This window comes from Dysidea avara, chromosome 4 (assembly GCF_963678975.1).
Source record: "Dysidea avara chromosome 4, odDysAvar1.4, whole genome shotgun sequence".
Taxonomy (NCBI): domain Eukaryota; kingdom Metazoa; phylum Porifera; class Demospongiae; order Dictyoceratida; family Dysideidae; genus Dysidea; species Dysidea avara.
The window spans coordinates 49,193,955-49,338,133 of record NC_089275.1 but is presented as its reverse complement, the minus strand read 5'-3'; the positions used below and the strand labels follow the sequence as shown (position 1 = coordinate 49,338,133).

Here is a 144,179-nt window from a genome sequence, read left to right as displayed (position 1 = left end):
AAAAATTGTTCCCTATCTCAGGATCATGTTGGTCAGCCATTGTACATGTTATTCAGAGCCATCAAGGGTCAACTGGAGAAGGGACCAGTTGATGTGGTTACTGGAGATGCTTGATATTCAGCTGTCTGAAAAATCATCCGACATTAAAGAGTTGAAGTACCTGAAAGTTGAACAGTCTGAATTCTTGTACCCTAGCAGCGTCTGTGTACTCTATTCAAATGGTATGTATATTTTGTGACAACTATATTAGAGGTTTTGTGACCAAATAAGTCACTGAACATGTCAGTGTGCGTTAATTAGACACTTGTGACAGTTTGTCTTTAATCTGGCTGTTTTTGTGAGAGGGTTTTAAAATTCTTGTGATGTCTTTCTCTCTGACCACTGTATTAGAGATTTTTATTATAAATTAGGGAGATATGTTATGCTATGTACTTTCCATGTAAGTGCCGTGATCTCTTTTTTTTCATTGTAAAACAATTTTTGTAGCTATGCGAAACTTGTACAAAAATTTCTTACAAGAAAATTATTTTTACATAAGATCGAACTACTTTAATAGAGCAGTCATTCACGTAAATTGTATGAAAATATTTTGTGATAATAGCAGACAATATGTGTAGGTTGCAGTGAGATAAAGGAAACAGGAGGGAGTGTAGTATTGTTAACATACAAAACTCAGCCTACACCGTAGGCAGGTACTTCATCCTACATTATGCAGTACAAATTCATTTCTTTTTGTTGTCAGTAAGTTAAATGTCAGAATTTGATATGTACTATTGAATGTATGGCCTACATGACAGGTACTATACTAACACCACATAGTATAGTTTGCACCTGTGTGGTAGACATGTAATAGTTATACCATGGGTACGAGTGCTTTGCCTGATATATACGCAGAAGCACAAGGGCCGCAGGCCCGATTGCGAGTGCATATATACAGGCAAAGCACGAGTGCCCGTGGTATAACTAATATGTTCTACTTTAGCATGTAGACCCACCTAATTGGCAAAACCTTTAGTTGCTATACCGTTCTCTTATATAGGGAAACAAGTAAGCTGTGATTGTGGGATTGAATTTTGCCAAACAAATTGTGATTGTGGGATTCAATTTTAATGCATCAAACAGTAGTTTGATTTTATTATTGCTAATATAGCAATTTTAAAAGACTAGTGTTAATTATGTTACTTTAATTGCTACATTTACAAAAGTAAAAACAAACTACTGTTGATGTATTAAAATTGAATCCCACAATCACAGGTTATTTGGCAGAATTCAATCCCACAATCACAGCTTGCTTGATTCCCTATATAAGAGAAGAGGATAACAGTATAACATCAAAGAAATTTAATGATTTCTGGATATAGTGTGCACTCCTATTAGGTGTGCAATGTCTCAAGTTAACGAGATATACGTATACGCACTGGTGCACTGGTGGCAGTACGTATATCTCATTAAGGCAGTGTGTAACGAGATATACGCACTGCCTTAACGAGATATATGCACTGGTAGCAGTGTGTATATCTCGTTAACATTTTGAGTCAGTGCGATATGTGATATATACGCACTGGCTTTCCTTTGATCTGAGGTGTGAAAGTGGTACAATATTACAGTTGTCTTTGCTTATGTAGCTACACACAGCTCTACTATTTAAAATTATCTGTCATTTCAGTGTACTTGCAGGATGAGCTTCATGTTCTTTAAAAGTGACAACCATATACATGCAACATAGCTACATGAATTTTAATGCTTGGTTTCCATTACATTATGTGGAGATGGTCCTGCACCATAGCGCTTAGTGCACTTATAATACACAATATTGGAACAGCCTGCCCACCTCATTAACTGGAATGAAGTCATTAAATAGCTTTAAAGTAGCTTATTTAATATTGTTATTGTTGTAATAATTGATGCATGCTTGTCCAGGGAACAGCTGAAAAACAGCTTCAGCTGATGCTGTCTCCCTGTTTAAATAACAAGATAAAATGGCAAATTTCTATGCATGCATTGTAGGGTAAGTACCAATGCTACTGTTATAAAACATAGGCGTAACAACCCAGGGGTGGGGGCAAGCCCCCTTGCGATTTTCTGATTGTAAATTCAAAAAGATTGAGATACTCTAATAGAGCAGTCAATTACTCTAATAAAGCAGTCACAGTATTCAGAGAAGCAGTGTAGCAAACTATGAAGTTGTAAAAAAGGATTTTTATGTGCTTACAATCTATGTTATCTATATTATTTTGCCATTCTTAGCAGGTGTCAACCTTTTTTTTTTTTTTTTTTTTTTTTTTGCTCTTTGTCACTGTGCTCTACCAAACTGAGAGTCTAGAGCCCCCATCTATCGCTATGCCTATGTTAAAGTGCAAAACTTTGTTGTCAATGTAATATGCATAAGTTAAAATATTATCAAATAAAGCTGCAGTACATGTATAGCCTACATAAAAGAGATATCACCATGTATGCTGCAAGGCATGACTGGAGTGGTATGCCAGCATAATACTAGCATTTTAGGTGAATATTTCAAACTATGGAGCTTAATTCCTTGAAAATAAATCGATACTCCCTAATAGAGCAGTCAGTGGAACTGCAAATTTTGTATATAGCTCCTTAGATCGATACTCTCTAATAGAACAGTCACTTTGTAGGGAAATACTCTAATAGAGCATTCACTAATTAAAATGTTCCAAAATAATCAAATGTTGAAATGATAATCAAATGTTACTAACCTAGGAGCACAATGCAAGCATAATGGGAACACTGAAGAGCATAATAGGTGAGAATTTTGCCTGAAAGCATTTTGGCCAAATTTTTGAGCCTATTTAATTCCAGGCCTATCCCTGCACTTACCAATGTATAATGGCAAGCACAGCTCAAAGGAGGTCAGTCACACATCATATCTTGTGACATATTGATATGATATGGTGCCTGGTGACTAGTGTTGATAGTGATATTGGAAATACTTTTCTGTCACATTCACCAGAAGTATAAAAAATTTTTTTTTTAAATCACGTGATTGGAGTTGTATACTTTTGGCGAAGTCGTTTCATCAATCCTTTTATTAATATCACATGAAAACGCTGTGGTACCGTGGCATCTCTTGGAAAACGGTACCTTCTAAGGCCAGTTACATCGTTATATGAGCTATTTTTCTGTGGTGCTCTCTATTTAGAATCGGCGACGAAACGCGAATGTCGACTAAACGTTCTGAGAGACCGGGTGGAGACACTCCCCCAACTAAAAAGCCTAAGGGTAAGTCTATTGAGTCACCACCATCTCCAGCCGAGCCCAACGACAGCAGGCTTCATAGTCTACCTGGTGGGGAATGCCCTCACTGCAACGAGGATTGTACTGCTGAAAGTAAAGCATTACAGTGCGATTTGTGTCACTGCTGGGTACACAGTGAGTGTGAAGGTATCTCAAGTGAGTTATATGAAAAGTTGAATGCTGTATTCTTGAGGGTTACCAATGTATCATATTACTGTGAATTTAACTGCTGTAACAGTAGAATAAAACAACTAGTTTCAGATTGGAAGTTATCATGAAGTGAATCTCCTCCGGTTGAAGAAATTAATAAATCGGTTCAGTCACTTTCATCTAAATATGTCTCTCTAACACAGCTGGTCAATGATTTGTCCTTAAAGATTGAAAGTCTCCTCTCCAAGAATAACAATTTACAGATGGAGATCGACTCTGTTACAGAGTCATCAATTACTCACACTGAAACAAACGACCACTCCTCTACAACAACCTCTGCTACAACCACACTGAATATATTGGATGAGTTGGCTGACAGAGAACGGAGAAGCAAAAACTTGATTGTTTACAATCTAATTGAACCGTCTGACTCCAAGGCTGACACACCAAAGATTAAAGAACTACTTAACACTGTCTTTGGTCATGATGTCAATTTATCTAGAATCAGTCGCCTTGGTCGCAGGAATGAGTCCAAACCAAGACCCTTACTGATTAGTTTCGATGATGTGGTTGTCAAAGGCACACTCTTGTCTCAATCTGGAAAGCTCCGTAATTTTGACCAATATAAGAATGTGTACCTGGCTCCAGATAGAACAAAAATGGAACAAGAGAAACATCAGAAGCTAGTAAATGAATTGAAGCACAGAAGATCAAATGGTGAACAGAATCTGGCAATCCGTAATGGTGTTATTGTTACTGTGACTCGTCGTGTTCAACCCTCTGCCTCCAACAATTCCAGTACATCGACTCAGCGTTCCTGATAGTTCTCACACTCATAATATAAATGACTCTCTATTGCCTGATTCTTGCCAAATCCCCCCACTATGAATTCCAAATGTATTCATATACTTAAATTGATTTCTTTAAATAGTAAATCAAAACGTGCCTTCTTTGCTTTACCACTAGACGAACATGACCCTGACATTGTAGCAGTATCTGAAATGTGGTTATCACCTAATGTTTACAACAATGAGTTCTTTCCTAATGGCTACCATGTTTTCAGAAAGGATAGAGGTGACGGTTATGGTGGGGTACTTTTAGCATGCTGGGACTCAATAAACTGTCAAGAACTAACATTTGATACTAATTCTGAAACTGTAGTCTGTCACGTTACCCTAAACCGCCATCAATCTGTGATAATTTGTTCATTCTACAGACCCCCAAACAATATTCAGAGCATAAATGATTTATGTAATGTATTTACAAATATTAGCACAACTGTTAAAGAAAACCAGTGATCTTCTTGCCCCATCACTTACTCTCATTTACCAAGCATCATTACATCAGTGCTCGTTACCTACAGATTGGAAAAGAGCATATATTGTACCCATCTTTACAAGGGCAATCGTGCTGCTCTTAATAACTACAGACCTGTATCCTTAACTTGTATATGCTCTAAAATTCTGGAACATATAGTGTACTCACATATATTCTCCCATCTATCTCACCATAGAATTTTATGCGACCAACAACATGGATTTCGTCAATCAAGATCGTGTGAGTCCCAGTTCATACTGACAGTTAACGACTTCGCTGAAACACTTAATAGAGGAGAACAGTCTGATGTGGTATTTTTGGATTTCTCCAAAGCGTTTGATAGAGTGTCCCATCACCACCTATTCCACAAGCTTCATCACTATGGTATTCGTGGAGATGTACTAGACTGGATAAAGAACTTTACTTTGAATAGATCTCAACAATTGATGGTCAAAAAAGTGATGTCTGTAGTGTCTCATCTGGTGTTCCTGAGGGACAGTGCTTGCTCCACTACTGTTTCTTTGTTTTATTACAGGTTTTTGCAATTGAATTCGTCGCCTTTGCGATTGAATTCGTCCCGTTTGCAATTGAATTCGTCCCGTTTGCAATTGAATTCGTTGGTTTTGCAATAGAATTCGTCACGTTTGCATTACAATTCGTCATAAACAAAATGGCTCCTAGAAACCAACCATTCATTAAGAGATGAATTATTTATGCCTTGGAGAGTTACACTTGAGACACTAGAAGGTAATTGGAGCTGGTAGTATGCGAAGTTGATAGCTGTCTGACAAGTTAATTAGCTTGCTCGTGAGTGACCACACCCATCGCGAATGGCGTAGTAGAGTTTGGAATGTTGCTGGATAGGCTGTAGAGGAAGAATTATTGCCTTATAAAGAGTTGTTTACTACTGTTGTACTTGAACAAGTTCTTGTAGCAGCTGCTACATCATGTTTTCGTGTTTTCTCCAGCTGCCATTCTTGTTACAGATGAATTTAACTGCAAAAGCGAAGAATTCTATTGCAAAAGTGATGAATTCAATTGCAAACGGGACGAATTCAGTTGCAAAACCGACGAATTCAATTGCAAACGGGACGAATTCAATTGCAAAAGCGACGAACTCAATTGCAAACGGGACGAATTCAATTGCAAAGTCGCCAAATTCAATTGCAAAAGTTATCGGGGTCTGAGGTTAATTGTGGGGTGTGTACTAAGAAAATTATTGAGCAATGTGCTCAAAATCCTGGTGATCGAGGAAGCGGTGTATTGTGAGGGTCAGTGTAAAACCTGGCTACATTGGCAATGTGCTGGTCTAACGGTGTCTATGTTTGTAAATATCACAAACATGGATGTTTCAACACCATTTCTGTGTATATATTGTGCCTTTTCGAAGCAATCAAGTGAAGTGGCTCAGCTTAAAAACTCTGTCAACATACTAACACAAGAGTTGGCCAATATAAAAAGTTCATCTTTTAATGACAGCATGCAAGGAGAACCAGCATTCTGATATACCCGCTCCTAGTCAGCCAATGCTCCAGAACTCAGCCAGGCATCCCAATTCATCATTATCTGGTCAAAACGATCAACAGTGTAGGAAAAACAATGTTATAGTATATGGGCTACCTGAATACACTACAAATCTTCCTAGATTACAGCGTATTAAAAAAGATCTGGATGAAACTACTGCACTTTTCAACAAAAATTGACCCTGACATTAGCAGGGCATCTATCAGAGATTGCTTCAGTACAAAGGCAACCCAACGAAACCAAGACCTATCCTAGCCAAGTTAAATACAACCGATGTTATAAGTCTGTTGGCCTACAGAGGAGAGTTTCCAGAGGGAGTGAAAATCAAACCAGACTTATCTCCACAAGAACGGCTCTGTGAGTCTCTGTTACTTAAGGAGCATTGGAAGCTAATCCAGGCAGGTACCGACCGACGGCATATCAAATTACAAAAGTCTAGATTAATTGTTTCAGGCAAGGTACATGCAGAAGTTATTAACAATGTCCTAAGGTTTGCTAGTACTCCCAATGAAGCAACCCCGGTTGTAATGGATGTTGAAAATCAAGGTGATAAAAGAGCAAAGGGGTCCACTCCACAACCCAGTAAGACTAATGCATGACTAGATTGTAATTCCAAACTCAAAATTTTATATTTTAATGCACGTGGTATTTGTAATAAGCTTAAGGAACTACAAACAATAGTTTATGGTTCATCTACTGACATTATAGGCATCACAGAGACTTGGCTATCATCTGACTACTGGGTTAATGAAATTTTACCAGTGGGCTATACCATTTATCGAAGGGATAGAAATTCTCGTGGAGGTGGTGTTCTGTTAACTGTAAAGAATGACATCTAGTAAAATGCTTGATACATTATCTGACATTGAAGGAATAACTGTAGAAATAAACCACATGAATCCCATTATTATTAGTGTTATATACGCCACTCCTCAATCTTCTATAAGCTATGTCAACAACTGCTGCAAACAGTTATCCAACTTATCTGACACCTGTCTTCCCATTATTGTTGTGGGTGACTTCAATCTCCGTGACATTAACTGGGAAACATTATCAGGAGGTACCACTATTTCCAACCAATTTTGTGAGCAAGTTTTTGATTTAAACATGAACCAGTTAGTTGATAAACCGACACATACAGGGAAATATACTCAACCTGGTATTAACCAATGCAGAACATTTGGTACATTCTCTTTCAGTTGACACTTCTAAACCATTAATACATAGTGACCATTATGCAATCACATTTGAGGTGTGTACCTCTTTGAAGCCTAGAGAGGAGAGAGCAGGCTTGCAATACACATATAACTTTGCCAAGGGAAACTATATCGAGATGTGTGCTAACTTTTTAGACACTGACTTTTCTATACTCTCTAGATGTAGAACTGTCATGGCTCGCAATTAAAAACACTGCCATTGATTTATTTGTTCCCAAAACCAAAACAGCTATGCATAACACCCAACCAGTCTGGTTTAATAATACTATAAGACACCAAATAAAATGCCTAAGAACTTTGAGAAGAAAGACTAAGCAGCGGTTCAACATGGATAAATTGAAGCGCTTACAAGAGCAAACTCCAGAGTTCCATTATCACGGCTCAAGTTAACTTTGAAAATTTAACGATTTTTCAAAACGGAAAAACTACATGATATATCGATACATTCGTAACACCACAAAAACAAGATCCATACCTGAATTGCTGTATTTCAATACCCAATGTGGGAGTTGTGATGAGGAGAATGCCAACTTGTTTAATGAGTTCTTTTACTCAGTCTTTACTCAAAGCTCCATCGACCCAAATAATATTGACGACCTTACTTCTGATGTGCTTACACCGCTTACAGAACTGGATTTTACCCAGTACGAAGTTTACAACATCCTTGCCAGTTTAGATGTCACAAAGGCCACAGGGATACTCAAGAATTGTGCTTTGTTGCTATGTTTTCCCCTCCACCTGTTGTTTAAAAAGTGTCTAAAGCAATGTGTAATACCAACTGAATGGGCAACTCACATAATTATTCCAGTATTCAAATCCGGAGAAAAGAACTTAGTCAACAACTATAGGCCTATTTCACTTTTATGCAATGTATCTAAAGTACTTGAAGAACTTGTATATGATAAAATTATCAATTTTTTATCTGAATCTATTCCTTTGGTCCAATTTGGTGCCCTCAGGGGCATGTCAACTCTTCAGCAATTACTAATATTTTTAAACTTTGTGCACAACAACCATAACCAGCAAATTGATGTCATCTAGCTACTTGGATATAAAGAAAGCTTTTGACAGTATTCCCCATGACAAGTTACTTTGCAAGCTATATAGTATTGGCATTCGGGGCAAATTGTGGAAGTGTTTCAGGAGCTACTTATTAGGTAGAATTCAACATGTTCGCATTAATCAGTCATTATCTGCCCCCTTGCCGGTTCTATCTGGGGTTCCCCAAGGGAGTACTTTGGGACCCCTACTCTTCATTATTTACATGAATGATTTACCATCTTGTGTTACCATCAGTAAAACTTTACTATTCATTGACGACACCAAGATGTATAACACCGTTTGTAGTCCTGGAGATATTTCAGCATTTCAAAACAATTTAGACTCAGCAACTTAGTGGAGTACGAGATATAACATGTTCTTTAATCCAAAAAAGAGTGTCCACCTTAGTATTAATGCAAAAGTCATCACTAATTACAAAATAGCTGACACACAGGTTTTAACAAATAGTTCACATAAAGATCTTGGTATTATAATTTAGGGCTGCACCGATTCTAGTATCGGTTTCGGTATCGGGCCGATACTGCTGTTTTCATGAAGTATCGGAATCGGCCATAATATTGTTGCAGATACCGATTCTTATCACGTGCATGGAGAATAAAATAACGTTCGTTTACTTGCTTATTTTACTAGCACAGTGGATGCCTAAAAAGCATCAAGTATAACACTAACAGCTAACTACCAGCAAAATTACTGATCTATGCTGAAACCTACGTGTGAAAACGCTTTACTGAGAAAAAGATCGATATACTCTAATAGAACAGTCAATAACTCTAATAGAGCAATCAGGTAGAAGTGACTGTTTCAGTATTAGAATAAGATATTATCTACACTTCTCCAGAATACTGGAATATCCACTGGTTTGCATTTCAGTGACTTCTTTCTTTGTGAATCTTGATTGGCTACTTCATTATAAACATGAACCATACTGAAAACATGTACAAGAATGCCATGAAATGCACTATATAATAAATGTGTGCACTATGAAGTAGCTACTTTAAGGTACTTGGTATCGGTACTTGTACTTGCAGATACTTCCCAGCTGAGTACTTGGTATTTGAAGTATTGGTAAAAAGTGGAATCGGTGCAGCCCTAAATATCATCAGACCTATCTTGGGATCAACACTACAAAAACATAATTCCTAAGACCTACAGAATGCTAGGACTGCTCCGTCGCAGCTTCAGCAGGCATCAAACAGTGACAGCCAAGAGAACTTTGTGTATTTCTTTAGTGAGATCGCAAGTTACATACTGTTCAGTGATTTGGAGGCCTAACCTTATCAAGGACATCACTTATTGAACAGATCCAGAGGAGAGCAACAAAGTTTATTTTAAATGTCTACAGTTCTGATTACTTTGATAGACTCAAACAACTTAACCTACTACCTTTAATGTACACCTTTGAGCTTAACGAACTAGTGTTTACGCTAAAATCACTCAAGTATCCCTCTCCCTCTTTTAATATCACAGACTACATAACTTTTGCTGATGGAAATACCAGGTCCTCCTCAAGTGGTAAAATGATCCATGTTAGAAACAATAATAATGCGGGTAGACATTTTTTCTTCAATAGAATCCCTCGATTGTGGAATGCCCTACCACCTATTGACTTATCTTTATCTATTAAAATGAATAAGACAAGGATATATAAGTTTCTATGGTCACATTTTTAATTAAACTTTAGACATGACAACCCTTGTACATTTCATTTTTTATGCCCATGTAGTAGATGTTCCAACACACCCCGTTCCCCTTTAATGTAACTCTTTAAGTATAAGTAATGTAATTTTTATAAGTAATGTAATTTTTATAAGTAATGTAATACGGTAAGTATAAATTATTTTTAATGGCTGGTAGCCTTGAGCTAGCAGACCATCAGTACTGTACCCTGAAGATTTTATTAATTGTACATCTCTTATTCTATACTTGTATGCAGTACTGTAAAGTTATAATCAGTCAATCAATCAATCAATAATGTGCAAACAAAAATTTTGATCCCAGTTGCAGATGGTTCTACCAGCCCATGTATGGACTCCCCATACCAGATGTGCAATAAATAAGCTAGAGAGTGTACAGAGATGTGCTGCACGATTTGTAATGCCAAATTATTCTCGGACAAGTAGTGTCACTGATATAGAGCTTTTCCATCTCCTTGACAACCGTTTTCATCGGCCATATTGTTGAACAATTTTGTACGCCATGGGCCTATGGACAAGTTGAAATTAGCCAATCCGTGTAAACCGCTAACAACTAACAGTCCAAACTGTGGTGGATGGGCTTGGTATCAGGTACATATACAAAATGCACACTAATCTGTAAAGCGGTTGAGAATATCCCCATAAAACGCTCGATACTGCAAGGGGGACCAGTAGGTACGCGCTGTAGGTAGATCTGCGACCGCGGTCAAAGTCTTGACCGGCCGAAATTTTGCTTTGACCTGTGACTAAGAACCTTTTTCGCCCTTTGACCGGTGACTTAGCGATGATATTATTTATTTATTTATTGTTAATCAGCAGGACCCTCCAGGGGTATAATGCTGATGTGCAATTACATGTGTACAATTTCAATTAGTTACTTAACTATATAAGTATGTACAATTATGATAAGTTACTTAACTATATACATAGAAGGGGCTAATTTTTGCTTAAATTCTTCAACACAGTCAGTCTCAATAATCTCATCATCTAATCTATTCCATTCTGGTACAGTTCTTGGGAGGAAGGAATATTTATATACATCAATTCTTGGTTGGTAAGGTACTAGTTTAAAGTTGTGTGAGTGTCGGGTCCGTAATACAGTAGATTTAAATGGGAGGTAACAGTTTGGTATAATTAATAAATCATGTAGTACTTTATATAGTAAAACTAGTCTAGCTGATTTGCGACGTTCTTGTAGTGTAGGCCATTGCAAGTTTTCAAGGATGTTAGTGATGCTGTCTCTATTATTTCGTCTCCATGGTTGACCTGTGACAAAACGAGCAGCTCTATGTTGGACCATCTCTACTTGATTTATGTTGGTTTGGTGATATGGATCCCATATTGGGGAACAATACTCTAAAATAGGCAAGACAAATTGTTTATATGCTAGCTCACGTAGATGGCTAGGACAATGCTGAAGATTTCGTCGCAAAAAACCAACAGCTCTGTTTGCCTTATTGCAGATGTAATCTATATGTGGTTTCCATGAAAGTCTGTGATGTAACTTTACTCCAAGATACAAATGTTGTTCTGTAACTGCCAGTGAGGTGCCATTCATTACATACGAAAATAAACTTTTACTATGGTGATTAGAAATTTGCATTATCTTACATTTGCTGATGTTAAAAGCCATTTGCCATTTATCTACCCACTTTGACAGTATTGTCAAGTCTTGTTGGAGTGTTTGATGGTCTGTTGACCTGTGAATAACTTTGTATATTAAGCAATCATCTGCAAAGAGTTTCATTTGGCTACTAATACCCTCAGTTATATCATTTATGTACAGTAAGAACAAGGTAGGACCCAAAACTGAACCTTGTGGTACTCCCGATGTGACTTTACAATGATTAGAAAAGGAACTATCTACGACAACTTGTTGGTAGCGATTGCTCAAGAAAGACTCTAGTCATTGTAAAATCTTGCCTCTAATGCCATAGAATTCAATTTTGCTTAGCAGTCTTTTATGTGGAACTTTATGAAATGCTTTGGACAAGTATAGTATACCAACATCTACTTGGAGTTTATTATTCAATGCTTTTGCAAAGTAATCAGTAACAGTAAGCAGCTGCGATTCACAGGAATGCCTTGATCTAAAGCCGAATTGACAGGGGACTAAGATATCATGAGCTTCCAAGTGTTTTATAATTTGACTTGTGAGTATATGTTCCATTGCTTTGCAAATGATTGATGTCAGAGATACTGGTTGGTAGTTTTGTGGGACAGATCTTTTGCCAGATTTGAAAATGAGAGTGACATGTACTAGTTTCCATTGTCTTGGGACCACACCAGTGGACAAAGATTGTTGAAAGAGATGGGTCAGCATCAGAGTAATTTCAGCAGCAGTTTGTTTTACTAAATGTCCAGAGATAGCATCAGGGCCAGGGGATTTATAGGGATCCAACTCAGACAGTATTTTGAAAACCCCATTTGGTGATATATCAATGTTGTTTATAGATGGATATGAGGACGCTGGCATTTCAGGGATGCTTTCCAAGTCCTCTTCTGTAAAGACAGATTTAAACTGGTTATTTAAAGTTTCTACAATTTCTTTGGGTGTAGTTACTTGATCAGTAGGTGTCTGTAATGTGCTAATGCCAGTTGTATCCTGCTTTTGAGACTTTATAAACCTCCAAAATGTTTTTCTTCTGTTATTGTCACAATCTGAGTTTAGACTACTAATAAGATATTTGTTGTTTTAAAGCAGATCGTACTTGGCATTGCATGTCTTTATATGCTTTCCAATCAGAAGGACGTTTAAATCTTTTAGCTCGCTTATACAAACGTTGTTTTCTTTTAATCAGCCTTTTGAGTTGAGAGGTCATCCATGGTAAGCGACTTGATGTAGATATTTGCTTAGCTGGAATATGGTCTTTAATGATTTGTAGAATACTTTCATGAATAAAGTTCCAATTTTGTTCCACAGTTCTAGAGCTATTTTCATTCAAAGTTAAATACATGTCTGAAACTGTAGAGACCTTTTCCCTAATTATATCCCAGTTTGCTCTATTATAAAGGTATATTTTCTTCTGAACATTCTTGTGGCCAACCTGAAGATTGGCCAGTTCTACAATAACTGCCTCATGGTCACTGAAGCCTGATACTGTTATACACTGATGGGTACAGTCAGGGTGGGTGGTAAAGCACAAATCTAAAATGTTATTATCTCTGGTTGGCAAATTAACAGTTTGTTCCAACATAAAATCATGAGCTAGTGTTATCAAGGATTCTCGGAAAGTTGATGTTACATAAGAGTCCATAAGTGAACCAGACAACCAATCCACCCCAGGGCAATTAAAGTCACCTCCCAATACGATCATTGTGGTTGGAAATTTTGCCTTACTTGTGTTAAGCTTTCAGAGAGCTCATCCCATATATACAGATGATGGAGAATTTGGAGGAGCATAGAAAGCTCCCAGGATGATGTCATGAGAATGTTGGAGATGTAAAAGGACCCAGATAACTTCACAAGTTGAGTCTATCTCTAGAATTGATGATGGTATGGATTTTTCAACTAGGATAAATGCTCCTCCTCCATGAATATTTCTATCCTTCCTGAATACAGAATAATTTCTGGGGAAAACTTTTGAATCAAAAATTGTATCGTTTAAGTGCGATTCAGTTCCTATTATTAAGTGAATATCTTGATTATCTAGAAACAATTCCAATTCAGCTTGTTTGTTTCTAACACTACAAAAATTAGCAATGGCAAGCCATGATAGTTTAAAACTAATTTCAGGGGAATCAGAGTTATCAAAAGTACAGGGGCCAGGAGAAGAATCAAATTGGCTGCTATAGCTTAAATCAGATGTATGAGACATGGATTTTATTTCAGCACTTTTTGATTGTGGGTTTGAAGCTTTTACCCTTGACCGTTGAATGGCACGATTTTGGTGGCCTTGACCTTTGACTTAGACCGCAGTCGCAGATCTACCTACAGTGAGTGCCTGTGTGTCATCCCCTTGTACTGGTGTTCATAAATATGGCCGAAATACGGTGTAATAAACAAAAAATTACGGCACCAATTTTGGCGTCAAGGAGATGGAAAAGCTCTATGCTCAACTCACTGAACTGGAACGGTGTCGAAACTCGAATTAAAGAACTACGTTTGCATACCCTCTATAAAATCATCTGCGAAGCGAGCGAGATACAGCAAGCGAGATACAGTAACAGCTCAATGGTACAGTAAGTTTGTGTTATTATTGTCTAACAACCGGGATCAAAGTGTTTGCACATTAGCGCGAGCCCGGCTGGGCACAAGACTACGCAAAGAGTATGGGGTGCCATTTGTGCCAAAATAGTACAAAAACACCTTATTTATAAACTATAATTATACTTTATAAATCAATACACTACTTTATAAAGTATAGACATATACTTTATAAATCATAGACATATACTTTATAAATCATACACATACTTTATAAATCATACATATACTTTATAAACCATACACGTAATTTGTAAATTATTAACATACTTTATAAACATGATTTATTAGGCATTTAATATTTCATACTTTGTCAATAGGATATTATTGTTTGGTAATGATTGTCAATAATTGATACCTTTGTGCACGTGTAGAATAAATCCTCGCACGTGCAACCGAAAGCAGGATGGCGGAAGTCGTACCGGGTTATCACAAGCTTTGGAACAAGTGTTTTTAACATTTGCTGGGGTAATAGCACAGAACCGAGTACAAAACGTACACATCTAGAGTAGCTACAACAGTGTGGCTTCCTCCGCAAGCATCCATGTGATGCCACCAGTTGTCTTGGCTCCAGCTCCTACTCCTCAAAGCAAGATTCGGACATCTCAACAAGGTATCTAGCTACGTTATTGCCTGTGGTGTAGTATTGATGTTGACTAGTTTTAATTTCAACTCAAATAAACAAAGCATTGGCTGACTTTCATCAAGGTGGCTGGAACTCTGCGGTCAACTGAGGGCGACATGACTCCCATGCAATTGTACCTAGATGGTTTACAGGCCACTGAGTGCAGTATCATGCCTCAAGAGCAATCTGGATTAACAAGCAGACTACAAGATTTAATTCCAGAGGAGATGGACCTTGTAGATATAAATTCATACTTGTTGGCATGGTTTTTTGTATGTCCTTTTAGCCACTGATACAACTGTACTGTTAAAAAAAAAAGAAAAATGCAAACAGGTTGTTAATGAGCTTATTACCCTGGAACAGGTTGTACAGATTTTGAAAAACAATTTTATGAGCAATGTATATACTAGGACGACATTAATTTTACAAATCAACAGTAACACATGTCACCTATAATTGATATTGTATTATATGTCGTAACAATGTATACAATTTTATATACTTAACACCTAATTTAAGAAATGTAACTTGTCTTAGAGTATTTCTGTTAAACTTCTCCATACCCCCGTGAGTTGAAAATGTTGAAAGCATTTTCCAACAGTATAGTAAGTGTTGTTAGCAACAGCCATGACATCATGAAATAGGATTCTCAGATCAACTGCTTCTTGTCTTATGAAGCATGCTTTCAATAATTTCTCTTCATCAAACGCCTTCTTTGAAAATGTCACAGGGCATCAGAATACACTTGTGATCTTCTGATATTGATCCTTTGAACATCCTCATCATTTGAAGATTTTATTGCGCGTAAATGATGTTGCTGAATCACATGCTTTATAACAGCACTATCAATAGGCCCTTCTATGGTTCCCTGTTGAGTATATCATTGTATCAGTAGAGGTGGCAGCAGTGGTACTGGTGAAAAAGGTACAAATGGTGACATAGAGGTTGGTGTTGGAGATTGTGGTATTTGTGATGGGGATTGTGGCGTTGATGCAGAGTAAGTTTCCACAGGACTGTTCACTTCAATATCCCCTTGATCACCCTACATGAAGATAACAAAAAAATTAATTATGTAATCAGTCTGCAAATTAAAATATATGTGTACATCTCTACCCCTCTTCAGTGGTGTAGTGAAGGTCAGCTTGTGCCCATATATAAATTGTGCCCAACTGGCTAGGGAGGCGAGCCACCTGCTGTGGAGTCCATTAAAAGATGAGCTTTGTGATGGTATGGTTAATGATTTTGCACCAGCACCTGTCACTTGCAGGTACAGAAATGAAAAATTGGGATCATTTTGCATTGTTCCTTGAAAAATTGACCAAATTTCACATTCAACATCATTGTCCATCATCTCTGATGTGAGGTGTAGCTTATACCAATTAGACCATTGTTTGCCAAAATAAAAGCATAAAGAGGTAAAATGAGGCAAAAGCATATAATGTATTCAAGTTTGGCTCTGGATAGTTGTAGAAAGAACATGCATACTCCAAACTACTAATAATGTATGTTACTACTTAGGGCCATTGCAGAGAGACTTGAAAAGTAGTCAAATGTTTGTGTACAAGAACTCCATAATCAGGCCATGCCAAAATGGTCCATATCTTCTATTGCGAACTGCGATGGCCCTTGCCCAAAGCTCATTGAAAATTATCTATTTGGACTCTCTACTACACCTTTCATAAGAGAACAGCCATGAACCTAGTGCTATTAACTATCAACTCATTTTGGCCACGCATTCCTTTTTTGTGACTGCACCAATGTTATGGAACTGTATACCATTGACATTTTTGTCTCAGCTGACTGCAGGAAGTTTTACGTATAGGCTTAAGCATTTAGTTTGTAATTATGTGGTCTTTTGTGTGATTGTTAAATATAGCTAGTTAGCGTAAGTAGTTTATTTTGTTTTGTATTTGTTTGTGTCTAATAATAATTATATAATTGTACCTAACACTGTAATTTCCTTTTTTCTTGGGCACACCAGCTGTGCTGATTGCCCAGTAACAGGGATGTACCGAGGGGGTTTCAGGAAACCCCTTTGGATTTTACACAGTACTTGAAACATAAAGAAATTGAAACTTCAGGTTTCCAGAATCTGAAATCTATCATGGAACAGGACATTTACTTAGTTAAATAATAGTTTCTAACATGATAGCAACACCTGCGACATTGCTCTGAATTATGATTTTGGTGAAAAGATTGAGATAATCTAATAAAGCAGTCAGGTAATATAGTGTAACAGTCACTTAACTGTAGTGGAAATCCTTTTCAAAATTACTGCGTATGCCCCTGCAGTAATCATAAACAGATATAAACTGTATGTGTGTATGCATGTTCTGTGTTGGGGACTATCTTGTACAGGCTATCTAGCCTTTTGTGTTAGCTACCCTTCTTCAGAGCAATAGAGCGGGCTTCTTTTATCCCCACTGCTGGAGAATGGGAAAGGAAGCCATAGTTTTCTATAGACGTTTGGCTGACCTACTGTCTCATTGAGATTCAACTGCATACAGCCATACTCTGGCCTGCACACTGTCCTTTTCTCTGTTGCGCTCGACAACAGTGTGTATCCGTGGTAGCAGGTCCATCTTGCTACGATCTGCTGACATCTCTCCAGAGATGGGCCACTGTGATGAAAACAGGGACTACTGAGTCCAACCTTCTGTCTCTTAGTTGTTCAGCACATGCCAACTAGTGCACTGTAAAAATAATTTTGTCATTTTAACAAATTGTTCGTTATCACCGTTTCATAATTAGCTGTTAGGATGCAAAAAAATTGTATAAACAAGAAGTTACGAAACAGTGGTAACCAACAATTTGTTAAAATGACAAAATCGTTTTTACAGTGTGCTGGGGGTGGTGGCAAGGGCAGTCCATCTAGCCCGGAAATAGCTAATAATAAAAAACAATAATACTATAAGTAACACTTTACATTCCATTCAACCCAATTTGGGTTAGTTAATTGACTTGCCTCAAGCAGGCAACTCCGAAAGTAACACATCCAGCTAACAACTTGGTTAAATACCTTGGTGACAAAGTAAGAGCCGGAGAGAAAGTGGTTGTGGAAGCATCGGAAGCAACTCAATATGGCCGAGTGAGGTGGACCTCAGAGTCGAGGTTGACTGTTGGACCATGGATCCAATCTGTGGTACACATTGCTGTGACGTAGTTGGTTCTGCGCTGTAGCCCCAGCGAATGTTAAAAACGCTTGTTCCAAAGCTTGTGCATGTGACCCGCTTTAAAAGCTGCACATGTGAAGATTTATTCTACACGTGCACAAAATTACTTTATCGATTACTGACAATCGTTACCAAGCGATAATAGCTAGCTATCATGTGTTCGTGATTACTTATTGAAATACTAAATGCCTAATAAATCATGTTTATAAAGTATGTTAATAATTTACAAATTATGTGTATGGTTAGTATATGTATGATTTATAAAATATATGTCTATGATTTATAAAATATGTGTATGATTTGATTATAATTATTATGATTAAATACAGGTAAAGGCATAGCCTGTGTACCCGATCAATGCAAAGTATTATACAAAAATAAATCTTGAATCTAGTAAATAACTGTCTAACAACGATTTAAAAGTATTAATTGAAGTACTATTTACAACATAAGAAGGTAAGCTATTCCAATCATTGGTGATCCTATTAATAAATTAATTTGATCTACACAACAATCTTGACCGTTCCTTAAACAACTTGAACTGATGCCCCCTGGTGCAGGTGGTATTTGAGAAAGTATATCAATTAGTAAAATCTGTGTTGAAGTAGTTATTAAGAATTTTATAAAGGAAAATTAGGTCACCTCTCAGACGTCTGTATTGGAGTGATGGTAATGATAATAGTGTCAACCTCTCAGAATAGGATTTATCCTGTAGTGGGAGAAGACAGGTAGCTCTTCATTGTACCTTCTCTATCTTTCTCTGATCAAGGGCGTAATGAGGTCCCCAGATAACATTGTTATATTCTAACATTGGTCAAACTAATGTACTGAACAATTGTGTTAGCATGATAGGGTCAAGATAATCAAAAGATTTTTTAATCAATCCAAGTACTCGGTTAGCTTTGGTGGTGACTTGAGCAGTGTGGTCATGAAATTTTAGTTGGCTGTCAAAAAGAATACCAAGGCCGCTGTGTGATGTATCGAGTTCAATTAGTGTTCCATTGAGATAGTAAGGGCCATGGTGGTGAGCTGGGCCAAAGTGAAGATGCTTTGCATTTGGAAACAATTGCCACTGTTGTGACCATCTGTGGAGTAGATCCAAGTCATTCTGTAACATTTTTCGTGTCATTTCTAATGACATGAAAAATTTTCGTGTCATCAGCAAACATTAGAACAGGGCTTGACACAATTGATGGTATCTCATTCACAGACATTGTAAATAGTAGAGGCCCAAGCACGAAGCCTTGGGGCACACCACCAGTAACTGGTATGGAACAAGACTGATGACCATTTAGTACAACTCGTTGTTTTCTGTTAGACAAAAAGCTTTCAATCCATTTCAAGATATTACCATGAATACCAAATGATGTTAATTTTTGTAATAAATGTTGGTGCGGTACAGTGTCAAAGGCTTTTTGAAAGTCCAAATAGATTACATCAATAGAATATCCACTATCTAAATGACAAGTTAAATAATCCAATAACAGAAGTAATTGTGTGGAGCATGATCTCCCTGGTATAAAGCCAAATTGGTAAGGGGACAGTAGGTTGTTTGTAGATAAGTGATTTAGGATATTATCCTTGTCCATTAACTTGCTGAAAATAGAAGTAAGACTATAACCGGTCAATAATTACAGGCTAGATTCCGTGCACCCTTTTTGTGAATGGGTGTTACATTGGCACACTTCCAATCTGGTGGTAAAATACCACTGTTTAGTGACTTATTGAACAAGATAGATAGTGGCACAGAAATAAATCCACTCACAGATTTAATAACAGATATAGGCCACCCATCAGGTTCAGGAGATTTGTTACTTTGCAGAGCCACAAGCTTATTGAATACAACTGTAGGAGTAATCTCAATGGAATCATTAAGAAGAGGGGAACTGGTTGGATCAACTGTAGGAATAGTTGTGGTGTTTTCACAGGTAAACATGTTGGAGAAATATTCATTAAAAAGGGTAGCCATTTCGGTATCGGAGTGTATTGCAGAACCATCGGCAGAAAGCAGTTCAGTAATACATGGCGTATTTTTGTCCTTGAATTAACATATTGCCAAAACGCTTTAGGTCTAGATTTCACACCTTGGGATAGTCGCTTTTCATAGTCTTTTCTGAGGTTACGAGTTAAGCTCCTAAGCTGGTTATTAACTGATTTAAAATTTGAAAGATCTGCAGCAGAACGAATTGAGAGATACCTTTTCCAAAGATGATTCTTCCTCCTTTTCAAATTAAATACTTCAGAGTTACTATACAAACTTTTCTTTTCCTTGGGTTTATAAGTAGGAACACACTGGTCAATAGTATTTTGAAAAATAGACTTAAATTGCAACCAAGCATCATTCATATCAAGGGGGTCCAGTATGGATATTCAGTCAACATCACCAAGAGTTTGCTTCATTAGATCAATATTTGCGGCTCTTGTGTTATATTTGAAATTGTCTGTCTTCTTGGGCTCTGAGTAACATGTTAAATCAAATTGTATGCAGATATGGTCACTATTTCCCAAGGGTGGAAGATATGACAAATTACTGACCAAGTCCTATTCATTTGTAAATACTAAATCTATTAGGCTAGGAGATTCACCCTGTCTGATTCTTGTGGGCTCATTAACATGCTGGAACAAAAATAGATCATCCACTGAGTCAAGAAAAGGTTCTACATGAGAATGAGTGGTTGAACCTGAAAGTTCGGACCAAGTTACTTCTTTAAAATTGAAATCCCCACAAATTAATAAGTGAGATATACAGCCAACTAATAACGAGTCAGATCCACGGAGTTGGATCCTAGCCCACACTTGATCCTTGAAATCCGATGAGTTAAGAACACTTGACAGGCTTGTAGCGTCTTAGAGACAAATATTCCTACTCCACGTATATGAGAAGTGGCGGGGTTGTAATTGTCAGGATCAAAATTTAAATAAAGAAATATCCTGGAAGTGCAAACAGGGCCGAGCTAATGATAGAATTTGGTGATTTGGGAAGCATTTCAGAAATAATAATTATATCAGGGGGGTGATCGCCTGTAATTTGAGCTGAAAGAAAATCGTGTTTATTTAAAAACTGATCGGCATTTGTATACAAAACTCTTAACATTTTGCTACCTATTGTACCAACCAAACTTTCATCAGGAAGACTGACTAGCTTGTTGAGTGTCAGTTTGAGCATTTTTATTAAGACGGGGTTGTCTCTCAGTAATAACACCATAACGGATTATCAAGTTAGTTTCACCATTAGCTTTTCTTCGCTTCAATTCCTCTACAACTCTTTTGTGCTTAGTGCGCTCAAGTTGTGTTCTGTCGGGAACAAGGTACACCTTATTATACTGTTCATGACGTTTCAGAAAGTGAGAGTGAGAGAGCAAATAAATCTTTTCGCTAACATCTTCAAAAGTTAAAAGCATTGGCCTATGCTTATTAGCAATTTTTGGCCCTAAGCGAATTGCCTTAGATAGATCCACATCCAATTTAAAAACAGTGTTACATAGGCCTTAAAAGACTTGATATCAGTATTTCGGTCAGCAAACTCTGGAAAATTATACACCACAATATTGTTTTTCTTCGATCTTTATCTGCCATCTCATCTATAACATCAAAGGCACCACTAGAGGTCACGGGAGTTGATAATGGCAAATCTGTCTCCATATGAGATGCAGACTCTTCTATTTTTGATGTTACAGTTTGAACGCACTGCTGTAATGATTGCTGCTTGGCAGATAAATCGGCAATTTTTAGTGAGAGGTTATCAATCTGTTTGGATATACATTCCTGTTGTATAACAGGTTGTGGCTGAGGAAGTTTATCACCAGTAAACAATGCAGACAGTCGATTTTCCATACTCTCTAACCTTGAGTCAACAAAACCATGATAATCATAGCTTTGTAAAGCATGGGGCAAACTTTGTAGACAGGTTGAACAAAAAAATACGATGTTTTTCACAAGGCCACTCAACACATTACACTGATCAACACTTATCTTGGTACACTGGCTGTGTTGATGACCTTCGCACCACGCACACTCGTAAACGTCGTCAGTGGCCGGCTCTAGGCAAACTAAACATTGATCTGTCATTTTCTTGTCTTCCTTATTCGCTGGTGAGCTGGCTGGACGCTTCATGCCTGGGTCAGTAACCATTCCAATCGTGTAATGTCTATTAAGGCCATAATCTTTTGTTTCTCGGGCCCGACCGACCCTATTTTTCAGCGACCCTATATTTTTCAGCATATAATAATTATGTTAATCACGTGATCACCTTGCAAAGAGTGATAATGCCACGAAGGAGTTGCAAATTTATCTTTAAGCTCTCAAAAAGTAAGTATCACTAAACATCTCAACATATAGCTGCCTACTCACAAGTGATACAGCAACCGTAACGTAGCTTAGCCACCGTTTGACTCGCAATATCACTCTTCAGCTAGCAAAATAGCCTATTTTTATTTTACCGACCTACCGACCTTTATTTGGCTGAATTTCGCCCGAGAAACATAAGATTTAGTTGAAGTGACCTAAAGCAAATCTCACGAGCTAGCTAGTCCAAACTGGGCTAGTAAAACAACAACAATTCTATGATAAATCTCACAAACTAGTCCAAAATACAACAATTTGAGTCAACAACGAATCGAACACAAGGGGAGGAGAGAAAAAGTTGCAAACCACTCGCATCAGCAATTTTTAGTTTTTTTATATTTTTTTTATAAAGTATATGTCTATACTTTATAAAGTAGTGTATTGATTTATAAAGTATAGTTATAGTTTATAAATAAGGTGTTTTTGTACTATTTTGGCACAAATGGCACCCCATAGAAGAGTGGGTCTGGCCAGACTATTTACTGACATAATATTACATGAGGCTAGGGCCCGATATTACAGACGCTGCATGTCCTGGGATCCGAGGGGAATATCTCCCTTCACTAGGTTAGCAGCACTAGCTGTCAGATCATGAGAATGCGGCTAACCCCACTCTTGGGTGGTTCAAGAAATCAGCAGTAACATAAAATTTTAATACATACTTGATAGCAGCTAGAGAAGGACTGAAATAATGACGTCAAGTAGTAAATGCAGGCTCCATCCTTACACTCTGCCTTCGTAAACTGAGTGAATTTATTTGAATCGCGCTTGTCCCAGCCGCCCACGCGCTTGCTTCGCGTGTCGCGTGATTAAGCGCGTGGGCGGCTGGGGACGAGACTACGCTGTATGTTCTTAGCGAGGGGTCCGTCACTAGCGAAATCATCGACGATATTCGGAATATGGGCATTGTATTCCATGATATTCCATATTCCTGCATATTTCAGATTATATTTCAAATATTCGCGATATTCTTGCATATTCCATAATTCAATTGGATTCCTCAATATTCCTGAATATTCCTCTACATTCCATCCATGTATTATTTATTTAGGCTACTGGTTCATATCAAATGAAGTGCTTTTCACACAGTTGGGACGATTACGCCGAGGATTACGCAGTACGAGCAATGATGGTTAGCCGGCATGTTGCAATGGAGCCATGCAGCGAGGAGCGGGCCATTTTATATAGACTCAATCAGTAACTGAGCTGGCCAAGACGAATGTAAGTATAACCCCTCCAGCCAAAACAACTGCTTACCAACAGAGCTACAGCTACTTTCCGCGAACCATCAAGCAGTGGAATAACCTTGAGGAGAACAAGAAGTTTGATATAATTGACGCCCACCGCAGATAATTAAATGATGTAATTTTATATCACGTGATAAGAACAATATACGAAAATACACGTACATATACGGAAATATGATTTGAATATATTCCATATTCCATATTTCAGTTCTGATGTTCGACGATATTCCTGCCAGTGACGGACCCCTCGGTTCTTAGTCTCGAAAAGTGGTATGGCCACGCGAGACTAGTATGTTCTTGAGTGAAGCGAGCGAGATACAGTAACATACAGTAACAGCTCAATGGTACAGTAAGATGGTGTTATTATTGTCTAATAATCTTTCCGTTATTATTGTTTTGATAGCTATGTTTTCCCAAGTTTTGCATGTGTTTTGTGAATGTACTATACCGTATACGGTGTCTTGTATGTGGGTATGTAATATTTTGGATAAGTTTACTAGGGGTAGCCATGCACTACCAATTATTATTGTGAACCTCATATGCATGAGTATAATACAATATGTCATAATTAATTAATATAATTTGTGAGTAACACTTTGAAAAAGTCAAGAGATTGTGCTGATACTATATAATCAGGTAAAATTATTCCATAACTGTATGACATTAGGATAGAAACCTTGTATGCGTCAATCCTGGTAGATGGTTGAATGAACTTTAAGTGATTGCCCCTTGTGGCTTGTGTAGGATAACTTGGAAGTAATAAATTTACACATTCATAGATGATTTTATAGAGGGTATGCAAACGTAGTTCTTTAATTCGAGTTTCCACACTGTTCCAGTTCAGTGAGTTGAGCATATCGGTGACACTACTTGTCCGAGAATAATTCGACATTACAAATCGCGCAGCACGTCTCTGTACACTCTCTAGCTTATTTATTGCACATCTGGTATGGGGAGTCCATACATGGGCTGGTAGAACCATCTGCAACCGGGATCAAAATTTTTGATCTACCTTGATTGCTTGATTTCGCCTGAAAATGGATTAAGGAACTTGATTGCTTGATAATTTTAACACAGCTTTGTAAATTCTTATTTTGTTTTCTACCTAGCTTTCTAGCATGTCTTGATCACTTGATTCGATTTTGATTGCTTGATTCGATTTTTACTTTTTAAAGTCTTCAACTTGCAGCTAGGCCATGCTATCACCAATCTAGACCCCAGCCCCCTTTAAATAAAGGTGTCTCCTCTGCCCTTGACTTACACAGTTGTACATAAATTATTATAACCACATACAAATGCTACATGAATATACAGACACACAACATACGTAATTTTAAGGAAGAGTTTTAAAAATAATATTAGGCTGTAGCAAAAAAGATGAAGTAGCTACTCCTTCTGGAAGTTCATTCCACAACTTTCCAGCAGCATCTCTGAGTTTTTGTCAGTCTACAGCGATCCACTCTAGCACATTGATTCTCACATCTTAGTACTGGTACTAAATTCAATTGGAGGGTCAAGAAGCTGTTTATAGATTGCACATAAAGAACGATATTGAATCTGAGACTGTACTGGCAACCAATGGAGTCTCTAGCTCAATGAAAAGATACATGATCATAACTAATCAAGTTGAATGGCCTCTATTGGAGAAGCTAATTAATTATCTGGTTGGGAAAACCCCATGGGTTGTCCTCAACTGTAGTGTCATCATATGTGTTGAAGTGTACTGATTAATGATCTGCCAAAACTAATTGTAAAATGTGCTCACTAATAAGGACACCTTGATAATCAGGACACTTGTCCATAGTCCAATTTGTATTAGTGTACACACATTTAGACCCCTGAAATCAGGACACCTTACTAATAAGGACACCTTAATAATCAGGACACTTGTCCATGGTCCCATTTGTATTAGTATACACACATTTAGACCTCTGAAATCAGGACACCTTACTAATAAGGACACCTTGATAATCAGGACACTTGTCCATGGTCCCATTTGTATTAGTATGCACACATTTAGACCTCTGAAATCAGGACACCTCACTAATAAGGACACCTTGATAATCAGGACACTTGTCCATGGTCCCATTTGTATTAGTATACACACATTTAGACCTCTGAAATCAGGACACCTTACTAATAAGGACACCTTGATAATCAGGACACTTGTCCATGGTCCCATTTGTATTAGTATGCACACATTTAGACCTCTGAAATCAGGACACCTCACTAATAAGGACACCTTGATAATCAGGACACTTGTCCATGGTCCCATTTGTATTAGTATACACACATTTAGACCTCTGAAATCAGGACACCTTACTAATAAGGACACCTTGATAATCAGGACACTTGTCCATGGTCCCATTTGTATTAGTATGCACACATTTAGACCTCTGAAATCAGGACACCTCACTAATAAGGACACCTTGATAATCAGGACACTTGTCCATGGTCCCATTTGTATTAGTATACACACATTTAGACCTCTGAAATCAGGACACCTTACTAATAAGGACACCTTAATAATCAGGACACTTGTCCATGGTCCCATTTGTATTAGTATACACACATTTAGACCTCTGAAATCAGGACACCTTACTAATAAGGACACCTTGATAATCAGGACACTTGTCCATGGTCCCATTTGTATTAGTATGCACACATTTAGACCTCTGAAATCAGGACACCTTACTAATAAGGACACCTTGATAATCAGGACACTTGTCCATGGTCCCATTTGTATTAGTATACACACATTTAGACCTCTGAAATCAGGACACCTCACTAATAAGGACACCTTGATAATCAGGACACTTGTCCATGGTCCCATTATTAGTGTACACACATTTAGACCTCTGAAATCAGGACACCCCACTAATAAGGACACCTTGATAATCAGGACACTTGTCCATGGTCCCATTATTAGTGTACACACATTTAGACCTCTGAAATCAGGACACCCCACTAATAAGGACACCTTGATAATCAGGACACTTGTCCATGGTCCCATTATTAGTGTACACACATTTAGACCTCTGAAATCAGGACACCTCACTAATAAGGACACCTTGATAATCAGGATACTTGTCCATAACTACAGTTTACTTGTCACTGATATTATTATTTTGTTTTTTCTCTGTTAGTTACTGAATTCCCTGCCACGTTGGTGACAACACCAGATACTCCGATCAAACCTCATAGTAATGAAGAAGGACAAAAGTACTGGCATCTCTTTAAACATGTTGATGTGGATGATCCTGTCATGTCACCACTACTGAGCAAGAAACTAGTCACAGAAGTGTTCTTCCCCAGAATATTGTATGCTATGGTGAACTTGTGTGAAGTGTGTGCTGTGTTGTTACTGTTTTGTTCACTTGTAGTAGAAAGTGCTACAGAAGTTTGTGGATGACTTGTTCAAGGCATTATTCAATATTGACCATGTACCATCCACACCTTGTATTCATTCCAGACAGTTCATCTTCCCTAATGGAAACATCCCTCCACCACAGAGTGAGTTGTCACCCACCATGAGAGTCCGGTAACTACAGTGAAACCTTAAAAATACGTATATTTACAAATTATTAAAATTTAAATTTGTGAGACAAGTTGTGACCTATACGCTTGCTTCTTTTCAGCCTGTTACACAACATTACAAATGAAATGAAGGACACCACGAGAAGGACATACATCTGCAATCAATGTGTATAGGGAAGCCATCATGCAGCGCTACTGTGAATTGACACCTAGTGCTGTCAGCAAAGATAAATGGGACACAAAGAAAGGAAGACACAGGTAAGTCCATGCATTGTACGTACTACAGTATGCCAAAAGGCACCTGTCAGGCTAAAGTAATGTCTTACTCAAGTCTGTAGCCTTAGCCATTATCAGAGTCTCATGTACCGTATAGCCTTAATATTTCGAGGGGGAAATTTTTGCTGATTTCACGGTTTTGAGGGTTATCAGCAAAAATTTTAGCCTTGAAATATTTAGAAAAAAAAAAGTTACTTGATACATGGTTACTACAACATGTACTGTATGGTTTGTATGTACTGTATGGTTTGTATGTACTTCATGACAGGGGCATATCCAGACTTATGGAAAGGGGAGGTCAAAATGAGCTGAGGCACTACATTGTCTGGTTGGTAAGATGAGACCCCCCCCCCCCCCCCCAAAAAAAAAAGGTCACAGCCAGCTGACAATACCTGACCATCTCACCAACTATGCATTTATAGCTGATTAAGTATACATAAAAATCCTTACATAGCTCACTACACACTGCTCTAATACTGTGACTGCTTTATTAGAGTGGCTGCTCTATTAGAGTATCTCGATCTTGGTATACTAAAAATTTTTGGAGGGGAGGTCAAGAGCCCCCTTTGACCCCCCCCGTATCGATATGATGAGTACTAGTGGTAGTCATATAATAGAGATTATGTCAAGAGAGAATTACACACAATCCTAAGATGAATGGATAGTACCAAGTAGACAGGTTCACCTCAATGGCGGATCCAGGATGGAGCATTTGGGGCAAATGCCCCCCCCCCCCCCCCCCTCCCCTCACCTTGTGAGGAGCCAGGCATATAGTTTTGATTAAAATAGCTAGCTATAAACTTTATGTCAGGCCAAGATCAGTTTATAAACTCATGAAAGTGAGCACATTTAGAATTTATTACAAATTCACTTGAAACTAAAGCGAACCAGTAAAAATAACTCTGAAATTGTTACACAGCAAATTCGTGTGTACTAAGCGCCTCTAAAAACAATTATCGTGTTGTTGTTTTAAAAGACATTCAGAGCTTTTAAACGGTATTTAAGACTTCACTAACCATCTGAAAAGACCAAAAGTGGCAAAAACAACAGTGGGACACTACTAAGAGGTGATCATTTGCTGCTTCAAGTTCAAATGCAGCACTGAACTAGAGAAACTGGCTCTCCCCAACCGTCTACAACTTGGCCTGTTTGTGCCCCTCCCCTTGACAGCTCCTGGATCTGCCCCTGCACCTGTATATTGTACTTCAATGTAGCAATAGCTACGTATAACCTGTTGCCCAAATATGTGCTAAAAATGACAAAAAATAATTGAGTCCACTAGTCTAGTCCAGTGATTGTAAACCATCCAAAACATACCCAGTGTGCTAGTCTGTTAATGTAGCAACTTGTGTATTCATGTAGTGTGTTTATATTTTGGTGACACATACAGGCTTATATAACAAGTAATCCATATCACTCCTTTACTACCCTAGCTGCTTCTATTCTCCTGTTACTTGTACAATCAACAGTACATGGTAGGGATAATGAACAATCACTATATCTTATTAGCTGTGTGCATTGAGACTTAACACAAGATGTGTAGTGATATACTTGTGTGCTCATGATCACTAGGAGTTCACAAGACGTAATAGCAGGACAAATTTAAAATGTTATACAAAGCACAATTGGTACACATGTGGAGCATGCTCTATCTGAAGCATGCCTCCACATTGCAAGTAGTAATTTTGACAGCAACTCAATGCACTTGGTGAAGACAGTTGTCATCATCAGCCTTTATCTATGATATGGTTTTAACTTTGAAGTTGAATTTCAAGAGGTCTATTGTTACAAGTCAGACCTAAGATCTGAAACATGTTATTCTAAAATTCTGCCAAAATGCAACTATGGCCAGCAATATAATAATTTATATGTGCTCAAGAATCCAGAAGGCTCTGCTAAGGAATTGTTTTCAGAATGATCTGTCAAAAGCATTATCATGGTACAGTAAACATGAAAGGAATAAATTTCAAATTTGTAGACATGCACAATAGTTAGTTAGTTAGAGCACAAAAAAAAAGATGTGATGGAGAATTGAATGACTGTATGTTTTGACGAATACATTTTAGTGACCTGCAATGTAAATTTGAATGTCAAAATTTTCACTGGTACCTAGAAAATCACAGGAGTAGGCCTTTACTCCTAATAGTTGAAATGAGTTATGACCCCTATAGACCCATGGTATGCCTTGTATGTATTATACTGTATACATTGATCGGTTTGAATGGAATGTAAATTGCGTGTATGGACCAGGTGAATTGCATTGGCTATGGTGGAATGAGATATATCTATAGTTCCTTAACCTATAATATACAGCGCGGCTTCTTGGATCCCACAAGCCAATGGTAACACTGGAAAACATGTTTAAGTACATACATTTTGCACTTTCCCATCATAGTAGCTGACAAGTACAAGCGGGCTGGTGCCTCTGGGCCAAGTTTGTTTGTGTGGTCAATCAATGAGTGCTAATCCCTTTGCAAGGCTGCTACCACAGTTGAACAATGACTAGACCAATTTGGCAAAAATATGTAGTGGAATTAGCAACAACCTTACCACACATTCAGCACATCATCCACTGCACAACACCGTATATCATTTATATTTTCATTGCAGACAAACAAAACTACAAATATACAGAAAGTTCAAAACTACAAAATTACTTAGTGCCTCATGCTATGGTACTTGGCAATACAATAATGTCAATTTGGATGTTCTTTAGAGAGAGTTCTGTTATAGCATTTTAATTGTAGCAGCGTTTAAGCTTTACTAAAGTATTTTATGGGGAAAATCAACAAGCTGCTACAATTTAGTGACTGCATGCATGTGACATTGCAGAACTCTGATCCTAAAAGACTCTACTACTGTAGTACTATTTATAACCTAGTCTGGCTGGTCCAGAAGGTTGGCCAGTGCTAGCAGAGAAGGTAGCAGACTTGTGCAGTTTGCCTTAAACAATACCTGGAGACAGATAGCTAGGTAATCCATGAGCAGCTGATTATAAATTAAGAACAAAAATATAGCTGGCTTACGCTACCCATGAATGCTTGAGTGGCAACAAATGAATTTCATCACCAAATGAATGAATTTCATCACCAAATGAAATACCTTGTCCTAGTGGAAGGAGAGACTGCACTAGCTGCACTGATAATCTTGACAGAGCTCACACTTTAGCATGGTTATAAGCTGCCACAGTGCCACTCAGTGATTTTCGAATTCCTCTAGCTACTAAGGTACTGAACACTGTGCTTAAACACATGAAACTGGTACATATAGGGGCGGATCTAGGATTTATAAAAGGGGGGGGGGGAGGGCTAACTCAAGGTACTAATGTCTTGGGTGGAGGTGTGCAAAGCATGCTGGAACTGGGGGGGGGGGTCTGGGGGCATCCAACCCCCCCCCCCCCCCCCCCCCCCCCCCAAGGAAAAATTTTGAAAAATAGATGCTAAAATACTGCAATTTGGAGACATTTCCACATAAAATTCATAGCCTGTAGATATTTTATATACTGCCTTTAGATTATAGGTATGGCTCTCTGAAGCATTTTGCTAATGGAAAAGTTTGGGTAGGTACAGACAACCAAGTACATGATGCACCCCTCTCACAATTGCACAACACTGAATAGGTGTATGCTAGAATAATAATGTTGAAAGTGGAAAAATTTGAAATTTGAACAATACAAGATTGAATCTGAAAGCATTTTCAATGGAAATTGTGTACCTGAATTAAGTATTGCTATACATATTAACTACACATGTAGATGAATGAAGCCTTTTAAACAGACCAATGCAGTATGTATAGGTGCAGGCAGATTTGGAAAAATTCCATAACAGAACCAACTACATGTTTCCAGTGAATGTTCTATTAGAGTAGTTAGCTGACTGCTCTATTAGAGTATCTCGATCTTGTACACCTCCAATGCTGATCCGGGTCCTTGTTGCATAAACTTTAGTTAGCTCCAATCTAAATCTTTTTAAAAATTCATAGTGCACACCAGGTGTCAACTTTTTTTGGTGCAGCTTTAATTGTGACAGTATTTAATTTTACATGCTTTCTTGATCTGATAAAAACCTGATAGCAGTGTTATTATGTACGTATGTAGCTAGGCAGCCATGCTCAGCCTACTAACACCCGGTTTTGATTCTACTGGGCTCTCAGTATGTAGGTATTCAGTTAGCTAGCAGCTACCAGTAAGCAATTGAGTCATTTCATTGTACATTGGTTTACCCACTTCAGATCAGGTGTCAGTGACATACAACTGTCAGCTAACTGATAATAGCTGACCCGAGCTATACTGAACTCATTTTTGTAGCCTAAAAACCGGCTAGTCAAACTAGGCACTGCATTTACATGTGTGTAACGATCATGCTGATGACGCCATTCCATTTAATGCACATTTTAAGAAAACACGCATGCTCAGTGCGTAAATTCAAGATGGCGGACGACCTGGCGCAGGAATCAACCCCGACGAACAGTTTGCTGAACATCAAATGGAAGAAAATTGTATCGACAAATGTTCCCGCCCCTCGGGCTCGGCACGGTCACAAGGCGGTAGCCATTAAAGAACTGATAATTATATTCGGAGGTGGTAACGATGGAATTGTGGATGAATTACACCATAGATATTATTGCACGTCTTGAACACAGGTACGGCGCTTAGTATTTGCACGTGATGTTGCTTTTAACAAGAAGGTTTATTAGAACACAGCCTAGCAAGTAGTTCAGCAGTGTGTGGTGTGTGCTAGGCGTGACTGAGGAGCAGCTGGTTTGTGGTGGTTGGAAAGGAAAGGGAAGCCATTCAACATGTTAACCAAACAGGCTCGTAAACATTTGTTACAACAACTTTCAGTTTCTTTATGGACGAACAATGCCCGTATGATTTTACGGTACTGGGCTTTGCAGTGTGAGGACAAGGGGTGGCACTCCAATATATCCTGTACTCTAATCTTCGTCCTCAGTCAAAACGAAAGTCAAGCAAGAAATTTGCAGCAGGTCAAAGGACAAGTTCGATTGTAAAGTGAATGCCACAATTGATACTTTTTGAATTAGAACATAACCATAATTTTCTGAAAATTTACAAAAATTTGGTCAAGAGTCAAGCACAGATTTTAGTGTAAGTCAAGGGTCAAAGCTTATTTTTCGAGTTTGACCACTTTGACTGAGGACGAAGATCGGAGTACAGGGTATATTGGAGTGCCACCCCCTTGTTGTAGAGTATAATCTTGGTGTGTTTTACCTTTATAATGTGGCCATAGAAATTCCCTTCAATGTATACTTGATGGTTGACACATTGCTTTGTTCAAATATTGTACTAAGTATAGGCGGCAGAGAGGGGGGAGCTAGGGGGCTGAAGCCCCCCCTCAGAATGATATCACGCTGAAATTATCCTTCTTGGAGTGGGGCTGAAAACCATGATAATGATCAAGATACTCTAATAGAGCAGTCACTCTAATAAAGCAGTCACATTATTAGAGCAGTGTGTAGCGAGCTATGTAAGGATTTTTATATAGTTTATCAGCTATAAATGGGTAGCTGGTGAGGTGGGCAGCTATTGTCAGCTGGCTGTGATCTTTTTTTTTCTGGGTCAGCCCAGCCCCCCCTCATACCAACTAATTCCTTCCCCCCTGGTACCAAGTGGAACTATATCTGCATAATGAACATTGTACAGTTAACCTCTTAAAGGACACTACATTTTAATCTTCCTGTATAGGACATCATACTTTTTAATGGATGATATTTGTGCTTATCACTAAGTTTAGATGTCCACACCTCTGTGTAACTTTGATATATTCATGTATTGTATTATTACTCATAGCCACTGGACAGTGGTTTGCCCCTCAAGTTAGAGGGGAGAAGCCAAGTGGTTGTGCAGCATTTGGTTTTATCTGTGATGGAGTGAGGTTATTGATATTTGGAGGAATGGTGAAATATGGGAGATACTCTAGTGAGGTGAGACTGTGTATGTTTGTGTTTGTTTGTTTGTGTAGTGTGTGTTCGTTTGTGTGTGTGTGTGTGTGTCCTATGGTATGTCTGAAAAACAGCTAAAAATTAAAAGTGGATTTTTTCTCAACGGAGTTAACATTTTGGCCAACCAGATGATTATTGGTAACAGCAAAGGTGTCAACAACAGACACGTACGGTTCGGCTCTATTAAAAGTTCGGGAAAGGGCTGTAATGGCCACTGTGCTTGTATGGCTTCCCCATAGGAAATGTATTGTGAAAATTTTGATTGGTCGTAAATATTATGTCAAACATTTGAACAAAACAATTTAGAATTATTTTTAGCGGGTCAAGCAGTACTACAAATGAGCCAAATTTCAAGATCGTGTGTAATTGCATCCATGAGTTATTAAATGTTTTCGAGGATTCAGCTCAACGTGAACATACTATAGTATTGAAATAGAATGAATTTTTATATAGTAGGGGTTGGTAGGGAATCATGGTTTCGTGGATTTTCGCACCTTAAAAAATGGTCTTGCAATAAGTTTTACCCGAAAAAAACACCTGGAATGCATTAGTATTGTTATAACGATGCTGTACCTTGGGTTAGCACACTTCTGCCGAATCATGGGAGTGCTGTGTATGAAGTATGATCTCAGTAGTACGTTGCCTGCGCACCTTTATACCTCTCTATCTATTTGGCAAGTGGTCAGATTGTTGTCCATTAACGGCTGCGTTTTGTGTGGATCGTAGCCACGTGATTTGTCACCGTGCAGAACGGGCTCAAAGCTTCCATTGCATGTATTTTGAGCCTTGATGTCTTTTGTATGGCTCGATAGGCATTGTTGGCCCCTTGTGCAGCTGACTCGAGCTTCTGTGGCTGTGAGTTCCATAGCCCAAAGAATGCCCAAGGTGGGGTTGTAGCTATATACTAGGAACCCTTTAGTGTGTAAAAAGGAATTAAAAAAAAAACAACTTAGATGATATAGCATGTATTATATTATCTATGGTATAGGCTTATTTGTGATTCTTTTGATTGAGCTCCAGCTGGCATAACTAAATATAAATGGACTATGAGCGCCTTGATCAGGCTCTTCGATGTGTCGGCCGTGCATAATCATAATCATGTATTGGACAGGACCTGACCACCCGTCTGTCGTGGATTATATATCTGGGACAGTGACCTGGGTATAGGTCGTTGTATATATACGCATGTATAGCTATGACTACTTATTGATTGCATGATTACAGACTAGATTAGCTTAATGCAGTTGTGCTTCATGATCAGTGCGTTTGGGTTAGCTGTGAAGGAGTCTCAAGGTTTCAGCTGTCACTGTCGTCTGGGTGGTGGCGATAAGACGCTTAGCTGACACGCCTGGTGAGGTGTCACAGTAGAGATTGAGCTTGCCAGAGTGCCCAAAGTTGTAGGTGACGGTTTGATGTATCTTTGGTACGCAGAGCTTTTCCACCGCCCCAGCTGCTTTATTGCGGAGTCGGATAAGCCTTTTTGTGCTGCTGTGGTTGCGGCACCAATTCGAAAGCTATGACCCGCAAACCTTGCTGGATTAATTCCTGCTGCTGAGAGTGCCTCCTTAAAATGAATCACGAAGGTGCTGCGAACCAGAGGTGAACCTGATTGGAAGTAGAATAGAGGACCTCTTCGGTCAGCTTCGCGATGAGTTAGCCGGGCTAAGAGGGCTGACACTGGGCAAAGCTCATCGTGCATTCTCAATACAAATATGTCTGAGCCTTCAGTGTAAGGGTCTGTTTTGGAGTGTTTTAGGTGAAGTCTCAGGAGTTGGGGGTTCTCTATGCTGTCAATTTCAATATCCTGTGGCGTCAAGTCTCTTGTTAGATCAAAGGGGCCATCCGTGCCCAGGAATATCTCTCCTGGCTGCATAAAACCAAAGAAACACATGGTGAATGCCGCCCAGAGCATTATCTTGTCCTTGTCAAGGCCTTCTTGCTCCCAAGCAACCTTTATTCTCAGTAGAGCTTCCGGGGAGGCGGGGCTGCCGGTTAGTCACACCAACTTTTGACTGGCATATCTTTATCTCTCTCAGGACTTGCTTCAACTGTGGCATGTCATCTGTAGACGGCATCCGCTCACCCCTTCGGATGTGCAGCTGTCGCACCCCCGCCAAGTAAACCTTAATGGTGTTATGTGATATATTGATGTTGGCTAAATAGGTTACAAATCTGCAGAGGAGTGGCTCTGTTTGTCGGCGTGAGTTGTGTGAATAAGTGTTCACAAAGTGCTGAATAGTGTTTTATCCCTACTTCGTATGTTCTTATCGTGGACGAAGCTAGACCAGAGTCAAGGTAGCTGTCCACAGCTCTGTCCAACGCTGTGACATCCAGTCCGGTTGCTCCGTGATTAGGAGCCTGATGAGCTGCTCCGGGAGGATTACTGGCCTGGGTTGTGCCTGTGGGTGTAGCATGCGAAATAATTCTACGTTGTTCCTAGATAGTGCGTCCGCCAGTACATTGTGTTGACCCGGTATGTGACGAGCTACTAGTTCACATTGATGGTGGGCTGTAAGGAATGCCAGACAGCGTAGCAGGTGTGCTGATTCCTCAAGTGCCGATGTACGGTTATAAATTGCTGCCACTGCTGCTGTATTGTCTGAGAGTACATGTATTGTGTGTCCTTGCCAGGCCCTGCCCCATATGGCTGCAGCTAGTACGATTGGAGCCAGTTCCTTGGTGGAGATATGTGTATCTTGAAGTGCGTTGTTCCATGGGAGATGAAACCAGTCGCGACCCCAGAAAGCTCCACAGCCCCAGCTTCCTGAAGCGTTGGACACTAGTGTGAACGTTTGCATTAGTGGAGGTGGCAGCATGGCATGGCTGTTCCACCGTCGAATGAGCTGAAACCACCACTCAATGTCTGATTTCGCCTCGGCGTTGAGGCGAATAAAGTGACTGGGGTCTTCTACTGTCGTGGAGAGATTGATTAGTCTCCGAAGGAAGATTCTGCTACTTCGAACAACTTTGCTGGCGTGAGAGAGCACTCCAATGAGTGAAAGGAGGTCTCGTTTCCTGCAGGCACGCTTTCGGACTTGCCACTGAGCTAGAGTTTCGAGGGCGTGAACCAATTTGTCTTCCGGTAGACGAATCTCCATAGCTGTTGAGTCCAGCTCTATTCCCAGGAAGGTGAGCTTGTCCGATGGACCTTGCGTCTTTGATGGCTCTAGTGGGAGGCCTGCTTGTTCGCATGTTTCGTGCATGAGAGCCATGTTTTGCTGACATTCCTCTGAGTTAGGTGCCCCGATGGTTAGGAAGTCGTTGACGTAATGGATGGCCCAGGAGACGCCCCTCCATATCATTATCCATAGGAGAGCATCTGCCACTGCAGAGAATATAAGTGGTGCGGAGGCCGAATGGTAGGACCTTGTCCACGTACGCTTGGGACTGCCACTCTAGACCCAGCAGCCTTCGATCGCTTGGGGCGACAGGAATGTTTCTGTATGCTTGTTCAATGTCCAGTTTTGCCATTAAGGCTGCAGGTCCCAAGTGTCTGATCTGTTCGACGGCAAGGTCTACTGATGTGTAGTGAAGGCTGCAGTCCTCCTTGGGGATGCCGTCGTTGACACTAGATCCTTCTGGCGAGGAAAGATCCATAATAAGTCGCCATTTGTCTGGCTTGTTTTTCTTAGGGATAGCACCAAGTGGATTCAGTTGTATGTTCAGTTGCTTTGCCATTTCTGTAGGACCTACATGTCCCATGTGTCCACGTGACACCTCATCCTGAATGTATACGGATACCACCTCCGGGTGTTCCCGTGCGGAGATCAGGTTGGTTGTTGCTGATCTAAGCTGTGATTTGGGCTTGAAGCCAATGGAGAATCCATTTTTTAAGCCTGAAAGTATTAATTGGGAAAAATAGTGATCTGGGTGATGCCTTAGGTGTTCATGCCAGAATGAGATCACCACTGGTGATACAATGTCAGTTGTGTAGTGTGGTAGAGGTGGACCGGGGGGCAATTTCCTGGATGCTAGTCTTTTGAGCTGCTGTGTGTATTGGTACTTCTTTCCAGGTGGTGCTGCTGCAGGACCTGTGGAAGTAGGTACGTGTGTATATATGATGATGCTGATATAATAGGGCATGTTGCCCCAGGTTGGTGAGGTGTTACATCATGATGATTGATTATGTTGATAAAACAAAGACGGATATAGACAAGCATGTATAATGGGATATCTAGTAGTGATTAGCCGTTAACAAAAGCAGTGGTTTCAGTTATGGGTTCTGTGTCTGCCATGGGATGACTTTTCTTCCGTTAGGGCTTACGATTTGCCTCGCGATGTGGACACTTCGATCGGGGGTGATTTTCCTGACAATGAAGACAGATATGACGGCGGTGACATTTGTTGTATACACAACCCTTTGTGTTGTAGTTTTAGCATATCAGTGGTTGTCCACTGGAGCGAACTGACTCTCCTTCTCTTCGAGGGATCTTTTGCCGAGGTGTCATTGGACATCCAGATGTCGAGTGGTCAAGCGACTGGCAGGTTCTGCACCAGGCTTCGTTAGGGTCTTTGGCCATCCCAGTGAAGCATTGTGAGAAAAATTTTGCTTCACGGTGCCCAGCTGCTTCTGCCCATGAGAGGGTGGGCCTGCCCGCTGCCTCCTGACGATAGTTCATATCGTACACGACCCAGGAGGGCCATCTATACTTCCTGGCATATTTGGCTATTTTATATTGATAGGCCATGAGCTCTGGTAGCCTCTAGGGCTGGTCTGTCCCCAGTACTGCAGTGTAAACTGCAAAACATTGAGACCAGGTGAGGAAATCTGGTATGAGTTTCCTTTGACTCTCAACCTCTTGGAGTTGGAGAAGTGCCTGGATTGGCATCTGGTTCATGTCAAAGGTGGCTGGAGGTCGTGGAAGTAGGTCACAGAAGTTTATGAATTCTCCTGCTTTGATTTGTCGGATGAGTTTCTTTGGAAGCAGTGGTAGGCCTGCCCCAATGGAGACCAGGGTGTTTGTTGGCTCAGTGAGCTGTACGTTGCTGTTTGATGCTGATGGTGTGTCACCGTAGAGCCACGAGGTTGAGATTGCATGGGAGTTATTTGCTGTTACTAGAGTTGTCCAATTAATTGTTGACGTTGCCACTGATTGTGTCACTTGGACCAAGATTGACGTGACATGTGCTGCTGTTGCCGTGTCGGCAGCTTGAGCTGATACTCCTTGGTACTCAGTTGTAAATTGATTGATTGTAGCTGACTGTAGCTGCAGTGAGGTTGGGAGAACACCTAGTTTCTGGAAACCTGTAGAGGGGAAATGGATTAGGATGGAGAATTACTGAGTTAAGGTAGGAAGTTGCCACCTCTACCTACCCCAGTCTTGTGGTTTTAATGTTGCTTGCACTTGAAGTGGTGTCTGAAGGAGTGCCTGATTGGGGTACATGGGTTGGGTTAGATTGATGCGGTGGGGGACCATGTAGTTAGTGTGCCTTGTGTTCAGGGATGCTAGTGACATGGCTCACCTCTTGGTGTGTCACTTGTGCCTTGGTGTGCTGATGGCGTAGCTCTTGGAGGTGTTACTGATATAACACGCATTGGTGTGCTCCAACATGGTTCGTGTGGTGTACATGTGCTACTGTTGTAGCACATTTTGGTGTTGTTAGTAGCTGATGTCTGTGGGGTGCTACCAATGTAGCTGATGTCTGCGAGGTGCTCCTGACATAGCTGATGTCTGTGAGGTGTTACCAACGTAGCTGATGTCTGTGAGGTGCTACCAACGTAGCTGACATCTGTGAGGTGCTATTGACATAGCTGATGTCTGTGAGTTGCTACCGGCGTAGCTGAAGTCTGCAGGGGGCTACCGACATAGCTGATGTCTGTGAGGTGCTACCAATGTAGTTGATGTCTTTGAGATGCTATCGACATAGCTCGTGTGTGTGAGGCGCTACTGACTTAACTCATGTCTGTGAGGTGCTGCTGACATAGCTGATGTCTGTGAGGTGCCATAGGCACCAACGTAGCTGATGTCTGTGAGGTGCTACCAACGTAGCTGATGTCTGTGAGGCACTACCAACGTAGCTGATGTCTGTGAGGTGCTACCGACGTAGCTCATGTCTGTGCGGTGCTACCAACGTAGCTCATGTCTGTGAGGTGCTACCAACGTAGCTCATGTCTGTGAGGTGCTACTGATGTAGCTGAAGTCTGTGAGGTGCTACCAACGTAGCTGATGTCTGTGAGGTGCTACTGATGTAGCTGAAGTCTGTGAGGTGCTACCAATGTAGCTCATGTCTGTGAGGTGCTACCGACGTAGCTCATGTCTGTGAGGTGCTACCGACGTAGCTCATGTCTGTGAGGTGCTACCGACGTAGCTCATGTCTGTGAGGTACTACCGATGTAGCTCATGTCTGTGAGGTGCTACCGACGTAGCTCATGTCTGTGAGGTGCTACCGACGTAGCTCATGTCTGTGAGGTGCTACCGACGTAGCTCCTGTCTGTGAGGTGCTACCGACATAGCTCATGTCTGTGAGGTGCTACCGACGTAGCTCCTGTCTGTGAGGTGCTACTGACGTAGCTGAAGTCTGTGAGGTGCTACCGACGTAGCTCATGTCTGTGTGCTACTCAGGTAGCTCTGTGTTTGTGCTGCTGATGTAGGTGTGATAGTGGTTGCCTGGGACTCCTGTGGTTGGTTGAGTTTCCCCGAGGGGGAGGGTTTGGAAGTAGATGACTGAGTTCCAGACCGTGCCAGGGAGGTATTGCCTGTCTTTCCTGAACTGTATGAGCATCGTTGCCAAGTTTTGGGGCATGTGACTGAGCCCTGGACTGACTAGACTGCCCATCCACCTGTCCCCGCTGATTCAGTCCTAGCTACTACCCGACTACGGGTTATATACCTAAAAAAAATATATATATATTTTTTTTGGAGCCCACCATTTTATTTAATTATTACCAATCCTGCCTAAGCCTCAAAATAAAATTATGTAAGTTGAGGGGGCCAAAGATACCTATATTCTAAGCCATTGGGAATCTAAATTATATTTCACTCCCTGTGTGAAGGGAGGAGAGGTGGTAGTCGGTAACTGGGTTGTGGGGACTTCCGGTGGTAGGCAAGGTGGTGTGATAACTTACTAGTCTGACTCCTGTTGGGCGACGACGCTGACGAACCTGTCGGTAGAGCCGGCTGTTGATCTGTTTGAATCATTAGGGCCACCGCGGCTAGGGCGCTCGGGTTAGAGGCCAGACCGGTAACAATCGCTTGAACGTCCTAAGGTCTTAAGCTCACTGTAGTCAGCGTCGTTGGAGTAGTCGAATTGGATGTTGATACAGTACTAGTCACCGGGATGCTCCCACTTGATTTCGGAATCTCGCTGTTGTCCATCTCAAACTTTACCACTCGTTGTCACTTTCAGTCACGAGACCACGAATTGGCGCCTTTTCTTATCACGCGACTATTAATTATTAGAGGCTTGCGTGATTCTTCTGGTGCTAACCGCGGTTAAGCTATTAACCTTCATTAAACGAAGTAAAAAGTTGAATGTTTTGATGTACAGTGAGTTTTTAAAATTTTGAAATTCACCTACTTTTTGCCTCCTGCCTGCCTGCCTGCCTGCCTGCCTGCCTGCCTGCCTGCCTGCCTGCCTGCCTGCCTGCCTGCCTGCCTGCCTGCCTGCCTGCCTGCCTGCCTGCCTGCCTGCCTGCCTGCCTGCCTGCCTGCCTGCCTGCCTGCCTGCCTGCCTGCCTGCCTGCCTGCCTGCCTGCCTGCCTGCCTGCCTGCCTGCCTGCCTGCCTGCCTGCCTGCCTGCCTGCCTGCCTGCCTGCCTGCCTGCCTGCCTGCCTGCCTGCCTGCCTGCCTGCCTGCCTGCCTGATGCCTGATGCCTTCAGGGAAGCATAACTCGATAACAGCTAAGGCTACGGGCTTGATTTTTTCACTGTTTGACGTCGCTTTGTCCCATAGACGTGCCTTTTGGCATACCGCAGTACGTACAATGCACGCATCATGGACTTACCTTTGTCCTTCTTTGTGTCCCATTTGTTTTTGCTTACAGCCAAAGGTGTTGATTCGCGGTAGCGCGATGCATGGCTTCTCTACAGTACATTTGTAAACGGGAATCGTCCGTATTTTCTGTGGTGACTGGACTGATTGCAGAGATGATTCTAACACTGTTCTTTGTTTGTAATGCTGTGTAACGGGCTGAACATAGCTGAAAGCGAAGCGTAATATAGCCGCTGTACTTACGAGGCAGTAATTGATAGTTTTGGGGCGAGTGAATCGTATTTTCGTGGTGACAGGATTGTTGCAGAGGGACTTCTTTTACTGTTTTTCGTCTGTGGTGCTGTGTAACGGGCTGAACATAGCTGAAATTGAAGCGTAATGGCCACTGTACTTTTGAAGCAGTTTGTGATAGCTGGGGCGTGCGTTCAGACAAAAACATTAATTCTGGTGCCATCCTTTCTTTTGATGCGGTATGCGTGGTTCACCAGTCATAATAATGTTACAAAAAAAGTAAACAAACAAGTCAAAGGAAAAATTAGAAATTTTAAGTTCGATTAGGGATCATAGAAAAAAAAAGTAGGGAAACAAGGGAGGTTGCCTACACCTGCAGATATACTAGTGAACATTTAATCCCTAATTTAGTTTTGCTCTTGGGTATAGGGATTAAATGTTCACTAGTATATCTGGAGGTATAGGCAACCTCCCTTGTCTCCCTACTTTGTTTTTCTATGATCCCTAATCAAACTTAAAATTTCTAATTTTTCCTTTAATTTGTCTTATATATTCATAGTCACCCTTAACTGTATCCATTGTGAATGCTATTAGCAAAGCTCCCTTCATCTTGGAACTTTGACCTGACAAATGATCTAATAGAACAGTCATATTCAGTTTTAAATAGTAGGTCTACAGGTAGTTGATGTATCACAGTAACATGGTTGACTGACTTCTTGTTGTCATAGATACCTGCATGTGGGAGGTGTGTCCAGCATTTCCTGAGAAACATTACAATGAAGATGTGTCATGCCCGAGGGCAGCTAGGTCATACAGGTGCTGCTGTGGATACCAGGATGTATGTTAATTTGGAGTGGCAGGGATGGGTACAAGAAACAGGAATAACCAGGTGTGGCTTATATTTGGATTTAAAATGTATTGATTTAACCTTACAGTTGGGTGTTTGGTATTAGCCATTTGCCATTTGTGGGGTAACGTGTGTGTTGTGTATGTAGTAGTATTTAGGGCTGAGCGATACTACCGTTTTAGCGATATATCGCGATATTTTGAAAGTATCGATATCGCGATATTTTGTTATTAACTATCGTGATACCATGCCTGTACATTACAGTCATTAAAAATCCATTTGTGATGCAGTAGTTGGCTAAGAATCCTTGTAAATGATAAAGTCCACCCATCTGGTTTCCCCTGCAGAGAGGTGTGAACACCATAACAACCTCAAAGCATGTGTTACAATAACTGTTACTGTAAACAAGGATGATAGTGGCTAGTTTGCTATCACATATAAGGACTTCCTGCAGGGAAGCAATAAAACCCGGAATACGGAATAACGGAATAAGCGAAAATTACATTCTTAATATTTTACTACTATATATACAGTCTATAGCATTTATACAATACTCACCTCGTAGCAATTCCACAGAGAATCACTAAGGCGATCCTCAGGGCGATCTTTAAATAGAACTAGCACAAAACTAACCACTCTAGAATAATCTAACTAAGCTAAAATACTTTCTAATACACTTTACTACAAAATCGCTACAACACTATAAGTTCTTTCTGCTATAGCTACTTATACCAGCCATCACACACGAGTAACTGCCCGAATTTATTAGAATCAAGCTGCACAAAGTGATGTCAGCTAAATACAGCACTTATAACCTTTTGAATTTACATTAAGCTTGTTTGGCGTAACTAACAGGTTAGCCAAAGTAGATTATTTCAGAGAAGAATTCTTAGGATGGAATGTTGTCACTAATAAATTCGGGCAGTTACTTGTGTGTGATGGCTGGTATAAGTAGCTGTAGCAGAAAGAACTTATAGTGTTGTAGTGATTTTGTAGTAAAGTGTATTAGAAAGTATTTTAGCTTAGTTAGATTATTCTAGAGTGGTTAGTTTTGTGCTAGTTCTATTTAAAGATCGCCCTGAGGATCGCCTTAGTGATTCTCTGTGGAATTGCTACGAGGTGAGTATTGTATAAATGCTATAGACTGTATATATAGTAGTAAAATATTAAGAATGTAATTTTCGCTTATTCCATTATTCCGCTGTTCCGTTATTCCGTATTCCGGGTTTTATTGCTTCCCCTTCCTGCAGGAATGCTGAGCAATACACTATGTGGCACCAGCTATGATTGACTTATTTGTAAGTATTGTGAACTATTCAATATCATGAATAGTGGCTTTAGTATCGATCATGATACTAAAATGGCAGTATCACTCAGCCCTAGTAGTATTGCATTATACATGGTATCCATGGTTACACAGGTGTGCTGTAATATCCTATGGTTTCTGGAGACGGAGATCCCTCCTGCACCAACAAGGGTACAACTGGTCAGAGCTGGTACCACTTCACTGGAGCTACAATGGACCAGTATACCATCAGTTGACTGTTACCTGCTCCAGATACAACAATACAATTTACCTGCGGCTATAAGAAAGCTAATGGAACACAGCCTGAGGCAACTACAGTTGCTCCAGCAACAGGACAACAACAAACAGCAGAAGAGCCACCTCGTTGGTATGATGTTGACGTCATCAAGGCAATTGTCTGCACGGTAACCGGATTATTAAGCACCGTGCTTGTATCTAGGGTGATAGTGGTATCACAGTGACTCATAAACAAGAGCTGTTGCTGGGTAGTACATACAAGTTTAGGGTAGCATCCATTAACCAGTGTGGACATGGTCCCTTTAGTGAGGTGACTGCCTTCAAGACCCAGAGGAGGTCATAAGCCTACGATGTAAAATTATACAACAAAACATTGTTCTAGGTGTTAAGACTTGTTTAGCAGCTAGGAAAGCAGTGTATTAAGCTTTGTAAGGATGCTGGGACACTCTGGTATGGATATAAAAACTGTTTTAGAATGTGAAGAGGTGTGAAGGTTGAATTAGTTCAACCCTTTCTTTGAGATCACGAGATGAATGACGCGTGACCAACCTCCTCTGTTCAAGACCTATATGCTAGGTAATTCTTATTAGTGCACACCTGTGTACAAGCGTTTTACACCAAATTTTGGTGGCTATGGCTATCTAAATATCAAAATTTCAAAAAATAATACTGTTTGTGAAGCTTGGTTTGGTGAAGTTGTAGCCGTCTTGTTCAGCAATGCAGTTTACTTCTTGTTTGATAAACCATTGTTGTATATTCATATATCTTCCTGTAGGCAGAATTTTCTACCACATAACTTTTATATGTCTACCGTTTCAATAAAATCAATTTTTGTGCAAATGGCTTTACACTGTATGTCCTAAATAATGTCAGTTCTGATACAAGTTTGCTCTACAGGTTTCCCCGGAGCACCATCAGCTATTAGGATCAGCAAGAGTGTGGGGGGTGCTCACTTGTCATGGGAACCACCTCAGACCTCAGCTTGGGTTATAACTGAGTACTCCGTCTATCTGGGATTGAAGCCACAGCCTACTGCCCAACCAGGTCAGTGGTAATCAGATAGAACACCATTATGTTTTAATAGCATGAAAATCAGCTAGAAATAGCATATGAATTACAGCTATACATACCATACAGAATTAGAAGGGGAAAATTCTAGTGTGTTGAAAGTGGAAAGTTTGTACAAGATAATCACATTCATAGAGAGGCCGAGTTAGTGTGATTAAATCACATCAAGAGTGCTTTACGTAATACATTTGATAGCTAGTTACATTGCGGCTAATCATCATGACAGTTGGCCTCATGTACATAACATTTCTCCCCTTTACCAAACATGGTTTTCCCTTAGTTTTTTCATGGCAGTGTCTCTCATATGTTACCCATTAGCATTATGAAGAGCAACAATTCTAGAAGATGATACTGTTCCAACCAATGTATTGTCAGCATCACGCTGTCTTCTTTAATCTTCGCGTCTTCTTTCACACATTTAAGACACAGAAACAGTTCCTTTTTGATTGAGTAATTGTGAGAATTGAATCAAAGCAGTTTTCACAACCAACTGCTAATCCACAAAAACTCTCAAAAATTTCTCTGTTATTAAAAAAAAAAACAGGTTGAAATGAGGTAGGCTATTTTGCTTGACAGAATGAAGTAAATAGAGGATATGTGCACTATATTATTCGAAAGAAAAATGAATAATTAAAATTAGGCTTTCTCTCGCCAGTTGTACTATCTCCTAGGTAGAACAAATCAAATCTCCGTAAGAAACACTGATAACTTTGCTAAGACTATAACTCGCCACTGACGCTACGGGAAGGCTTTTGCTTGCCAGTTACACTATCTCCTGGGTAGAAGAAATCACCACTCTGTATGAAGCACTGATACTGCCACGCTATGAATCAATTCACACTTCATTCACCATCAAAAAGATCATGTGCTTATTAGAATGTTATTGGTATGCATATCCTCTATTTGGCTGTTTGTAGGGGGTATCATAGTTACTATAGTGTCCTGATTTTCCAGGTCAGTTTATGTACTAAGGGATCTGTGGGATTTTTGTAAGTCGTTTATTACCAATTACACATCCAAATAGTTATAAGTATATATGAGTGATTATTAGCACTTAAAAATCAAACAAAACATCAAGACTCATGGTAATGAGTCGCGCGACTAAGGAAAGTAGGGTGCACAATGAGTTATTTACACGAACGACTAGCTCTAATAGAATGCACACCTAAAACCCACCTTTAAAACTATAGTTTTGTAAAAAAAACTTGTGATACAACAAAACCTTTGGTATATTGTTATATAAGCATATTACTAAGTAAGTAATCCCTGTTATATTTTAGTAATGCCACATGAAATTTTGCTGAAAACGTCGTATTCTCCTTCACATACTCATTAGCACAAGCCACCCTTTTTTAAACTCTTATATCTTAGACTGTGATAGTTCTACAGCCTTGGATTTGTTATCACAAATTCTTTGGCTAGTTAAGTTTCTTCAGTACAAATCTTGGAACTCCACCTCTCTTGTGAGAGCCACCATAAGCAATTTTCTCAAAGTTTGATTCATTCACTCTTGCACTTCGTGGGGCAATCTTTGATATGTGATTGAACATATGAAGTAGTTTTGCTCGATTATGACCTGCCATTTTTCTGGGAAATGGTAAGTTAATTTCCATACGTGTGCTCATAGGATAATAACATCACCTACGCTAATTACTGATTTATTTTGTGGTCTTTTAGAACCCTATCTTAAATTTAAGACACATCTAACTGCAGTAGTGTTTATTTACAGTTGGTGAACTCGGTGTAAATTTGACTGTAAATGTCAACGCTAGGTGAACACGATCAGTGTAGTAACCTCAATGAACTTGCTATCGCGCATGCTATTCCCGTAAGTGTTTGTTGTTCAGTTGTTATTTAATAATGGATCTGAAGTAGCTAACACAGCCCACAATACAGCTTTGTTTGTGCATTTCAAGGGACAATCCAGTATAATAAGAAGTTTGGGTCACATTCTCACCTGCCGGGAAATGGCCTTTACTCAATCTGTTCACTGATGGTTTTAATGGTGCCTAGAAGCCATACCGTGACCCTACTTAGGTTGCAACACTGACAAGTACCTGCCTACTTGTACCAAACTACATTCTTTGGTTTTGCCACTTCATGTCCCAAGCTATGATGTAATACACACAATAACTGTTGAAGCTGTTGTGATATCCAAAGGTGGCTTGTATGAAACTAGCTATTATTTTTGCATTTATTTTTTTGGTCTTGCTCAGTGACAAAAATGTGTGATACCCTAAAACAAAAACAGCCTTGGGGCTGTAAAAGTAGGGCACTGCCAAGCAAAGTAGGATCAGTCAAATAAGCTTATTCAACATGACAGGTAAGAACAAGGACTGATATCAAGTTGTAGCCAAGTGATTCCAGTATTACCCATTCTCTTTGTATCTAGCTATAGCTATAGAATAAAACTAGAGCAAATACATATGCAACTGTTATTAAATTGTCATTCAGCCATTTTTAAAATCATACGCTACAAAAATAAGTAGCCAAATGACAATTTAAAAACAGTTGCATGTGTATTTGCTCTAGTTTTATTATATGGTTATAGCTAGATACAAAGAGAATGGGTAATACTGGATTCACTTGGCTGCAACTTGATATCAGTCCTTAGTCATGTTGTCTAAGCTTGTTTGACTGATCCTACTTTACTTGGCAGTGCCCTTTTTTTTAGAGCCCCAAGGCTGTGTTTGTGTTAGTATACAATATACCAACAACAAGGACCTCTGTTCAAACTAAACCAACAACGTGTTTGACACATGATCCCATAAGCAGCCCAGTTAGCTTAGTTGTTAGAGCATCACACTTTTAATCTGAGGGTCAAGGGTTCAAATCCCTTACTGGACTAAGGTTGTTGTTTTTTATATCTCCTCACTGTTCAGTCACCTTTTTTGGCACCATATATGGTAACATCACATGATTCACTTCTTGTCTTTGCTGACCTTCTCCCTTCTACAGGTATTATGGTATTTGCTAGGGTGTACTGTGGTCCCTTGTTGCAGTGTGTTGTATCACATGGGCAACTGACCAACGCCCACATCGACACCACTTCAAAGCCAGTTATCATATTTCGTATAGCTGCTAGGAATGATAAGGGGTGAGCAATAATTAGATATGTACAGTATTTGATAGTAATTACAGTGACTTATAATTCTATTAAATTACAATTACTTTCCTCATAATGTGTGTCTCTCTACTCACATGACATTATGTTCGATTGTGAGCATAAGTACATGTACTGTAGACTTTGGAAACTTTTATATATTTAAAAGATTGTGATTGCCTCGTGCCTGTTAATGTGGGGACTTTGTGAGGTGTTTATGAAATAGAGTTACGTTGTGACAGCATTAGTGTACATATTTGAGAATTTAGGTCTGCTTAACTTTTAGCTACCATCTTGTATCTGCTATATGTGTTCCAGAGCCCTTACAAACCTTCTCAACACAAGTTGCACTTCCCTAGCCCTGCACAACTTGGTTGTGTAATAACACAACATGAACACTGGTAAACTACCTCTGTTCCCTGAGCTAGAGTGCACACTCCCCACTTCTGCAAGGAAGCATCTCACCAATTACAGGAATTTGGATGTCTTTAAAACATGGTAGCCATTTATACAAAGGTTAACAATGCTTATCTTCCAATGTGTGTATCTACCGTAGATTCCCTAAAAGTTCTAATTTCATTTGTACAATTCATATCCTTGTCAGTTTTTTAGGGATGTATCCATAATAAAGCTTGCACGTTTTCAGTGTGCTGCTATCTAATGCTTTTTTTCTGGTTATTTTTAAAAGGGACTAACAGTAATGCCTGCTTTAATGACAATATAGCTAAAGCCCACCAATCAGAAATGTGTCATGTATTAGGACTGCCTACATCATCTGGTCAATGTCACAAACATTGTTTTTCTATACAATAAACTAAACTCTCAGACATAATATTAAGATTTCAGCAACCAAATTAAAATAAATAACTACAATCAACAATTGCATGTGATAGTTAAATCTCAGTAATGTGATGTCCAGTGTTGGAGGGTTCCACAACTTAACTGTGGATGTTGCTATCAGAGGCTATATATCATGTTTATAATTTACAAGTACACAGAAAAATTTGGAATTTTCAACTAGAGTAGGGACTATAGCACATCGATAAAAAGTACTGAAACAAGTTGGAGTAGTGCATGATATTAATCCACAGTAAAACTATAAGAAGTGTTATATCCCTACTGTGCATTTCCATTATGGTATCTTGAGCACAGTAGGGATATAACACTTCTTATTGTTTTACCGTGATTTAATACCATGCACTACTCCAGCTTGTTTCAGTACTTTTTATCAATGTGCTATGGTCTTGAAAATTCCAAATTTTTCTGTGTACTTGTTTGTTAACTTTTTTTTGTAAGTAATAATTATGACTGGTGAACCCATGCATACCGCATCTGAAATGGCACCGCGCGCCCCAATTATCGTCTGAAAAGTGAAGTATCCATTACGCTTCTTGTCAGCTATGTTCAACCCGTTACGCAGCGTTTCGAATGAAGAACTGTTCGAAAAGCACCTCTGCAATCCACGCATACCGAAAGAAATGGTGCTGCACGCCCCAGTTACGTATAACAATTATCATCTGAGAAGTGAAGTATCCATTATGCTTCGTTGTCGGCTATGTTCAACCCATTACACAGCAGTAGGTATCAAGAACTGTTTGAAAAGCAGCTCTGATATCAAAATAGCCACTATGACAAATACGAACGATTTCCATTACGAAGGGAAGCCATCACCTGCTATTGCCAAATCAACACTTTTTACTGTCAGCAAAGATGAATGGTACACAAAGGAGGACACCGGTAAGTCCATGAAGAATGCATTGTACGTACTGCGGTATGCCAAAAGGCACCTGTCGGGCCGAAGCGATGTCAAACAGTGAAAAAATCAAGCCCTTAGCCTTAGCCATTATTGAGTTACGCTTGTCTGAAGGCATCAGTCAGTTACTTACTCACTTACTCAGTCAGTAGAAAATTCTGTTAAATAAATTATTTTAAAAATTCTGTAGCAACTTGTTGAAAGCGTTTTGGGTCAATCTGAAAGCTTGTTTGGGCTTAGTTTTACCAAACCAATACTACCTCATTGTCGTTAGGGGAAATTGAGGTTGTTTTTTGGGTGATATTGTTTTGTGGGCCGCGCCTACTCCTTTGTAGTCCCTACTATACACTACTGTCATAGTGCATGATATTTGGGTTCTGGGTATTGCCATTCTGTGAACATGAACCTGGAAACCAAGAAGATTGTCTACAGTAGCCGTGATGACATGTTGGAGATATATTCCAAACAATTCTCGTATTTTTTGGTAAGGAGTTCCTTGTGTTGGACCAAAACTGATTATTTGGATTTCCACTCACATTTGGTTAGCTGCAACCACCCAGTTAACCTGTCTTAGGTGGTGGTTTGAGATGTTCCTCATTACAGTGGAACCTCCTTATTTAGACTTCACACTATACATAGTTAACACCATCGGTGAAGAGGTATTTGATGATGGAACTATCATCTTATGATCTCTAGTTTGATTTGTATAACTAGCTATAAAGTCTTCGACTATCTTGATTGTTTTGATGTGGTACAAATCAGTTGATATTCTGTTGACCCACAGGTAATGGATGGCCACTCAATCATCACTTCATGTTTGACCTCACTACATTGATTGCCATTTTGATCATCTTGATCAGCTTTGAACTACCTAAATCATCTGAGAAGAAAAGAATACCAGGTCAATCTGATGATCAACATATTAACTCTGATCAATACAATATTAACCTTGATCAAAGTGATATATTTAACCTTGAACAAACCATTGATGAAGATATTAATATTGATCAAGACAACATTAGCTCATGATCAGATCAAGATAATATAATCAGTTCAAGTTAAAATAGTAGTAGCACTAATCAAGAAAGCATCAACACAACTTACAGGTAGCTAGGAGTGTATATATTTATTGATTATTACAATTAGTGTTCCACCAATAATCAGATTGGTATCAAATCTGAACCGATATTGCGAATTTTGGTATCGATTGGTACTGGTTGTTTTGGTATTCCAATACTGATTAATATAGCCACTCGTCATCATCAGTATCATCATAAATGCTATGCTAGCAAAACTTAAGATATAACAAGCAGGCTGGAAATAGTGTTGAGCATTATTATAGCATAAGAGGTGAATATTGAGCAACTGCTACTTGCTATGTTTGCATGAAAAAGATCAAAATACTCTAATAGAACAGTCACTGCACAATAAATATTCTAATAGAGCAGTCACACATAGCTAACTTGAGAGGAGTGTAAATTGTATGGCAATTATTGGTATCTGTATCAGTGAAAATTTACTGCTAGGTATCGGATTGGTTGGATTATATTGTACTGTATGACCTCTAAAAAGTGAAACAGACATCTCGATATCTCAGTAATGGTTGAGGTGATATTGTCATGTGACCTACCCTACCTGGTGGACAACTATAATAATGATTCAATGAAGGGACATGAGTTACTTGTGTATGCATAATATATTATTACAGTTTCATTCATGACTCATCTGTATCATTTCAAACTAGACCTATTAGCTATAGTTATTCTTTTCCAAAAATATCCATTATAGTTATATGGCTGAAGTGTCCACACAAGTTATGTATTTGTAGTGATATTCCTCTTGTAGTATAACAGTGTAGTCCCCAAAATTAGCTGAATCGTGCACTTTTTCATAAAAGCATGACATGTGTTGTTTGATATAGTGCCATCACAGATTTGACCTTTATGGCCATTTTTGCCCAGAAATTTGATCTTTATCTCCCTGAGGCATTAATTTACATGCTAAAACATGGCACTTAAGGTAAAGATTTTGCTAAATGAAACAACTTAATTTGAAGTCAATACATAATTCTGTTTTAAAGTTATGATTGTTTTATTATCTCTGAAATTGTCTGAGTTTACTTGCCCCTGGGATGAAAATTACCCATGGTGCGATAAATAGGTGATGTGTGGTCATGGCTACGGTCCTATTTGTCTGACCGTAGTCAACGTGTTTTGGTCAATAATAGTTTATCTTGCTCTCTACCTGTTAAATCTGGTGTACCTCAGGGTAGCATCTTGGGACCATTGCTGTTCATAATATATGTTAATGATCTGTGTGATAAAGTTGAGAATTCCACAATCTTTAAGTTTGCTGACGACCTCAAATGCTTTAAGGCAATTATCCATTGTATCACTGACTCCAACCAACTTCAGAATGATTTATAAACTCTCTATATGGATGGAGTCTTGATAATGATCTCTCTTTCAGTATTAAGAAGTGTGTCGTTTTACATTTCAAGGTCACATTACACGACACAAACTATTTCATTAATGGTGTTCAACTATCTAATGTCACAGAACATCATGACCTCGGAATAGTTTTCTCCAAAAATTTGTCTTGGGCCAGTCATATTGATTCTACAGTGGCTAAGGCTTATAAGTCCTTTGGCCTACTCCGCCGAACTTTTAAGAACACCTTCTCTATTCAATTAAGCTAGAAAAACACTATATCTGACTTTAGTGAGATCCAAGCTTTTATATTGTTCTGCCTTATGGCGACCCCATCTTATGAAGGACATTTTGTTGTTAGAGCAAGTCCAGCGTCGTGCAACTAAATTTATATTGAATAACTATACTATGGATTACAAAACAAGATTGTTTCATCTGAAGCTTTTACCTTTGATGTATGTGTTAGAATTACATTATGTTCTTTTTCTAATAAAATCTTTGAACTCCCCTACTAGTAGCTTCAACATATCCGACCATGTTTGCTTCAACAACAGTCGTACCAGATCATCCAGCAGCAAGTTATGCCACAGAAATTGTGACAATGTCATTACAGCAAATTCATATTTTTACAGAATCCCTAGATTGTGGAATGCATTACCTATCATTGACTTATCCCTTTCCCTCCCTACTATCAAACATAAACTTATTATTTTTTTATGGAATCATTTTACAAATACTTTTGACACTAACAGTAATTGTACTTTGCATTTTTTATGTCCTTGTAGGAACTGTAGTAAGCTTCCCCACTCATGTAACTTTAATATTTTGTAGTTGTACTGTACGTAAGTAAAGTTTAGTTGTAAATAAGTAGCTAAGTAGTTAATTAATTTAAGGCAGCTGGCACTGGTGGCTAGCTGACCCTCAGATCATGTGATTTCCCTTTTTGGTTTGTCCAATGTTCTGTACTTGTGTTATTTGATCTGTAAAGCATTAATAAATAAAAATGATCTCAAAATTTATTGGTAATATAAACAAGAGTTCATAATATTTGTATGGGGGAGAATGTCTAACTCTCAGCATGCATGGCCTGTACAAACACCCTGTGTAAAGTTCACCTTTTCTTAATTAAATCAACACCTTTACTGGGGATAGAAAACTGTTATTAGTGTTAATGAAGGCAAAGCCTTTGTTCTGAAATAAAGCTGAGCTGTTACTTTACACAGGGTGTTTGGTGAATGCATTTAAGTTAGACACTCTCCACCATACAAATATTATGAACTCTTGATATAAATGATTATAACTGGAATCAAATCACCTATTAACGTCAAATAAAGACTAAAATGTTTCGTTCAACAAGATCTTTATATTGGTACCATGTTTTTTAATGAGTTGATGCCTCAGGGAGATAGACATGTACAGAAATGACCAAATTTCAAAAATGGCCATAAAGGTCACATCTGCAATTGGACTATATCAACAAACAAACAGAAATGTATTGAAGAGTAGCACTGCTTTAATGAAAAATTAAAAGTGTACAATTTTTGTGTTGTGCCGCTATACTAATTGGCCAGACACATCTGCAGCTGCAAAAAAAACTACTCCATGGCCAAAAATCTATTATAAATAATTAAGTCAAGTGACCTGCTTAATCTTGCTGACTTGCATGAGGTAGAAATTCTGTGTACACATAATCATCCATAGGAAATGTTAAGATATTATTCACAATTACTGTACTATAATGTAATGTGTACTGATATGTGTAATATAACTTGTTAATGGTTGCTATGGTGATGTGTTGAGGTTGTAGAGTAGTTGGTAACTAGATGATCATTAGAATCAGGCATAAATTACTTGTAATTCTTGTATATTACATTTCCTCCTTGTACTATTGATGTGTTCAACTTCTCTCTTCACATTATCATTATACTTTAGTGTAAGAGGAAGCAACAGTGTAGTGATAGAGTTGTTATGGTGTAGGCTCCTCATAATTATCATGGCTGACTGTTCATCTATTGTATCTATTGTATCATCTATTGTATCTATTGTATCATCTATTGTATCTATTGTATCATCACCATACAGTAACAGTTGCTTTAGTGTCTTGTTATTAGTAATGGCTTGAGCAATTGCTGTGGCTCCATCTTTACCTATAGCATTGTAACTCATGCCTAGTTCCTCCAGTGAGGTGTTGTGTAGTAAACTGTTTGCAATTGCTGTAGCTCCTGTGGATGTGATTTCACAATTATTAATGTACAGTTGCTTTAGTGTCTTGTTATTAGTAATGGCTTGAGCAATTGCTGTGGCTCCATCTTTACCTATAGCATTGAAACTCATGTGTAGTTCCTCCAGTGAGGTGTTGTGTAGTAAACTGTTTGCAATTGCTGTAGCTCCTGTGGATGTGATTTCACAATTATTAACGTACAGTTTCTTTACAGTTTCTTTAGTGTCTTGTTATTAGTAATGGCTTGAGCAATTGCTGTGGCTCCATCTTGACCTATAGCATTGTAACTCATGTCTAGTTCCTCCAGTGAGGTGTTGTGTAGTAAACTGTTTGCAATTGCTGTAGCTCCTGTGGATGTGATTTCACAATTATTAATGTACAGTTTCTTTAGTGTCTTGTTATTAGTAATGGCTTGAGCAATTGCTGTGGCTCCATCTTGACCTATAGCATTGTCACTCATGCCTAGTTCCTCCAGTGAGGTGTTGTGTAGTAAACTGTTTGCAATTGCTGTAGCTCCTGTGGATGTGATTTCACAATTATTAATGTACAGTTTCTTTAGTGTCTTGTTATTAGTAATGGCTTGAGCAATTGCTGTGGCTCCATCTTGACCTATAGCATTGTAACTCATGCCTAGTCCCTCCAGTGAGGTGTTGTGTATTAAACTGTTTGCAATTGCTGTAGCTCCTGTGGATGTGATGCTATTGCCACTGATGTTCAATACTCTCATTGTGTTGGTTGTTGCTATTTTTTGTGATATTATAACTGTTCCATCATCACCAAGTTTGTTGTAACTGATGTACAACTCCTCCAAACAGGTCATCATATCAGATATTGCTGATGCTTCTTGTGATGTGAGGTCATTACCCACCATGTGTAACATTTTGACTGTGTTAGTGTTTATTACTGCAGTGGAGATGTCCCTCACACTAGTAATATTGTTATGATGTAACTTCAGAGTATGTGGCTGAAGGTGAGTGATGATGTCACCAATGAGAGGTGATGATGCTACAGTGAGGTTATTGTCATTAAGATCAATTGTTGTTATTTCTTGTTTGTTTAGTTCATCTCCACAAAGGTAGCGGTGTAGTAGGTTGATGCCATGATCTCCAATGGAACACCTTTCCAGATTTAGTTCCTTCCATTTCCTATGTGATCTTGATAGGAAGAATCCCAGGGACACCAGCTGGTGTGGGAGGAGACTGTAGTCACTGAGGTCAATCTCACCACTATCAAATGATTTGGACAAGATGTCACATAACTTGTCATCCTGAGCTTCTTGAAAACACTGGAACAAGTGGAGAACCTTCACTAGGTCCTTCAAGATGTGTTGCGAGATAGTTAGAGTGTTGGATATTTCCTGATCAGAAGTTGATCCTTGTTGATTATCATCAGATGATCCAGTCTGAGGAAGCAAGTTCATGAATTTATCATCATCATTGTGTTTAAATGCTGATAGGTAGCGTTGTAAAGAATTACCTTGTCCACTGGTTATACCACAATACATGATCCACATGTTGGAGAGACGGACACTCTTACCATCAAGATCAGGGCCAAACCTGTAACTAACAAGAAATGACTCCTTCAGGAGTGCATACACGTCATTCTCTGGTAAGGTTGCTACATATTTGGCAGCAAAATATTCTTGTATTCCCAAGTGTAGGAAGTTGAAGGATTTGGTTGGTGTACCAATTTCATCTGAACAATAACATTCAACAGATTGTAATAGTCCATAACAAGTGGGATCATCCCTGCACATGTCAGGTAAGTCATCCATTGTGAATACTATTTTGTCCTCTACAAGACCATCAAATGCAACTTTCTGTAGTTGTTGTAGTACTTGTTGGACTGGCTGTGGTAAGTGTTCCATTTTGTTGATGCGTTCATCCTCAGCAATCATCCCTGCCCTCTTCAGGTAGTGACAAATTGTGTGTAAGACAAAACTGTAATACATTTTAGAAGCAGTTGGTGGCAGGTCCTCTGGTTGACACATACAAAGGAATACAATGATGGACATTATTAAAGGAATATAACAGATGGCATCAATATTTGAATATTGTTGAAAATGTTTCTGTAACTTCTCCAGCTTAGAGGTAGAACCTTGTAAGGCTTCTTTGGCATATTTCATACGGCTGGTTTGGTCAAATCCAAGAATTTCAATTCTTCTATCTACAACATCATGAAGGCAAACAGAAGCAGTGGGTCGTGATGTTACCACTATCCTAGCTTTGGGTAAAACTTTTTTATGAACCAGTTTGACTAAAAATGATTCACAACGTAATTCATTACTCAGTTCATCAAAGCCATCAATGATCAAGGTGACATCAGCTCCATGATTGTCTTCTAAATAACTGTGTAGTTGTGTTACCTTACTGGTTGACTGTGTGAAGTGTTCTATCAGTTGTTGTACATTAGTAATTCTCTGTACATTAGGATCTCTTAACAACAGGAGGAGTACCAGTTTGTCAGAGGTGAGTAACTTACCCTCAGCCCATTCAACACAAATCTCTTTAACAAGAGTTGTCTTTCCTATTCCAGGATGACCCTCAATGAGGATACTGTTAGGGACACTGCCAGATTGAGAGCTGAATATTTGTGTGATCTCTGTTAACTTTTGGGAGTTGATATTTTCAGGTATGTCAGAAATATCTCCTTTTGTACGCAAGTAAATTGTTTGTGTTGTTTCTGCTCTTGTTTGTAAATCTTTCTGATACATCAGTGCTAATGTTATGTAGCCTTTGGTTTTAACAGGTGGCCAGGGGTCATTTTCTTCTTTACGTTTCTTAAGTTTCATGTTGCAATATTGTCCCTTCATGAACTCACTCAGCCAGTCAACCACTACAGATATGAACAAGGATGGATGGGTTATGAATTGAGGTGGTACTACAACACTTATATTTTTCTAAGTCAAGAGGGTGTTATTACAGCACCCCAAACACCTTAAGAGGTGTTATAGTCACACTGGTGTATCTGTAACACCTTGTGAATGAAATCCCACAATTAAAACTTTCTTTGGTAATTAGATTATAATTGCATTTTGCAATATACATAAAATTAATGTAGAAAGACAAGGAGTGAGTGTATTTGTAATCTTGTTGAATTACTGTATTTCAAGGGTCAATTGTGTGTTTGTAAATAGCTATCAATGTTAGTGAAGGAATCAAAGTGGCTCCACCCCCATCAAAGCATTGGAAAATTAAAATGAATGCCAGTGTGTCACTATATACCACCTCACTATAACAACAGCTGTGTATAACGACTGTGGTGTTACATTACTTTTAACACTTAATCCTACGAGTGCTCTGGGACCATAATGGGGTTCCTTCCAGACTAGGGATGCCTGTATGTGGCTGTGCAGCTTCATGGTGTTGAATAAAGACCTGTGCCATAAATGTCCTTTGATTTTAGCCGGTTCTGAGACCTGAATATGGTGAATGACCTATAACTTGACCCAGGAGCTTATAATCATAATTTCTGTTTGACCTAATCCATCCCTATGCCTTCCTCTTAAACACCTCCTTGCTTCCCTTGGCCCCAGCCTCCCACCTGCTCTTCTACAATTAACATCAAGTTAAAAACTATTTAAAATGGTAGGAAACTTAACTATTGTATTGTGAATGATCTCTTGAAGGTAAGGAATTGGTGTAAAACGTGTGAAAATTTGGTACACATAGCTGCAACCATTGGTTATGCTGAATACTAAAATTAAAACCACTTTTCCTGATACTTTAAATAGGCAATAAGACCAGTTTTCCCAGACTGCATGGGTCACAATTTATAATATGGTAGACATTTTAGTTACTGTGGAGATGGTCCTGCACGTAGGGAAGATACAAATGCTAGCTACAGAATAAATACACTGAGACTTGCTCTACACTGGGTCTAATGCGCAGCCAACTGCTTGATAAGGTCAGGCTTTAGTGATTACAATGCATATTCTGTTAAAATTGAGGAGTGATCAAAACACTTTATGGGAGTCCATGTTGATGGTTAAATTCAGTACCCTACGTAGGTTAGTGTTGTTTTAGTAAGGACTTTTAGTTTTAGTAAAAAGTCAGTTTCGTCAATAATTTTAGTTTTAGTAATTTTTCTTAATTCCTTATAGTTATTGATTTAGTTATGGTTATATTCTCTGTGTTATTTTAGTTTTAGTTATAGATTTAGTTAAAAATGTGAAAATCTTTTAGTTATCATACAGTACAATAGTACTGTATAGTAGGGACGATGAAGGTGTGGGCATGGTCCATGAAGAAAAATCTACCCAAAATCATCTTCAGAAACCTTCACGGCCATTTCACAGTATTGGTCAGGTATAAACAAGCCCAAATATGTCTTCAGAACGACCCGAAATGTTTCTGACGAGGTACTACAAAATTTCAAAAAAAATATTATTTTAGCGAATTTTCTACTGCCTTACTGCCTCACTGATGAGTTCAGTCAAGCATAGCGGAAAACTGGCTACAGCTACAGCCTTGCTTTGGCGGAAACGCTTCGAATTTTGTGGAGAAAAAACCTTTCACAATATTAAATACCTATGATGTGTGCGCTACTGTCTTACTGTTTTATCTTTGATCCTTCTTTATCGTGGCCATCTCTCATGGGTATGGCTTCCATCAAAGCACGCACACCACAGCGCCCCAACATATTGGAATAAACGTGTAGCATAATTGTAGCAAGCATGTGATTTTAATGTTGGGATACACCTCGGGATATGCTGCTGCCTGTTCAACATCGCCACTACATGCGTAAGGATTAGAGTGTTTTTTTTTTCCCGGGCTGGATGTACTGCCCTTGCCTACCACCCCCAGCACATAGGAGCAAGTGTGCTGGACAACTGGATTAGAGTGTTTGCTTTGGCTCGAAGGTGGTTTCTTTTCCGAGTTTAAAAACCGGTTGTGTATGGTGCCTCTCTACAGACTCTATGGGTAGCTTTCCCAGAGCATTTTTCAAGCGTACTACAACTGAAAAACACCGTAGTAGGCCTCATAGGCTCACGAATCTCATCATCTAGAAAGTGGGCGTGACCCGTACTTACGCGAACTAAAAGTAAGAACAGCCCCGAGGCTTTGTTGAGAGAATTAGTGGAAAATAATACTGTAGACACACTATAAAACAGTTGAGAAGATACTTCTGTGGGTAATGTGTTGTTTAAAGCAGTTTGTTAAAAATCTGCATCCTTAGGAACATTTAGCTGTGTATTTCGAGAACTGGGGGTGAATTACTAAATACGGTTATTCAATAAAATTTACAACAAAAAAAACTACACAAACAAGTGTAAGAAAAAATTAGGAATTTTCCATATGAGTAGGGACTGCAGCAATAAAAAGCACCGAAACAAGCCACTGAGACAAAACACAACTGAATGATTGCATTTTAATCCCTACTTTAACCATACATCATAGTAGGTTAAAGTAGGGATTAAAATGCAATCATTCAGTTGTGTTTTGTCCCAGCGGCTTGTTTCAGTGCTTTTTATTGCTGCACATATGGAAAATTCCTAATTTTTTCTTGCACTTGTAGTTATAGTTTTAGTAGCATTTCTAAAAATGTTTCAGTTATAGTTTTAGTTGTACATACAAAAATCTTTTAGTTATAGATTTAGTTTTAGTTATAATATAAATTTGCTTTTAGTTATACTTTTAGTTAACTAATACATATTTTCCTTACTAAAAGTACTTTTAGTTTTAGTTATAGCTAACTAAAACAACACTAGTAGGTGTTGCTGTGAAGGTGTTGTGATGACACTCATACGGTGTTACAGAGGAGTACATTGCCACTGTATTTGGGAAAAGCAGCCAGCAAAAGCAGAGCTGATTTTGATTAAGAAATTTGATCGTTTATTCATGTACAGGTAGCTTAAGCTTTGTGTTCTTAGTGAACAATCAAATCTTTTGTCATGGGTGATAAGATCAGACCTAATGTAATAGGGAGATCAGTGTCACTGTAGCATGCATAGGCCTGAGTCAAATAAGCTCAAAATTTTTCCCAAAATGCTTTCAGGAATTTTCCTAAATTTTCTCCTATTATGCTTGTTGGTGTTCTCAGTGAATGCTCTATTAGAGTATTTCACTATAAAGTGACTGAATTATTAGAGAGTATCTATCTAAGGAGCTTTGTACTATCAAGAGTTAAACATGTTGGTACAATGCATTTGAGTGCTCTATTGCCGTTTCCACCGACTGCTCTATTAGGAATATCAAGGAATTAAGCCCCATAGTTTGAAGCTATGGACCTTATCCACATTAACATTATAATTGACAAAATGGCTGTGTTAGTGTCGGGACGTTGTCACGTATTTATCTATAGTAACCAAAATCAGCTTTGTTTGTGACTTTCATGACATGGAACCATTAGTGTTATATGGTGATGCAAAATAATCCCACCAGGCGAAATGTATGCAAAACTGCACACATTTGTCTTGTAAGTATGTATGTATGCCTCAGAACAGATTACAATGGTCGGCCATTGGACAATTATCGACCAATTAGCTCAAAGACTGCCCAATTACCTACTGAACCAGTCAAGGATGGCTGACCACTTTCCACTACAAAGTTTGATATACTCTAATAGAACAGTCACCTACTCTGATAGAGCAATCAAACTAAAAGGTGTACCTAAAAGTCAAAAATGAAAAAAAGTTATTGACTTGGGGAAATGAACCTGCGCCTTTCAATGAAGTGTAATCTACACAATTCTACCACATGTTCACGCAACATTTTAGTAGCTTCTAAAGGGTTTTTAAATGTTCTGCAGTATAATAATTATGATCATAATGGCTATAGATTGTAAGCCATGTATATACATGTCACAAAACACTGCATCATTTCAACTCATCATAATGTTAGGATTTATTACATGTATGTGGCCTAACAATGATGCAGTGTATGACTGCTGAAGGAGTTTTGGATGTCAATATTTGCAATCTTCAAACATTGAATTCCAAAATTTTCTGGATTACATGTCACTGCTGCTCTTCTTCTGGTTATGAGCCTTACATCCTCTCTCCTGTTGGGAAGCTGATCTTTCTGGGAAGCCATTGTCGAGCTGGCTTTGTCACATGTCGTCCATTTCTTTTCATAATCTCATGGTCATCCTTTGCATCTACGTACTGTTTCTTCATCAGAACTAGCTGCTTGGGTAGCTTCAGTTGACTGTGTTGTTCCCCTAACTTGGCGGCGTTTTGTACTCAATGCCATCGCTGCACTTCACCAAGTAAAGTTCCTCCACATTGTGACAGTCTTTGTAGAGACACCAAAACCTTTTCCCGATTTGGACGGTTGATTGGTTGAATGCAGCACATGTTGAAGTGACTTGGTGTACCCTGTATGGATCATGATACACACGATCTACATACCTTGGATTGGGGTTGACTTTCAACCAGACCACCGACTGGCTCCTTGGCATGCTTGTCGTACTGCCTCTTCTGTGAACCCTGTGCTCTCTTAGCATTCTGCCTCACTAGCTCTCTCACCTTCTTGAGTTCTTAAAACAGTCCTCTGCTGTGTACTGATTCCATTGTTACCACTGGTGGCTTAGGTACGTAAAAATCTAATGCAGAGGGTATTCTTGCATCACACCTATAATAAAGTAAAATGAAGAAACCTCTGTAGAAGACTGTGGAGTTGTTCTATATGCTATTAATACTGGGCCCAGCTTCATGTCCCTTTCTTGTTCACTAGCTTTTTCAACATGGCTTTGAGTTAAAATCTGATTCATTCTTTCCACCAGACCATCCTTCTGTGAATGACCACCAGAAGTTGGCAATTGTTCCAGTCCAAAAATTGCAGCAGTATCTTGTAAGGTATCAGATAGGAACTCTGGTGCCTGATCATGCATAATTCAGAATCATTTCTCTGGGATTACCGTACCGTATCCATAGTTGTTGCACTGTCTTATACCTCAATGTGCAACACTCAGTCTTGTGAAGCAGACACTTGGTCCTGTGAAACTGGTAACTGTGACAGAGAATTAGCTGTCTGGTTAATAGTTGCCTGCCTTGTGCTCCAACATAAGGTTCGGTTAAAAGGGTGATAATCTCAGATACCATCTTTCCAACAGTACTTTTGTTTGGCTTTTCAAATATGGGATGTAAGCTGAAACCAATGCTTAGAAACAGTTACCATATTCACAAGTAAATACACCTGAAGTTGTTCAAGAGCATCAAGTTCAGTAGGAGCATACATACTTCTGTTCAGCATTGTTGGTGGCTCTACTGGCATACGCTATTGTGTGACTAGTATTCTTATGCACAAGTTCCACCCCAAAACCCTAACGCTAGCATCAGTCCACAAACAGAACTCCTTATCTAAGTCTGGGGGGTGCAATAACAGTGCAGTCACTATAGTATGTTCACGTTGAGCTGAATCCTCAAAAACATTTAATAACTCATGGATGCAATTACACACAATCTTGAAATTTGGCTCATTTGTAGTACTGCTTGACCCGCTAAAAATATTTCAAAATCTTTTTGTTCAAATGTTTGACATAATATTTATGGCCAATCAAAATTTTCACAATACATTTCCTATGGAGAAGCCATATAAATGTAGTGCCCATTACAGCCCTTTCCCGAATTTGTAATAGAGTCAAACCGTACGTGTCTGTTGCTGACACCTTTGCCATTACCAATAATCATCTTGTTGGCTGAAATGTTAACTCTGTTGAGAAAAAATCCACTTTTAATTTTTAGCTGTTTTTCAGGATTCAGCTCAACGTGAACATACTATAGTTGCCTCTCAAAAGCTTCCTCATACTCTTCGGACCACACGCACTCCTTAAGGTCCTTCCTTGTCAAGTTAGTCAATGGTTAAGAAATCTTAGCCATCCTGGGTATGTGCCTCCTGTAGAAGTTGGCAAGCCCAAGGAAACTCTTCACTGGCTTCCAGACATGGGGCCAAGTACATGAGTACTTATACTTAAGTACACTAAGTACAAACTTGAAAGTACTTGTACTTTACTTAAATACTTTCTTAATTTTCCCAATGTACTTGTACTTATACTCAAGTACTTCACTATGTACTTGTATGTACTTGAGTACTTAAAGTACTTTTAAGTACTTGTAAGTACTGCAAACATTGTACATAGTTTGTACACAGTGGTGTACAATGAGAATAACAAAATTGTATGATGGTGCAATTTACAACTACTTGCAATTCTTCTACTGCCTTCCCCAACCATACTATGTATCATGTTGCCATGATTAATGATGTCATAGCTTTCTAGCAAACAAAAACAATGCTGCTGTTTAAGGCAGTGCATTTTAAGAGTTTAAGAGAGAGAATGGTTGACAAAAACCTGAAAGTATCAACCCCTCTAGGCACACTTACATACTACAATACACTGAATAAGTGTATATTTTACTACAGCAAAATGTACTTGTACTTTACTTAAGTACTTCCAGCATGTACTTGTACTTTACTTAAGTACTCTCTTGATTGCTGCTGGAGTACTTGTACTTGTACTTGGAAAATTCAAAAGTACTTGTACTTTACTTAAGTACTTTTAAATGTACTTGACCCCATGTCTGCTGGCTTCACTGTCTGTGGCCTTGGAAACTCCTTCACAGCAGTTACTTTAGAGTCATTAGGCTTAACTTCCTCTGGGGCTAAAGTGTGCCGTAAGTATTGAATGTAGAAATAAAACAAAAACAAAACTCCACTCCTGACCTGAAAACAGTTGTGACATCAAACGTTGAGATGTAGCAGGTGCATTTGTTAACCTGAATGGTATATCCTGCGATATTGAAATAGACCAAGGTGGCAAGTGAATGCAGTCTTATGTTTGGCATCCTCAGCCATTCTCACTTGGTCATATCCTTGCATCAGGTCAAGAGAAGAGAATATCATGGGTTGGTTCTGTCCCACCATGCCTACCAGCTGATCAATCCTGAGTATTGGATACCTGTCCGGCATTGTGTCCTTATTAATATCTGGTAATCCACACACACCCTCAGGCTTCCATTCTTCTTCCAGACCAATACTAGGGGAGAAACATACAAACTGTTACCAAGTTCAGTACAACCAATATCCAGCAACTGCTTCAATTCTTCCTCTGGCTCTTTCCTCACCGCATAGTGTAGCAGGGGTGTCAGAGTAAAAGTGAAAGTGGTAAGGCATGCCCCTCACCCCACTGAAATTGTACATTTTCATATGCTAGCTATCTAGCTAGAGGCATTTTTTGGGTAACACTGTAGCTGGCTATTTAGCAATTCATGACTAACTAGACTAGTGTCAGAACACTGCCAAAAAGCACCTCTTTAACTCTTAGAATTTATACTACTTAAGAGATAAACTGTAAGGAATGTTTCCAAAATAGCTACAAAGAGAAACAAAGCCATGTAACTGTAGAGGTGCTTAATACGGACTAAGTCGATTTGTAGATGTGCTGAGTGAAAGACAGGTTAGAGAAGTGTTCTTTCTGTCAATTTTCACTTTAAATAAACTCTATAAGTATTACATGTTTACTACTTTTGGTTTTAGTTTCATCAAGTTGGATTTTTTTTATTTCCAGCTAAAAAGTGGCAGGGCTCTGGCCTCACTGGTCGCACCTACTGTGATGCCCTTGTACTGCAGTCTCTGAAGTGCGGCCCTTACTGGTCTTACATCACCAGTGTCTATGTAATGTGTCACCAACTCAGTCTCTCCCAACTCCTCATCTGACAGAGTAAATACATCTGATTGGCTTGATAACATCTGGCTCAACTGTTCCTGCTCTGCAGTTGCTAACTGTTCACCAAACCACAGCTGTTCTGTAACTTCTGTAACCTAGCAGGATCATTCTGACACAATAGCACCTGTACACTGGACTCTTCCCACACTGGGTCATCTTCTGGCACAATCACCACTGACCTACTTGACCAATCTGTTGTCCCATGGCTAATGTGACTGGTTTTGGCTCCCAATTGTTAATGGATGTAGTTGTGCCGGCCCACAGAATCTCAGGGAATTACACATCATGTTTGCCATATTCTTACTGGGCATCAACACACCAGCATCCTGGTCCACTTGTGGAGTACTCACCTCAACCATTCTGGATTGTCTAGGAGTCACATAATCTGCTCTGACAAGAAATACTCCTCTTGCAGGTGGATTTGCAACATACATGTAACCAGTAGGTGTATCTCCTGTAGGTGTCACTACACTTCCTTGTTTGAATACCAAACTTCACCATCACATTTGTGCCCAGAACTACTGCGCAATCGTGTAAAGCTCCTTGCCATATTGGCTTGTCACATGTAACCACAAGACATGGAATTATTACTCTTTGCTTCATGTGATCCAGTCTTGTCTCAATAGCAACAACTGATGTTGCTCCTAACGTTTGTCCAATAGCACCAATTGGCTGTGCATCCATGGGATGATTCTTCTCATGACACTGTTCAAGTGTCCAATTGTTCTGTGCCCGGACCCTTGCCAAAAGTTCATCTCGCACTAGTATTACTTCGGTGGGGGTACAGTTGCCACCTTTAAGGAAACTGACTGTGTGTCTGCAGTGAAGGTGGCACTAACACACTGGGGGTCACTGGCTGAGGTAACGAAGGGAGCTTTCGTCTGCTGGATGTCCCAGAATGCTCAGTTGACCATAACCCCGAGCTTACTGTGGGTCCTAGGATGCTTGATGACATCGGTAACACTGAATTAGCTGTGCTGGTTGTTGTTAATGGTATGACAACGTTCCCCTTCAGCAAATCTGACTGTAACTTCTCAGCTTACTATGTGACCCCTCCAGCTGTGCTGCTAACCACTTGTTCTCTAATTGGAGTGCATCCCTCTCACTATAATTAAATTATACAAGCACACTGTGCACTCTCTAACCGGCCACGTAGTTCTTTATTCTCTAACTGCAGCGCATCTTGGTCAGCACACATGCGATCAAGATGTCACTGTCTCTCTTGCAGCAGCCTCTTACATGAACTTAGTTGAGATTGAGTGCTCTCGAGTGTGACCTCTGACTGAAATAGTCTATGTGCTAGGCTACCCTTGTACCTACAACGTGAGCACATGAACATTATTGAATTACACCTTGACTCTGTTAATGCATTATAACACTGTTGACTGGACTTATCACTTGCCCTTATACAGTCAAGGTGTTCCCACTACTATTATAGGTCGCACTGCTCCATATCTAACACTTCCTTCTTGCAGGTGCTGCAGGGATCACCGGTGTTCATGGCAAATGGTAACAATGATGACACTCCTTCTGACTCCATCGTCATGGTACATCAACTCTCTTGAATGTCTTGGTAGGACCTACAAGTTGTCAAGTCTGAGATCTGCTCCTAGTTGTGCCTTGAACCTGTCTTTGTCACAAACACTCTTAACAGTTGGTCTTACTACTTAGCAATCAAATTCAAACAATTTTGAACTCAAAAGCATAGCCCACTACAATTACTAAGTTCAACATAAAAAAAGTGTCAAACTACAACATGGTGGATTATGTGTCACTGCTCCTGCTCTTCTTTTGGTCACGTGCCTTACACTACTTCAATCACTTTAGCATTAATAATGAATATTGTTATAGCATACAGCTATAAACATGTGACTGTTCTATTACAGTGACTGCTGTATTAGAGTACCTCTGTTACCAAGGGACGTGGTCACTTCCTTGTCTTTACCAAGTTATCATAAATGTAGCTGGAATAATAAGATGGTAAAGTTATTGTGTTTGACTACAGTGTAAACAGATTTAATGGCTATATCATGAAGTTACAGGCATCTACCAGGTGTCCACAATTTTAAACCAGGTGCACACCCACAGTTGGCTGATGCCTGGCTGTGGGTATGTGCCTGGTTTCCTGAAATTGGTTTGTGTGTCAAACTAGTACATGTATGAGTGTTTGTCCAACACCCACTTGAGCAAACAGGTTTTGAGCTACAGAAAATATACCTTCACACAATGAACAAAGGCTGTTTATGTACTGTATTAGTCAACTTTCTGTGTTTACTTGGCTGGCAACTGAAAGTAGGTGAAACAGTTGACTAGGAGCTAGCCTACGTCCTGTAACTGGAGTATAACAACTGAAAACAATGTTACAGGACTTGTAAACTACCAGAAATGGCATACCTTCTTGAGTTGAAAGGGGATGTAACTCTTTTGTACTCAAACGAAAATTCAGAGCAGAAATGAGGCTTTGTGTAGTTAATTTGCATATGAAAATATAATAGACAAACTATAAAACAGCTAAAAATATACTTCTGTGTATAATTTGTGGTCATAATAATGTAATCCAAAATAATTTAATGCACTGCATGTTAGAATGTATTGTTACAAAAAACAAAGCTATAGCTTGCTGTGTGTTTCATTTAATTTACAAAGAGTTTGTAGTATTTACTGGGCTCCTGGTGTTTAGATGTAGCATAGCATCTAGTTTGGCGTGGCCGCCCCTTCATTTAGAGATTAAGGGTCTACATCATATGCTTGTGCCAGATTACGAGAATCAGATACAACCAATCAGATCTCTTGGTTATGAATTAATACATTATTCATGCAAACTATTCTTGCACATTATGATGGTGACAATATGTGGAGTTATCCTTTCTGAACACCAAGAACGTAATAGAAGGTGTTTGTCAAGAATACTTCTGTCAACCTCTTGACTAGCAAAGACATTTTCGATAACAACATAAACAAAGGAATTTGAATTTAATTTGACTGTGTGGTTATCATGATATAATACCACATTCCATCTGCACCAGTATGTGACGTTAGACAGACCGGACTCTTAATCAAAGGGGCAACTGCGCCAGACTACACAACATCAACTTGTTTAAACTGCATCTTTTACAGTAGCGTAAGTAGTTTAAATAATTTTGTGGCAACTAAGTCCTCAAGGAAAGTGTTGATACAGATATTTAACACCTTGATAATTATAGTTTTGTTGTATGAAGAAGATGACAACCAACCTGTAATAGGAGGAAAGACAAGATGCAGAGGGCACATACTCATCTGAACCACAAAAGGCACATGCCAATAGTGAGTTTGTTATTGTGGCATACAATGGTGGCCATGCACTGTTTTGTTTAGCCTCCAGCCTTGTGACTGTGGTCAGGTTTGTAGACCAAAATTCAAGTTTGGCAATAAAAAAAAATCACCTATATCTGGCTGCTGGTTTTCTTGCTTTTATTCAAAAGCCTGCTTATGAAATCGAAGATAGAGGCAAAGAGGCCACCGGTGATGTTAATTTAATGGGACATTAAAATTGATTAGCAATAACTTTGTTGCAGCCATATCTTCAGTTGGCTTCCAACGGTAGATATGATATTAACCTGATTGAGTAGTATCTGATCTCTTCCTCCTTTTAGCTCCTCCCTTCTTAAACTTTGTCTTCTTCCTTCCTGTCTCAGTAGCTACTGGTTCATCAGATGAGTCATCAGTTGATGATGAATGGTTAACTGGTGTGGACAATAATGGATCACATGAGTATACTTGACAATCACATATAAGATTAATTTCCACAATGACATTTCTAGATATACGTGCATTATATTTAAATTAATTCGTGTTGGTAGTACTTGCTATGCAAGAGGACATGTGTTCTGGGGACATGCACTGTTTATAGTGTCACAAGTGTCCAAGAGTGACAAGAGACATCTTTGATGGCAGCCAAATACATTGAATGTTATAAATACACTTACCTAGTTCTAATAGTTGTTGAATGTTACTGGCCACATTGTTCAGTCCAATAAGTGTGAGAGCTTCTATCACTTTATCCCAACTAGCTAGCTTATCAGTGTTCAGCCATTTGTCAAACATTTTCCTACAACATGTTCTGGCATCATTCCTAGTATCTGTTTCAATTGTTTTTAGATGATTTTCATATTTTGGCTCTAGTAGTAGCAGTCCCAACTCGTACCATTGGTCTGCAGCGTTGGGTATCACGTGAATTAGTAAATCTCTCAATACAGGACAATCACAACCTACAGTATCATAGATAATGTCTATATGACAGTGTCACACTTACTCACCACTTGCATTGATCCTCACTTCAGCCATTCTCAACACAAGTTCAGTTTAGCAACCTATGAAGGAAGATGCACATGCAGTTACACACACTATGGTATTAAGTAACTAGAAGTACCAAACAAGAACACCAATGGTCTAATCACATTACACTACAACAGCTTCAATTGAAATGGTGAGCTCTATAGTGAAACTACATGTACATTAGTAAGCATGGTTACAAGGAGGAAATATAATATTACAATGGTTAGGGTGCTTAGCATGAATGCAAGCAGGGCCACCCAGAGAAATTAAGGGACCCAGGGCAAATAGTTATAGTGGGGCCACAGGGGCAAGGAGGGTTCCACTCTGAATCACAACTTCAGCCTAGCCGTAAGGGGGACCAAGCATTAAACACCAGCACTGCTCATGTAGCTATGTAGAGCACATGGTGATGTCACATTTTTTAAAGAGCATGAGATTTCCTTATGTCATTAATGATGCAAAACACTAAAGTTTATTGTTTGTGGTTTTGACAGGAATGTAGTTTAATTATTCAATGCGTCTTTCCTACCAGTGACTTAAACGTGCTGTATAGAACAAACGAAACCTTTTCTGCTTTACATGACAACTATTGCAACATTAATTAATATATTGGGAACCAAGCATAAATATTATAGTGTCCTATATTTGCTGTGTAGCATGTATGTCGATAGTGCTTTAAAGTACATGATCCTTATGCAGTACATAATAATTTATAGTGAAATAATGAGCATGCAAGGCTAATTAGTTAAACTGCATGCGAGCTAAGGCAATTGTATACAGTATACCCTACATTACATACAGGTTGTGTACACATGGTACAGTTTCAGTTTCTACATTACGATGTTTACCTTACCAACTGTCACAAAGAGAAATGAACTTAGGCATAATTTAAAGCCAACACAATTTGCAGTTATAGTTACTGCATGGCAAGCAAAGGTTCAGAACTTGTCCTATGCTATGCACTTTCAGTTCTGATGTTGTAGTACTCTTGCCATACAAAAACCCAGTTTTGAAACACCTGCAGTGTAATTGACCATTAAGGTAATGTATGAATCATTAGAGTGAAAGCATGTAAGCAGGATTATAATGAAACAGTTGTGCCAGGTCTGATGCAGTTCCTCGGTGTAAACTATAGATCTGCATGGTTCCAGTATTATCATTTTTCAGATACACAGTAGTATTTGTTCCATCATGCAAGCCGCCTATTACTACAGCAGTATTGAGGTAAGTCTGAACAAACAGTTTTTCATGTCAGTGCACACCTATGTGCTTAAAACAAAGATGTAGATATTCTGGATACTGGTGAAAGAAGCTTTTACCTACTCTAATACAACACACTGGACCAACACACAGATGGACAAATACGTTGGCAATTTGCCTGCCCTATCCCAAAAGTGCTATAAGAGTCCCTATTATGTGAGGCAGTTAAGTGCCAGTGTTGAAAAACTGAGTATAAGAGTTTGTAGATGAAGACTTGCATGGAACAGATAGAACAAAAAGGTGCATCAAAAAGGTCCCTAAAGTGAAAAAAAAAGTTATGTGAACCCTGGCTGGTTATAATAACCTTGAGGTTAAGGGAGGTGCACAAATCGCCACAGTTGTTTATCTGTGGTTTTGACAGGAATGTAGCTCAACTTTTCAGTGATCCTTCCCTACACCAGTGCCTTCATCTCCCTATAAAGAGAGAACAAAAACACGTATTGATTTGCTACAACAACACTCGAGTTGCCAGATGATGGGCGTTTAATTTCGCTAAAGTCCCGCCTCGATACGTGCTTTGCATGCCAAGATATGATGAGCTAAAAGTCGTGTTTTAAAAAGGTGTTCACAAAAAGGTACTGAGTAGAAAGAAAAAAATCTGTCAACACGTGGATTTGAACCCACGACCTCTTACACGCTAGTCAGGCGTTCTACCACTTGAACAGTATGTGCTGTGGTTTTCAAAGGAATGTTGCTCAAATTTTCTCTACACCTTGGCCTTCTACGCGCTGTAGAGACCGAACGGAAGCACACGTGAACTCGTGATAACAATCTTAGAGTAGGCGGACGATGAGCGCTTCATTATCAGCACAGACTATGTCGATTCGCGCCAAGTCTGGTGAGTAAGCAGCGTGACCGTCAGACAGACAGACAGACAGCTTTTCAGCTTTATATATATAGAGGATAGAGGAAGAGGATAGAGGATATAGAGGATAGAGAAGAGATATATATAGAGATATCATAGGGTTCCCTTGAGTTCCAACATTGAGGCTTACACAATGCAGGAGATATGGATTGTAATGAAATTTTGTAAATCAGTCCAGATGGATCAATTGCAGTTATCCCAATTTGGTCCACTCCAGACCAATTTTAGCAACTGAATTTGATCTGGCTAACCAAAACTTATCATGGCTAGACATCACTGGAATATAGTCAGTTACAGCTATGTTTGTAACAGAACGTTGGGTTCCCCCTAGCACCAATAAATAATCTTATTAATATTCCTGTCACGAAATCATTGTAGAATATCCTTTTCTGCTCCATTTTTTTTCTTAAACGTAGCTGAATATTAATCCAATGAACACCAGATTAGCAATAAATCTATCATACTTTTGTTATAAATATTTTTACACTTATACATTTGAATCTAAGTGGATCATTCCAGCATGATCACACCAATGTTCTCAATTGGTCACTGGACAGTAGAGAATTAGTCCTGAAAATTTCATCATGATTGCTTAATGCATGTAGGAGACATAAAGCAATGTAGTGTGAAATGATTGTGTAATACTTGGGAGGTTAAGAAACTTATGGAATTAGTTTATTCCAATCTCCCACTCTCAATTATTTTTGTAGTAAGTTTGATATAGTTACATGTATAATATCTACCTGTGCTGTATACTTCATTTGCAATAATATTAATTGATAAACATACATTATCATTTATATAGAACAATTGGAAGTTTGCACTTTCTCACAAAACAATATTTACCAGAAGCCAGCCAGTCTCATAACACCTTCATGGTTCCTTAGCAGGCCCAAAAATGCCTTCAGTATTTGAAATGCTTCCAATATGTAGGTTGCTACAAAAATGTTCAGTACTGACTGACTGATGCCTTAAGATGAGCATAACTCAACAATGGTTAATGCTACAAGCTTGATTTTTTCACTGTTTGATGTTGCTTCAGCCCAACAGCTTTTAGCATACCACAGTATGTACAATACATGCATCATGGACTTACCTGTCTTCCCCTTTGTGCCCCATTTATCTTTGCTGACAGTGCAAGGTGTCGATTCATGGTAATGCTGTGTGATGGCTTTCCTACGTTTGTATATAACAGGAATTGTTTGAGGTTTTTGTTGTTACTGGAATGATTGCAGAGGTCCTTCTCATAATGTTCTTCATTTGTAGTGCTTTATAACAGGCCGAAAATGTAGCATAATGGTGACTTTGCCATTTCCGTAATTGATAGTTGGGATGTGTGTTCGGATGAAATCTGTTTTCTTTTGATGCAGTATGCGTGGGTTTAACAGACATAACAATGTTACAAAAAGTAAACAACAAGTACAAGAAATTTAAAGTTTGATTAGGGATCAAAGTAATTCATTTCTTTAGTCTGTGGTATATATACTGAAGTATAGGACCACTAGAACATCATCAGGTGTACGCTATAGGCGATCTCCCTTGTTTCCCTACTTTTATTTCATTGATCTGTAATCAAACTTTAAAACTTCCTAAAATGCATGTCTTTTTTTTTTTGGACAGTCAATGAACTACTACAATGTATGGCTGTGGCTCTATAGGACTATGGCTAGGGATAACTACTATTAAATTAGTGGGACACTATACTGATGATGTAACAGTTTGACATCACCATGGAAGAGAACTGTGAATGTCAAGAGTAACCCCCTAGATACAGGGTGTAACCACTTATCATGACGTTCTTCATTATCAGTCAACCATAGACTGTTTTAAGTATCAAGAACTGTTGGAACTGATTGCCATCAAATATTGTTCATATTAGAGTTTTAAAGACTTTACTGTGTAACATTATAGCATTATTGTATTTATATAGGAATAATAGACTAACCAAAGTTTTGCAAGGAATGGTAGTATACGTAGGTCTCAGAGGAGGGCACAACTCCACAGAAGCTAGGGACGAAGACTAATATGTGACTGTCTCTGGGAAAACCGGTCTTATCGCCCATTTAAAAGTATCGAGAAACGTCGGTTTTAAATATTCAGAGTGTTGTAGCTGGCCAATGGTGGTAGCTACGCATACCAAATTTTCACATGTTTTACAATTTCTTACCTTCCTGATCATCCACTGAAGAAGTAGTCAACAGCTAAATTTCCTGCCATTTTAAATAGTTTTTAAACCGAGGTTGACTGTATCAGCAAGCTCCAAAAAGGGTGGGAGGCAGGGGCCCTGGAAGGAGGGCAATATGGTATTCAAAAATTGAAAAGGAACATGTTGGGATGAATTGGGCCAAGTTATGGGCCATTCAGAGCTCAGAACCGGCTAAAATGAAAGGAAATTTACAACACAGGTCATTGTCCAACACCACAGAGCTGTACAGCCACACACAACCACTTTCTGGTTGGCCAGGGCTCAATCAAGGCCCCAGACCACTCGTACAGCTCACCACTGTGCTTTAAAAAAGCAGACCACTTTACTCTGGTTGACTGTGACAGTGAAATTTGATGGTGCATTCATTAAGCTTTGTGTTTGCGTGAAAAAATCAAACTTCCTGTCTTGGGCGATAAGACCGGCTTTCGCAGATCCAATCACATACACAGATGTAGAATATATTATATCATACTGCATATTAGGGATCATGGAGATTTGGCAAAAAAATTAGAATAACACCATCCTGGCACCTTAGCAGTATTCGTTAGGTATAACCAAGCCCAAAAGTGCCGTAAGTACAATCCTTCCAATAAATTGAAACTTAAAAGAATTTTCTGCATGCCCACCTGCCTGCCTGGCTGGCCGCCTACCCACCAGCCTGCCTCAATGTCCAGCTGCTATTCTTGTGAGAAATAATGTATATTTAAATTGTATTTTCAATTAATAGTAAAAGTGCTGCATACAGTTGCAACAACTAGTGTAGCCTAGTAACCTGAAACCAACCTAGTAAACATTTTCTACCAATTTGTTAGAGAAGTGGTTACAAAGTATACATTCCAGCAAGATGACCTTCCTACAGATCAACAGGGGTCTGACTTTAAAGTGTGGCATATACAGCAGAAGGCGTACAGTAGCCTATCCAGCAGGTAGCAGCAGCCAAGCAAGTAAACATTCTGCCACCATATAATGCACTGACCTAAACTACTGTCTGCTACACAACATGTACACTACAGGAAATATGATACTTGAAAAAGCAGACAGAAAATATAGTGCATGCATGAGCACACATATGAGCCAGTGGGCATAGAATTACAATAATTATTATATTTTATCACTTCAAACACTGTCAAGTCTTCTTTGTCAGGTAAATCATAAAATGTAACACATTATGGTGTAGAATATGTGTATGATCTACATACTAAGTTTTAACAGGAGCGTATCGAATTCTATGGACAAGGGAGCGTGTAACTTCGTACACTACCAAAATTCAAACATGGCGTCCACTGTTACTATGTACATCATTGGTTACATACAATAGGGACGTGCACAATGAACCATCACTTCATCGTATTCTATGAAGGCAGCCAAGCTGGCTTTGATAGGCAGCTGTCAAGTTGAAGAATAACTTTATAATGGTCCAGTAATTTCATGTGAATACAGAAAGGCTACCCTGTTATGCCTGCACTAGTATTCTTCCATCATGCCATCAACTTTGTTTTCCATAGCTTCATTTCAATGATGCCTGTAACACGGCATATATGCGTTTCTGTGTAATGTCCTAATAAGGAATTTTATAAGTTACTTTTTATAGCACACGACAGCCATGTTTGAATTTTATTGTTTACAGAGTTACGTACATGCTCCCTTGTCCATAGGATTCAACATGCTCCTGGTTTTAACTTTGGCTGAAAATCACAACAGATGCTTATTAAGGATTTTGGTGTTTGATATGTAGCAAAAATTTGTACTCGAGTACTACTAAAAATTTCATGATCCATCATTTGTCAGTTCAAGTGATGCATCATCTTCAAGGAGTGACATGTCATAACGGCTGGAGAGTTTCAATAATGATCAACTTTACTTGTCAATAACATTTACATAGACATTTTAAAGTAATAAAATGTATTATCGCTGTTACTTGAAAAGTATCAACTGCTTATGGTCAAATATGTCACAGGTATAGCTACAAGTGAGGGGCAAGTAATGACATGAATTTTGTATAGCTACGTCACCTCTGCAATTATTTCAGAAAGATGGAATATTGCCTGAAACTGCACATTTGTGACCGAATTTTGGAAAATCACCCTTATGGTCACACCTGAAATAATTAGAAATTTTGAAACCAGAATGGTGCTGTACTTAATAGCAAGAGTTCATAATTATGAACTCTTGTTAATAACAAAACACTTCTCATAACATTTAACTTGTAATTCAAGGTATCTAGCTATGGTTTCTTAAATGAGTAGGAATTGAACTTATAATGCTGTGTATCAGGACTAATTTAATGTGTCAATTGCAAATGTACCTGTAAGGGTGATTTTCCAAAATTTGGTCACATTTGGAAGATGAAAGTTGAACAGATGTAATGGGAGTTTAAAATCACAGATTTTCTGATTAGCTAAATCACTGAGACAGATGAACTAAGAAAATATGGGTGCGCATCTTTCTGGCTCATAGACGATTATGGATTTATAGCTAGCACTCTGTTGCAAGTCACTGTAGTTAGTAGTTGTGCTATGTACACTAGAGAGCACTTTGTACTATTTACATAACAGGTTTACAAGTAATAGTAACTACATAAACTCATCCAAGATGTACTCTTATTAAAGCTCATGCAGACATTGTTTTAAACAGCATATCCAGTGTATCAATTTTTTACCAAAGATTTACTGCCTGGGGATCCGAGGGGTTCAAATGAATTCCCCATCACTAGAGTCAACTATCGATTAATGGACAATACGATGTTTGGACAGCTCCTAGAAAACCTGCAGCTTAGGTTATGGTACCAAAAGGTAGGCTACACTAAGCAGTTATTATCCTCCAATAATCAGCTATGCATGATTAATAGCTTGCGAGCTACAGCTTGTTCCGATAAATTCTACGTTCAGACAAAGCTATCAGTTTTCGGACTTTGATTTTTACTACCAGTAAACAATGTTCAATTTATTTCAAATTTGTATACAATATACATGTATTCATTAGCTAGCAAAGGCCAAAAAATGGTTTCATTATCTTTAGCATAGAGGGAGTAGCAGCCTCACAATTTTTAGCGGTAAATTCGGACGCATTTTATTATTAATTTAGCCATGCCCACCAGTAAAATTAATGCTTTTGCATCAATTGCACCAGCGCTAAAGCACAGAAGCAGGTAAATAAATATCTTTCAAGAGTAGAGGTGTGCTTTTATAGTTCATATTCAGGATATTTCCGTTGGTACGCTGCATTTTGCACGGAAGGTGGAAAAATGAAGTCACAAGAAATTGCCTCCTAGCCACCCAGAAATGTTAGCCTTGGTGTCCAATCACAAAAACCATCTTGGAAATTGAAAGGCGTTTCTTTCTCTACCTTATATGGATGCCCAAAAATGCACGTAAATGCCACTTTATGCACCCATATAAGGTAGAGAAAGAAACGCCTTTCAATTTTCAGGACGGATTTTGTGATTGGGCACCAAGACTAACATTTATGGGTGGTTAGGAGGTAATTTCTCGTAACTTCATTTTTCCACCTTGCATGCATCTCCTTCATTTAGGAGCCAAAATGCAGCGTGCCAACGGAAATATCCTGAATATGAACTTTAAAAGCGCACTTCTACTCTTGAAAGATATTTATTTACCTGCTTCTGTGCTTTAGCGCTGGTGCAATTGATGCAAAAGCATTAACTTTACTGGTGGGCATGGCTAAATTAATAATAAAATGCATCCGAATTTATCGCTAAAAATTGTGAGGCTGCTACTCTCTCTATGCTAAAGAAAATGAAACCATTTTTTGACCATTGCTAGCTAATGAATACAGGTATATTGTATACAGATTTGAAATAAATTGGACATTGTTTACTGGTAGTAAAAATCAAAGTCCGAACGTATTTATTATTTATTGATTAGCAAAACCCATCTAGGGTATAACGCTAATGTACCAAAAAAAGGTGATTAACTAGCTATAACTAGATAAATAATCTTTTAAAAATCTAGATTACAATTATTTAAATTCTCAATATTCAAGTTATTCTAGTCAGGGATTGTCCTTGGCAGAAATGAATAGATATCGGTTCGTTCTGGCATACTGTTGCATAAACTTTTGATTGTGGTTAGCCCTGGTAGTTGTTAAGGGGGATGGCACTGGCAAATACTGGGTAGGAATATGTATCAACTTGTTTACGAACTTAAATAGCAGAATTAAACGTGAATGTCTTCTACGATTCTCAAGTGATGGCCATTTCAACGTCATTAGCATGTCAGTTATACTGTCTCTGTGGTTCCTCCTCCAAGATTTGTTAATACAAACCGCACAGCACGATGTTGTAGCATTTCTAGCTTATGGATGGATGTTTGCTGGTATGGATCCCATATAGCAGAACAATACTCAATAGTTGGTAAAACAATCTGTTTATAAGCACGCTCTTTTAAGTGAGGTGGACGTTTCTATGTAGAAATCCTAGTAGTCGATTTGCTTTGTTGCAAATCGAGTTAATGTGAGGGGTCCATGATAACTTGCTATCTAATAGCACTCCCAGATAGTGATGTTTTTCGACAACTTGTAGAGGGATTCTGTACATTGTATATACCATAGATTATATAATCTATGGTATATGTAAAATTACTAGTAGAGTGTAGAGTAGATACTTGTAGGATGCAGCACTTTTTGATATTGAACTTCATCTGCCAAACATCAGCCCATGTTGTTAACTTGTCAGTAGAATTTATCGGACCGAGCATACTATTGCTTACAACTTTCTAGTCATTAATCATGCATAGCTGATTATTGGAGGATAATAGCTGCTTAATGTAGCCTATACCGTTTGGTACAATAACCTAAGCTTTTTTTTTTTTTTTTTTTTTTTAGCTGCAGGATTTTTAGGAAGTGAGTGGCAGCTGTTCGAACATCGTACTGTCCATAAATCGATACTTGACTCTAGGTTAGCAGCGTTAGAACTGCAACTAGCGCCACCCTCGGGTGATTACAAGGAATCAGCAGCAGTGCTGATCAACAGTGACACAAAATGGACGTAAATTTTAATACATACTTGTTAGTAGCTACAGCAGGACTGAAATAACAACGACGTCAAGTAGTAAAAGCAGGCTCCACCCTCAGTCTCTGCCTTCGTTATCTGAGTGAATTTATTAGAATCGCGCGTGTACGTTTCGGGTTGAAGCGAGCGACATGCAGTGAGATGTGAACAGCTCAATGATGAAGTAAGTCTGTTAGTTTTACTGTATATGATTTCAAATTGGCAGGGGTGGCACCAAAAGGCTAGGCCTGCACATCGGTGCTTCCCCAAATACACACAGATCACACACAATTAAGTACATAAATGTTGCAACAGGATGCAAAAACACAGAACACATACAAAACTCTGGAAAGCACATCACATATACAATAGGATTGGCAATGAAAAAATCGACCCTCTTTAGATTAACTTGTAACTCAGGGGATGGAGCCTACCAATGTCAAGTTTTAAATGGTGGGTTCGGTAGTGACCAAATGCCTTCCGTTTGGGATATAGCCGTGTCATAAATTTTAACGGATTTCGGCTCATTTCCATAAAAATGGGCAGGAACATCTAGAATGTTGTCCATTGCTGTTTTGGGTTATTGAGTGCAGAGGTGCTCTACACAATACACTTGCTTAAAAGGTGATTTGCTGTAATTCAATTTTCGCTAAAAACGACACTTGACGGGTTTGCAATGATAAATCAACCCACTGAAACTCACTTGACGAAGTCCAAGGTTGGTTTACTAACTCCCAGGCACGTTTTTGGACCTTATTGCATGGAGATTTACAATGTTTACGTGCCAACGCAAACTGATGCCCTTGCTCATGCTATGCTAGAAACTCGCAGCATGCGCATATGTTTCACCAAGAATACTCATCCGTTTTTGATAGTATAGTGACCACCATGTAATGCACCATACTGAAGTGCTCTAAACATGCCCATTTTTATTTAAAAACCTGAAAAATCGCGGAAAATTGAAGTGTGTGCTACAGAAACATCAAGGGGAATTACCGCATTATTACCCTACGGCTTTGATGTAGACTTGGGTAGGATTGATCATCCAGAGTTGGAGGAGAAACTATAGAGGTTGATTTTTTCATTGCCAAACCTATATACAAGTACAAAACTGAAAAGTAATGGAATGATTACACAGTATCAAAAAGTGGCAATGTTTTACAGCTGATAATAATCTACAATATACGTAGCTAGTAGTCAGTCAGGCTTATTAAGGTCAGGTGACACTAGACTACCAACTTGACAAGTATAATTATTCTAGTCCATTTATAGGTGTTTATACTACTGGGTAGTGTTGTTATAGTGAGGTTGTGAGTTAGTCTGGCAGTGCCCACCCCTTCGCATAAAGAGGAAGGGTATGGTCACTCTAGCGTTACGGAGTTGTAACAAATGGAATGCAATTAAACAATGATGTCACAATAGTGGCAGTAAGAATGGCACGTATAACAGCCACACAAAGTAAGCGGTTTGCGAGACAAATTATAATGAAAGGCATACTAACATAACCCATTAGGCAGCTTTACAATTACATCAATTCTAACTACAAGGCTCTTTTACTACCTCCATCTTTTGTTCTTTTATAAAGAACATCCTATTGGTGACTACAACCAGCCTCAATCATATCACATCTGTACAAAATTTTCTGACAAACTCTTCCGGTATCTATGGTAGTTCCAAAACAAACGTCACAAATATTCAGTAATTACCAACAACACAACTATCTGATTGGTGTTATCTGTTTTTGGTAACGCGGTACAAATTTTAAATGCTAGAGTGACCAGACCCTTACTCTATGTGAGGGGCAGGTGGCGCCAGACTAGGTAATGGTTGTCATGTTATTATATGCAACATTAGAATTTGTGTTTGGTGGAACTGGTTGATTGAAACAATGTATTTTTTACCTTTCTGTATTAATTACACTGTTGTACAAAAACACAAATCAAATGTACGATGGTTATGAACACATCATTTGTAACTAATCCCCAGTACAAGCTAAACAGGGGAATATAGGGGGATTAACCTATGGAATATCCCTCAGGCTGGTGTGGGGAATTTACTGCAATCTTGTCATTTTGTACCTATAGGCTATGTTATTGTGTCATTTTACAGGTAGCCATATATTCCAACAAGAAGCTTCTAGTGAAGCATTTGCTTCATGATCATTAGTAATCTAATCTCCTCCACTTAAGGTCACTCCAATTGGTATGCTGGTTTGTGGTCCCCAAAATATCAATAATCACTTAATTAGTTATTATTGTTATTAATATGACTTTGTTGCTTGTTACACATGCACATACTCTACAACAGTTTGTATGAACCTTGTATACAATGTGCCAGTTGAATAGCACATGAGCTTGGAGAATTTATCAGTTTTGAATGTCAAAAGTAGCTGCAAGTGTTCTAGTGGTACCTGATAGCAATGGTTAAGGACAGGAATCACTTCTTCTTACAGCCGAGTGTCATTCCATTGCAGTACAAAGTTTACAATTCACTGCAGTATGAATACACACATGTGTCTAAGTTGAACAATTTTTGCAAGGTTCATGCAAAGTGCTGTAGTTAATGTCTGTCCTGCTTATTGGCACATGTTGTATTGTTTTCTGTTAAGTGTTGTTGTTGTTAATTGTAAGTGACAACCTTAGCATATGGCTCTTTGGCTTTGTTTTTAGAAGTCATTTAGTTTCTATTTCATGATTGGTGTCTAATGTGTCTGTTAGTGTATATTATAGTCATGTGGGTGTATCCAGTAGAGCTTTAATATATTGTGATTTTAACAGTGTAATAATAGTAATACTAATAATGACATAATGACGAAATTCACCTGCCTGCATGCCCCTTTCATAGTGAACAGGACCAGAAACCAGTATACCAATTGGAGTGGCCTAATCTCTACTCTGCTCATACTAGGGGCTTAGCACTGATTACAGCTACAGCACATTGTGGAAAAAAAGAAGGGCCTTGAATTGCTCTGTAAAATACCACTCCAATTATTGTTGTCATGTTACCATAGTGACAACTTATTCACTTTTGAATATCTGATTATATGTGCACCGATATTGATATTGGTATGGGTATCGGCACTGATATTGCAATATTGGCATTGGTGAAAAGTTGACTTTTTAGCAGATATTACACATAAGTGTTATAATTGTCCAAGTCATGCGTAGATGACTTGGTAGCTCAATGGTTTAAGGGTGAGTCCCAAGTTGGACGGTTTTCATGATGGCCAGGGTTCAAATCCTGAGTTGTTACACTTTTTTTAATACACCTTTTATCATCACCTTTTCACTAGAGATGTCACAATAGTCATGACATATGACATGTCGTGACATATGACATGTCGTGACATATGACATGTCGTGACATAAACCTCTGTGACATGTGACATAAAAAATTGCTATGTCGTGGTATCCCTACTTTTCACAATTCTGTGTTTTTTTCTTTACACAGGTGTTAGTGGTCACCTTTAAGCTTTTTGCCACATTTTTAAAAACATTTATTGTAGTGTCCATACTGAAAACTGATCTAATGTGTTCTCCATATTTTCTAAGACTGTGTCCAATTTATTAGTTGTTTCATGAGCCTGACCGATTCACTGTTTTATAATTAGTAGTTTAAAATCATAGGTAAAAAAACAGCTTCTTCACTACACAACTCTTATAACGAGTTTATAATCATACCAGTACTATCATACTGTATTATAGGGATCACGAGGGTTTGGGCTTTCCTTCCCAATCTAGGATCCTGGTGGGGTGGTTGTCTACTATTTGTCTAGTAGCACTTCAGGGGTTTTGTTACTTGAGAAGATTACAGGGTAGTTGTACAGTAACAATTCTTCTTGTTATAGGAAGTTGTCAGTACCAAGAGTTTATAATGTGTACCCTGTAGAAGGGTGTATTGTGAAGTTATGACATTGAGTTTGTCCATTTTTCTTTGTATAATTAATGATGTCATTTGTTGAACATGATATCAATTGAACGTGTGCCTAACAACGTTGCTAGCAACCAACAGTTCTCATTGTTTATCACTGAATTACAATCATTTCTTCATGGGTTCAGACTACTTTGTAGACATTTCTTGCTAGACCATTCATGAGTACGGCTATCCTGAGCGTTGCAAGTGTGTAATGGTGCTCATAATTCTTGCACTTTATGGCTGTTTGTATGGTCATAACTTCATGATACGCCCTTCTACAGGGGTATATGAGAGTTGGATACTCTCCTCAGTATATATATTATGAACTCTTGATACTACTAAATCGGTAGCTAAGGACAACTATAAAGTGTTACTAAGAAGGTGATGGGTGAACTGTTCATAGTTTATCGTGTTTAGCTAGTGATGTTTTCTTAATCAAAACACCTCCACGCAATCATCTATTCAGTCAACTGTCCATAATGTGTGTATCAAGTGAGAAATTCATCTCAACTTAGGTGTGATGTTGATCCATACAACATAGCTACAGTAATACAGCCTTTTGTCAGGTATGTACTAGTCCTGCCATGGTCGATTATGCTCAAATTTCTATCTATTATGCTTTTGAGCAGTGCTCAAAAATATAGCCTATTATGCTTGAAAACTGATTGTTTTCTTAAAATAGCTACAATGGTGACTGCTGTATTAGAGAATAAGTGACTGTTCTATTAGAGTATCTCTATCTGATTTTAGCAAAGAGTGAACGACTAGCCAAGAAACAGCTAATTTAGTTATATTACATGTTTTTCAAATGTGATATCCAGTAGCTAGTAAGAAGTGTTCATATTTTAAGGTTTTTTCTGACGTGCGCATTGTGCATTTTAATTGCATTTCAAATATCATCCTATTACTATGCTTGATGCTTTTGGTTACTTATTATGATTTAAATTATGCCGGCATAATCGGCTGGTACCCCAGGGGAGGCTTTACTTACCCTAGACTCCTCAGTAGCGTACAAGTTTTCTGAATGACTGGTGAGTCTTACTTGATGTGTGTTCACTATGTACTATCTTCTGACCTTGTTCCATAGTTACGAGGAGTATTTTGTTAGTTGCTAAGTTAACACAAAGGATTTCTATTGTCTACCACTACTAATGGTTTTCCATTTAATGTCATCTGTCCCTTATCATGATAATTGTACTGGACACATACTACACTGCATGTTCATGATGTTCTTGCTACTTGTAGAATACAATTACAGTGCTGCCTCGATTATCCAAACACTTGGTTATTCGAGCCGTAAAAATGACTGCTCTATTAGAGTATGATGTATTTCTGTTAGAACATTTGAACAGGGCCTGTATATAAATGAATGGGCTTTGATTATCTGAACATGTCTTGGTCCCAGTGGGGTCGGATAATCGAGGGAAATACTAGTACTAGTACATGTTCAGTGGTGGGTAATCTGTTGTAATCTTATAATAACGCTAGTAATTAGGATACCTTAAGAATTAGGAGACTTGTCGATGGTCCCATTTGTATTAGTGTACACACATTTAGACCCCTGAAATAAGGACACCTCACTAATAAGGACACCTTGATAATCAGGACACTTGTCCATGACTACAGTTAATTGTCACTGATGTTATTTTGTTTCTTCTCTGTTAGTTACTGAATTCCCAGCCACATTGGTGACAACACCAAATACTCAGATCAAACCTCGTGGTAATGAAGAGGGACAGAAGTACTGGCACCTCTTCAAACATGTTGATGTGGATGATCCTGTCATGTCACCATTACTGAGCAAGAAACTAGTCACAGAAGTGTTCTTCCCCAGAATATTGTATACTAAGGTGAACTTGCGTGATGTGTGTGTTGTGTTGTTACTGTTTTGTCCACTTGTAGAAAGTGCTACAGATGTTGTGGATGACTTGTTCAAGACATTATTCAGTGTTGACCATGTACCATCCACACCTTGTGTACATTCCAGACAGTTTGTCTTTCCTAATGGAAACATCCCTCCACCACAGAGTGAGTTGTCAACCATCATGACAGTCCAGTAACTACAGTGAAACCTTAATAATATGTATATTTATAAATTATTAAAATTTAAATTTGTGAGACAAGCCGTGACTTATACGCTTGCTTCATTTCAGCCTAGTACACAACATTACAAATGAAATGAAGGACACCACAAGAAGGACATACCTCTGCAGTCAATGTATAGGGAAGCCATCATGGGGTGCTACACCTTGTGCTGTCAGCAAAGATAAATGGGGCACAAAGAAAGGAAGACACAGGTAAGTCCATGAAGTATGCATTGTATGTACTGCAGTATGCCAAAAGGCACATGTCAGGCTAAAGTGATGTCTTACTTAAGCCTGTATGTAGCCTTAGCCATTATCAGAGTCTCATGTAGATAGACCACTCCCCCACACATAAAGAAACCCACGCACATACAAAAGAAAGGTGTGATCAGGCCAGACTTGTTAACTTTGCCCAGCTATGTACAAATGTTCTAATAGTTATTGTGTGTCATTAAATGTAATTTGGAGGTCACATGCAGTAATTATAGTTAGAAGTTTAAAATGAATCAATTTGATTGGTTGAAATCTTATTCACATGATTTCGTTTGTTATTGCTGTCGTGTAAGAACCCTTGTATCAGCTATGGAATAACAAGTTACCACTTAATTTAGCAAACTCAATGACTATAACTTGTATTTACATGGTTACTACAACATGCACTGTGTGGCTTGTATGTACTTCATGACAGGGCGTATCCAGACTTATGGATAAGGGGATCAAAATGATCTGAGGCACTACATTGTCTGGTTTGGTAAGATGAGACCCAAAAAAAGGTCACAGACAATAGCTGCCCACCTCGCCTACTACGCATTTATAGCTGATTGGAAGTACATCAAAATCCTTACATAGCTTGCTACACACTGCTCTAATACTGTGACTGCTTTATTAGAGTATCTTGATCTTGGCATACTAAAAATTTTTTGGAGGGGAGGTCAAGAGCCCCCTTTGACCCCTCCCCCCGTATCGATATGATGAGTACTAGTGGTAGTCATATAATAGAGATTATGTCAAGAGAGAGAATTACACACAATCCTAAGATGAACAGACAGTACCAAGTAGACAGGTTCACCTGCATATTTTAATTCAATGTAGCAATAGCTACAACTAGTTGCCCAAATATGTGCTAAAAAACAAAAAAAATAGAGTCCAGTAGTCTAGTCCAGTGATTGTATGCAACTACAAAAACCTATCCAGTGTGCTAGTCTGTTAATGCAGCAATTTGTGTATTCATGTAGTGTGTTTATATTTTGGTAACACATACAGGCTGATATAACAAGTAATCCATATCTCTTCTTAACTACCCTAGCTGCTTCTATTCTCCTATTACATGTACAATCAACACTACATGGTAGGGATAATGGACTATCTTATTAGCTGTGTGCATTGAGACTTAACACAAGATGTGTAGTGATATACTTGCAAGCTCATGACCACTAGGAGTTCACAAGAGGTGCTACCAGGACAAATTTAAATGTTATGCAAAGCACACACTTGGTACGCATGTGGAGCATGCTCTATCTGAAGCATGCCTCCACATTGCAGATAACAATTTGACGGTAACTCAGTGCACGTGGTGAAGACAGCTGTCATCATCAGCCTTTATCTGTGGTATGGTTTTAACTTTGAAGTCGAATTTCAAGGGGTCTATTGTTACAAGTCAGACCTCAAATCTGAAACATGTTATTCTAAAATTCTACCAAAATGCAACTGTGGCCAGCAATACAATCTGTGTGCTCAAAAATTCAAAAGGCTCTATTGTTTTCAGAATGATCTGTCAAAAGCATTATCATGGTACAGTGAACAGAATACATTTCAAATTTGTAGACACACATAATAGTTAGTTAGATGCTGTAGCTAGAGCACAAAAAATGATGTGAGAAAGTTATGGTAAATTGAATGACTACATTTTTACGATCACGAATAAATTTTAGTGACCTGCAATGTAAATTTTAATGTCAAAATTTTCACTGGTACCTAGCAAAGGCTAGTATAGTTGAAAAGAATTATGACCCCTGGTAGCGTGGTATGCCTGCATGTATTATACTGTATACAATGATTGTTTTGAATGTAATGTAAATTGTGTGTATGGACCAGGTAAATTGACTATGGTGCAATGGGATATATATCTATAGTTCCTTAACCTATTATATACAACGAGGCTTCTTGGATCCCACAAGCCAATGGTAACACTGGAAAACATGTTTAAGTACATACATTTTGCACTTCCCCATCATAGTAGCTGACAAGTACAAGTGGGCTGGTCCCTCTGGGCCAAGTTTGTTTGTGGGGTCAATCAACGAGTGGTAATGTCTTGGTAAGGCTGCTACCATGACTAGACCAAAAATCTTAGCAACTACCCTGCCACATCCAGCACATCATCCACTGCACAACACCATATATCATTTATACTTCCATTGCAGACAAACAAAACTACAAATATATACAGAAAATTCAAAACTACAAAATGCCTCATGCTATGGTACTTGGCAGTACAATAATATGTCAATATTGATATTCTTTAGAGAGAGTTCTATTACAGTACTTTAATGTAGCACCGTTTAAGCTTTACTCCTAAAATAATTTATGGGGAAAATCAACAAGCTGCTACAATTTAGTGCTGGCTGCATGTGACACTGCAGAACTCTGATTCTACAAGACTCTACTATTTCAGTATTATTTATTATTAGCTCAAATCTGACATCACCAGCTGGTCCAGAAGGTTGGCCAGTGCTAGCAGAGAAGGTAGCAGACTTGTGCAGTTTGCCTTAAACAATACCTAGAGACAGATAGCTAAGTAACCCATGAGCAGCTATTATAAAGTAAGTACTAAAATATAGCTACTCATGAATGGTTGAGTGGAATTAGCAAACAGATGAATTTCACGAGTCACCAAATGAAATATCCTGTCCTGGGAGGAGAGACTGCACTGATAATCTTGACAGAGCTCACACTTTAGTATAGTTATAAGCTGCCACTCAGTGATTTTCAAATTCCTCTAACTACTAAGGTACTGAGCACTGTGCTCAAACACATGAAACTTGAAGTGCTCAAAATTATAGTTAGCTCCAATCTAAAGCTTTTTAAAAATTCATAGTGCACACCAGGTGTCAACGTTCTTAAATTGTGACAGTATTTAATTTTGCATGCCTTTTTGATCTGATAAAAACCAGCAGCTGATGGCTGTTATTATAGCTAGGTAGCCATACTGGCTCAGTATGTAGGTATTCAGTTAGCTAGCAGTAAGCAATCGCGTAATTTCATTGTACATTGGTTTACCCACTTCAGATCAGGTGTCAGTGACATACAATTGTCAGCTAACTGATAATAGCTGACTCTAGCTATACTGAACTCATTTTTGTAGCCTAAAAACCAGCTAGTCAAACTAGGCACTACATTTATATGTGTAAAACACCACACTACAACAGTTATAACTGCTGGAAGATGAAACATTAAAAGCTATAACGATCATGCCGCCATTTTTATCACGCTGATGACGCCATTCTATTTAAAGCACATTTTACGCTGGCGAAAAGAGCGGCATTAATAAGAAAACAAGCAAATGCGCATGCTCAGTGTGTAAAGTCAAGATGGCGGACGGCGTGGCGCAGCAGTCGACCCCGACGAACAGTTTGCTGAACATCAAATGGAAGAAAATTGTTTCGACAAGTGGTCCCGCCCCTCGGGCTCGGCACGGTCATAAGGCGGTAGCCATTAAAGAACTGATAATTATATTCGGAGGTGGTAACGATGGAATTGTGGATGAACTACACGTCTTGAACACAGGTACGGCGCTTAGTATTTGCACGTGATGCTGCTTTTAAACAAGAAGGTTTATTAGAACACGGCCTAGCAAGTAGTTTAGCAGCGTGTGGTGTGTGCTAGGCGTGTCTATGTTATGAGCAGCTGGTTTGTGGTGGTCGGGAAAGAAAGGGAAGCCGTTCAACATGTTAACCAGATGCCGCTGAGGCTAGTTGGGCGGGACTTGGTTGTAGAGTATAATCTTAGTGTATTTTACCTCTATAATGTGGCCACTTTATAGTAATCCCCTTCAATATACACTTGATGCCTGATACATTGCTTTGCTCAAAAATTTTTTTTTGCCAGGTGGAACTATATCTGCATAATGAACATTGTACAGTTAACCTCTTAAAGAACACTACATTTTAGTGTATAGGACACCATACTTTTTAATGGATGATGTTTGTGCTTATCACTAAATTCAGATATCCACACCTCTGTGTAACGTTGATATAATCATGTATTGTATTATTACTCATAGCCACAGGACAGTGGTTTGCCCCTCAAGTTAGAGGGGAGAAGCCAAGTGGTTGTGCAGCATTTGGTTTTATCTGTGATGGAGTGAGGTTATTGATATTTGGAGGAATGGTGGAATATGGGAGGTACTCTAGTGAGGTGAGACTCTGTGTGTGTGTGTGCTTGTTTGTTTGTTTGTTTGTTTGTTTGTGTAGAGAGTGTGTGTGTATGTAGTGTGTACGTGCGTGTGTGTGTGTGTGTGTCCTAGGATTGAAATAGAGTGATGTCAAATATACAATATGATATATAAGTTTCTATAAGAAAACATGTTTCTTCTAAAGATACATTTCCTCTGGATTGAGTACACATAGGATAATGACAATATGGTGATGGTGATAGACACTATCATTTGAGCAAAAATTCAATGTGGTCTGGTGGCACTCCCAACTATTTTTGTCTGTGAATGACTTAAATCTCATAAATCTAATCAGACCATTACTACATCAGAGCTCATGTAGGTATACTGCTATCCAGATAGACGAATCAGTTACTCAGGAAGAAGCAATAATAACTGGTGATGATGTACACATAAAGTGATTTACACTTCCACCATAATCCACAATACATTTGTTCAGTATTGTGAGGTGTCAAACAATCAAGTGTTTATTGAACTGTTTTTGTCAGTGTTTATGTGGTCTGTTTTAAATCTTTGTTTTAAGGTCAACAAGAACCTGTTCCGTATGTGACTGGTATGCCTTGTGTTATAGCTGGATACTTTACCATTGAACAGTTCTAATTGTATTATCCCTTAAGCTACTATAATGCCATCATCATAATCATAGAATTGTCAGATGTTGATGGTGAATAAAAATTTTTGTAGTTATGTATTTGAAGTTCAGTTTTGGTGTTTTTATTATTAATTTTAATTCTCTCATTTTAGTTGTATGAGTTACTAGCTAGCAGGTGGGAGTGGAGAAGGTTAACTCCTCTAGGGGAACCCCCCTGTCCAAGATTGGGGCACACTTTCAATCTGGTTGGCCAGAAAGCAGTGATATTTGGTGGACTAGCTAATGGCTCCAGTGATCCTAAAATAAATATCCCAAAGTGAGTATTGTGGACTGGGCTGTGTGGCTTTTGGCTAGATTGTAAGTTGTCTGGTCACCAGCCACACATGCACACACACACACACACACACACACACACACACACACACACACACACACACACACACACACACACACACACACACACACACACACACACACACACACACACACACACACACACACACACACACACATTGGTGGTAATATAAATCACAGACTTCAACAGCCATATGCATCCATGATTTGAACTTATTTATGAGTTTGTTGGTTATAGTGGTGGTATCTTGGTTACGGATAAGACACACTTGGTATAGTCCCCAACTACAAGAGTGCACAGCAACAGATTCAGGTAGTGGGTGTGTTACACAGACCAAAGGGCATCACCTTGAACTCATAACCCATATTATGGTGTACAGGAGGCTGTTCTATGCAGATCACTTTAATAGAACTCCACTTGCCATTTACCACTTGTTAAACCACTTTAATCATGTAACATGTTAAGAGTGTTGGTGATTTGTGATAGTGGGTTTAGCTTCCAGTAGTCAACGCAAAAATGAGTGCTACCATCCTTTTTCTGTACTAGGACAATGGCTGCATGATGGCTGGATAACATGTAGCTGACTTCCTGTTTCTTAGTTGGTGAGATGTACCACACCAATTGTCTGATAGGAGGTCCAGTCCCTGTATTGATGTTGTGCTGCAACATGTATGTACAGTAAGTCCCAAAGGACCAGCAGAAATATCTGCAAAGTTAGCAATAGCTGGGGAAAAAATCATTTATTGTCAAAATCATTTGTTTCACCTTCAGATAAGTTTTCTTGGGACTGCTGAGCCATTTTTTTTGCAGGAATTACAGGTGTGGCTGGACCCAGTTTACCAGTAGCTGCTACACAAGCAGTGTTTACCAAATGCACCTCCGCAGTTGCTGCATTGCGGTGTAGGGTAATAGGTTGGTTTGGGATCGAGTACTTAAACAATTGCTTTACTATCAGACGGGCACTCTGGTAACTAGTACTAATGATTTGCTACCTTCTGTTCCTTCTAACAAGTAAGTGTCTCCATTGTTAACAGATCCCTGAACAGTAACTATGATTTCTATTTCACTTCTCACTGGGATACACATAGTGTGTGAGACACAAATGCTAGCACACTCACCCTTGACTGTGGTTGAGCAGGTGTTTCGTTGGACGAAGTCCATTCCCAATATACCCTTGCATAGAAGAGATTCAACAACTAGCACAGTTAGTATTTTGCAAAGCAGAAATAGAGCTTACAGTTGCTGTTGACTGTGAGTGGTGCATCATCCACTTGATTTGATTTGATTTATAATTTAAACTCAAACCAGTCGGCATAGCTGTTCTTCCCTGGCCGAGCAAACATACATACATACACTTACAAACACACAACTGAACACAAATACTGCATACACTCAAACTGGGCTTGTCCCATCTCACTTCTCTAGTTGTTCTAATGTGTTCCTACATTGCTTCCACGTGTCCAGCCAAAGGAAGATCACTGCAGAGTCAGTGTCGAGCAGAAATTTTACTTCTTTCCCCATTCACCTTCACCAGCACTGTGTGACCTTTTGTAAATTTCTAGGTAAGATGTGTCAATAATAAGGTAGGGATGAGCCTTATTGTTACCCGCTATACAAATGGCTCTCTTCATATAAGATTTTAGACTCTGGTTGAACATTGTCATCAACCTCATGAGATTGGCTCACTTCTTGCGAGGTTGCTCATTCCCTGTTGAAATGGTAACAATCCCTGGTAATGTGTCCAGGTCTATTACAGTACATCGCCAGCAAACTATTTGGCATTGTTGGTTTTGCTTAGAAACATATGGTCTCTGCTTATTCTTAGGCTCCTTTTCTTTTTAAAGCCAATCTTCAGCTTTATCATCTGGTCCAGTAGCTGTTTCATCATTTTAGCAGTTGCATCATGGCCAGCAACAGATACCTGGTCTGTCTCAGTAACTAATTTGGTAGTGGATCCATTTAAATTCGTGGTTGGCTCCTCCTACAGTATTGAGAGAAAATTGCGAACCCTTGTTCCTGACCTCTTTTGGGTATAATTCATGGTACCACGGTTGTCGAGCTTGTGCATTAATTGGATTCCTCACTGGTGCATACAAATGCACACACACTCACTCACTACTAACACAAGAGTCAATACACACACTCTTACTCACTCACTCACTAACTCACTCACTCACTCACTCACTCACTCACTCACTCACTCACTCACTCACTCACTCACTCACTATACTAACACGAGTCACATACTGTGTCTCATCCTCCTACAGATACCTCAATGACATATTCACACTGGAGATCAGGGAGGGTACCTCATTACAGTGGGTATCACCTACCATTGAGGGACCATGTCCATCACCACGAGAGAGTCACTCTGCTGTTACCATGGGCAACAAGTTAGTAGTATATGGTGGAATGAATGGTCATCGTCTTGGAGACCTGTGGATCCTGAATGTCGGTATGTGATGTGATGATTACCATGGCAACTGAATAATGTATTGGCATTTCAGATGTTATGCAGTGGAGCATGCCCACACTAACAGGGATTTCTCCATTACCACGGAGCTTGCACACGGCGTGTATGATAAAGAACAAGTGAGTTGATAGATTTTTCACATGGTGTTACTGTAATCACATGACCTGCCACAGGATGTACATATTTGGAGGTTGGGTACCAGTCAATCCTGAAGCTGCTGACTCTGGACCAAATACAGAAACAGAATGGAAGTGTACTAACAGTCTAGCCTGTCTCAACCTGGGTAGGTGTTTACTGATGTAGGGTTGCACCAGTAACCAAATTAGCTGATTAATGCTCAACCTCGTTATTATTAAATGGCTCACAAGCACATTGATATACAGCTCATTCTAGGCTTACAAGTTAGGTGTATACCACAAGTATTAGTTACTTGTGGTAACCAAATTTTGTGTATAGCAGTTGAGACTAGTAGCTGACACTACTAAAACCACCCAGTTTACTATAGGCATCACTTGTATAGTCACTCAGACTAACTTGCCAAATACAGAAATGTCCAGCCTCGCCCACATCATTATCTACACAGCACTAACATTGGCTTTGATATCAGGTGATACTCCTGCAGCACTAAACTGAGGTGACAGCTCTAAATATCATGACCTTACATTTTGTGAGACCTAGTTTACAGAAATTTGATCTGACAGCATAACATTAATACTACCATACCTCATCATTACAGTGTTAACATACTCCAAATAAGGACACAATAGAAAACACAGGGAAACACCTGCATAATAAGGACAAAGACCCAACAGGTCTGGCTCTATACATTACTACCTCTAAAAGATGACAACCTGTTTATTACAGCTAATGTGGGTGTAAAGATTCTGGTTTGTCCTAAAGTGTCTGATATACAGAAAATATTCAACGCTATCATTAAAATAACATATTTTTGTAATTTAGGAGAGCAATGGTAATTTACAGAAATTTTTAGACCCAGTGTAGCTATCACATGTGAAAGGAAAATTGAATGTGATGTACCAGGTGTTTGTTTATTATAATGGGTGAATCAGTTGAAACAACTAATTGCTCCTTATATCAGCTGTTGTTGACATGATTGTCATGGGAATTGTTTTGTTGCAAAGCCATTCAAGATTGTATAAACAGGTGATTGATTGATTTATACATCTTATGGTTTAAGGCAAATGTACAGGAAATAAGGGGCCTAGGTGCAGGGGTACCAAGAAACTTTAAAGCAGCTGGAGTCCTGACAAGGCAAACATACACACAAAAAGAAACAGAACACACACATCAATTATTAGTTACTTAGTTTAACAGATCTGTCAGATCTCACAGTTCTAAGGAGCAAGCATTGAAAATTCTGTATAGCAGGATATTGCAATTCTGGCAGCTTGATCAAACAATGGCTTGATAGCTCTCTGGATGGTAACTTGCTTGGTCGGTGTCACAGGTGTAAAATATCCTAAGCAGCCATTTTCAATTGTAACAAGCTGGACATACAGGCCAGTACATTGAAGGTCCAATAATAATGAACTGTAGTGATCTACTATTCTGCTGTTAGCAGCTGACAGATGGTGCTTAGTATTGGTAGCAACTGACAGTGTACAATGTGTGTGGGAGGACAATCTTAAAACTATTCACAGATTTCATTCTATGGCTGTAAAAGGAATAAACAAGCAAGTGGGGGAAGTATGTAATTGACACTACACAACAACTTGTGTTCACATAACACTAGTGTTATTGTATAAAATGAAGCGCTTTGTCCTGAGATGAACAAGTCTTCTACTATAATGTATTGCTTTTGTTACAATGTTAGACATCCCAGGGGGCATTTTAAGCTAGCTCATCTATCTTACAATCGTCATACAAGAACAGATATACAAAGACTGCCAATTAATGGCACAGCACTCCTTAGCAATGACATTATTTGTTTATGATTACATCATAAACTTGAATGGCTTCACACATAAACAATTCACGATGCATTGCCCCCTTTAAACTATTCTGGGTGATGCAGCCAATAATAAAATAAAGTTTTGGCCTCAATTTTTTCGTGTGATTTACAGTACAGGGATTCTTACAGCTTCACTACACAGGAGAAATTCTTCATAATCACTTGTATCTTGTATATTCATGGTCACCCCTAGCTGTATCCATTGTGAATGTTTTTAGCAAAGTTCCCTCCATCCTGGCACTTTGACCTGACAAATGATCTAATAGAACAGTCGTATTCAGTTTTAAATAGTAGATCTACAGGTAGTTGATGTATCACAGTCACTAGGTTAACTGACTTCTTGTTGCCATAGATACCTGCATGTGGGAGGTGTGTCCAGCATTTCCTGAGAAAGATGACAATGAAGACGTGCCATGCCCGAGGGCAGGTCATACAGGTGCTGCTGTGGATACCAGGATGTATGTTTGGAGTGGCAGGGATGGGTACAAGAAACTGTGGAATAACCAGGTGTGGCTTATATTTGGATGTAAAATGTATTAATTTAACCTTACAATTGGGTGGATGGTGTTAGCCATTTGTAGATTGTTTGACATTTGTGGGGTAACTAACTGTATATGTGTATATGGTGATATTGTAGTAGTATACTTGTATCCATGGTTACACAGGTATGCTGTAATGACCTATGGTTCCTGGAGACGGAGATCCCTCCTGCCCCAACGAGGGTACAGCTGGTCAGAGCTGGTACCACTTCACTGGAGTTACAATGGACCAGTATACCATCAGCTGACTGTTACCTGCTCCAGATACAACAATACAATTTACCTGCAGCTAATAAGAAAGCTAATGGAACACAGCCTGAGGCAACTACAGTTGCCCCAGCAACAGGACAACAACAAGCAGCAGAAGAGCCACCTCGTTGGTATGATGTTGATGTTGTCAAGGCAACTGTATGCACGGTAACTGGGTATCAGATCCCTACTGGGGAAAAGGTACATATGATATTATTGGATTATTAAGCACCATGCTTGTATCTAGGGTGATAGCGGTATCACCGAGACTCGTAAACAAGAGCTGTTGCCGGGTAGAGCATACAAGTTTAGGGTAGCGGCTATTAACCAATGTGGACATGGTCCCTTTAGTGAGGTGACTGCCTTTAAGACCTGTATGCCAGGTAATTCTTATTAGTGCACACCCTGTGTGGCACACTGAATTAAGTTGTATATTCACTCTACAGGTTTCCCTGGAGCACCATCAGCTATCAGGATCAGCAAGAGTGCGGAGGGTGCACATTTGTCATGGGAACCACCTCAGAACTCAGCTGGGGCTATAACTGAGTACTCCGTCTATCTGGGATTGAAGCCACAGCCTACTGCCCAACCAGGTCAGTGGTAATGGGATAGAACACCATTATGTGTTGTGTGTGACAAGAATGACATGAAAATCAGCCAGAAAGGAAATAAACATGCTGAAACGTGTGAATTACAGCTATACATATGTACGTACCATAACATTTTTTTCCAAAAGGTAAAATTTTTAGCAAGTCATAATCCACAATTTGTGAAGGAGAAATTCTAATGTGTTGAAAGTGAAAGTTTGTACAAGAGTAAACACATTCACAAAGAGGCTGAGTTAGTGTGATTGAGTCACACAAAGAGTGGTGCTTTAATATATTAGTTACACACATGGTTACGGAGGCTGCAGTGAAAGTAAGGTATCATAACCCTTGGCACCAATCCTCCTCTTTACTGAACACGGTTTTCCCTCAGTTTTTCATGACAGTCTCCCTCACATGGTATCCACTAGGATTATGAAATTAAGTATCTTTAATGATAAGAAGAGCATGAAGACAGTGTGTTGCTACAATTCATCAGTTGGAACAGGACCATGTTCTAGAATTGTTGCTCTAACTTAAGCAATGATAGAGTGATTGTGAGAATTGTATTAATTTTCATACAAATAACTGCTAATCCACCAACTGTCAAAAATTTCTCCCTTAAAAAAAACTTGCTTTTACGTATGGTATGTTTCAGCAAATGAAGTAGGTTATCATTCTTGACAGAAATTTAGCTGTTTTGTGGAATTTCTTGTTACAATAGTGTCCTGATTTTCCAGGTCAGTTTATGTGCTAAGGGATACTTTGGGGCCTTAACTAAGGTACAGTAGGTGTTCTCCACATTAACAGGTTACACTAAATAACAACATCAATATCATCACACCATGAGCAGCCCAGTTAGCTCAGTCGTTAGAGCATCAGACTTTTAATCTGAGGGTCAAGGGTTCAAATCCCTTACTGGGCTAAGGTTATGTTTTCTTGTTTTTTGCTGCACCATTAATAATTCTACCTCATTGTTCAGTCACATTTTCTGTCACCAGTAAGTACTGTAGTAGATTGTAGAGGTTTTGCTATTATACATAACATCACATCTTGTCTACAGGTACTATGGCATTTGCCAGGGTGTACTGTGGTCCCTCATCACAGTGTGTTGTATCACATGGGCAACTGACCAACGCCCACATTGACACCACCTCAAAGCCAGCTATCATATTTCGTATAGCTGCTAGGAATGATAAGGGGTGAGCAATAATTAGATATTTACAGTATTTGATAATAATTACAGTGATTTACAAGTATATTCAATTAAATTACAATTACTTTCCTTATACCATCTGGGTGTGTGTGTGTGTGTGTGTGTGTGTGTGTGTGTGTGTGTGTGTGTGTGTGTGTGTGTGTGTGTGTGTGTGTGTGTGTGTGTGTGTGTGTGTGTGTGTGTGTGTGTGTGTGTGTGTGTGTGTGTGTGTGTGTGTGTGTGTGTGTGTGTGTGTGTGTGTGTGTGTGTGTGTGTGTGTGTGTGTGTGTGTGTGTGTGTTACAAAGCCATGTGCAATGGCTTGTAACATGATTTTGTTTTTCTTTTTAAATTACATAATGTGTGTCTCTCCTCACAAACCTTCTTTAGCACTAAAACAGCTTGGTTGTAACTTGTTATCAGAGATGGGGTAACGCGTTACGTAATATATATTACAATTTGCGAGTTGAAGTAATATAACGCGTTACATTGTGAAATGCATGTAATATAACTTAAAGTTACTTTTAGAAACTATTAACTCGTTACTAGTAACGAACAAAGTGATAATATTATGTAACGAGCAAGGTAACGAGTAGCGATCAGCGATCAGCGATGTAACGAGTAATACTATGAGCAACAATGAGCCAGTAATGCATTACAAATGGCTTTTATACTATGCGTTAAACTACTCAGTGATCCATTACCTCACTCCATTAACCTTTCACCAATATGAAAGGATGCTGCCCTGTCCATTGGACTGATGCGTACCACGTGACCACATAGACCATCGCTATTAATGCCCACCGTCTGTGTGAAAACATGTGGTTTGCATGCATATATGCTGAAGTGTTAATTTAATTCATAATATTAAAGTATGTGAAGTTACTTGCATTCAGTAACTTTAATATCTACAGTTAATAATATTAAGTTACATTTCACAAGTAACTTAATGTGTAATATTTAAGTTACATTTTATTTTAAGTAATATGTAACTGTAATATATTTCATTGTGTAGAAAGTATTATTTAATATGTAATATATTACTTTGAAAAGGTAACTTCCCCAACTCTGCTTGTTATGCTAGCAAGTGTTACAGCTGGGTTGTCAGTTATGTTGTGTGATAAGATTTGTTGTCATTATAAGATTGTCTATTTCTAATCTCCAAACAGGTATGGTCCTGCTACACAGGTGAGGTGGCTACAGGACCCCAAGCCGGCCACCCCGGGGACACCAACTATGGCTAACAACAATGTAGGAACCAAGAGACCTGCCCCCGGCACGCCTACCCCTTTGTAAGTGACTACCTTGTCAGCTGAGTTCAAAATAGAGTGACCAGTTATGCCGCTCAACTATTGAACCTCTACTGAAAACAATGACCAATGGTTGCCTGTTATTTTGTACTCAGCTGGTATAATGGATTATGTGATCACATGGGATGTGTCTCTACATAGGGAAGAAGCAAAGAAGGCCAAGCCGAACTAGGAAGAGCGGACAGCATCCCTTATTAGTGATTCTTGTAGTCGTTTGTGTGTTACAACAGTTTTTATCATGATTTGTAGTAGTGCGCATGCGTTGTGATACGTTCACGTGATATACGGCGGGTGATTTTAGCGGGTTAAACACGCGCCAGGCGGGAACTGATCAACGTGAAGTTTTGTATGGTGAGTGTGTTAGCGTGTGTAATGTCATGTATGTAACGAGCTAAGTTGTGTGGAAATGTCGCTGTGTCACGTGGTGTCTACGTTGTTTACAAGTTGCCGTGATCATCACGAATCAGTGGTTTTTTGTTTTTTTTTAATGTTATTTAGACAGGGAGACAGCATCAGCAAAAGCTGTTTTTCAGCTGTGCCCTGTTTTTCAGCTGTGCCCTGTTTTTCAGCTGTGGTAGTGGAGTGAACGAATTGATGGATTAGTGTACGTGTAAAATAATGTTTCGTTAGTCTAGTACTTGGTTTATGAGAAGCCTGTGGTTTATCAGAGATCGTTTCAGCTTTATTGCTGTGTCCACCCTGGTTGTGCTCCAGACTACCTCACCACGTGTTGTGTGGTGTAGTGATCGATCAATTGTAGCCGATTTGATTACCACACTGGTCACTAGATGAGATCAGCTTATCGTGACAGTATATTATTTGGAGTGTGGATGTTGGTGAGCTTCAGTGGTCGGGATCCAGAATTTTGACCTGCATTACCATGGCTTGATTGTTAATAGGCAGTACTAAAATTGAGTATTATTGGAAATGTATGTATGTTAGTCATCATTCAGCATACTGAATTTACATGCCACTGATGTCCCTCAACACAGATAGTTACACTACAAGATGTTTGAGGCAAAACTCATCCGCAGTTCACTACTCAAGAAAGTGCTTGAGGCAGTCAAGGAAGTGGTTGCCGAGGGCAACTGGGATTGCTCCTCAACAGGCATTTCCCTCCAGGGAATGGACAGCAGTCATGTGAGCCTGGTCTCCTTGGAGATGAACGCCGATGGGTTTGATCCTTTCCGTTGTGACCGTAACCTCACCCTGGGGATTAACATGTCCAAGTGAGTTTGTTTTGTGAGCATAGTGAAATCTTGTCTTAAAAAGGATACCTCTAAATTTGTGGACAGCCTCTTTTACAAGAGATGTTCGCCTAGATAAAACTTTCACACCTCAGATCAAAGGAGACACCCAGGCTACATTTTGTATGTAGCCCAGCTACAACTGGGCAGTGATTATATAGACGTTGAGGCTGAAATCGATTGTGGGGATCAATTAATATTCACGTAATTAGTATGCACAACTTGGATTTCGCCATGAAAGCCACTCAGACAGTGTTTTGTGTTCCTTGCTACACTACAAGATGCTTCACCAAACATTTCTGAATATGGACCGCGCGAAGTAACTACTTTACAAGCAAGCTCACCTATCTAGGCCTTTAGTAAACTCCATGATTATTCCATAAACAATTCCAATAGCACTAAGAATATATAATAGAAAACAAGAGTGTCAAATGGGTGTATTACCCTGTGATTAATGATTGTGTGAAGTAACACGAATAGTTCAGTAATTGTTCATTTACGTTGCCATTAAGGATTGCTGTGTTTAGCTTCAGCCACTAAACCAAGTGAAAACATGATAGTGTTAAAGGGAATTGGCTAATGTTAAAGTTCTGGAACTTCCAAGCGGATCCCTGAAGGCGTGGCAACACGCTCATTTGTGCAACCATTGTTTTAGCGAGCTGGAGTTATCTTGGGTCCTTACTACACTTTCCTTGTACAATAACTGTTGATTACTTGGTTGAATAAGATGGAAAAACTGGCATACAAAGACCCGTTGCCATGTACGCATTTCAAATTATCATTTCATCATGGGCTAATACACTGTTCGACACTCTTGGTTTACTCTTGATAAAACTGATTAAAACATTAAACTTGCATTACTTAAATTCTCTGATATCTGTAGGATTTGTGTTTGTTGTAACTAAACGTAACCAGAACATACTAGGAGAAACCTCAATACAGCCAATGGTCTTGGTCCCCTTAAAGAGGCGATCCATTTTATTGTACAAAAGGTAGAGGTTCCAACGTGGTAGGATGTTTGGTAGGTGGCAAAAAAATTAGTGTATGTCGCAATATTTAATACCAAATTTAATTACTAATTGTTAAAAAAATGCTTTACAATAAATACACTAACTGGCAACCAGTATGAACAAGTTGTGTTTCAGCTAGCTGTGTGCATGGCATAGTGTATGTGCCATATCCTGAGTGGTATCCATTGTTATACTGCGTTTACGCTTGCCTCATATCACACGCTGACTCAGTCTGGCACGACTCATCTTGGTTTTTTCACTACAGTATAAACACCTACCGAACTGAGCCAGCCCTATTAGCCCGTTGGTATATACCATTAACCATCCCTAGAGCACAACCATGCTAATTCGCCACTTTCATTCTAACCACCTGTTAACGGAGTCCTACTTTATGCCATTTTCTAGGCTAGCATGATTATAGTGGTCTAATGGGATGTTTCATAAACTGGTTTGGTGTAAACACAGTATTAAAATAGCTTCATGGCCTAGGAGAGAGCTTGGAAGAGAGTGAATCTGTAGGCTAATTAAATTGCGATATTTTTTTCAAGCATAGATTGCTAGTTCTAAAATATGTGTTATTGTGTTTACCATTGTACCAAAAATAGTATTTTAGCAAGTAATTCCAACCACTAATATTGATGCCTTACTATAAAAAACTAGCAGATACTTTATTGAGAATACTGCAGAAGATACTCATAGTGATAACCCATTATATGCTTAATGGCATCCTCTGGTGTTCATACTGTCATTTTCAACTGTGCTAAAGTTTAGATGGTTTGAACACTTTCAATAGCACTGCTCAGTGTATAGTGTGTGTCATGCTCCATGTTTCATTACAGGTTGACAAAGATTGTTCGTTGTTCTAATAACGATGACAGTGTAACTATTAGGGCTTCTGACAGCAGTGATCATGTGACCTTGTTGTTTGAGAGCCCCAGTAAGTGTGTTGTTACTTAGAACAACATCTAAATGTGCTGTTTACTAACAGATCAGGACAGAGTTAGTGAGTATGAGATGAAATTGATGGACATTGATAGTGAAAGTGTAGCCATACCAGTAAGTACAGCTATACCTGTCTATAAGGACCACCCACATGAAATTAATCGTCTCCTATAAATTTTGTACTTTACATAGTTATGAGGTAGTAAATGTCAATACACTTTATAATAAGTGGACTAGTGGCTTGCTGTCATTACACATGCATTGTCAATTGCTATCCTCACTGTGTGAGCTGAAATTTTGGAAAGTAATGAGTACCTTGTCGGTTGCAAACCATTTATGTTGGTTTATTGCGGTGAAGTTTTTAGTTCAGAAAGTTTGTGTTTTAGCAACAACTGCGAGAAGTTCCCTCAAACTAAAAATATTTCCTGTATGTTGAGCCACTCCCCCTTATTCCTGTAGCAAGATGAGCATGATGTCTATGTCACAATGCCATCATCAGAGTTGCAGAGGATTTGTAGGGACCTGAGTAACTTTGGAGACTCAATGAACATTGCCTGTACCAAAGATGGGATATCATTCAGTGCCTCAGGGGACCTAGGATCAGGCAGGGTGACCCTACGACCCACCTCTAATGTGGACAAGGAGGAAGATCAGGTGAGGAGTTCTATGGACACTGTGTGTATCCGAAGAATTTGATTACATAACAATTGTTTATATGGTGGCAACCACAAGAATGTTTACAATACAATGGTCAAATGTGTTTGGGCTATGTGTGGCATAGAAAGTTTCCAAACAACAATTAATTCTACCAAACTGTCATCAAATATCTTGAGGTCTTTGTACAACACAAATGATATAGTTCCAAGGTGTCCATTACAGAGGGATGGTTCTAGCACGTTATGTTGATCCTTTACAGGTTTCACTGGAGTTTACTGAGCCTTGTTCATTAACGTTTGCTCTTCGTTATCTCAACTTTTTCACAAAGGCCACACCCCTGTCATCCACAGTAAAACTACTACTGAAGACTGATAACCCGCTAGGTGAGTGATCATGTGATCCTAGTAATGTTATTATTACCATGGTAACCACCAATATAGTCGTGGAATATGCTATAGAGGATTTTGGCCGGATCAGGTTCTATCTGGCACCAAAGGTTGAGGATAGTGATGACTCAGTAAATCAGAATAACACCGATGAGATGTAACCATGACAACCATCTTGTTACCATTGACAACACACAGTTTTATTACAACACCAATATTATTATTTTATGGATAACCTGTTGTAAAATAATTTGTAATTCGGTGTGGTGTGGCATTTATAGGGGTTCTGAACGCCCACTCAAAATAAATCACTGATGTGGCTCACGTGTCAGGTTATACGGATACAGCTAGGACAGGAGATGAAACAGATTTCTAAAAACGCGACATCTTCCAAGTGGATTTGTAATGATCGAGTGGTAGGTCTACAAGTGAAATAATCGTCATCAATTACTATTCTAATAGTTTCGCTCGCGGTTGCTATGTTACGATAATCAACAATGGAGGGCGAGGCAGCGGCCAATAACAGACTAGAAGATGAGGAAGAGTATAAGGAGAGCGAAGAGGCTGCTACCACTGCCAATGACGTTGAGGATAATATCGAAGGTGAGATATCGCTATTGTTAGCTCGTATAATATCATCCTACTCGTAGTGGAGATGATACTAGACGCTAACACATCATACCACACCACTGCTAGTGTACATTGTAGTGTGGAACAATTGAGGAGAGAATTGGAACAAGCTTGGGACCACCTAATACCCAACAATGCTGTACTATCATTATCATTTAGTGGTAGGTGTTGTAATACTTTATCTATTACATTGTCCACGTGCACTACACTCCCTATTACACAGTTCTGGTCCCCTTATACTTAGTGGAAATTTGTGTCATGAACACACTTGCTAGTTTTCTTGTCATTACTTGGGTAGGAAGGTAACTGGACTGATATAATTATTACATCCCAATGTTATTGTTGGTATCTCCCTGATGAGATACTAGCGACTGAACTAATGTGGCAAGGTAATTAATTGTTGGTATTACAGTGCCGCCATTTTATCAGTTTTTCATCTCCAAGTACGTCACTGACTTCAATGATGATTATTCCCTCCAGCCTTTTGGTGCCACCCCTTCCTCTTTGAATAATTAATTAGATTAGTTACTGCTAACCAGTATAGTAATGTCAGTACCTTGCAATAGCTGGCTCATACACTTTTGATGGTTTTAAATCTTGATTGTAACAACATTTACTAATGTAGGATCCCAAAGAAGCCATACAAAGTATTAGCAAGAGTTCATAATATATATACTAAGGAGAGTATCCTACTCTCATATAGCCCTGTAGAAAGGCGTATCGTGAAGTTATGACGTAACAACAAGATGTTGTGGTTTGTGACGTACAGGAAGCCGTAAAAGTGCAAGAATCGTTAGCATTGTTTCACACTTGCGACGCTCAGGATAGCCGTATTCGCGAATGGCCTAGTAAGAAACACCTACAAAGTAGTCTTAACCCATGAAGGAACGATTGTAGTTGGGTGAGAAACGCTTAGAGCTGGAGTTAATTTGGTTGCTAGCGACGTTGGTAGGCACACGTTCAATTGATACCATGTTCAACTAATGACATCATTAATTATACAAAGAAAAACGGGCGAACTCAGAAGTGTTACGTCATAACTTCACGATACGCCTTTCTACAGGGGTATATGAGAGTAGGATACTCTCCTTAGTATATATATTATGAACTCTTGGTATTAGCTATCAACATTGGCCATTTAATCATTAAAATGTTAACTACGAAATATCTTATCACTGCATCACTGGGGGTGTACTATGAACTGTTTTTTCGTATACTATGAAAATTGTCTCCTTAATAGTCTATTTATAAATTTTGCTATTTACAGCTTCATACAATATTGCACTATCATCATGTTGTATTTCAACAAGTTATACATTATCAGCTAGGTGATCAAAATGTCATTGACTGGGATTGGTGAAAAGGGGATATTCCACACCAATTACCAACTTTGATAATTCATAACTTCAGAAATTTGGTCAGTAGTGAGTATCAACATGGCTTAGTGGATAAAAATTTCAGGTTAATGGGTTTAGTCAGCTATTGGTTGTATTGACACCCTATGTTCCTGCTTTCTTGCCAAATTAAGACAAACAATATCCTTTCCTTATTAGGTGAGCTGTTATCAGCTACTACCAGACTAGAAGAGTTAGGCATGGCTGATAAAGGTAAACTGGAGTTACAGGTATCACTGGAGATTGCTAATGACCTTGTGGACACGGGACCTCCCCCTAATACAAGATCACATGATCCTGGCTATAAAATGGGGTCACATGATCCAGGTTACAGGATGGGATCAGTGTTGACTGTAGAAGTTGATTCAGATGATGGTTAGTGGGTGGAACTTGTGATCACATGATCTATCAACTGCACCCCTGCAGGAGGAAAGCAGGAAATACTAGTACATATAGAGCATACATCAGTACCTAAACCATTTCTGGGAGGATACAGACATCGTCGTACCGGGGTGGAGTATCATCATGCTGCAGTACAGACCCTACCCAAGAGGAGACCTGATAAAGGAGTGAGTGGCCATCCTGTGTGTAGTGACTACCCTGTGTGTATAGTGACCATCCTGTATGTAGTGACCACCCTGTATGTAGTGACTACCCTGTGTGTATAGTGACCATCCTGTATGTAGTGACCACCCTGTATGTAGTGACCATCCTGTGTGTTGTGACCACCCTGTATGTAGTGACTACCCTGTGTGTAGAGACCACCCTGTATGTAGTGGATATCCTTTAAGAGTTAGAAATTGAATAACTGTTTTATATGGAATTAATTGTTAAACCATTTACAAAGTAGGCATTTACTGCAGCTAGGATGTAATGGATCAGAAATTTGAAGGTTCATTTGTGAGCAAATTTGAATGTTGATTATAAGTGACTTGTGGGTAATATTATTTCTTGTTTGAAGCCCTGGGGCTATTTATTTTCTTCCCATCTTGACCTTAAATGTGCAGCCTTCAATTGAAAATTTGACACCTGGCATGCACTGTATGTTTGATTGGTTAGAGTGATGTTCTGAAATCAATGTAATGGCTGTATTATTTGGTTTAATAAAACTGTTATTTCTTGATACGTATAATATCACCATTTGTATCACAATAACTTTAGAGTCACTGACTAGCACAGTTTCATTCTGTAAATTTTCGTACGTAGTGTACTTACATAATATTATGTAGTTTTTGCTAATACTGCCACAGGATATACCGTCATCACAAAATTAGTGAAGTTATTGTGATGGTCATAATACACATTTATTGACAACACTATAGTTTTAGTTTGTTTAATGTTTATTCCTAGATTGAGACATTCCAGCGAGATACACAGACGGTTACACTGTGTAACAAATATCAACAAGTGATGTTTGATGCTGCTACACAGATGGTGAGCACTGTTACAATTTAGTGTCATGTTACCATGGTGATGTCAACATTACTAGACAAAGACTGGTTGTATAGTCAGTGAGATGACTGATAAATTGGTCACTCCAAAACGTTACGAGACTGCTGATGAGTATCATGCTAAGAGACTGGAGAAGGTATGTACGTACACCGGTATGTGGTTCTGGAATGGAAGTTTTGAATTGCAAACCCTACCAGTATAGAGTTTATATAGCCTTCTCACAGGTCCCTAGTGGGAAAATTACATGTGTTGTAATGGATGTGATAAGGTAAAAAAGTAACAAAAACAAGAAAACGTAATCTTAGCCCAGTAAGGGATTTGAACCCTTGACCCTCAGATTAAAAGTCTGATGCTCTAACGACTGAGCTAACTGGGCTGCTCATGGGTAGCAATATTGATATTGTAATATATACCAGATCCTATTTAGGTGCTTGTAATCGCCCTAAAAAGTGTCTGCATGCTCTGTCTAGCATTACAGACTTGTGCCACCATTACTGAAATCCAATCAAATTGCAGTTTTGCCGTTGTTGCTGCATAACGTGAGCAGACTACAGAGTTGAAACATAAGCTGTGTGAATTCTTATATGTATCAGGGAGGGTAAAGAAGGGTCGATTTTTTCTATTTAACATCTGTCTGCATCCCCAGGGGAAGTAGAAATATCATCTTCACAGCCTAAACATTAATCGCATACACCAGGCAATTGAATCACCACAGCACCATAGCATCACTGTCGTGATCCGATTCTTCAGTGTTCAACTATTTTTGTGGTTGTTATAACACAAACCACAGATTCTATTAGTTGCCCCATGTATGTACCCCCAGGCCTTGTGTACTCTATTACTCACATGTACACACACAGGTACTGATCCTACAGAAACATTGGCGCCGATGGCTGGCCCAGAAGTTTGTTAGTTCACTGAGAGCTGAACGACTGAAGAGACAGGAGTGGGAAAAACAGGTACCCTTATTGTGTTGTATACCAGTCTGTTATGTGATACATGGCTAATGTGAGTATGTGACTAACGCTAGTGTATGCCCTGAAGCACCCATTAACATATCCCATTAATAAGATCTGTTCTAGATTACATACTGCTCTATTAAAGTGTTAGGGTAGAGGCAGTATCAGGAGCTTATAAAGGCACTTCCTGGGGGCTACTGGTACTACTCATCTTGTGCAACTGTCACAGCTATTAGTCAAGTTGTTTAATAACAACAGAAGCCCACTAACCAGGCGAGAGGGTGGTTTGTGTGGTTGGTGAGATTTCACTACTGTTAGTGGTGTTCCATATAAGGTACAGTAATTTTGGATTTCAGCCACTGTTACCACACAACCTCATGGAAGTTTCATGCTCCTTTGCACCTTTGGCGCTTATAAGCTTCTGACAGTGTATATAGTGTAATGTTCTCCATCTAATGGTGTGGTCACTGTAGGAGGCCATCAGGAGACAAAAGGAGAGAGAGGAGAGGATGAAGAGAGAGTTTGAGAGGAGGATGAACCCAAAGACTAAGGAGGACTTTGACCTGTTATATCACACCTTAGAAAGTGAGTTTTTGACTATACCATATTTCAAGGGTGAAGGTGTAGACACCTCAAGCCCCACCTGATGTCACAATGTAACTGTACTGTACTGACTGTTATATTAGAGGGTTTCACCATAGATATATGACTCTTAATAGGGATTGGAAACAATGTCACACTCCCAGCATACTACCTGATGTTGCTGATTAGATATGAGGCACATTTCACTTTGAAGGGCAAGAAAAGACTGATATTTGTTCTTACAGTAGAGTACTAGTGTAGGTTTAGTATAATATGAAAGTTCTGTAAGGTTGAGCTGCTTTGGTGGAAGCCACTAAGTGGCCACAAAAGCCACTAAAAAACTTGTCATATTGTGCTTTTTCGGTATCACTTCTACACCGACGTACACTTCTGTTCCTGTAGCCGCTACACATACTTCCTGGTATCAATGATGCATGGCTTTTTAGAATTCCTTTGGTCATTAGAATTTAATAGAACAGTTTGTAAGTCACACCCCTAGTGTAATCGCTACATATCTCCTCAGTTACAACTTTGCTTAGTGCTGTGATACCCTCGTGTTTCTGTACTTGTAACCGATTGCTGTCTAGCAAACTACTTGTCTTTCAAACTTTAATCTAATGCTCAAGTAGTTAAACAAAACTGGCAGGCTGGTAGTACAGTGGAACACTTTGCTTACGGGTTCTAATCCCTCTTGCAAAACTCCATCAATGGCCATATGTGGTGGAAGTTATGGGAACCACATTCCCATTTGAAACACGGCTGTGATGACATTTCCAATCCCTATTAAGAGTCGTATATCTATGGTTTCACATCTAGGACTGTTACATACACTCCATGGTGTATTGGGTGTTAATTGTGTTGTATTGTGAAGTTCAGGTGGTACTTCAGGTGTCCACATCTTTACTCATGAGACACGGTGCAGCCTCTTATGGGGGGATACTAATCCTATACCCAGAAGATTTGCTTGGTACCTCATAAGTGCATGTGTGCCTTGATTGCTAACCTCATAGTAGTGGTGTTACAACCTAATAAGGTATCAAATCTATAGTAAAAGTGCACTATACAAGAGTTTATGTGGGAGAGTATCTAACTTCTCCCAATATAGCCTGTACAAACACTGTGTTAATAATATATGCTCACATAGTACCTCTACTGGTGACTAAACTCTTAATACATTACCTCATTAGTGTGGAGAAAAGATGAGCTCACCCTGATCAACCAGAGCACTACCGGGGCAGCAAGGAAGGCAGCACTTTGTGGACTACTGGAACAAGAGGCTCAACTGATAGCCTCAGTCGGACAACACAAGATTGTAGCTGATGGTGAGAACAAGGAGAAGAGAATACGATCATTTCTTGAATCTGTGAGTAGTCATGTGTACCACTATATAGTCATGCAAGCCAGTAATATCAAAGAGGTAACAAACACAACATGTACATGTTCTATACTATGACAAATATGTTTACATGTTAACTACGAAATGGCCCACTACTAAAAGTATGGTATCAATATCATTATACTAAGAGATCACTTTATTATTTCATACCATACAATACCACAATACTTACTGCCTGGCTACTGTAGGAGGTGTGACTGTTGAATTAGAGTATTCCTACTGGTTGTGTTCTATTAAAATGAAACGTTGAACAAAACTTGTATACAACGAATGGATCTGAACACCTCTATTACCTATATAGTAAGTACGAAGACTTACTGCTAAATTTTGTTACAAACTTTGTAATCGTCAAATTTTAGCTTTCAGATTTATCCCAATTTTCACCATCCCTCATGCAGTGAAGCCTCACTAGTTATCCAAACCTTTGGGGACCACCTAGTGTTCAAAGTTATAATTTGAAATGGTGTGCACAATTATCTTAAAGCAATGTGCTTATCAATTTTGCTAACAACAACAGATAAATGAAATTGTTATCTACTCTAATAGGACAATCATTTTCTGTGCTCAATTTAAGTAATTGGAGTTTACTAAGATTATACCGTACAAAATTTCACATTGTTACTTACCATATCCCTAACATTGCCTAAGAACATCAGGGTAGTGTATTCTCACCTATCCTAACATTTTATTGATCACATACATTACTACTCCATACACAGACTGCAGCCCCCAAGCAGTGGATAGCTCATGATGGAGAGGTGACTCAGATGGATACACCTGATACCATTAGGGCTCAGCAGCTCAAAGAGATCTACCAGAGTATTAGCCGCCAGGAGCTTAACCCTACCGAGAGACTTGATGTATTGCTGACACTGAAACAAACAGTCAAGGTGATTATAAATGTGTACAAACCTCTCTGGGTTATGTTGGGAGGTTACCTGTGTGTAGAATAAGACAACTACACACCTCACTATTAAGGATACCTTAATAACTGGGACACTTATCCATGGTCCCATTTGTATTAGTGTACACACATTTAGACCCCTGAAATCAAGCTGCCTCACTAATAAGGATATTTCGGGATGGTCCCTCTTAAGGTGTCCAGATTGAAGGGGTTTATTGGTACGATGTACTTTAGGTGTATGTTCTATTAGAATATTATGGTATCATTCTCCACTAGGAACATGATTGTCGTCTTACTAGAGATATTGTGGAACTGATTGATAGAGAGGCTGACCTCATTATGAGGGGAATACCCGACCCTTCTCTTGGAGGTGATAAATGAAGCCACACCTTTAAGTGATCTGTGCAACTATTGGTTATATTATTTCACTGTAGGTCTACGCAAACGTATCTGTACACTATTCTTGCAGTACTGCAAGACTCCATTGTTCAACCCTGAGGCTGCTAAACACATTCGTGTACCAGCCGACCCTGCCATGCTCCGTAGTAACATTTATCTGTGTCGTAGCTGTCGTAAATACCTTCCCTCCACCGACTTCTCCCTCCCTACTAACTCAAGGTGAATAGTGTAATGTAGTGTGAGTCTGGTAGGACTGGAGCTTGTATTATGTTGTAACAGTCTTGTTATCTGAACCTAATGGTATGCAGTACTATGACAAGGCCACTCCTAACTGATTTCCTGTTTCTTGTTCTGATCACACATTATAGCATGTGAGTGGGTAGGAAATTCCATTATGAATCACACTCCTGTATACAAGTGTACAGTACTTAACTACCATGAAAATCACCTATACGGAATAATATTAGTCCATCTAACATGAAACACAGCATTAAAAACAAGAAAACACTTACTGGTGGCCAGATATTTTTAAAATACTTCTAAAACTTGAATTTTGTGTCACTCACTCACTGACCACAGTCGCAAGCCTAGAGCTCAAATGAAGCAGTGCATGGTCACCATTTTATGCTACAATAACAAACTAGATATTAAGTTCCTGTACAGCTTATTAAAGTGTGTACTGTCCCAAATTTGGAAACACATAGGCCCATAGTAGCAACCTTTGATCGTAGTAGCAGTGGCACTCAGATCTATGACCTGTTTCAGTACGATGGTCCATGTTCTATTCACCCAGGCCGGAAGTTGTTCGAACGAACAGGCCCTTTCAGTTGTCTGGAGCTCAGTCTCGACTAACAGGATAAAGTAATATAATTTCCACTCGAGTACTATCCAATCACTAGCTGATCTCGCCATCCGGCTGAGTCAGTGTGTTCAGAGGAACAAGCTGTCAAGTATCAGTCCGTCTATTAAGTAACAAATCTCTTCGTCAATTGCAGTCCAGATGTTGGCAAAAGTCAAAGTGACAACTCAGCAGCCTTAATGTTTCACGTGTGACACTTGAAATTACAAGCGCCCTGCTCTTTCAGCAGCATGAGCGCTTTCTGAAATAATTTTGTGGTGTCTACAGAAAAGTGTTGATACGAAAAATTAATGCCTCGGTATGGTTTCGATGAGAAGAAGACAACCAACCTGATTGAAGATAAAAGGAAAGACAAGGCACACAGGGCGAACACTTGTCAGAACCCCAAAAGGCACATCCCACCGGTGAGCTCACAAGTTACACTGTAACTGCTAACTCACAAGTTATACTATAACTAGTTGTGCTACAACAAAAAACTAAACAAACTAGTATTTAAAAAAATTGTTAATTTAAAAGATGAAGTAGGGATCTATGCAATAAAAAGTAGTGAAACAAGAAATGAATGATGGTATTACAGCATAGCTCGATGGGAAAGTCCCTACTTTGGCACATTAGCTATAATTTTGCTCAATACCAAAGTAGGGACTTTCCCACCGAGCTATGCTGTAATACCATCATTCATCTTTTGTTTCACTACTTTTTATTGCATCATTTTAAATTAACAATTTTAAAAAATACTATAATTCTTATAGTCTCATAGTAGAGAGGTGCAGGGAGATTTGGTGAATGGGTAGGGTTTTCACTAAATATTTTCATTCTATATATGGACAATATCTGCAATGATAAAATGTAACATGATGTCACAAATCAAAGACTGTTATTCAGAAATTTATTTATTTATTTTTTTTGACGGTAATACGCATTAAACATATAATGGCAAAGCTCATTGGTTGGCCAGTTTCTTCAATGTATACACAAATAACACAATATTAGGGCTGCGCCGATTCTAGTATCGGTATTGGTATCGGGCTGATACTGCTGTTTTCATGAAGTATCGGGATCGGCCATTATATTGTTGCAGATACCGATTCTTATCACGTGCGAGAATAAAATAACGTTCGTTTGTACTTGCTTATTTTACTAGTACAGTGGACGCCTAAAAGCATCAAGTATAACACTAATAACTACCAGCAAAATTACTGATCTATGCATGCTGAAACCTATACGTGTGAAAACGCTTTACTGAGAAAAAGATCGATATACTCTAATAGAACAGTCAATAACTCTAATAGAGCAATCAGGTAGAAGTGACTGTTTCAGTATTAGAATAATATTTTGTTTTTGTAAGCACCATTATGATATTATCTACGCTTCTCCAGAAGAATACTGGAATATCCACTGCTTTGCATTTCAGTGACTTCCTTCTTTGTGAATCTTGATTGGCTACTTCATTATAAACATGAACCATACTGAAAATGTGTACAAGAATACCATGAAATGCACTATATAATAAATGTGCACACTATGAAGTAGCTACTTTAAGGTACTTGGTATCGGTACTTGTACTTGCAGATGCTTCCCAACTGAGTACTTGGTATTTGAAGTATCGGTAAAAAGTGGAATCGGTGCAGCCCTACACAATATACACAAACGTGTGTCATTTGTACTGCAATATATGGTTCACCTTTGCCATTGTTTGATGTTATAAGCATTATCATGTCAAAATGCTACCTCTCCCAATACCTCCTTCATGTTCCTTGTATTCAATCCCCACACTAGGATAGCCATTTTGTTTTGTGACATTGAAAAATGTAATTGCAACGTCAAGAAAGGTCATTGTGGAAACTGCATGTACTGAATGATATGTAGATGTGATGTTAAAAAGAAAAACTTAACTTTTTGCCCAGTAAGGGACTTGAACCCTTGACCCTCAGATTAAAAGTCTGATGCTCTAACGACTGAGCTAACTGGACTGCTCATGGTATAATGATATTGATGTTGTTGTATAGTGGAACCTGTTAATGTGGACACTTGAGGACATCTGCATAATCCAAATACTTAGTTAAGGTCCCACAATATTCCGTAGTGCATAAAATAACATGGGCACCTTGATAAATTAGGACACTATTGGTTTGTTCCAAGGCATCCATATTACAACAGATTTCACTGGTAAAGGTAATGTATGACCAAACTGTGTTGATACTGTGAGGGGAAGGGAGTGAATGACATATTATGCTATTGTTACTGCTGTTGTTTAGGGTGGTGGGACATTGTCGCAAATGTGATGAACTAGACAATAAGGCCAGGCTTAGGGCTGACTACTCCACTTATCGTCTGATGGTGAAGAGTATCAAACACTCTGAGGAACGATACAATGATGGATCACATGTCATCTTCCTGCTACAAGTTAGTTATTTGAATAGGAATAGAGTTACACACTTGGTTAAACACCATGGTTACTATTAGCCCAACATCTAAGTTGGTGTGAGACTATTTGAGGGCAGCATTTATAGCTTATAAGCAGCTCTTAAGTGCAGCAACTATTCAGTACATCATATAAAGAGACTTGCTTATTTAGTATATTTCACTACACTAAAATGAAACAGCAGATGAAAGGTATTGCGTCCAGACACATGATGTAGGATGACATTGTTTTGCAGAAAATATTAATAAATCTTCAAGATAGTTCTACTTCACCTTAATATCTAACCCAGGATAAGCATTTAACTCCTTAGAGTATCAATTCTGTATGAATTTATTGTGAAATTTTGCTACTTTCACGATTGTAGGATGTAACAAATAATTATGATAACTAATTATGATAACTATCACGATGTTATAACTCACATGCATCAGCAACATGTATGTACAATTTTGTATGAATTGTTTATTTTAACGATACACAGTGAAATTGTGTACAACTGTTCAACACAATTAAGACCATAGGCAGTTACAGTTTAATACAAACAGCATTCTGAACCTTATAAGCTTTAAATTGTGTGGTAAGATTTATTCATACAATGAACTGTATCAGACTTGCCTTCTAGATTGTGTTCTTCCACAACAGTATGTGCCACCATTTTGAATTTACTAATATACATTTCATGTGATGTCATAACATCACAGTTATTTATAATACATATCAACATCACGATGACAATCACGATTAATCCCACAATCGATATGATCTCCCATCCCTAGCATTTATGCTTCACTTAAAGACATCGTGTATAGTATGTTCACGTTGAGCTGAACCCTGAAAAACAGCTAAAAATTAAAAGTGGATTTTTTCTCAACAGAATTAACATTTCTGTCAACCAGATGATTATTAGTAACGTACAGCAAAGGTGTCAACAACAGACATGTACGGTTTGGCTCCATTACAAGTTTGGGAAAGGGCTCTAATGGACACTGTACTTATATGGCTTCTCCATAGGAAATGTATTGTGAAAATTTTGATTGGCCGTAAATATTATGTCAAACATTTGAACAACAAGATTTTGAAACAGTTTTAGCGGATCAAGCAGTACTACAAATGAGCCAAATTTCAAGATCATGTGTAATTGCATCCATGAGTTATTAAATGTTTTTGAGGATTCAGCTCAACTTGAACATACTATAGCTACTATTTAAATACTGCGACTTTTGATATGTAACATTGGAGTAGAATTATGAAGTTGTAGTGCTGAAACCTGTTTAATAAGGTCACTGTGTAATATGGTCAGTTGAAATTTCCAAAATGTGTACAAAGTGGCCTGCCTAATGTAACCACCTGCTTAATAAGATCATAGGTTACATTATGGTTACACCCATGAGGTTTACAAGTACTAACCAAATGGATGTGTTGTTACTGATAAGGGGTGTGTGTGGATCAAAGGTGTCACGGAAGGAGAAAGAATGCTAACTAAGACTATTACATTATCTGTTGGTGAGAATTGTTTCCAAGCAACAATGTTACTGTCATGGTGGTTGACTAATGCATTGGTGATTAGTTGTGTATGAACCAACAGGTGGTGCATCAATGTTGCTAGCCATTGTATTGCTTAGCATTAGTCAGTGTTGAGGATGTTCTTTGCTGCTTCATCAGTTATATGCTATCGGCTACTTCATAGTTTAATATGACTTCTTATGGTGACACATTGTGTGGTTTTTAATACCTTCACTAAGTATACTACTACTACAATTTACTACAATCTACAACATGTATGTATAATTCACTCATCACTATTAGGAGATGGACTTGTGTTATCTTGTGGAGCACATTTGGGCTGGTCAGAGCCTGCTCAGCGGGGACACAGAACTGGCTGAACTGGTGCTCATCAGATGGAACACTAAAGAGCCATGGAGCCCATGGAATTGTGTACTACTGAATGATGAGGAAGGAAGAGCACATCTTAATCTTGCTGATGTTGAAATGGTGAGAAGTTTACTGTACGAGAAGACCAAGTGGTTATTACACTGTTAATAAAAAGTTTCTTTAATTTACACTGAATGTGTATGCTACCTGGCTGTTAATACTGGAGTAGGCTTTGCCATCGACCTGTATGTTCTATTAGAGTAATTGAATTTGACCAGTTAATGGAACTCCATGTGGTGATATGACTCTCTGATTAGTATGTTTTTGTTAACAACAGTGTGAGGATTGATCAGTAAATCTCTGATTAGTGCAACTAATTGGAACCTGTCACTGTGGAACTACAGTGATCCCTCCATTATCCGGTCATCAATTATCCAAATGTTCTGTTATCCAAACTGTGGAAATGACTGTTCTATTAGAGTATTTTGTCTAAAGTGTATGTTCTATTAGAGTATTTTAACTGGAGCTCTGTATATAAATGTATGGGCTTCGTTTATCCAAACTTTTCTATTATATGAATGCACCTAGGGCCCCCCATTCAGATAATGGAGGGAAACCAATAGTGTCCTGATTTCCAGGTCAGTTTATGTACTAAAGGATACTTTGGGACCTTAACTAAGTGTCTGGATTATGTAGGTGTCCTCAAGTGTCCACATTAACAGGTTCCAGAGTAACAAATCTTATTTTAAGGTTACGGGTTAGGCGCTTAATAATAGATTATTATTTTTCGATGCGTGATAATGGATGGTGCAATATTGGCACGAAACTCAAGCAGGTGTTAGTGAGAAGGTTGTCAACTTTAAAGCGTTGTATAGCCATGTGATAATAGCGGAGGAATCATACAAAGTGAGTGTTAATAATTTACTGTGGAAGGTAGTCAGTCCCCGTAATATGGTTGAACCAGCGTTTAGCGCTACTGCTTAATGTGGTTATTATTCATCAAAAATAGCAGCTGTCAGCTAATTAGTACTAAATTTTTATGGCAGTGTCAATGGGTGGTTATATTATCTAGGTCCTGTCGTGGAGACTTTGTGGGAAAACTGACTAGTAGCTGGTTAATTATCGTATCTTTCAAGGATAATGGCGATTAGTTCTGCTACGGAAATACCGCGAGTGCACTACAGTGCTGTTACAATCGGATAACAACTCAATTCGTTCGTGAGGACCTAGAAATCACTAAGTAATATATAGATTATTAATGCTAAATATCATGGTGTGGCTTCCCATGAAACCTGGTTTTTGATGAATAGCAACTCAACAGTTTCGCTGTTTAGTGCCTGCATTTCTGTACAAGTGCATCTCTTGTTGAGTGTATCGCCGCTTTTGGTATTTCTTGTACGTTGATATGCCATGTTATTTTAGTGTGTTCTTCCGTGCAAAACGGTTAGAACAGAACTATAAGCAAAGCGCCTACAAAATTATTAACTGGGTAACCCGTAACCTTAAGAAATAACAATGTTACACATGGAACATGTCATCCATTACTAGGCTTATGGAGCAGTATTGGTACAGAAGGTTAATCATCGTCATGTACTAGCAAGAAACCACTTCTCTAAGTTATCAGGGATGAAGGAAGACATGACAGCTAAGGTGGTACAGTTACCACTACCTCGTCCTGCTGAGAAATTGATGACTAGCCGTTACCTAACAACTGTGGCGGACACACCATAGATCACATGATCCACTTAATATCATCATGTAATATTATTGTTGTTGTTCATAATAAAATATTAGAAATATCAATCAATTAATCTTGATGTGTGAGGTTACTCTATAAACATCATTCAATCTGGAAAAGGGAGTAGCTACTAAGTTATATGTGCATAAAGAATTTTTTTCCAGCTTTTGTGGTTATTCTAGTTAAGTGTTATTGTTATAAGGCTTCATTTGATGGTGTAACTCCAGGTAGGGGATTGTATTAAATAACAATTCATTGTGCTTGGGCATAATTATTGCAAGTATCAAGTTGGCAGTGTATAGACAGAATAATGCATGATGCTAAAATAATTATATAACCTTGTCTGAAAAGCATTACAGTAGCTTACTGTGAAAAATGTTGTATTTTATTTAACACAATAGTCCATAACTCAAATAAAGCAGGCAAGTATGTAGTCATTCAATATAGTATGTTATGCACATATAATAATTATATGCTTAAAGCAGCAAAAAAATTACGGATTTATTTCCAACAATAATGCACAAAGGACAAAATAGGGTTAAATTTTTGAGCACCGCACATGCAGTATAGCAGCACATGCAGTATAGCATATAAAATATTCATTTACAGATTCAATCCACTACTAGCTAAGAGGGACAAGCTAAGTGTTTTCAGATATAATTATAAATTATTCACAGGTTCTATGCACTACTCACAATTTTAATTCTCTTCTGGCCTCCTACTGGAACGATCACTACTTGTGATAGTTATTGTATTTACACATTTGTGTATGCAGCACTTTACAGTGGCTAGTTTGAGGAGTGAAGTTGTAGTAATGATAGCTTATGTAGCTGGTGTCCTGGAGACAAATTTTAATGCAACAATCATTATAACAACCAGTGAATTAAATTGATATGCTAATTGTGTAAAAGTAATCCTTGCACATAAGACTTAAAAAAAAATTATTCCTATCTTATAGAAATTTTTCTTAACTTGAAAATTGTATTAATCTTCTGTATATATAAAGCTGAAAAGCCGTCTGTCCGTCTACAATTCTGATGGCGTCCAACGATTTTCTCACCAGATGATGCACGTATCAAAGCGTTTTTTGTGCCAAACTAAACGCTCATCATCTAAGAATTACCTCGCTTTTAAATGAAGCTTCTAACTGCCGTCGTTTGTCATTTACAGCGCGATTAGTGTAAGGGTGAACATTTAAAGCCTCTGTAACCACAAGTGACATTTAGTCCATGTGGTATAGAGCGTTAGGCTAGAAACTGGTAGGATGAGAGTTCGAATCCCAGTTGTATCACTTTTTTTTTCTGTTTCCAAACCTTTTGGTTACAACTTTTCTTCAACAACCTTTTTTGCTACAACTTTTTTCATTTTGGCAGCCTTTTTGGTAACAGGTTTTCTCACTCTACAGTGAAGGCTGTGTATTAGGGACTGAGCAAAAGTGTCCTGATTATCAAGGTTTCCTGAATTTTCAGTTCAGTTACATGCTAAGGGATACTTTAGGAGCATTACCAAGTGTCCAGATCCTTATTTTCAAGTGTCCTGATTAATAGGTTCCACTGTATTGGTTGATAACAGTTTGTGGTAGCTAATTTTACTGCACAAAGGTGATGACAATAGGTGATAATTGTCAGTAGTAGCTTACTCATACAGTACTGTAAATGTAGGGATCATGGAGGATAGAGGTGATGACAATAGGTTGTAGTGTAGTAAAGGGAACAGGAGGGAATGTTGTAGTATTGTTAACATACAAAGCTCAGCCTGTACTGTAGGCATGTACTGCACCCTACCATTATGTAGTTTCTTTTTGTTGTCAGTAAGTTAATTGTCATATGTATGGCCTACATGACAGGTACTATACTAATATCACATAATAAATGTAGTTTGTGCCTGTGTGGTAGACATAATATTATAGGTATGGACAGGTAGTACAATATTACAGTTGTATTTGCTTATGTAGCTACACACAGCTTTCCTGTTTAAAATTATCTGTATGCTCAAATCATTCCAGTGTACTTGCAGGATGGTCTAATGGTATTTAATGGTCTTTAATTCATTATACATGCAACATAGTTACATGAATTTTAATGCAAGGTTTCCATTACATGATGTGCATGCCCACAATATAACGGCAATATGGCAACTTCTACATTATAGGGTAGGTACCAGGGGCGGATCCAGGAGTTGGCAAGGGGAGGGGCACAAACAAGCTAAGTTGTAAATGGTTGGGGAGAGCCAGATTCTCTAGTTCAGTGTTGCATTTTTTGAGGCAACTAATAATCACCTCTTAGTAGTGTTTCACTGTTGATTTTTGCCATTTTTGCCTTTTCAGATGGTTGTGAAGTCTTAAAAGTTGTTTAAAAGGCTCTGAATGTCTTAAACAAATGCAACACGATAATTATTTTTAGAGGCGCTAAGTACGTACGAAGGTGCTTGGTGACAATTTCACAGGTAATTTGACTTTGGTTCGCTTTGATTTCAGGTGAATTTGTAACAACTGCTAGTAAAATGTACATATTTTCATGAGTTTCTTGGCCCGACAAAGTTTAGTAGCTATTTTAATCAGAAGTATGACTGCCAGTGGCTCCTCCACAAATTGAGGGGGGGGGGGGCATTTGCCCCAAATGCCCCATCCTGGATCCGCCATTGGGTACCAATAAATAATGTCTTTTGTGGTCAATCTTTTATCAAATGATGCTACATGTAACTATAGCCTGCATAATAGGACAGGTACTACAAACCGTCCACATTGTTCACACCTATGTGTTATAAGCATACACATTACTACATTAGTTTAGCTACTGCAATTCTGCAGGTTCAGGGGTACCTGCGTGCTTCCCATGATTTTGGCAAGATGTTGGTATTAAAAATGTTACCACCATGCATGCTGCAGGGCATGAATGGCACTGATGTTTAATGCTTGGTTGTTATTATAAAGTGATCCCTGCACGTAGGGCAGGTACCAATGCTAGTATTCAATAAAATTTAGAGGCAGCAAAAGTTCTGTTAGACAAGGAACCTATACTATTTTTAGCTTGCAAGATTATGCTCAGTGGCTATTGCAAAAAAGTATAGCTAGAGTGATTTGCTCAGAGCTTTCAGTTATCTTTTAACCCATCATTAATCCTAAGTCTTGAGGCCTACTGAAATTATATCAATACAACATAAATAAGTCAATGTTACTGTTTAAAATGTATTATAATGATTAGTGGGATCTGCCAATTAGCAAATGAATGAAGTGATGAGTGTCTTTAGAATTGACCTTGTAGCTAGTATTGTGTATAATTATATTGTGATAGGACATACAAGTTATTTGTGCCACCTGCAGCTGCATAGCTGGCTGGTTTCAGTGTTCCTCTTGCTATACCCCTACTGGAACCATAGATAATGTATGCGTTCCTACTGGATTGGAAACGCCAGTTAAATTATTTTCCTATCCTAGTTACGGTGCGCCAAACATTGGGAAATTTGTTGAGTGGCTGTTTGGCTTTCTCTTGCATGTTTGAAGGCCGGTTCGAAGGCGTGGACATTCCTTTTACATTGCTTATTGTGTTGCGTTGTGTACTGAACAAGAACACAGCGTGTCTGTGGGCAGTGGGAGAAATATTGTTTGCGACAGGTGACAATGGCAGGTACGCACCAGCTAATAATTCAACAGCAGTACTATTAGCCAACTTCTTGTCACCGCATTTACACAACCAAAGAAATGTGTGATACATTGAAATAAATTTTATGCTACAGTACTGCTCAGCTTGAGCTAAACAATAGCACAAAGTAGTGCTTGTTTTCTGAAGTTTTATCGAGGCAGTGGAAATATACAGCGAAGCAATGAATATCTAGCTAGCCTACTACACTCTACCTGCTACAAGTGGTGTAAACAGCAGCAAAGAAACAATGCTACACTTTCTGTTTCTTCAGGAAATTTGCACAACCGTTTTGAAACACCATATTTCACCTTTGAACCTGAATTTTCTTACGCTGTTGTTTACTGCCCTCCAGCGTCCCTACCCAGTCCAGCCTCCAATTAGTGTAGGTGATAACTAACCCAGCTGTAAACAACAAACACTAATTTGCTGGTTACAAGAACAGCGAAATCTTCCACCTGTCGAGGCCATAAAGTTTACGCGCAGCGAAACGAGGATGGCCTATGACGTCACTACGTAAATAATACGGGCGTTTCCAATCCAGTAGGAACGCATACATTATCTATGCTGGAACAGTGATCGGTTTTGCAGGGGTAATTAATTAGGTGATGATGTTGTTTATGGTCACTATTAGCAAAGTGTGTAATTATAATTAATTCTTGCATATGAAATTAGTCCCTGATTTGATAACTGTTTCAATGAGGAATGTTGTAGAATACGATTAATTGTCAAGTATAATAGTTATACTATCTACAATGAGTTGATCATCAGTGGAATAACCACAAGTGAAAACATCATCACTACTCCATTTACTGCCCACCCACTTGCTGCACCATTACTAGAACTGCTGGTAGAAGGAGACTTGTGAGGTTTCTTCCCTGAGTATCAAGTTACATGACTTTCCAAGTTAATTGTTCACGTATTGATTTGTTATGTAGAATTTTACCAGGCTATAGCTATACTATGACGGATTTCTCCCCAGTAGCTACTGGCTGATAGGTAGGCAACAAGCTAAAGTTGTGGTCACCAAAACTCTACATGCAGTTAGCTAATGCATACATAACAAACATATGGTGAATACTGTGGCTTGCTATCATACTTACATCACATGTCTGGAGGACTGGTCATGCTCTGTATGCTCCAGGCGTTGGGCTCCTCTAGATCTGTGTACTCCTAGTACTATCAAACCTGTTGAGGGGTAGGAAACACTTGTGAAATCAATAGGGAGAATGAAGAGTAATGTGTGGACTTACATTGAAAATAGCAATAATGATTCACCAAAACAACACCCCAACTGCTGTATGCTGTCCTGAAAATACTATACAAAAACACTGTGACATGTATTGGTCAGTGTTGGGCAAGTTACTTTGTAAAAGTAACTAGTTACATATTACTTGCAGCTGAACTATTTAGTTACAGTTACATATTACCCATAAAATAAAGTAACTATAATAATATTACATATTATATTACTTTGTGTCCACAACCTTAAGCATTCACATGTGAAACTACCACCTTATCACGTGACATGATTTCGTTGTTGGACAATGCGTAAATCTTGGTTATAAGTAAGAAGCTGGTGAATAAGCTTCATTCAGTAGGCTTCGTTACTTCGTTGTGGCTAGGCGTTACTCAGTGGGTTACTAACGAAATTAGTAACTTCGTTACTTGTAGTAATAATATTACATAATATTAGACTTGTTACAGTAACTATATTACTTAGGTAATGCATTACATTTGTAAGTAAAATAACTTGAGTTATATTAATTGTTTTTATAGCGTATTTCGTTATATCACTTAAGTATCACAAAAGTAATAATATTATGTAACGCGTTGCTCCCAACACTGTCCAATTGTGAGTTTAATTGCTCTATTTGACTAGCACACACTGGGTCCCTCCTAGAGATATCATTCAATCCGTTTGACAGACAACTTGTTGTCCATTCACACCATACAGTGTGAGGAAGGTGACTAGTAGAGCAGCTACAGACATTTTGTTCGGGTCTGACCCCACGTGCTAAATTAAGGCCACTACAATGAGATAACTTGTTTCTCATCAACTTCTCATAGAGTAACACATGCGGGCGGGTGGGTTATCTCATTATCTCATTATTGCACAAGCCATAGCATATTTGTACAAAACCAGTATAATAATCCTTTATTTTGGGTTATTGGCAGGGTGCACACCAAGCACTAGTGCACACTGAGGGTAAAACTCCGAGTGCACATAAACTTCAACTTCAGTAACAAAGCTTTACAAGAGTTTCACTAGTCTTGGGGTCATATACCATACCCCAGTACAGCAGCAGCAGCAGCAGCAGCAGCAGCAGCAGCAGCAGCAGCAGCAGCAGCAGCAGCAGCAGCAGCAGCAGCAGCAGCAGCAGCAGCAGCAGCAGCAGCAGCAGCAGCAGCAGCAGCAGCAGCAGCAGCAGCAGCAGCAGCAGCAGCAGCAGCAGCAGCAGCAGCAGCAGCAGCAGCAGCAGCAGCAGCAGCAGCAGCAGCAGCAGCAGCAGCAGCAGCAGCAGCAGCAGCAGCAGCAGCAGCAGCAGCAGCAGCAGCAGCAGCAGCAGCAGCAGCAGCAGCAGCAGCAGCAGCAGCAGCAGCAGCAGCAGCAGCAGCAGCAGCAGCAGCAGCAGCAGCTGCAGCAGCAGCAGCAGCACCAATACTAGTGTATAGTCTAATATACACTGTAGCACTCACTGTTGATGCTTCGGTGGTTGTTGATGCTCCTGAAAGCACTCTAATCAACACAGAAGTAAAAAACACTCATAAAATCGTGTCTGTATTTCAATGAGATTGCAGTTTTCCATGGAAATAGTACTTTTCTACGTGATAAACCCACTACCACAACATTAAAAAAAGCCATCTCATGCAATAATGAGTGCGCATGGGCAAAAGAAAATTTTGGTGCGGGCGGTTGATGAGAAACAAGTTATCTCATTGTAGTGGCCTAAATGCGGACGTGTTACTACACGTCATAGCATAGCTCTGCTTCTTTCGTGAGCCACGCCCACTTACGTAAATTACTGTCTGTAGACATATGGTAGCCACGCCCATTCATCAGTCCTTAGGTATGCACGAATCCACGACGATTATTGTCTGCAGGCTTATGTAGAGCCACGCCAACTGATCAGTTGTTATTGTATGAGTCATAATCTAGTATAATAGTGCTGTGAGTAACTCAGCAGATATATAGTGGTCATGAGCTTGCAAAAAAACTTCACAAACAAGTATAAGAAAAAATTTGGAATTTTAAATTAGATTAGGGACAGTGTATAATGCTGCAATAAAAAGTACTGAAACAAGCTGGATCAGAGTAGTACGTAATGTCCAAATACTGTAAAACAATAAGAAGTGAATATCCCTACTGTGCATTGAGTGAATATCCCTACTGTGCATTGAGTGTAGCACAGTAGGGATATTCGCTTCTTATTGTTTTACAACTATACAAGGCGTAGGATGCTTCGAGTTTTAATTAAAGGTGAATATCATAAGTTGATGACATTGTGCAATACTTTATCACCACTTTACAGAGTTTTTGAAGACAGACAACTAGATTTATGTTATAGTATAATAAAACAATGAAAGATTCTTCAGAGATTGTAAATGAGAGAATAAACGTCTTAATGATTAAGACAAAATATACATTACAAGCATATAGGGGCCTATAGACACAGGGGTACCAAGTGCTGATGGATCAGTACAGGAGCCCTGGCCTGGCAAGACTTACATTAATTAATTAAATTACAATACACACACACACAAAAATCTATATATATATATCTATATGTAATACTTAAAGTTTACCTAAGGTGGTCTAAACGATCCCAGTCTGGGGAGGCTCTAGAATTAAAAATTCTGTAAGAACAGGACACAGCAATGCGAGCTGCCTGCTCAAACAAGGGTTTTAATTTAATTGCAAGATCTACGACTATTACACATAGATGGCAATTGGATTGAACTCCTAACAATGATGCACAAAATTGTTTCTTAATTGTCCTACACTTTGAAACATTTTAAATCAATAAGATTCCATTTGACGGTTTGTTTGCTCAATGGTAGTTTCAATTCTAGCAAATTCATTTTAGCCTTACGAATGATTACCATACCATGAAGTCTCCTCTCTCACGTCAACTGACAACAAAACTTTTATGATAGGGTCAGCATAAATTACTAATTGCAGAAATGATCATACAGCACAAATTGTTTCATGTACATGCATGATAAATATAGCATACGTTTTACAGTGGAAACCAAATACAATGTTGGAGTAAATAATTAGCATGCATAGTTAGCCATTTTATTATATTAATTTAACCGTCTAATAAAGTAGCATTATGTATTTAACTGTTCATCCAAATGAAAAAAATCATCCAGTTGCCAATGAAGGGTTTCAAATGTTAATCTAGATGCCGCATCATCCTTCCAACACTTTAACATAATTTGATGGAGCAGTTCTGGACAACCCATCGGACATGGCATACGATAACCTGTTTGCAATGCTTCTAAGACTTCAGCATTATTCATTCCGGGGTAAGGGAAACGATCATAGGTGATCAACTCGTAAAGTAGGATACCAAATGACCACACATCAGATTTTACGGTAAAACGATTATACATTGCAGCCTCTGGAGCTGTCCACTTGATGGGGAACTTTGCTCCAGTGTGTGCTTCATAGATATCTTCATCAATGACTCGGGCTAAGCCAAAATCTGCCACCTTACAGATAAGATTCTCTGATACTAAAATATTTCTTGCAGCAAGATCTTGATGGATATAATTTTTCTCCTCAAGGTAAGCCATTCCAGCTGCTACTTGTGCTCCCATATCTATTAGTTGGGGAAGCTTTAGAGAACGACCATCACCTCTGAGGTACTCTAACAAGCTGCCATGTTTCATCAACTCCATCACCATGTAGATGGGGTCCTCTTGTGCGCATAGTCCATATACTTGGATTACATTGGTATGTTGAAGTTGTTTCATCAAAACTACCTCACTTAGAAATTCAGATGGAGCCACAATACCAGATTTAAACACTTTCACAGCAACTGCAGCCATGCCATTCCACACTCCCCCCCATACATCACAGAATTTCCCTGCACCTAGTTGTCTTTTAAGTTGAATTAAATCTCGTTCAATTTTGCAAGTTTTGTTAGTTTTCCTTGACAATCCTGCAGTTGGTAGTGGTTCAACAAGTTGACAAGGTGTACTCAATGTAGTACAAAGACCATCTGCTTGACAGCTATAGTAGGCAATTAGTTCTTGTACAGTATCAAAACACACCCGTCTAGTGATAAAGCATTTCCTGGTATCATCATCTATATATCGTATTCTGTAGAACTTCACCTTTTCTACATCTCTAACACAGAGAGAATAAGCACCCGTTTCAATGACACTACGCACAAGGAAAGATCCAACAGGAGCAGAAAACAACCGTTTCTCAACATCTATACGATCGATACATCCATGGAACCACCTACACAAAACAGATAAGTCAGTCAAGGTAATTTGCATAAGGGTTATAAGTTGTGCAGGTCCCATTTCTATGTTACACACCCATCAAAATATGGATACTTGTTACTGTCAGCCGTAAATCACACAAAACATACCATTTCATGATAAAAATAGCAGTAAAAGTACAGCACTTGTTAACTGGGACAACAGTCCAACTATATAACTAATAAGTAAGCCACATTATTTGTATGCTTTATTGTTCAACACAATGAGCTGAATGAACCTTTTCTAAGTGCTGGAAACCACTCCATATTTTAGGTATGTAATTTAATCTGTCAGTGCGTGACCAGGCCTTTGCAGTGCTGATGGGGTCCTGGCACAACTTTCAGTTAATTGATGTTTAAATAATATTTAACATGTGAAGCAACAATTCTTGTATTACCACTACACAGCATTTCAGGCAGTGTGAATGTTAATAGTGTGGTAATGCAAAAATGCAAAGGTATGCTGTTTGTGGTCCTGACAATATACTAACACCAAGAGTTCATAATATATATACTAAGGAGAGTATCCTACTCTCATATACCCCTGTAGAAAGGCGTATCATGAAGTTAGGACGTAACGACAAGATGTTGTGGTTTGTGATGTGTGGGCAGCCGTAAAAGTGCAAGAATCATTAGCACCATTTTACACTCGTGACACTCAGGATAGCCATATTTGTGAATGGCTTAGCAAGAAATGCCTACGAAGGAGTTTTAACCCATGAAGAAACGATTGTAGTTTGGTGAGAAACGCTTAGAGTTGGAGTTAATTTGGTTGCTAGCGACGTTGTTAGGCACACGTTCAATCGATACCATTTTCAACTAATGACATCATTAATTATACAAAGAAAAATGGGCGAACTCAGAAGTATTACATCATAACTTCACGATACACCCTTCTACAGGGGTATATGAGAGTAGGATACTCTCCTCAGTATATATATTATGAACTCTTGTTATTAGTTATCGCACAAAGCACTGTAACACTAAAGCCATCAGACTGCAAACTCTTCTGCCCAAACAACTTATCTCTGTGTATTTTTAGAAGTTAAAACCTTTCCCAATGTAATTCATTTAGGAACTTATAACCATAGACTTTGTATTGGTTGTGTATTTGCATACTTCACCATTAGCTATTAAATTAATTGAGTTGTGAGTTTGCTGAACTTTAGTTGGTGACCTACAGCACTATTGAAAGTAATATACAGTAGAACCTCAGTTATCCAGACACCACTTATCCAGATTCTCAGTTAATAGAACTATGGAAATGACTGCTCTACCGTATAGCGCCAAATTTCCGTAATGCAAAAATTTCGTAAAAGTTGAAAATATTCGCCTAACAAATTTTTTGTAATAAAAAATTTTGTAAAAATATGCTGAGCTATGATGGCAGTTAATTTTCATAATTATAGCTAATTTAATTTAGACGCAGATGGACTTCTGACCAGCAGTCTTGTGCCCAGACCCCACCCACTGCATTGAGCAGTGGGTGGGGTCTGGGCACGAGTCTACTGACCAGCTGAGGTGCTAGTGAAACAACAATACCAGTGAGAGGATTTCATGTATACAAGGATAGGTGGATGCTGGTTCGAGAAGAAATGCTCCTTTGCTAGAGTAGAGGGAGATAACAAATGCGTACGATCCATTTGCTGTAAAAGTGGAAATATTGTTGGGCATTTGCTGAAAAAGATAAGCTCAACGTGCATGCTCGTTATTTCTGAGGAGGGGGGGTGCGCTCATGTAATATTCATAGGAAAAAATTCATAACTGCCTGCTATTTACAAAAATTATTTTACTACGAAAATTTGACTCCATATGGTATTAGAGTGGTGACTGTTCTATTAGGGTAATTCAACATCATTATATATATTTTTAATTTTGTTTATGCTATTTTAAGGTTATTTATAAACAATTTCAGAGATAGAGTTTTTAGGATAATGGACCCCCTGGTCCCAAGAGGTTCAGATAACTGAGGTTCCACTGTAATCTATTTGTCAAGATTTTGTAGCCAAGTTGTTTATACTCAATGGCGGATCCAGGATGGGGCATTTGGGGCAAATCTCTCCCCCCCCCCCCCCACACACACACACACACAATGACTTATTTTTATACAAATACTATGCACCTTGTTAGACCAAAATCAATTATATCACTCATGAAAACTGCATATTACTACCATTTATTGCAAACTCACCTGAAACCACAGTTAAAACAGCTATCAAACTGTTACTCAGCACCTTCGTGTGTACTAGGCGCCTCTAAAAATAATTATTGTGTTGTTGGTGTTAATACTTTTGTAGCCTTTTAAACAGTTCTTAAGACTTCACAACCATCTGTAAAGGCCATAATGACAAAAAGAAACCTACTAAAGAGTGATCATTGCTAGTTAAAAATACAGCAACTAAAAGAGAATCTGCTCTCCCCAACCACCCACAACTTAGCCTGTTTGTGCCCCTCTCCTTGCCAGCTCCTGGATCCGTCCCTGATACTGGTGAATAAACCCCGAATGGCTGCCTTGTAGATTAATCTCTAGGTAGTACCATTCAAAAATGATGTCACGCAAATTTTCAATTTTGGGGACTCAAGTATTGTTAACAATAATGGTGATCAATATTTTGAAGATTGGTATAGCAGCTAACAAACAAGATATCGAGGCAAAAATTCCAGGTATGGTTTTCACAATGAAGACATGATAGTATTTCTACTCAACTTAAACAATAAGCTGAAAATTTCAACCCGGCATAAGACGATAGATATTATACTACTATAACCATACCTGTTAGTTTTAGGTCGATATCTTCTTCCAGGATTAAATATATATTCATTCGATTTCTTATTAAGCCTCATTAGAACTCACATTCGAGTCCCCAGTATCTATTGAAATCTGTGACATCATTTGGGATATAAATAAGTTAGACATCAAGAACCAGGGTTCTATGGGATTTAGAAAACTCGAAGGCCCTGGGCTGTAGCACCCGAGCACACTATTAAGGGCCTGAAGGTTTTCTAAATCCCATAACCTAGTGGTTCTTGACGTCTAACTTATTTAGACTACAACTCGTTATTGTACCTTGAGTTGACAGCTACTTGTAAACAAGAAATGCATGGCTAATTACTAGAAATAAGCCCTCTACACCTCCCTACATGGCGGGACCTCAGCGTCGCTGTTGCTACCCGTTTAAATGTCCATGCGTTGCCAGTGTTACAGGCACGTGCTATGTTTTAAAGTACTGGACTCAAGCGACTGGACTACAACCCATTGTTGCTATTGTTGTGCCTCAACAGCTGCTTGTAAGCAAGTAAAGTAGTGTTGATTAGTACAAACAAGCCCATTACACCATTTAAACACCCATGTGTTGCCAATGTTACAGGTGTGTAATTATCCTGTAATTATCGTGTTTCATATCGTTTCATATCGCCTCAGAGTGTGGTCTCTATTGACATGAGTGTGGCTCTATGAGATTTAGAGACCACGTTTTCAGCCAATCAAATGTCAGTATCAAACTTGTTGTAGTCTTATAGTATACAATTACATAAACTTACTCTTCAGCATGCAAAGACTTGAACTCCGCAGTGTAATTACTGGGGATAAACCCTTCTTGACCAGATGATTTAGCTTTAGCCAACCACCAGCCCTCTTCCTTATCATCAACGATGTAGACCTGGTCTCCTCTCTTAATGGTTAAGTCACCACTTTCTCTAGCAGTGTAATCATACTTTGCTACAAACAATGGCAGGTGATCTGGGGGAACAGACTGCTGTGAAACCTCATGGGGACATGATACATCAGCTGCAGCCTCATTATCAACCTCATTCTTATTATCAACCTCATTCTCATTATCAACCTCATTCTCATTATCAACCTCATTCTCATTATCAACCTCATTCTCATTATCAACCTCATTATCATGCTGTGATGCATGAACATTTGGATTTTTTCCCTTTGATAATTTCAACCATTTAAACATCTGTTTCAATGGTGCTGTCAACTTCTTAGTTTTAACCTCATTTTCTTCACTTTGACCCACCGGTTTGATAGTATCAACTTGTACAGCGAATTGTGCCTTGTTATCATCTCGATTATCAGTTGAAGTGACACTTCGAGAGTCTACTGCGACTTCTTTTCTTTGATTAAAGATCTCTATCAATCGTTTAATAGTAAAGTTTTATTTTTTTATTATTTTTTTTTTATTAATGCTTTACAGCACAAGTGCTGAAGGTCTGTAGGACACCTGGTCCTACAGTTTGTTGGAATAGATTCCAAACTGTCTTGCAGAAGTGGTGCACGACATAACGGACAACAAACAATGGTCGCCATTTTCTTATTAGACTCTATACTCCTCTCTATACATTGCTTACAGAAGGTGTGTAAACACGGGATGGTCTTCGGATCAGTATAAAGATCTCCACAGATGGAACAAGTTATTTCTTCTTCGATCTGTTGCCATTCGTCCTTTACATTTCCTCCACTGGCCATTTCATTGTCCTCCAATCACCTCCACACCACCGGAACTAAAGGTCTAAAGCGCTCGCTATGGCACTCTGCTGTTACTGGGTAGTCTGGCGGCGCCCCCCTTCGCATAGAGTAAGGGTCTGGTATGCTTAGTATCAGGGCTTAGTCAGAGATGCCAACCTCTGAACAATTTTAGGAGTGAGACCTCAAACACTACCAGCAATGTGGACCAGATTCAAGTGCAGTTCCAAGATTTTTGGTAGTGAAGACCAAAAAAAAAATGGTCGTCGCATGTTCCAAGTACAAAAATAAGCACAGGTTTGCCCAAATTTAAGCACAGGGCTAATTACGAAGCAGATCAGGCGTGAGAAATAAGCTGAAAGAGTGAGAAACAGAGGGTTAGGCGTGAGAGCGTGAGATTACTAGCCAAGGGGTGAGACTCACGCCTAATGCGTGAGAGTTGGCATGTCTGGGCCTTAGTATCACCGAGTTGTTCTGGAGGAATTTAATTTGAATGCAATGACGTAACGAAAATGGCTTTAACGGAGGTGCCTCACTCGCAGGGGGGTGGCACTCCGATGGTGCCTTTGCTCCGAGCAGCGACCTCGGTCAAGGTTGGTTGACCGCCCAATTATTTATGTTCACTCTTGACAATTCTCTATATTCGTCCTTGACCGTTGACTGATCCTCCGTTTGACCACTACATAGCTATATTTTATTTTATTTTTTATTATTAGCACTTTACAGCAACATGTGCTGCAGCCTTACGATTACCTAACCTAATTTCAGGGACTTAGATCTAATGCCTTCACCTACTGACTGACTGAAAAGGTGTAACAGAAAAGGGGCCAAAGTAAGGAAAAAAATCCCTCCATGCAGCCCCAGGATTCGAACTGCAGGTCACCCAATGTCTAGTCGGGGCCACACTCAGTCTTCCTCCAGGAGGGATGGATTTTCTTCCTTAAACCTAAAGTATTTATTATTAGCACTTTACAGTGACCAGCACTGAAGGTCCAGGATTAATTCTAACTGCAGAATTGTAACTATCAATGTAGTCATCAATACAATATTCATTACAGCGTTTGTATAGTGCCGCAGAACTGGACTGATCATTTTAAACTGCTACGTGAAGATATGATAAACGTGTGCAGTTTCGAAGCAGAGGTTAAAGGGGTTATGTTCTACAACGGCCGTGAGCATTTGCGCACAGATCAATTCGTGCATGCCTACATTGAACGGGATACCGAGAATGAACACCATGCACTGCAAAGCATATTTCGTAAAACGTTGCTCCAATAACAAAGTACTGGGACACCTGAGTGCAAATGTCACTGAAGCAGTTTATGAGATTCAGTACAAAGAAGAACGAATAGATGCTCGATTCCTTTTGTGAGTGCATGATGATTGCTAAACTATTATTATGCTGCATAAATTGTTCCACTATATGTGATATAATTGTATAATGTTGGTTCTTCTGATGGCTGTGATGCATAGCTACACCTGACCTTGGTGTATTATGTGCAACTATATCATAAGTAATAGCTAGCTATTTGCAGATTAGCTGCATGAATGAGAATGAAAATGATCAGCTGCCTAGTTCATACAAACTACAGCTGATAGCCAGCTACAGCTAAAAGAATATTATTGTTATACTACCTAACTAGCTAGCTACACACCAGCATATCACATGCATGCAGTTCATTAATAATTATAAAGTATTTACATTTCAAATGTATGTTATAGAGTGTGCATAAGTGGAAAGATAATTGAGAAAATAGACTCCAGGTCATATCGATACAGAACCACAGATATCCTGGTTTCAGTTCAAGCAGCAAAAGTTAAACACCATAACAAGATTTTCAGCGTTTTACAACACCATGGAATTGACTATGAGGTAAAAAGCTAAAATCTGTCATACATATATCCATGTAGCTATGCAATATATAATGCATGGCTGTCAATCCTGTCATACATGGTTTTGTCTTTCAGATGTACCAACCAAAGGATGCACCTTTCTATAATTGATCTAGACAACTTAATGTTCTAGTTCAAATAACAACATTACACAAATGACATGTAATTAAGCTACCTTATATTCATTGTACATTTAGTATTTATCTACTAACATTATAATTGTGTACAGTAATTAATTGCTTGAAGCTGAGCTTAAAAAGTTTTAATATAATCAAGTTTAGTAGTAGGCTTTTGTATTCTTCCACTTCGAGGTATAGAATTATTAGCTTTCCTTTCAAATTCTTGGATCTTTTCTTGAGGAATATTATCGGCTATTTCCCAGGTTGTATCACTATATCCAATCCATGATACTAAGAACTCATATTGATTCCTGATGCTGTGAAACCTCTTTTCTAGTATTTCATTAACAATGTATGGATCAGTACTCATTTCATCACTGCTTCCTTCATCTTACTCATCATCTGCTTGTACACATTCTTCCATCCTCTTATCAATATCAACATCAGCATGATATGGCAGATAATCTCTTATATTAGCTATGGAATTTTCTCTAGATCAAGTTGTACAATACCATTGCTGTTCACAAATTCATCACTTTTGCTTACACAAGTGATCAATGTTTTGCTAACTTTAGTACGACCTGTGCTAATATATACATTTTTGGCACTATCATATTTATATATTTCAAAAATTGCTGTTAAGTTAGGATTGGATGATGATCCAGTGTTACAACTAATATCTTGGTCCATTAAAAGCATTATTTTCCAATTAAGAAATACCGTAATTTACGAAGGAGATTCTTACTTGGATGTATTGCCCAAAAATCAAATGAAGAGACATCATGGTTTGCAGGTGTTGCTTGATCTCCAAACAAACCACCACAATGGAATCGTCTACTTCTATCCTTTGAGGGTTTCTCTTTGTGTGGCTGAAGATCTCTGAGAAGTGAGCTTGCATTAGCTGAGTGCTGATCAATTGTGTCCATGTTTACATCTGATATTAAATTGCAAACTGCTTCTATTGTGTTTTCCTGCACAGCTTGATCATGATGTGGCACTGACAAGACATATCCATTTTCATCATTATCTTCTAGTAATTCTAATTCTTCACTAATGTCTTTCATAGTTTTGTCCAGGTGAGCTGAAACTAAAGTATCAAATATATTTTCAGCAGTACACACATCATCAAAATCTGCTTCACTTGCAACTAATTTTATTGATTCAATAGAATTCAAAAGACAATGACTTGGGTTTTCCCACTGTTTACTCTTCCTTAGCTTGTGAGCCAAGTGAGGCACTAGCTCTTGCATCAACTTTTTGGAGTCATTATCACCACTTTTACATGCAGAAATTAACTCAGCTACAAAATCTTCATACTTACTGGGCTTCTGGTATGTGTCTGTGGTGTTCAATGTGGCATCATTTGATGATGGCGCAAATGTGATTTTCCTTTTTTTGCTGTTTTGAATGGAATTACCAGAAACTTTTTCGAGAGTGTTTTCTGCATTTTTAATTTGCATTGCCTTATTCATTTGACACAAGAAATCTCTAAATGTCAAATTAGCAGAAGTGATAGGCAGATGTGCTGCTCTACCATGTAGTATAGAATGAAAGGCTTCAATTTGTGTATTGCCAGTTCTCCTTAAACTGTAATCCTCAGCTTGAAGATCTGGAAAGGACAGAAACAGTGCAAGCTGGTGCAAAATTCCAGCATGTTCCATTGATTCTAATGTCAGATAATGAATTCTGCTAATCCAGTTTGCTGTGAGACTAAGACTATCAGTTATTTCTACATATTTTCTCCGCCGCCTCCAAGTCATAATGCCTGCCCAAAGGATTTGGACAACTTTTGGTGGTGACCCAAACTTGTTGTTCCGAAAGGGTTCAATAATCCAAAGTGTTGTTTGTAGATATAATTGTGTGGCTTTGGCAGATGGGGTAAATTCTTTAACTTCTTCAATAGCCTTTTGGGATATAACTCTTACTGTAGCATCACAATTTTGCCGTACATGTGGTGTAATGTCTGCCTGTTTGATGACCGAATTTGGAATTTTTTTTTCAATTCTCTGAGGTCTTGAATGGTAGCCAGCGAATACGTAAGGCTTCCATCAACACCAGAAATAACCTCTGCAAATACTTTAATATTTTCATTCATTAAGTTACGAATAGCTGTACGGCCACAATGATCCCAGCAGGGGTAGGCAAGCTGGGAATGGAAGGATAACCCTTTTGCAGTACAGGTGCAAAATATGCAAAACCAATCATAGGCAAACCTAAAAATTTTAAACTTGAGTTTACTTTTACATACATACTAGGTGTGGCCAGTGTGATAAGTGCTCTCAAGGAATTGCTAGCAGAATCAGTACTATTGCCAATTAAAGATAGAGCAAACTTGCTGCAATATGTTTTTCAACTGTCATCATCATAGCAAATATATGTAAACCTGTGACCCCACTCTTTGCTTCTGGAATTGAACCGACTACAAAATCACTAAACTTACCTGTGGTATCCACAAAATCCATTGTATAAGCTTCTGCTGCATAAAGACCTTCAGAACAAACCATAAATATATACTCAGCAGTTTGTTTAGGATTTTGAAACGTTGGTAAATGTGATGATGTAGGATGCATTCGGACATCAGCTGGAAATTCTTCTCCCACAAGATACTTATTTTCATACAATTCAATAGTTCGTATTATACGGGTACCATCCATGCTATTTTGTATTGGTCGTTTGTCACGTTCACATAACTTTAGAAGGACCCATTCATTAATCCCTGGCAGATAAATTTCACCTTCTAGTAACTTTCTTTTGATCTGAACTTGTCTCAAACATGGTAAACCCAGCAATGGTGAAAGTTCATTGTAGTTTCTTTCACCAAGTTTGTTACAATACAATACGGCTAATGCACGTGAAAATTCTTAATAATTGTGAGGATTTTCCATGCACTAACTGAAAACAAGCATTACACTGATATGGGTGGCTGCTACCACAAAAGGCTTTGCCAGTGCAAGCAACAGCATGGATAGTTCCAGTGTAAACAACATTGCTTCCATCTTCAACAACTGTAACTTTTTTTGATGGGAATGTCTTGTAAAAAGAAGGATTATCGGAAATTTCCTTTAATTTTTGAATATCAGTTGGATAATTTTCTTTCCAAATTCTGTATTCTTCACAACAGCTACAGTTGACAGTTATTCCATCTGGATCATTGGTTGCATCTCTGTGTATTTCCCATAGTTTCTTAACCACTGCTTCCATAATTATAAAATTGCTCATATTTCCGATCATATACTCCAGCACACTCAACTGAATGGAGAGACATTACAATATAACTTGTTTGAATAATAACCACAATTAAGCATGGAAATAAACAAAACAAACTTATAGGAAAGCACTAACCCACACTGGCAGCCTAATACTCATACTATACAGACTGTCCGTGCACTCAACCTATAGCTATGGGAGTGAACAAAGAGTGGCTTTCTGCAGTCAATATATGGGAATGGATTTATGTTGTTACTGAAGGAACATAAACTATTGTCCACAGAGGGAATATGGGATGGGTTTTTGGTTCTACTAATAATATTTATATGCCAGGATGCATATTAAATCCTTACAGCTCAAGATTATCAATGAGTGTAATTTATTATTCACTAACCTAATATTTGTACAGAAAGAGCAAGCAATAAAGAAATTGGTGTATTTTATTCTATTGTCCACTAACCTAAGAATACATACAGGGAGGAATGTAACTTGTTTGTTCTGCTAATATTAATTGCTATATAAGGCTACAGCGGAGCAAGAAATTCCAGTAGCTTGCTACCGAGAGAGCAGTTTAGCTAGATGGTTATAAAATAAATCAGTATGGAACTGTACATATACATACATGCAGTGATCTGTGCCAGGAACTAAACTTACTCGCAAATCTCCATCGCTCTCAATAAATAGCTTCTTCTTTAATACTAATGAGTCATAATACTTTAACGATATTCCCAACTTCTTGGAACTTATTTCTGGAAAATATCCCACGATGTCATCTTCGACTTCTGCAAGCGTGTACTCTGTAAGACAGCACTTTCTGAATCGCCATACCCTCGGCCATACCTTGGTTACTTCATGGCCCTCGTCTCGATCGCGAGCTACAGCCACTTTCACGAAATCGGCCATTACGGCCTTCTCGAGCACTTCATTGTTACAGAATCTGCCATAATAGCTACTAGTTGCATACGACACTATACTCAAACTAGCTATTTATATCGCTGTTTTCGCTTTTCCCCGAAAATTGTCGTATATTTCACTTCTTTTATATCGATTGTGGGTTTTTGTTGTGTGATTTTGCTTGACCGTTGACCGCCGTACTACAGCAGCATGACTCTTGACTGAACCATTTTATTCAGGTTGATTTTTGACCAGCACCTTGACCGCGGTCACAGCTCGGAGTACAGCTACTATTGGAGTGCCTCGTGGAGTGCCACCCCCTTGACCCAAAACTGTGGTAGAGATATTGAACTTTCTTCGCCTTTACACAGGCGACAGCGGATTGGTCTACTTTTATAAAATACACATGCCTCCCTACCTAGGAAATCAGAGCGTAACATGGGTTTTTCGCGTATCAAACAAGGCGAAAAGCCCTTCCCGATATAACACTTTCTTCTCTTTGTTCTTTATTAGCTAACTCCTTTTGTTTCTTCAGTACTGTTAGGACAGTATGATTCATTCTTTTGACGTAACATACACAAAAAATGCGCTGATTAAACGTGGAGCGTTCTGATTGGTTGCACCAGTTTTTGGTAATCGGGTACAACTCCGCTATACTAAGCATACCAGACCCTTACTCTATGCGAAGGGGCGGGCGCCGCCAGACTAATTACCGGGGTGTCTATTTTCTATGCTAAAAATGTACGTGGGGGCGTGAGTGGGGGCATATCTATATATATAAAGCTGAAAAGCCTGTCTGTCTGTCTGTCTGTCTGTCTGACGGTCACGCTGCTTACTCACCAGACTTGGCGCGAATCGACATAGTCTGTGCTGATAATGAAGCGCTCATCATCCGCCTACTCTAAGATTGTTATCACGAGTTCACGCGTGCTTCCGTTCGGTCTCTACAGCGCGTAGAAGGCCAAGGTGTAGAGAAAACTTGAGCAACATTCCTTTGAAAACCACAGTAAATACTGTTCAAGTGGTAGAACGCCTGACTAGCGTGTAAGAGGTCGTGGGTTCAAATCCACGTGTTGACAGATTTTTTTCTTTCTACTCAGTACCTTTTTGTGAACACCTTTTTAAAACACGACTTTTAGCTCATCATATCTTGGCATGCAAAGTACGTATCGAGGCGGGACTTTAGCGAAATTAAACACCCATCATCTGGCAACTCGAGTGTTGTTGTAGCATATCAATACGTGCTTTTGTTCGCTCTTTATAGGGCGATGAAGGCACTGGTGTAGGGAAGGATCACTGAAAAGTTGAGCTACATTCCTGTCAAAACCACTGATAAACAACTGTGGCGATTTGTGCACCTCCCTTAACCCCAAGTTATTATAACCAGCCAGGGTTCAATCCCCGCCTAGGTCATAACTTTTTTTTCACTTTTGGGACCTTTTTGATGCACCTTTTTGCTCTATCTGTTCCATGCAAGTCTTCATCTACAAACTCTTATGATCAATTTTTCAGCACTGGCACTGAATTACCTCACATAATAGGGACTCTTATAGCACTTTTGGGACAGGGCAGACAAATTGCCAACATATTTGTCCATCTGTGTGTTGGTCCAGTGTGTTGTATTAGAGTAGGTAAAAGCTTCTTTCACCAGTATCCAGAATATCTACATCTTTGTTTTAAGCACATAGGTGTGCACTGACATGAAAAACTGTTTGTTCAGACTTACCTCAATACTGCTGTAGTAATAGGCAGCTTGCATGATTGAACAAATACTACTGTGCATCAGAAAAATGATAATACTGGAACCATGCAGATCCATAGTTTACACCGAGGAACTGCATCTGACCTGGCACAACTGTTTCACTATCCTGCTTACATGCTTTCACTCTAAAGATTCATACATTACCTTATTGGTCAATTACACTGCAGGTGTTTCAAAACTGGGTTTTTGTATGGCAAGAGGTATATGTGTCACTGCAACATCAGAACTGAAAGTGCATAGGACAAGTTCTGAACTTTTGCTTGCCATGCAGTAACTATAACTGCAAATTGTGTTGACTTTAAATTATGCTCAAGTTCATTTCTCTTTGTGACAGTCGGTAAGGTAAACATCAAAATGTAGAAACTGAAACTGTACCGTGTGTACACAACCTGTATGTAATGTAGGGTATACTGTATACAATTGCCTTAGCTCGCATGCAGTTTAACTAATTAGCTAGCCTTGCATGCATGCTTCACTATAAATTATGTACTGCATAAGGATCATGTACTTTAAAGCACTATCGACATACATGCTACACAGCAAATATAGGACACTAATATTTATGCTTGGTTCCCAATATATTAATTATTGTTGCATTAGTTCTCATGTAAAGCAGCAAAGGTTTCGTTTGTTCTATACAGCACGTTGAAGTCACTGGTAGGGAAGATGCACTGAATAATTAAACTACATTCCTGTCAAAACCACAAACAATAAACTTTAGTGTTTTGCATCATTAATGACATAAGAAAACCTCATGCTCTTTAAAAAATGTGACATCACCATGTACCCTACATAGCTACATTAGCAGTGCTGGTGTTTAATGCTTAGTCCCTCTTCGTGGCATTAAACTGCTTAATGTGGAGATGGTCCTGCACATAGGGCAGGTACCAATGTTAGTCTATATATATAAAGCTGAAAAGCTGTCTGTCTGTCTGTCTGTCTGACGGTCACGCTGCTTACTCACCAGACTTGGCGCGAATCGACATAGTCTGTGCTGATAATGAAGCGCTCATCATCCGCCTACTCTAAGATTGTTATCACGAGTTCACGCGTGCTTCCGTTCGGTCTCTACAGCGCGTAGAAGGCCAAGGTGTAGAGAAAACTTGAGCAACATTCCTTTGAAAACCACAGTAAATACTGTTCAAGTGGTAGAACGCCTGACTAGCATGTAAGAGGTCGTGGGTTCAAATCCACGTGTTGACAGATTTTTTTCTTTCTACTCAGTACCTTTTTGTGAACACCTTTTTAAAACACGACTTTTAGTTCATCATATCTTGGCATGCAAAGTACGTATCGAGGCGGGACTTTAGCGAAATTAAACGCCCATCATCTGGCAACTCGAGTGTTGTTGTAGCAAATCAATACGTGCTTTTGTTCGCTCTTTATAGGGCGATGAAGGCACTGGTGTAGGGAAGGATCACTGAAAAGTTGAGCTACATTCCTGTCAAAACCACTGATAAACAACTGTGGCGATTTGTGCACCTCCCTTAACCCTAAGTTATTATAACCAGCCAGGGTTCAATCCCCGCCTAGGTCATAACTTTTTTTTCACTTTTGGGACCTTTTTGATGCACCTTTTTGCTCTATCTGTTCCATGCAAGTCTTCATCTACAAACTCTTATGATCAATTTTTCAGCACTGGCACTGAATTACCTCACATAATAGGGACTCTTATAGCACTTTTGGGACAGGGCAGACTAATTGCCAACATATTTGTCCATCTGTGTGTTGGTCCAGTGTGTTGTATTAGAGTAGGTAAAAGCTTCTTTCACCAGTATCCAGAATATCTACATCTTTGTTTTAAGCACATTGGTGTGCACTGACATGAAAAACTGTTTGTTCAGACTACCTCAATACTGCTGTAATAATAGGCAGCTTGCATGATTGAACAAATACTACTGTGCATCAGAAAAATGATAATACTGGAACCATGCAGATCCATAGTTTACACCAAGGAACTGCATCTGACCTGGCACAACTGTTTCACTATCCTGCTTACATGCTTTCACTCTAAAGATTCATACATTACCTTATTGGTCAATTACACTGCAGGTGTTTCAAAACTGGGTTTTTGTATGGCAAGAGGTATATGTGTCACTGCAACATCAGAACTGAAAGTGCATAGGACAAGTTCTGAACTTTTGCTTGCCATGCAGTAACTATAACTGCAAATTGTGTTGACTTTAAATTATGCTCAAGTTCATTTCTCTTTGTGACAGTCGGTAAAGTAAACATCAAAATGTAGAAACTGAAACTGTACCGTGTGTACACAACCTGTATGTAATGTAGGGTATACTGTATACAATTGCCTTAGCTCGCATGCAGTTTAACTAATTAGCTAGCCTTGCATGCATGCTTCACTATAAATTATTATGTACTGCATAAGGATCATGTACTTTAAAGCACTATCGACATACATGCTACACAGCAAATATAGGACACTAATATTTATGCTTGGTTCCCAATATATTAATTATTGTTGCATTAGTTCTCATGTAAAGCAGCAAAGGTTTCGTTTGTTCTATACAGCACGTTGAAGTCACTGGTAGGGAAGATGCACTGAATAATTAAACTACATTCCTGTCAAAACCACAAACAATAAACTTTAGTGTTTTGCATCATTAATGACATAAGAAAACCTCATGCTCTTTAAAAAATGTGACATCACCATGTACCCTACATAGCTACATTAGCAGTGCTGGTGTTTAATGCTTAGTCCCTCTTCGTGGCATTAAAATGTTTAATGTGGAGATGGTCCTGCACATAGGGCAGGTACCAATGCTAGTTTCTGATAATCGGGAGATTGGCAGCTTTTCAAGCTAGCACAACCATAAAAAGCTGCATAAAAGCATGCTTAGCTTGTTCCTTCCTTTTTAAGTTGCACATGCAAACATGAAGTTTAATTGTGCCAACTTGATAGCAATGCTGACATGTGAGCTGACGCTGTTTCAGGTAGTCTCGTGCCCAGCCGGGCTTGCGCTAATGCGCAGTGACATTTGAGCTTGTCTGTGACCATAGATTATAGACACATACACTATAACTTATGATGTGACCAGTCTGCAAAAAGGGATCTTATAGCCTTTGCAAATTGTCATAACTCCTCATGTTTTCAACCTATCACCTTCATATTACACACAGCCAATCCATGGTGGTATAAGGGGACCAAATTTCAGGGTGATACCACATTCACAAGTCAAGTTACAGGTAGCCAAGTACATGTAATTGAAAAGGCTATATAAGATTCCTTTTCACAGACCGGAGAACTATTGACTCAACTATTGATAATCTATGAAGTAAATATATACTGTACACTGTAAGGTATACAAACGACTCAAATTTTTGGATTGTTTTACCTGCAACTGTAGTTCAAACGACCAATTTTTTGGCAGTAATGACCCAAGGATGTATTGGTTTATTTTAACTTTGTAAGATATAGTCATATTACCCAGATGCTCTATAATCTCTTCAACCTCTAGCCAGGTGTTTGAAATAACTTTGCCATCATGGTCATTTAACCATCTGTGGTAAAATTAGCTAACCTGTGTCACAAAAGATTTGTTTATTTGTTTGTCTGTTTATAATTAACAAGTCAGTCATCATCAGTAATAACCTATCTATGACACATATTCACAATAATTGTTACATACTACATTTTAATACTTTAACCATACCTGGTCTTATGGAGTTTTAAAATTGTATCTAAAACCTATGTTCTCCATGTTCACTTTTGATTGTGGGATGTAACACAACTGTTATAACGGTCAGTATACTGTAAATTTAACCATGTAGCCGGTCATCTAGACTTTACCATAGTAGACTTGACAATTCACACTCAAACCACCAAAATAATAAGATCTTAAGTGAACAGTTGTATTGACCTTCCCTGGTTATTTTGACTCATTAGTTCAAATACCTACTCCGGTTTAGATAGTCATTTTAACCAAAACTTCTGCAGTTTAAATTTACCCATGGAGTTCAAATTGATCCATTTGAATTTACTGTGTACATGCAAGTATGAGAAAAAAATTGGAATTTTAAATTAGATTAGGGACAGTGTATAATGCTGCAATAAAAAGTACTGAAACAAGCTGGATCAGAGTAGTACATAATGTCCAAATACTGTAAAACAATAAGAAATGAATATTCCTACTGTGCATTGAGTGTAGCACAGTAGGGATATTCACTTCTTATTGTTTTACAGTATTTGGACATTACGTACTACTCCGATCCAGCTTGTTTCAGTACTTTTTATTGCAGCATTATACATTGTCCCTAATCTAATTTAAAATTCCAAATTTTTCTTATACTTGTATTTCCTTAATATTCAGTTCAAAGCAACATCACTTGCTGAACTTCATGCACAAGGAAACATTACTTCCTTATAAGCGCAACATAACTTGAAGTGTTTAAGATTAAAACATGATTTCTTATTATAGTCTTTTTGTATTCACCTGAGCTGAGACATACAACTGACAGGGCCGCCCAGAGAAATTAAGGGGCCCAGGGCAAAGAGTTAAAGTGGGGCCTCAGGGGCAAGGAGGTTTCCATTCTGAATCACAACTTCACCCAAGCTGTAAGTTGAACTCCAAAAAAAAAAGGTCATTACATGCTGACAATGACAATAGCTACCCTTCACCCACCATATCTCCTTATTTATAAACTTGCTACACTGCTACTCTGAAGAATACTGTGACTGCTCTATTAGAGTATCTAGATCTGACTGCTCTATTAGAGTATATCGATCTTTTAAACAGGTATTCAAGGGGCCCTCCATGGGGCATCCTGGGAGCTCCTTTCAGGCTGGGGCCCGGGGCAAAATTCCCCAGTTGCCCCCCCCTGTGGGCGGCCCTGACAACTAAAACTGTAGCTAATGTCTCAGGGATGATGAACAGATGAAGTGAACATGTTTAGGACAACCAACTGTGTTTGGGTTGTATACAATCACTGCCAGGTGACTGGACTACTGGATACCGTACCACTCTCCTCCACACAATAGAAAGCAGTGCGGCCATGCCAGATTTGTTAACTTTGCTGTAATTATGTATTAGACAACAATAGATGGGATGCGGCAAGACAATTGCAAGTTACTTA

General features: G+C 38.9%; 8 protein-coding genes, 1 long non-coding RNA gene and 4 other non-coding genes across 20 annotated transcripts in view; 7 read left to right on the top strand and 6 right to left on the bottom strand.

The window, feature by feature from the left end:
- The window catches only part of LOC136252620 (protein NLRC5-like), a 34,685-nt gene extending 11,336 nt beyond the window's left edge, over positions 1-23,349 (bottom strand). Inside the window, exons 1-2 of one of the 2 annotated variants that reach the window (XR_010699738.1) lie at positions 23,234-23,349; positions 15,467-16,096 (exon numbers count right to left, since the gene is read on the bottom strand). The gene's annotated coding sequence lies outside the window, so the exon portion shown is untranslated. Of the gene's footprint in view, positions 1-15,466; positions 16,097-23,233 lie in introns of those variants that run through there. The other variant, XM_066045131.1, reaches the window with a different exon arrangement.
- A 1,638-nt stretch (positions 23,350-24,987) lies between these two features.
- On the top strand, positions 24,988-85,065 carry LOC136252625 (uncharacterized). 3 transcript variants are annotated; one of them, XM_066045140.1, is made up of 17 exons: positions 32,034-32,272; positions 32,327-32,528; positions 33,441-33,574; positions 42,484-42,644; positions 44,023-44,312; positions 45,043-45,189; positions 48,172-48,310; positions 50,854-51,175; positions 55,535-55,689; positions 55,780-56,129; positions 56,176-56,327; positions 56,380-56,573; positions 56,676-57,034; positions 57,150-57,187; positions 57,255-57,350; positions 84,618-84,802; positions 84,855-85,065. In XM_066045140.1, exons 2-5 carry the CDS (start codon positions 32,429-32,431, stop codon positions 44,189-44,191), a joined length of 564 nt encoding a protein of 187 aa, XP_065901212.1. In that variant the 5' UTR covers positions 32,034-32,272; positions 32,327-32,428; the 3' UTR covers positions 44,192-44,312; positions 45,043-45,189; positions 48,172-48,310; positions 50,854-51,175; positions 55,535-55,689; positions 55,780-56,129; positions 56,176-56,327; positions 56,380-56,573; positions 56,676-57,034; positions 57,150-57,187; positions 57,255-57,350; positions 84,618-84,802; positions 84,855-85,065. The 3 variants fall into 3 exon arrangements, 2 of the variants coding, with proteins under 2 accessions (XP_065901212.1, XP_065901213.1); XR_010699739.1 differs by lacking the exons at positions 32,034-32,272; positions 32,327-32,528; positions 33,441-33,574; ... (12 more) ...; positions 84,618-84,802; positions 84,855-85,065 and adding exons at positions 24,988-27,139; positions 27,202-27,331; positions 27,457-27,613; positions 29,065-29,319; XM_066045141.1 differs by lacking the exons at positions 32,034-32,272; positions 32,327-32,528; positions 33,441-33,574; ... (10 more) ...; positions 84,618-84,802; positions 84,855-85,065 and adding an exon at positions 44,323-44,721 and having other exon boundaries at positions 50,854-51,291.
- Positions 47,988-48,060, top strand: Trnak-uuu (transfer RNA lysine (anticodon UUU)). The gene has a single exon. It is a non-coding gene; the product is annotated as a tRNA-Lys (tRNA).
- LOC136253950 (ribonuclease inhibitor-like) lies at positions 54,335-54,832 on the bottom strand. The gene has a single exon (XM_066046607.1). The coding sequence runs from the start codon at positions 54,830-54,832 to the stop codon at positions 54,335-54,337; it is 498 nt and encodes a 165-aa protein (XP_065902679.1).
- LOC136253949 (protein NLRC3-like) lies at positions 54,928-79,151 on the bottom strand. The gene is made up of 5 exons (XM_066046606.1): positions 79,053-79,151; positions 69,680-69,733; positions 69,350-69,631; positions 68,981-69,106; positions 54,928-57,554 (listed from the first exon to the last, which is right to left on the bottom strand). The coding sequence occupies exons 2-5, from the start codon at positions 69,705-69,707 to the stop codon at positions 54,928-54,930; spliced, it is 3,063 nt and encodes a 1,020-aa protein (XP_065902678.1). The 5' UTR covers positions 69,708-69,733; positions 79,053-79,151.
- A 3,519-nt stretch (positions 85,066-88,584) lies between the features above and the next one.
- LOC136252621 (host cell factor 2-like) lies at positions 88,585-99,008 on the top strand. Its single transcript, XM_066045132.1, has 13 exons — positions 88,585-88,819; positions 89,316-89,449; positions 90,231-90,394; positions 92,701-92,888; positions 92,941-93,025; positions 93,080-93,189; positions 95,231-95,385; positions 95,544-95,867; positions 95,914-96,049; positions 96,113-96,259; positions 97,314-97,452; positions 98,614-98,736; positions 98,896-99,008. Exons 1-13 carry the CDS (start codon positions 88,624-88,626, stop codon positions 98,924-98,926), a joined length of 1,932 nt encoding a protein of 643 aa, XP_065901204.1. The 5' UTR covers positions 88,585-88,623; the 3' UTR covers positions 98,927-99,008.
- On the top strand, positions 97,103-97,175 carry Trnak-uuu (transfer RNA lysine (anticodon UUU)). The gene has a single exon. It is a non-coding gene; the product is annotated as a tRNA-Lys (tRNA).
- Positions 99,006-103,246, top strand: LOC136252623 (proliferating cell nuclear antigen-like). Of its 2 annotated transcripts, none has more exons than XM_066045136.1 (7): positions 99,006-99,105; positions 99,747-99,983; positions 101,851-101,948; positions 102,000-102,067; positions 102,413-102,607; positions 102,870-102,993; positions 103,051-103,246. In XM_066045136.1, exons 2-7 carry the CDS (start codon positions 99,763-99,765, stop codon positions 103,155-103,157), a joined length of 813 nt encoding a protein of 270 aa, XP_065901208.1. In that variant the 5' UTR covers positions 99,006-99,105; positions 99,747-99,762; the 3' UTR covers positions 103,158-103,246. The 2 variants fall into 2 exon arrangements, with proteins under 2 accessions (XP_065901208.1, XP_065901209.1); XM_066045137.1 differs by lacking the exon at positions 99,006-99,105 and adding an exon at positions 99,331-99,358.
- A 19-nt stretch (positions 103,247-103,265) lies between these two features.
- LOC136252619 (IQ motif and ubiquitin-like domain-containing protein) lies at positions 103,266-117,679 on the top strand. 2 transcript variants are annotated; one of them, XM_066045128.1, is made up of 16 exons: positions 103,266-103,412; positions 103,459-103,599; positions 103,647-103,787; positions 105,180-105,395; positions 105,447-105,589; positions 106,371-106,454; positions 106,510-106,608; positions 107,333-107,431; positions 107,905-108,016; positions 109,201-109,376; positions 110,129-110,299; positions 110,590-110,683; positions 110,748-110,931; positions 113,830-113,977; positions 115,803-115,988; positions 117,417-117,679. In XM_066045128.1, the coding sequence occupies exons 2-16, from the start codon at positions 103,494-103,496 to the stop codon at positions 117,597-117,599; spliced, it is 2,142 nt and encodes a 713-aa protein (XP_065901200.1). In that variant the 5' UTR covers positions 103,266-103,412; positions 103,459-103,493; the 3' UTR covers positions 117,600-117,679. The 2 variants fall into 2 exon arrangements, with proteins under 2 accessions (XP_065901200.1, XP_065901202.1); XM_066045130.1 differs by lacking the exon at positions 103,266-103,412 and having other exon boundaries at positions 103,440-103,599.
- Positions 106,776-106,848, bottom strand: Trnak-uuu (transfer RNA lysine (anticodon UUU)). Its single transcript has one exon. It is a non-coding gene; the product is annotated as a tRNA-Lys (tRNA).
- Trnak-uuu (transfer RNA lysine (anticodon UUU)) lies at positions 113,472-113,544 on the bottom strand. The gene has a single exon. It is a non-coding gene; the product is annotated as a tRNA-Lys (tRNA).
- Positions 117,680-125,403: 7,724 nt separating the features above from the next.
- Positions 125,404-131,391, bottom strand: LOC136252622 (tyrosine-protein kinase-like). Of its 3 annotated transcripts, none has more exons than XM_066045134.1 (3): positions 130,603-131,391; positions 130,283-130,548; positions 125,404-126,720 (listed from the first exon to the last, which is right to left on the bottom strand). In XM_066045134.1, exons 1-3 carry the CDS (start codon positions 130,705-130,707, stop codon positions 125,580-125,582), a joined length of 1,512 nt encoding a protein of 503 aa, XP_065901206.1. In that variant the 5' UTR covers positions 130,708-131,391; the 3' UTR covers positions 125,404-125,579. The 3 variants fall into 3 exon arrangements, with proteins under 3 accessions (XP_065901206.1, XP_065901207.1, XP_065901205.1); XM_066045135.1 differs by having other exon boundaries at positions 130,621-131,391; XM_066045133.1 differs by having other exon boundaries at positions 130,283-131,391.
- A 142-nt stretch (positions 131,392-131,533) lies between these two features.
- On the top strand, positions 131,534-133,324 carry LOC136254338 (uncharacterized). The gene is made up of 3 exons (XR_010700439.1): positions 131,534-131,625; positions 132,936-133,086; positions 133,182-133,324. It is a non-coding gene; the product is annotated as an uncharacterized lncRNA (long non-coding RNA).
- The last annotated feature ends 10,855 nt before the right edge of the window (positions 133,325-144,179 follow it).

Bases quoted from the DNA above. Each gene is read 5' to 3' on its own strand.
- LOC136252625 (XM_066045140.1), top strand. From the start codon at position 32,429: ATGTTAACCAAACAGGCTCGTAAACATTTGTTACAACAACTTTCAGTT. The intron at 32,529-33,440 runs GTGAGGACAAGG...TATTACTCATAG, and splicing joins ACGGTACTGGGCTTTGCAGT to CCACTGGACAGTGGTTTGCC. The intron at 33,575-42,483 runs GTGAGACTGTGT...TTGTTGTCATAG, and splicing joins ATGGGAGATACTCTAGTGAG to ATACCTGCATGTGGGAGGTG.
- LOC136252619 (XM_066045128.1), top strand. From the start codon at position 103,494: ATGGAGGGCGAGGCAGCGGCCAATAACAGACTAGAAGATGAGGAAGAG. The intron at 106,609-107,332 runs GTATGTACGTAC...GTACACACACAG, and splicing joins ATGCTAAGAGACTGGAGAAG to GTACTGATCCTACAGAAACA. The intron at 110,684-110,747 runs GTGATAAATGAA...ATTTCACTGTAG, and splicing joins ACCCGACCCTTCTCTTGGAG to GTCTACGCAAACGTATCTGT.
- LOC136252621 (XM_066045132.1), top strand. From the start codon at position 88,624: ATGGCGGACGGCGTGGCGCAGCAGTCGACCCCGACGAACAGTTTGCTG. The intron at 90,395-92,700 runs GTGAGTATTGTG...ATCCTCCTACAG, and splicing joins CCTAAAATAAATATCCCAAA to ATACCTCAATGACATATTCA. The intron at 93,190-95,230 runs GTAGGTGTTTAC...TTGTTGCCATAG, and splicing joins TCTAGCCTGTCTCAACCTGG to ATACCTGCATGTGGGAGGTG.
- LOC136253949 (XM_066046606.1), bottom strand. From the start codon at position 69,707: ATGGCTGAAGTGAGGATCAATGCAAGTG. The intron at 69,632-69,679 runs GTGAGTAAGTGT...ATGATACTGTAG, and splicing joins AGTGAGGATCAATGCAAGTG to GTTGTGATTGTCCTGTATTG. The intron at 57,555-68,980 runs GTTAATATCATA...TCATATCTGTAG, and splicing joins ATCAGATACTACTCAATCAG to TGGTTGACTGGCTGAGTGAG.
- LOC136252623 (XM_066045136.1), top strand. From the start codon at position 99,763: ATGTTTGAGGCAAAACTCATCCGCAGTTCACTACTCAAGAAAGTGCTT. The intron at 102,068-102,412 runs GTAAGTACAGCT...TTATTCCTGTAG, and splicing joins GTGAAAGTGTAGCCATACCA to CAAGATGAGCATGATGTCTA. The intron at 102,994-103,050 runs GTGAGTGATCAT...CCACCAATATAG, and splicing joins GAAGACTGATAACCCGCTAG to TCGTGGAATATGCTATAGAG.
- LOC136253950 (XM_066046607.1), bottom strand. From the start codon at position 54,832: ATGAGTTTCAATGCTATAGGTAAAGATGGAGCCACAGCAATTGCTCAA.
- LOC136252622 (XM_066045133.1), bottom strand. From the start codon at position 130,707: ATGTTTAAATGGTTGAAATTATCAAAGGGAAAAAATCCAAATGTTCAT. The intron at 126,721-130,282 runs GTAAGTTTATGT...TGTTTTGTGTAG, and splicing joins AAGTCTTTGCATGCTGAAGA to GTGGTTCCATGGATGTATCG.